At 43.3% G+C, this 143850-nt stretch overlaps 1 protein-coding gene across 3 annotated transcripts; it reads left to right on the top strand.

Annotated features, from left to right (window-relative positions):
* The first annotated feature begins 22588 nt into the window (after positions 1-22588).
* Positions 22589-102066, top strand: CHRDL1 (chordin like 1). 3 transcript variants are annotated; one of them, XM_069942694.1, is made up of 12 exons: positions 22589-22742; positions 58441-58484; positions 58693-58776; positions 61381-61472; positions 71448-71560; positions 72860-72953; positions 79352-79419; positions 81415-81592; positions 85466-85660; positions 89888-90052; positions 90171-90260; positions 100339-102066. In XM_069942694.1, the coding sequence occupies exons 2-12, from the start codon at positions 58471-58473 to the stop codon at positions 100467-100469; spliced, it is 1224 nt and encodes a 407-aa protein (XP_069798795.1). In that variant the 5' UTR covers positions 22589-22742; positions 58441-58470; the 3' UTR covers positions 100470-102066. The 3 variants fall into 3 exon arrangements, with proteins under 3 accessions (XP_069798795.1, XP_069798794.1, XP_069798796.1); XM_069942693.1 differs by having other exon boundaries at positions 58690-58776; XM_069942695.1 differs by lacking the exons at positions 58441-58484; positions 58693-58776.
* Positions 102067-143850: the final 41784 nt, after the last annotated feature.

The raw sequence follows: 143850 nt of genomic DNA, 5'->3' as shown, positions 1-143850 counted from the left end.
CACTTGACATGTCACTTCCTTGAGCGGAGAGCCGCGGCAGCAAAGAAGCGCGCATTCTCCCATAGACGGGCAATGACAAACTGAGCACGGTGGGATTCCATGGCGGAAAGTTCCACTGCGGAATTTTGCCTTATTTGCTCACTGTGAACATACCCTTACAGCTGGAAAAGCTACAGGGCACTGTCAGCTGTCAGCTGGACCCTGGAATGGTTCTATGGGGCACAAGGATAGGTGAATCTACTTTGTTTCTTATTTTCTTGCACCCCTTTGCCTTCTTCCCTTTTTTTTATTTGGGGAGACTTCTTCTTTAATGACAAGGCCACTTTTCATTTTTGTGTTTTCATTTTTTCCTCCTCACCATAGCCATAGCATTTTTATTTTTTCATCTACAGGGCCATGTAAGGGCTTGTTTATTTCAGAAATAACTGTACTTTGTAATGGTGTGTTTCGATCTACTATAAAATGTATGATGGAACCCCCAAAAATAAATTATAAAAAAAAATGCAACTTGGCAAGTTTTGGGAGGTCTACCTAATGCACTCTATGGCATAACTGACATGTTATCTTTATTCTACACGTCAGTTTTAATAAAATGATATGCATGTTTACATAGCTTTTCTAATGTCTAAGTATTTTTTAAGAATAAAACTTTTTTTCTTCACATAATTACATTTAAAATGGCTCTATTGTAACTTTTTTTTCACTTACAAGGCTTTTTGGGGTGTCATTTTTTGAGCCATGATTTCTAGTTTTTATTAGTGTCATATCTGTGTAGATCTAATGCTTTGATCACTTTTCAATAATTTTTATATATAAAATATAACAAAAAGTTTACCTTTCCCGTAATGGGTTTCCAGTAATAGGTTTCCGTGGCAGCCAGGGTATTCTATTTTTGGATAACTATTTTAAGGCAATATCACTTGGAAAATGACGTCCGTAATGATTAAAGTACAGGCATATTTTACCCTTAAAATGACAGCTATCCAAAAATATGGCAGAAAAAAAGACATTTTGAACATAGCCTTAAGCACAATGGGGGAGATTTATCAAACTGGTGTAAAATAGAATTGTCTGAGGGCCCTTTTACACAGAAAGATTATCTGACAGATTATCTGCCAAAGATTTGAAGCCAAAACCAGGAATGGATTTGAAAAGAGGTGAAATCTTAGGCTTTCCTTTATTACCTGCTCTCTGTTTTTAGTCCATTCCTGGCTTTGGCTTCAAATCTTTGGCAGATAATCTGTCACATAATCTTTCCATGTAAAAGGGCCCTTATGGTGCGTTTACACAGACAGATTTATCTGACAGATCTTTGAAGCCAAAACCAGGAGCAGACTATAAACAGGGATCAGGTCATAAAGGAAAGACTGGGATCTATCCTCTTTTTAAATCCATTTCTGGCTTTGGCTTCCAAAATCTGTCAGATAAATCTTTCTGTGTAAACGCACCCTAATGCTAAGTTTACACGGAGCGATAATTGGCCCGATCGCACGATTAAACGATTTCGAAGTAACGATTTTTTTTTTATAACGATCAGCGTTTAGACGGTACGATATATCGTACGGAAAAATCTTTTGCGATCAATTTGCGATCGCGCGCCCGCAGCCCGGCCCGCCCGCAGCCCGGCCCCCTGGTCAACCGCAGCTCCCTGCTCTGCCCCGATCGCCACCCCTGCCGCTCCGATCGCCCACCCGCTGCCGCTGCTCCGATCGCCCCGGCCACGAGCATACGTTACCTGCTCCGCGTCGCAGGTCTTCGACATCCCCGGCTCCGCTCTTCAGTGCACTGATTGGCTGAAGAGGGGAGCCGGGAATTTCAAACAGCTCCTCTTCAGCCAATCAGTGCTCCTCTTCAGCAGGGATCAAACAAACCAAAAATAAAGTGCCCTAAAGGTAGGTAATCTGGATGGTTCAAATACCAAAACAAATTTATAAGGGCCAAAAGCCCAGATCACATCCAGTAAACCTACCACTAAGTAAAACGTAACTTTTAATAACTTTCAAATAGAAATAATAAGTATAAAGTTGTGCTCATTAAAATCACAGAGCTTCCATAACCTTCTACAGGGAATCAACCTATATCTGTATAGTCATAGTAGCTGCAGACTACTGACTACCTCGTAGTATAATACTATCTAACTGGGCTATGAAAGCAATGAATTTAAAATCAACCGCACAGCCCCTCAACTAGTTTCACCCACACATGGGCTTCATCACATAAGCCCTCCTCCTGATGAAGCCCATGTGTGGGTGAAACTAGTTGAGGGGCTGTGCGGTTGATTTTAAATTCATTGCTTTCATAGCCCAGTTAGATAGTATTATACTACGAGGTAGTCAGTAGTCTGCAGCTACTATGACTATACAGATATAGGTTGATTCACTGTAGAAGGTTATGGAAGCTCTGTGATTTTAATGAGCACAACTTTATACTTATTATTTCTATTTGAAAGTTATTAAAAGTTACGTTTTACTTAGTGGTAGGTTTACTGGATGTGATCTGGGCTTTTGGCCCTTATAAATTTGTTTTGGCGTCTTCAGCAGGGGGCTGCGGATGAGCGGGGGGCCGGGTGGCAGGCGGGGCTGAGGGCGGGGCAGATTTTTGCAACCAAAACCAGGAATGGGTTTGAAAACAAGGGAAATCCCAGTTTCTCCCTTACAACCTGTTCTCTGTTTATAGTCTGTTCCTGGCCTTGGTAGCAAAAATCTCCAGATATATGTCAGATAATCTCTGTGTGTAAATGGAACATTATGCTGGGTTTACACAAAACCGCCACCGCTCCGATCGCCCCACCGCCGCCGCTCCGATTGCCACCCCCGCCACTGCTCCGGTCGCCCCCCCCCCCCCTCCGCCGCTGCTCCGATCGCCCGCCCCCGCCGCTGCTCCGATCGCCCCTCCCCCCCCGCCGCTCTGATCGCCCCCGCCACGAGCATACGTTACATGCTCCGCGTAGCAGGTCTTCGAAATCCCCGGCTCCCCTCTTCAGTGCATTGATTGGCTGAAGAGGGGAGCCGGGAATTTCAAACGGCTCCTCTTAAGCCAATCAGTGCTGCCGGGGGGTGGTGATCGGGGTGGCAATCAAGGTGGCGATCGGATTGGCTGCGGTGGCGGGGGTGTTGAACGGGGCGGCGAGGGTGGCGATCGAGCCGGCGCAGGGGCTGCGGATGAGCGGGGGGCCGGGCTGCAGATGAGCGGGGGCCGGGCTGCGAGCGGACTTTCGCGCGACGGCTGTTTACACGGAACGATCGGCGAATTTTTTGCGAACGAAGAACGACGATTTAAGAACAAGATAAAAGATCAAAATGAACGATCTCTCGCTCGTCGTTCGATCGTTCACTGTGTTTACACGTACGATTATCGTTCGAATTCGATCGTTATCGTGCAAACTCGAACGATAATCGTTCCGTGTAAACCCAGCATTAGTTGCCCCTAGCAACCAATCAGATTCCACATTTCATTCTTCACAGGTCCTTTGGAAAATGAAAGGTGGAATCTGATTGGTTGCTAGGGGCAACTAAGACAATTCTACTTTACACCAGTTTGATAAATCTTCCCCAATATGTTAAGAGAATGCAAGAAAGGTAACAAGAGCCCTTTTGGACTTTCTTGCATAGTGCTATAAAAGAAGTATTGTAATACATATTTTTCACCTTTTACACTTTAGGAGCCTTGGAATATATTTCCCGAGAGAGCTATTCTTGTGAAATAATACATCTAGCTCCACTTGTCTGGTGTTTTAGCCAATTTATGTTAAACAAAAAGAAGATTAAGGTCAATGTATCTCTTATTATTGTATCTAGACAACATCTGCCTACTCTGAGCCATCCCTCATTGCATTCAAAAACAACTTCAAAACATTCTTACCAATACATTTATCTTACCAAAGCTCCCACGTGTACTGTATGGCTGTGATGTGATGCGAGCTGTCATAATCAACCGGATACTTTATGTCTTCCTGTCAGAAGCTTTCTCTGAAGTTCTGAAGGTCAACAGCATGTTTTGGTGACCTTGGCTGTCTTTTATAAGAAGGCACAGCTGTGTCACTCGCATTTAGAGAGTACCGACTTGAGTGCCTTCAGCTCTGAGGAGGAACCCCGCTGTTATTCCCAGCTAGATATTTCATCCCAAATCTCTCCCTCTCAGCTTTTGTGAAGGTCTGCCAGGTTTTCAGATCCTATTATATGACTATGCACAACCGTTGCAAACATCTTATAAATCATGAACTCACACTTAACTTAAAGGGGACCTGTGGTCTGTATAAAAAAAATAAAATAAAATAAATATATATATATATATATATATATATATATATTGTAGGGATCTTCCCGGGGGATGGTGTGTTTGGACACAGTTCAGCAGCAGACTTGGACTTATAAAAACAGCTTGGCGTTTATTTGCAGCATAAACAGTCCATCACAACAAAAATATAACAACACCGTGCTTTTAAGAACAAAACAAAACAAAAGGTCCTGCCCGTCTGGGCACTTACTAACATACAGGTCACCTATCTGACACTTCGATAAGCGGTTTCGCAGGGTGTGAATAAGCCCAAGCAGCGGCTGTATTCCCAGCTCCCAGCAAACACAGCACCCAGGCTGTTCACTCCTGGCTGAGAGCTAACACTCTGCACACTGTGAGAGCTTTTACCCTCGTGTAGGCTCATCAGGGCACACCTGGCCGCAACACCCGAACTGGATCGGAGGGAAGGGAATGGCAGGTCCCATTGCCAACCTACCCGCCATTCCAGTAAATCCAGGCCCGGAAAATGGAAACAACAACTCAGCAGCATAATACTGCTGAGTGACAGATCTCACCTGGATTCACCATCTCACCATATGCAGTAGCCTAGGTGAGATGTACCTCCCCTCGAACACTTTTCCAGTGACATGTCTACATATCCCCCCCCTCTTTTTCAGACCGGAGGGCTGAGCGTTTTGTCCCCACAGACAGTGTACCCTTGATAGGGCGTCAGCATTTGCCAGTAACTTTCCTGGCTTGTGTTCCAGCGTAAAATTGAAGTTTTGTAGCGACAGAAACCATCTAGTCACCCTTGCGTTTTTTTCCTTGTTTAATTTCATCCATGTTAGGGGGGCATGGTCTGTCACTAACATTCTCGCTCAACAATGGCATAGTTTTTCTCAGCCGGGGATAACTTTCTGCTCAAGTACATCACCGGGTGCTCCTCGCCATTCACGACCTGTAAGAGGACGGCACCTAACCCTGTGTTGGAGGCATCTGTCTGTACTAGAAACTCTCGCCTAAAGTCAGGGGTAACTAGCACCGGTTGTTGGCACAAGGCAGACTTAAGGCTTTGAAAAGCCTTCTCGGCCTCTGGAGTCCATGTCACCATTGCGGACTTCGCACCCTTTGTCAGGTCAGTTAGTGGGGCTGCAACTGAGGCGAAATTCGGCACAAACCTTCGGTAATAGCCCGTAATACCCAGGAAAGCTCTGACCTGTTTCTTTGTGAGGGGTTTAGGCCAATTCTGTATTGCCTCAATTTTATTTAGTTGTGGTTTCACTAACCCCCTCCCAATAATGTAGCCCAGGTATTTGGCCTCCTTTAAGGCTAGTGCACACTTCTCTGCATTGATGGTTAACCCCGCATCGCTTATGGCATCTAACACAGCCTGTACTTTACAGAGGTGACTTTCCCATCAGGGCTAAAAATGACCACATCATCGAGGTAGGCAGCAGAGTAATCACGATGTGGTCGCAGAATCAAGTCCATCAACCTCTGAAAAGTGGCAGGGGCTCCATGTAACCCAAACGTCATCACTACATACTGGAAGAGTCCATCAGGGGTGGAGAATGCAGTCTTCTCTTTAGCCTCAGGAGTGAGGGGGATCTGCCAGTAGCCCTTAGTGAGATCGAGGGTGGTTATGTACCTGGCATTACCCATCCTTTCTATTAACTCATCTACCCTGGGCATGGGGTAAGCATCGAACTTGGAGATCTCATTTAATTTTCTGAAGTCATTACAGAATCTCCAAGTTCCACTGGGCTTTGAGATTAGCACAATCGGGCTGGACCACTCGCTCTGGGACACCTCAATGACTCCTAGGCATACGTATTACCTCGGATGATACCGCCTCCCTCAGTGCTTCTGGTATCCTATAGGGCTTGAGGTTTACTCTGCTTCTAGGCTCAGTTTCAATATGATGACGAATGAGATGCGTACGCCGTGGGAGGTCAGAAAACTTGTCCCTGTTTTTCTGCAAGAACTCCTTAGCTTCCTGCTTCTGTGACGCTGATAGGGTGTCACCAGTCTTGACCGGAGGGATTGGTTGTGACAAATGATTAACAGGGTTTGTCGCTACCAAGGATTCCCTGTCTTTCCAGGGTTGATCAAGTTTATGTGATAAACTTGGAAAGGCTTCCTTCTACCAGGTTGGTGCACCTTGTAGTTGACCTCACTGATCTTCTCTACAAATTCATAGGGACCCTGCCACTTTGCTAAGAATTTACTTTCTACCTTGGGAACAAGTATGAGTACCCGGTCACCTGGACTGAATGTCCTGATTCTTGCAGAACGATTGTAAATTCTGCTTTGGCCCTCTTGCGCCCTCTGGAGGTGTTCCTTTACTAGGGGCATTACAGTGGCTATACGGTCCTGCATCTGTGCTACATGTTCTATAACACTCTTGTATGGGGTGGACTCGCTTTCCTATGTCTCTTTCGCTATATCCAGCAAACCCCTCGGGTGACGACCATAGACTAACTCGAAGGGAGAGAACCCTGTGGATGCTTGGGGCACGACTCACAGTATGTTTTTATGTCATTGTAAATCGCAGGCCAATAAAACCTCTGGAGGACTCTCTCCTGCGTTTTATCCGTCCCCAAGTGGCCCCCAAGGACATGATTATGGGCCATGTCAAGTACCTGACGCCGGTACGACTTAGGCACCAGAAGCTGTTCTACCACCTCGTCATTAATCTTAGTGACTCTATAGAAGAGATTGTTAGTCACAGAAAAATGTGGAAATCTTTTTTTTCAGCATCTGGTTCCTGAGGTACCCCATTCATAACAGTGACCTGCTCTCTCGCATTTTTGAGAGTGGGGTCCTGTAATTGTGCAGTACCAAAATTATCCCTAGACACCTCTAAGTCTAGAACATTCTGGTCAGTGGGAGGAGCCTCTTCCTCGCCAGCCAGGACCTGCAAAGGAAAAGCATCATTTTCATCCTGTACAGTGTTATCATTTACAGTGGGTAATGCATTAGACTTAGGGGTATCCTCACTCCTTTCAGGGGATTGTTGTTTTCCCCATAGAGCCCAGAACAATGGAAAATCACGCCCCAATATCACATTATGCATGAGGTTTTTAACCACACCCACTTCATATTGTACAGCACCTAGTTCAGTCCCGACATTGGCCAGTACTATAGGGTAAACCTTGGTATCACCATGTATGCACACCACACTCATATGTCTTTCTGGCACAAAGTCCCCAGTCACCAGGCTGGCATGCACCAAGGTGACAAGGCTTCCTGAGTCCAGCAACGCCTTAACAGGGAAGTCATTGTCCGTAATGTTGCAGACTTGCGGTTCAGTCTCTAGTCCAGTGACTGCAACAAAAGACGGTTCCGCAAATAGCGACTGACGCCGGCTAGCGTCCCACTCCATGGGCTCACTGGTAAGGGGGCAATGGGCAGACACATGTCCTGTCTCATGGCATCTCCAGCACTGGATAGGGCCTGGTCTCCTTGGCAGGGAGTCCTTTTTAGGGCCACTTAGCCACCTGGGACCATCACCAGTCTTTTGCCCTTGAGACACCTCCTGAGCGCTCTTCCCCCTATCAACACCCCTCCACGCTCCCCCAATAGATGGAAGTCTCTTACCAGCTGAAGGTGAAGGTGCTGCAGGAACATTACGGAGGTAGTCCTCAGTCGCCTGGAACCTCTCCACAAGGTTGACAAGTTCGTCGGCACTCCTAGGGTCGCCTTGTCCCACCCAGCGTTGTAGATCAGCAGGAAGTGCTCGGAGGTAGCAATCCATCACGACCCTCTCTAGGATCTGGGCAGGAGTAGAGGTGTCCGGCTCCAACCACTTTCTTGCCAAATGGATCAGGTCATACATCTGGGACCTCGCTGATTTGTCCAGACGGTAGCTCCAGTTGCGGACTCTCCGGGCACGGACAGCAGCAGTAACTCCTAGTCGGGCGAGTATCTCTGCTCTTAGCCGAGGATAGTCCTTGACCTCTTGCTCACTGAGGTCATAATAGGCCTTTTGAGGTTCGCCTGTTAAATAGGGCGCAATGACCTCTGCCCACTCAGTGGAGGGTAACTTTTCTCGCTCAGCCACACGCTCAAAGACAGTTAAGTAGGCCTCAATATCGTCATCAGCAGTCATCTTTTGCAGCGCTCGGTGCACAGCTCTTCTCACAGACAAAGTCTCTGGAGCGGCTGCTGCCACTGGCTGTGGATTAGCACCTGCAGGCGCCTCTTGCTTTGCTATCAGGTGCTCAATGAGTTTCTGTTGTTGAGCCATTGCCAGTAGTGGATTATAACAGGGGCGAGCTCCTGGGGGGCCCAGGGCCACCCAAAAAGACTTATACTTTCAGTGGTGTACTGTCTCCTGGCTACCCTTCCGCCATGATTTGCAAAAAAACCCACAGTTTTTTTAATGGCAATTTTGCACAAATCAGGACATCATGACATTATCTATACTGTACTATGAACGCCAGGGTAGTGCTGCCATAGTTATAGTGGGGTGGGGGTGCCAGGCCTGGTGAACAGCCCGGGGCCTATGGTAAAGTTAATCCACCCCTGGCCATCGCCTGTTCATGGCGCAGGTAAGCGGCTGTCAGATCCTGTTCATGGCGCAGGTTAGCCTCTGTCAGAGCCTGTTCATGGCGCAGGTTAGCCTCTGTCAGAGCCTGTTGCTGTTGCAGACTCACTTGCATTAACTGCTTCATCATCTCCTCTCATGTTGCTTGTCTGTTTTTGGAGTGAAGCAGCAGCCTTCACCCAGGACATAAGCAGCTGTAGCCAAGTTGATGCACACCGTTGCCCCTAGCAACCGTTTTGCCCGCATCCTCCACCAATTGTAGGGATCTTCCCGGGGGATGGTGTGTTTGGACACAGTTCAGCAGCAGACTTGGACTTATAAAAACAGCTTGGCGTTTATTTGCAGCATAAACAGTCCATCACAACAGAAATATAACAACACCGTGCTTTTAAGAACAAAACAAAACAAAAGGTCCTGCCCGTCTGGGCACTTACTAACATACAGGTCACCTATCTGACACTTCGATAAGCGGTTTCGCAGGGTGTGAATAAGCCCCAGCAGCGTCTGTATTCCCAGCTCCCAGCAAACACAGCACCCAGGCTGTTCACTCCTGGCTGAGAGCTAACACTCTGCACACTGTGAAAGCTTTTACCCTCGTGTAGGCTCATCAGGGCACACCTGGCCGCAACACCCGAACTGGATCGGGGGGAAGGCAATGGCAGGTCCCACTACCAACCTACTCGCCATTCCAGTAAATCCAGGCCCGTAAAATGGAAACAACAACTCAGCAGCATAATACTGCTGAGTGACAGATCTCACCTGGATTCACCATCTCACCATATGCAGTAGCCTAGGTGAGATGTACCTCCCCTCAAACACTTTTCCAGTGACATGTCTACAATATATATATATATATATATATATATATATATATATATATATATATATATATATATATATATATAGCCTTTATTTAACTAGAATAAAGAAACAGTAAGTGTTCTTTTGTGTGTTTTAATTGTAATTAGTGAAGGCAAAGTTTTCCATTTATGTCTGTCACCAAACACGACATTGACTGGTGCCCAGTTGAAAGTTTTACATATTCTTCTTCTAGTAACTAAAAAAAACCCATTGACTTACTTTGTAAATGTATTGGATGACTTATATTGCATTAGGAGATTGTATTACAGCCCCTGAATTTACAGTTCTGATGGCCGTCATTGTAAATAGCCGACAAGCTTTCCGACATATCTCTTACATCTTAGTTTAGCTCCTATAATGTAGGAGGCAGTTAGTGTTTTACATCACATCTGCTTAGCGACTACAGTAATGTAAGTAATTTAAGTAAATTAAGCTCCAAGCTGACTTTGATACAGTAGAGATTTTTGGGATCTAAATCCTTAAAAGTGTGAATGCAGCTGTGGACTGGATTACAGGATGTAATTTCGCATAAGTGAAATATACACAATGTAGTTTTTTTTTTGTTTTTTTTACAAAGTTACTCAATTCTGTATGTAAAATGGTGTACACTAGTGTTGAGCAAGCATTCTCAATCAAGCACTATGCTCGATTGAGCAACTCTTGGTGCTCGGGTCGCTGCAAAACATGTTAAAACTCCGACGGTATGCTGTCAATTGATAGCATGCCACCGGGGATCTAATGTGTCTTGCAGAAAGCTATTGTATTGTACCTATTATATTGCATTGTTTCGTTCTAAATTTTGTGTACACTTTTCTTGAAGGTGAACCAGACACCCTCCACTCTGCCAAGCAGGGGGCACATGGTTAAATGCTCAAGTCTCCCATCGATTTCAATGGGGTTTGTTACTTAAGTGGAGTACTCAAGCACTGAAAAATGCTCGATCTTCAGTAATGAACACTCAATCATTTTAGTGCTTGCTCAACACTAGTGTACACTTAAAAACTCCAGAAATGGGGTATTGCAAGTTTACAGTTTATCACCCATCTACAGGATAGGTCATAAGTGTCTATTCTGACAGCCTGGACCCTGAGCAATCACAAGAACGGAGGTCATCAGTCCAAGTATTTGTATGTCTACATATGTATGTATATGTATGACTGACAAATGGAGTGCAGTGCAGCATGTTAGCATCCGTACTGTGGCATGTGGACCTTAGTTCAAATAACCGTATACCGTATTTTTCGGTGTATAAGACGACTTTTTAACCCCGAAAAATCTCCCCCTGCCCCATCTTCTCTTCCTGTCACCCCAGCTGCTCCGCCTGCCACCCACAGCTGCTGCTCCTGCCCCCCATCTTCTCTCCCTGTCACCCCAGCTGCTCCCCCTGCCACCCACAGCTGCTGCCCCTGCCCCCATCTTCTCTCCCTGTCACTTCAGCTGCTCCCCCTGTCACCCCAGCTGTTCCCCCTGCCACCCCTAGCCTATTTCTACCCCCAGCTATAACACGCCCCCCACGCTCCTAACCCTGCCCCCATTGGCTCTTTCATAGAGCCTTGCACCTCTGAATGGCTGCTGGTCCCTTACCATAGCAACCATGCGGGCAGCCAGATCCCTAGCTTAACCCCTTCCTGCCCACCCTGTCATGTATGGGCTGCACTATACTGCGCTCGTTTCGCCCTCCCTGATGTATTGCTGGACCTTCAGGGCTGATGGTTGTCACCCTCAGATTGCAGCTACCAGGAGACTCTGCACACAGTGATTTATTAAAGGGCTGTCCTCTCAGAAACTACAACTCCCAGCATACCCTGAGAGCTGTATAAATGTAGGGAGTTCTGAGAGTTTTAGTTCAACTATTATTGACAAGGGATTTGTCACAGATACAGATGAATCCAGGAAAGGCCCGGGTCAGCATGTCGTGTCTCACTGGTTCTATATTGGTGGGCTTCCTCTGGTGGGCCCCAGGTACCCCAGTTGGACACTGAGTGTGACATACACTTCCTGCGCCAGGGAAGGAGATCGCCGAACCTTTCCCCGGCAGCCGAGCATCTCATCGGAGAGGCTTGGAGAGGCTTGGCTGCCTGGAGAGCTTCGGAAGAATGAGAGAGGTGCCAGAAGTTCCCGGAAGCTGAGCGTCTCAGAGCCTCTCCGATGAGATGCTTGGCTGCCGGGGAAATGTTCGGCGATCTCCGTCCCCGGTGCAGGTAGTGTATGTCACACTGCCTGTGCCGGGAACGGTACCTGAGGCGCACGGAGGCTGGGAACGGGCCCTAGGTGAGTTAAATGTTTGTTTATTTGTTTTTTAGCTGAAGTTAACCCCTGCCTGACTGCGGTCAGGCAGGGGTTAACATTTTTCAGCGTATAAGGGGAAGCCCTGACAATCTGCTTAAAAGTCAGGGGTCGTCTTATACGCCCAGTCGCCTTATACACCGGAAAATACGGTAAATAAGCGTAAAAGCCTATCTGAGATTGGCACTGTGTTTAACATAAAATATACTGAAAGTTTATTAGTGTCCCAATGTGTGGCTGCAGGTCCTTGCAAAGCAGGTTGGTCAGAAGTGCCCATGTGCAGGGAAAACTCAGTAGGGGATACAAAGACGGCACTTTGCTTCCTTCTTTCTCAGGTCCCAGAAGTCAGATCCCCACAATCAGCTTATCCTAATAACAAGCCATTATTTATTAAAATGGATTAACCCTTTAACCCCTTCATGTCAAAGGACATATGTTTTAGAAAAAAAATACACTAAATTTGTAAAATTAAAGTTATGTTTTTTATTTCACCTCACAAATATTTTTTTTTTGTTGATTCACAATATATTTGCAGGAAAAAGGAGGGGTGTTGATTCAAAGTAGAATTGTCCCTAAAAAAATAAGCTCTCATATGGTTCTTTAGATCAGGGGTGGGCAATTAATTTTCCCATGGAGCCTCATGAGAAATTGGAATGGTTTTAAAAGGCCAGAATATTATATGCTGCAGTATCAATGATTCAGCAGTACAGACACTCTGACGTGGGTAAGAGCTAGTTAGTGGGCCGGCTGTGGCTTGCGGGCCATACAGTGTCCAGGTCTACTTTACATGGATTCTCAAAAGGCAAGGAGGAAAAAATAAAAATGCAAAAAAAAAAAAAAATGGAGAGAATTAGCCTGGCTTTAAGGTGTAAATATAGACTTTACACTGACCACCATAAATAATACCATTGTACCTTCCCTGATACACGTCTTACATTAAGCAAGAAATAACAAAAATGTTAGAAAAACATACAGGACATAAACACCAGATAAAGGCACATGCTCATGCTTTATTATGTAATTAGATTTATGTAATCTGTCTGTGCCTATATACTATCAAAATTGCTCGAATGGTTGAGGGAGGGGTACAAAAATTGCTTAAGGGTGCCTTCACACATCCTTTTTGTTTGGCATTTTTCAGGCGTCTTTGACTTTATGTGTGAATGCTCTTTTTTGTGCTTAGGTGTTTTTGTGTGCTGAACGTTTCTTTCTCTGCTATCATATGACCTAGCTGCTGGACCACAAAAGGTGACAAAAACACCAGGAAAAAAGCCATATGCACAGCAATGGCGTTTTAAGACAACCAGAACAATCCCATTAAAGTCTATAGAAGAAAAAACGCCACAGTTTGCCAAACAAAGGCCACACCTTCAGCGTGCCACAAAAACTGACACAGAGTCTCAAAAACACCAGAGAGCAGAGAAAACCACCACCTCAAAAAACGCTGTGTGTGTAAGGAAGATCATTTGCATTTTTTCCAAGGTTTTAAGGCAGTGTAAAGCCAGCCTTAAGGGACAACGAAATGGACAACAAATGCTAAAATGAACCATTAAAAACAATAATACCGATTATAATATCTTTATGTTATGATGTATTTACATGTTCCCTACATCTTCCACGACTCTCTCTAGAACTTGTGATCACTCACATTGGTCTCTGTGCCCAAACTAAATTCCAAATAAATCTATCAGTATTGTAGAGGTGTAAAACCCGCACAGACATGGAGAACATTCAAACGAGAAAAACCTGCTTTGTAGATATAAAAAAATGAGGATCTTAGCAAACTATTTGATCAAACAGAGTGTACAGTGTCACCATGTTAAGGTGTCCTCAGAGACATGGTCCCTACTCAAGCATTCTCACACTAGCAATGGCCTCTCCTGGGATAACATTAAACCTACAACTGGGCAGATAGGATCCAAATTTAAACCATGTGGTTGTACATTCTTAGAATGAATAGAAAAAGTATACTCTACAGATTTGGCCAAATTATCAGACTGATATTAGAACATGAACAACAAAATAACAGCTGTATTGTACTGCTGGAGGATAACACATTCCCTACTGGGGAACCCCGCTCAATTCCACTTTTAAGTTGCCATAAAGCACACATGCCCCGATGCATTATTCATAAAGATAATACAGCAAGGACGTGTGAGTCTACAATATTACTACCCTCAGGGATAAAAGTATCAAATAAATAACTACAACATTAATAAAAAAGGAAAGAACACATTTTATTCTTATACAAATGTAAAGAGTATTGAAACGTATGAAACATTCCCTTTAAGTCCTGTACAATGGAAATGTTTTGTCTCAGAAGAGATAATAGTTTTCTGGGGCTGAGAAATGTATGTACAGTAGATTTCACAGTCATTGGCAACTAATCTGGCCTTATTTCATGCTTTTGCCCTAGGTCTGTTTTCATAAAGAAATCAAGTGAAAGTCCCAAGTGTAAAACATGCCCTGGGGAATATATGATTGCATACAGTCTAGTCACATTGAGTCTGTTCCCCTGCCCCCCTCAGTCACATAATGAAGTGTTGTCCACATTTCACACTTGGTGCTAAATAGGAAACTTCTATATACATGCTGTGTAAATTGGGATGTAGGACCATGGACACTGCACACAGCTGAGGCCTGTTTGTTACTGTTCCCTGCTGGGCTGTGCCACAATTAATCAAGCTTTCTAGGTTTTGGTTAATTGTCAGCCCCCAATAAATTGTTTTATTTTTTGGCTCTGTTCCAGGTCTGATAATTTCACAGTCTTGAGTTTGATGTTCACACAGTACCAGACGTGAAATAGACTGGGGAGGGGAATATGCAGACCCCTGGTCTTATGTCTCTCCGTAGCTGCAACAGTTAGGTTTAGTTTTATAAAGATTTGTCTGCAACACTTTCCATTTCAAAGAGGGCAACTCTATAGCAGATGCTTTTTTTTTTACTTATTTTTAATTGTATAATTTTCTTTTACAGTTAGTTGTTCAAGTATCTTATACTATTATAGAGAGTGGCAATATTCACATGTAACATACTTAGCTTGTCTTTGCTTGTAATTTGTCTCTAAGGAATATAGATTGTCTTACCTTGTTATTACTGCCGATATACTGTAAAAACATATTAAACATACAAATGGAAATATATTAGTTAGTTACTAAGCTATTTTTTCCAACTTGTTTTATTAAGTTATGAAAAACAAAAGGTCAAAGCACAAAGGGGTAAAGCAAGGTGCATGGTTCAAGTTTCAGGAAAGAAAGGATAGGAAAAAAAGGGAAGCAATCTTCCAGGTTAAACTGCTAAATTAATTTAGGGCATTCCATGTATAACACATGTGTATTAAATAGGTTCATAGGAAGGTACTGTCTTTTTTATAGGTCTTGAAAAGCACATCTTTATGGAAATCTTGCTATGTGTGTCTTGCTTTGTGTAGCAATAGCCTAATCTGTCTTGGAAAGCATTCCTTTTTCTTCTCTGTTTTTTTCTGTGCATAAGTGTACTTTACGGACCACAATAATCAATCTGTCAATCATTTTACTGTGTACAGCATAGATATACTGTACTATATATGTCTTGTAACAGACATTGCTGAATAAAACAGTCTCTGAGCTTCTGTTCTTGTTGTGCAAAGAAATATTTTGGATCAGATATGAAGGTTAAAGGAAATGTCTGGCGATATTTAAGATTTCTAGCAAACAGGGGCAGACAGGAACATAATAAAATAGCTTAACTTACCTCTATCAAAGCCCCCGAAGCACTGCCTTGCCTCTTTGGGACCCCCGTCGGCCTCCATGACCCCGGACTACAGCAAAGTCACAACTCAGCTAATGGCTTACCCGCTTAGCCAATCAGTGACTGGGGCTGGATGCCGCTGCAGTAACTGATTGGCTGATGGGGCAATCTAATACCCGAGTTGGGCATTTTCCCCCTGAGTGATCATGACATCGGAACTCAGGGAAAAAAGAGTTCCAGCCAGGATCCTGGAACCTGTGATCCGGCACGTCGGAGGCACAGGGAGAGGTAACACTTTTTTTTATTGGGTTCTGCCTGCTGACAAATTTTTAAATTTGCCACACTTCTCTTTAACCCATGTTCTTATTCTTTTTTAATGTACAAGCAAGTAAGAGACTACTTGCTTGTAAGGTATTATAGAAACTTACCAAGTTTTTTCATATAGTGCACCTTGGGGTCTCATATCTATCCCTTCTAATGTGATGGCTTTGCATGTAATACTGTATATAATTTTTAACAATAATAATGCTGACTCATGATTTAGCCAGGGTATTGTCACGAAAGAGAACCTGGTAAGAGTGACTGTACTAGATGCTGCAGAATGTAAGCTCTCTGCTGACTGCTTTCTCACCTGCTGCTTCACCTAATATGTTTTCTGCCTCCTAACTGCTTGGTACAACAGTGCCATCACTACTAGCATTGCAGTTATAGCATACATTTCCCCTTGCCTTATTAGTATGGAAATTCCAGGACCTGCAGAGGCTTCTTCAGCCAGTGCACCATACACTTTTCTCAGTTGGCCTTCATTATTTCTCTGCTGAGTAGTGTACCCCTGCTTAGGTAACCCTTCTGTGGAAGTGTGGAGACCCCCTGATGTACAGATTTTTCCTTCACCTTCAGAAATGAGTTTAAAGAACCAGGTCAAGCATCCATTCTTCTCCGTGCAGTATATGTCAGGGCAACCTTATTGTGGGTCAGTACACTGTTCAGTTCCATACATTGGCTCTGAACAAAAATGTGATTTAAAGAAAAATCTTTAAAGTACATCTATGAAAAAACATTACATTGGTCAATAATTCTATTCTGTCACTCTATTTCATTTGCAAGAGAAATCTAGGCTCCAGAGTTGCCCGTAGTATCTTAACCTGTTCAGTTAAGGTGTTTTAACCATAGTCCCAAAACCAGTTAGATTTATGAAGCTGAGGGTTCTGTTCATCCAATCATTAAACAGAACACACATATGCGTCTTAATCCTCTATCTATTGGCCCACATTAAATGGTTCACACCCAGCTTCTGATTCCATGTAATAGCTCATATACATCCTGGGAACTAACAATGAACTAACCTGCTATTTTTGTTACCATTCATTTAATGGGAAAAGCACAAGCCATGACATATTAAATATTCTTATACATTTACATACCATATTTTTCCACTTTATAAGAGGCACTTAACTATGATGCACCCTTGTTTAGACTACACTTCCCTGGTGGTCTAAGGCAGTGAAGGGTTAATGCAGTAAAGGGGTCAAAGTTTATTAAAATGGCAGGGCCACTCCAAGCACACACAGTGCCAATATACAAATGCACACACCCCTCAGCTACATCACTACAGACAAACAGCTCTGCTATCTACAGACACACACACACACACACACACACAAACACACTGACAGATACACAAATTCAATACAGATTGGGGATATTTATTAAGACTGGTGTACTCGTACATCGGTCTTAAATTAGGTCCCATCCACACTAACCCCACTCGATTTACTAAGAAGCGCATGCTGCACAGCAGGCACAGAAATATACGCCTGCTCAGGAGCCTCTTAGTAAATTTCTGCCATGATTGACGCCTGCCTGTAGGCACAGTAGGAGTTATTTGATAAATGTTCCCTATTGTCCCTACTTACAGTATCTACAGTACTAATCACATGACTGTGACATCATCAGAGGTCCTGCAGGTCCTTCAGCTGTCATTTTTGGTGAGGTTTTAAATTCCAAACTTCTCACTGATCTCATAGATTGATGTCCAGCAGGAGAAGGGAGAGGACTGTGCAGCTATAAGCCGCTGAACAGTTCACACAGCAGTGGCCTGAATCAAAACTTTGCCTGACTATTAGTTAAAGAAGCAGTTCACAAAAAAAATATTATTGGCAACCCTGCTAGGCGCTGGCGCGTATACTCACCGCAGCTGATCGGTGTCCAGCGGGGCGGCTTTGTTCCAGTTCCGCGGCTTCGTTCCGGTCCCGTTTAAATCCAACGCACGCTAACGTCAGCCACTGCTGTGACTCCTCTTCTGTCTGCTGTGATTGAACGCTGGAAGTCACGCTTTACAATGCATTCTCTATGAAAGCGCGTTACTTTCGGCGTTCAATCACAATGCTTCTTGAGGGTACAAACACACACAGCAGATACGCAGCAGATATACAGCAGATACGCAGCAGATTTGATACTGTGTTCAGTTATTTAGATCTAATCTGCTGCGTATCGCAGCAGTAAATACGCAGCGTATATGCCGTGTGTATTTGTACCCTTAAGCAGTCAGGGTGGTCTGAGAATGTTGGGATGCCCTTTCTCTGGATTATAAGATGCAGACACTTTTTAGCAAGCTATTTTCTTGCAAAAAAAAGTGTGTTTTAAAAAGCAACAAAAATTAAGTATTTTGTTCACGGAAATATGGAGGTGCTGGGTAACTGTTGCAATGACCACAACTTTCATATCCAATTTAGTAAAGGATTAATAAAATATCTTCTTATGACAGACATTGAAGGCTCGCATGGTGTGTTACTTGCCTGAAAATTTTTACTTTACTTTATCCAATCGATACTTCTTAAAGAGGCTCAGTTATGGAGGGGGAAGTGTAATCTAAGAATCCCTTTTTTATTAGAAGAGCAGTGGAACAGACATGATCACCTTTCAAAGGCTGTTCTGTAATCTACCATCAAGGTTACTGTGTTACTGTGCTTGAGTTTATGCCTTTCCTATTTTCTCCGGTTACTGGTTCACATTTTTTTTACAAGGGAAAATACATACCCCCCATTTATCAGATACCATTGAGAGGTTTTTACCAGTGAGATGTTGGGGTGAGATGTTGGGGTGAGATGTTGTAGGTACAGTATACAAGCACTATTGATATGCATACTAATAGGAATTATTGAAGTGAATCTGATGAATTTCCGATTTGCAGCCAAATCGGGCATTAAATTCCCTTCGTAGCGAATTGCGAATTGGCCAGATTCGCTTTGCAGATTCCCTTAACATGGCGGCCACATATGTTTACTTACAGTACTGTCTTTTGACAGGAGCAAGGGATTATCCATAATCCCTTGCGCCTGTCCAAGCAGCTGCAAACCCCAATGTAATGTCAGCAAAAAGGGTGATTAGGCTGTATAGGGTGATTGGCTTACTGGAGGCGGCCAGTCAGCTGTGTATAGTGGAGAGCAGGTTGCAGCAGACAGTTAGTGCAGGAACAGAAATAGGGACAGAGAGGAGAGGAGGGTGGATTGTGGGTGGTAATATTTACACTTAGAGCTGGCATAGGTTTCAAGAAGGGCACACTGGCAGCTTAGATGCACCTGCACCCATGATCTTAATAAATCCCCCCATCTTCCATTCTCTCTAACTTCATGTGCAGTCACAACACATTTGGTGCTCAACAATGGCTGTGGACCATGCATGGACAGGACAGAAATGAAAGCAGTACTTCTAGGAATTTCTTACAACTGGGGGATTACCAAAGTAGTCAGCAGGACTTGATGCATATTTCAATGAGTGATGGTTGCTTGCCTTTATATACTATAAAAAGTTCTGTAGTCAGCCAACAAATGCTGAAAATAACATCCAAGAAAAGAGCAAGCAGTTTCTGTGCAGATGTTTCTAAGCTATTGTTATGTTAATTGGCTTCCTTTGTAAGATTCCAGTAGACAACTTTTTTATAGATATCACAATATGTGATCTGTGATCTGGATACAAATACTAAGGTCATCAAACACTTCCAGTATTTGTTCACCAAATTTTAATTAGGCTAGGTTCACACGGCCGTGATTACTACGTAGATTACGTAATGCTGTCTTCAATGTAAATGTAATCCCGGCCGGAGTGTATACACATGGTATACACTCTGGCCGGGGAACTGACATGTCAGTTTTCTGCGGACGCTATTTAGTGAATAGCGGCCACAGAAAACACTGTCAGTGCACACAATGAGTGGGGGGCAGTGGGGAAGTCTAATGCGGGCGGTAAAGATCATCCGGCTGGTACTGCAGTACCGGCCGGGATGATCTTTTCTGACACTAGCCGTTCCGTGAACTGGCTGGGTCACGAAACGGCCATGGTGATACAGAGTGTGAACATAGCCTTACAATGTATAGTCAGAGAGGAAATTCTTTTACACAAATGAGTTGGTTGGCCACAGTTCTCTTTTGCCTTCTTTGGATAAAAAAAAAGTAGGTCTGTAAAACATTAAACTTGATCTAGCATGTGTCTTCAACTCTTGTACTATAGCTATTGCAGATCAAAGAGAAGTTTATACAGCAACAATAATGATCATAGCGCTACAAGTTCTGAAACCTGAACGTAACTATGAACGGTGTAAGCTAACTATTCCTAGAAATAGTAAACACAGAAGTACATAGAAAAGTTGCTTTCCACTATAGGGATTTCAATGTAATTCATTGTCATTTACTACAACTAACAATAATTCAGTCTAAAATACAGACTGCCATTTTTGTTTTTAAAGTTAAATCCCCACCACCCAAATTTACACAAAAATAGTAATTTATTCAGATTATTCTTTCTTCTCAATAAAATAAGTATACAGAATGCAGTGCCTAACCCCTTGATGACCAGGCCAATTTTCGTTGGCTTTTCTGGATATGATGTAAGAAGAAATCTGCATTTTTGGGTGATTCTGTATGCAGCATTACAATTTTTTTGTTTTTGTTTATTAAAAATTGGCAAAGGGGGTGATTTAAACTTTTATTATAGAATGGGATTTTTTATATATAATATTTTTTACACATATTTGTAGTCCCCCTAGGGTGTCAATGCAGTATGATTCATTAATCCTTGCAGACAGGCAATTCGGGAGGCCTTGCAGAAGCCTTGGGCTGCTTTGACATTGGATCAGCTCCCCGCAATCTTGTGATCCTGGTCTTCAGTTTGGCTCCTCATCTTACTCCTGGTCTTCAGTTTGGCTCCTCATCTTACTCCTGGTCTTCAGTTTGGCTCCCCATCTCACTCCGGGTCATCATGGCTCCCTATCTCATTTGTGGTGCTCAGCATTTTTGTCGTAAAACTTGCAAACCAAACCTTTGCAAATTGCACTAAAACAGTTAAACAATTGTTTAGCTGTTTTGGTGCAGTTTTGCCACAACACTTACCTGTCAGTGCTCCTCCGATGTCCTCCTCTGTGTCTATGGTGACTTCAGCCACCTCCAACTCTCTTAGCCAATTACTGACTGACATGAGACAGTGTCACAGCCAGTTATTGGCTGATCAGGCTGGGAGTGGCTGAAGGTATCAGAGACATAAGGGAGGACACTGTAGGAGCGCGGACATGTGAGCATATGATTCCCCCCCCCCCCCCCACAAATTCTTAAAAGGAAGCTTGCAAAATTTGCATCATCAATGAAGCTTATTCCTACTCCCAATCTCAAGCCCAGTGCCCAACATGGCTCCCCTTCCATTTCTGGTCTTCATCATAACTCCTCTCTCATTCCTTGTCACCAGCATGGATCCTGCTCTTATTCCTAGTCCCTAGCATGACTCCCTTCTTATTTCTGGTTTTTAGCATGACTCCTCACTCATTCCTAATCCATAGCATGGCTGCCCTTCTCACCCATGGCCCCCAACATTGTGCTCCTCCTCCCTGGTACAGCATGACATGGTCAGCACAGTCCCTTTCTCTGACAGCCTCCTTCTTTCTGCCTCTCCTTTGACACTTACTAGTGCTGTAAATGCTCCTTCTGCTCTCTCAGTATCAACGTGGCCTCCTCTTTGCTGCAATAACTACCTCTAGTCTGTAGATCACTAGATTTTGGAGTATACCTGTTATTGAGGCCTAGTAAAGACCTTGGCTGCTGTGACAATTGATTGGCTCCCTGCGATCATGCCGCAGGAGAACTGAGCTGATCTCGATACCAACAACAATGCATGCAATGCAATGCATTTCATTTCTACTGTCTGCTATTTAAACAGTTTAACAGCCAACATCAGAGATTGCTCCATGCCAGCTATTAATGGAGGCTGCTGGGAGCGGCTAGCAACCATCGGGTATCCAGAATCTGCTTCATGGTTCAGCGGTGACAAGGGTTTATTGGGTTAAGAAAAAACCTGACAGGGTGTTGGATCGTTCATCAGTATGGTTTGCTCAGAAAAACCCTTTAAAGTGAGCCTTTTAGGAGGGGGGATGCCAAGCTCAGTAATATATGGGTTTAGCAGAATAAACTCTTAAGATTCTGGGATTCTTAAGAGAGATAGCAAGGTCATATACTGTACTTTGCATTTTAATTAAAAATCTTGTTTCCAAATCATATAAACCTATATATCATATAATTTGCCTTTTCTTTAATGAATTTTCAGATAGGGCACCAGAAATCACGTGAAAGGTTTGCTTTATGGAGGTTTGTCATGCGGATCATAATATATGTACTTCTATGTACTTGTCATGGTGATTACAACCAGAACTATTGTGCGGGAGCTCAAAAAAAGAAATATGGGAATAAAATCTCTGCAACCCTTATGTGCTCTGGGTGGCTGAACATCTACACCTACATGGAGTGGCAGGTGTCCAGCAGCAACAGAGAGAGGAAGAATGAGAAAAAAGAGAGGTGGGGCAGAGGGAGGAGGAGTAAGGGGAGGCAGGTACCCCAGCTCTGGCAATAAATCAGTCAGATACAGGCTCTGCCCTCCCTCTCTACACACTCTGCCTGCAACTGACTTCCCCAGGGACAGCCAAGGAGCTCCACACTGAAGCACAGGACTACACTTTGCAACAGAGATACTGGACACTGGATTATTTCATACAAAATCATCTAGGAAAGACCTACACCAAACAGTGACACTGCCTAGGAAGGTGAGTTATCTGTCACATGCTGCTGCAGGGAATGTATACAAAGTATGTGTTGCATCAATCTCAACATATACATGTAATTCTGCAATGAAACGAAAAGGAATATAGCCATAGTCTTCACATAGGATGGGAGAATACATTTAATTTAATTTTAAGAATTCTCTTGCTAGGAAGGCTGCATCTAGTTTGGAACACATGGTTATTATACTAAAAGAATGCATTGTATTTTTCTGCGTAGACGTTGTGGAATACAGTGTATCAAGTTCTCTCCAATAAAGTTTTTATATTTTCCAGCGTTGGAAGAAAATCCTTCTTTATAAAGTTTATACTTTATAAGATCCCTTTTTTCTGAATCGCATTTTACAGTGATGTGATAAGCCACCCTGTATCAGTACCGAATTGGGGGTTATTTAAATACATTCTGCAAAGTGTTGGAGATACATTTCACCATAAAATTCTATAGGGGAGAGATCTAGTAGCAACACATTGGTTTCATTTCGCGGAGCTCAGCGAGTCGTCACTGTTTTGATTCACTTTTTTTTACTATGTAAAGGAGGCCTGCGGTGTGGATTAGAAGATCCAGCACAGATCACCATTGTACTCTGTGAGACACACTTACTCGCAGTGCAGAATGGAAGGGGTTAAATTGCAATTCCGAGTGACATTGAATAGCTTGAAGGTTTGCTTGAACACACCTAGATTGTCAGATACATTGACAGAGTATGATTATCCAATGTTTAGGCTTTTGGCTATAATGAAAGAGAAAACTGTGCAGAATTATTTTATTTATTTTTTTACAAATTATGCTTTATTTGGAATTGCAAATGTGCTGCGGGGGTGTGCACTTGGCTGGCGGAAAATGATTTAATGTTTTAATATTTCCTAACAGTCACAAAGTGTCAGTCAGTGTATAAAACTACCACAACATAACACTTGTATGCTGCGCAGAATTCATGACTTGATGCTATGATCGACTTGTTCTGCATGTTGTTGATTTGCTAACATACTGTACTTGTAAAATATGTGCACAGGCAAGGCTGCTGAGCTACTACAGTATGTAGCGCAGTGTACTGGAAAGTGGCAACAACATAATGTCTGTTTTCACTTTCATAACATGAAATGGTATAGCTATAGCTCTATAGCTATAAAAGTTTATTCTACACATAAGAAGACATAAGAAACTGCGGCGGACAGTTGTTATAGAACTACTTTCTTATACTGAAGCTCCATCTGCAGCCAAGAACTGCATTACAAGCAGCCCCCTTATAGAAGACAGTTTGTTCTACAAAAGGCAGTGACTCTATCATAACACTGTAGGGAATTGCATGGCTTCAGATATAACAAGTGAATGGGGTGTATGAATGGTTGTTAACAAGCTTACTTGTAAATTGGCTTGAGACTGTGGGTGAGATTTTGCAGAACTGTAGCTAGACTTTCCATCAAAGCAAAGTGTCTTTGCTATAGCTCACACAGGACATATGACCCAGCAGCTTTCTATGTATACCGCTGGATTATGAGCTCTGTGGAGACAAGGACTATTGGAAATTCATCCTCTATACATAGCTAGGTACTATGCCAACACTATATAGTTAAACGGACATAGGTGCAGTCTGCATTTTCCTGACATCGCCTTCCAAGGAAAGTTATGTTACACTTTACCGGTCTAACTTTTCAAAATATTTTTGGTGACAATAATACAATGTTTCAGTGCTGAAGTTGCCTCTTCATCGGTAATTCATAAAGCACCATGTAGAATTGAGCCACGTGATGTGCGTTTGGCCCATGCTTTTTCAAAGGGTAGAAACTATATCAACGCTAAATAGTTATAATTCATAATAATAGTTATACAGGACCTAAATTAATATAATCTGGCCTAAAAGCTTGCTTTGAGTCTAAACACATTGCTACATGTGATGATACATTGTTACATCAGTATTGAGATTATATAAATATTTACATATTAGTTAAAAATTGTTGTTGGTAAATAGGAAATATACACCATATTATGGCTATGTTCACACACCGTCATAATGATGGGCATTTTTAGTGGACGGGCGTCGTTTAACGGCAAATAGCGTCCGTTGTTTTGAAATAACAGATGTTGTTTGCTGTTATAAACGTCTGTCATTATGTGAACATAGCCTATATGTGACATATGAGATTTTGAGAGTGATGTACGAATAGCAATTCATTGTACCTGGAACACCCTGCTAGGTGGCACTGTTGCATTAGAATAACCAAAAACATGCAGGCTTCACATCTGATACATGAACAAGGGGAAAGGACTATTATATTTATTGTCTCTATATTTTGTAGTATAGTCATTTATAACCTCAGTTTCTGTTTCACCGATGACATCAGTCAAAACACAATCACAACATGATGCCGACAAAGCTTCTGAGACCAACTACAGTCTTTATTGTTTGTGCAATATCTGCCTCGGAAAAGAAAATATGTGTAATTTATATGGAAGAGAACGTACCCTCCACCTGCTTTTGAGCCAGTTGTGCAGGGAAGTACTGTATTGCTATTTCACCAGACGTTATTGTGATTATTTATTCGGGGGCCGAAAGTGAATTTATTTTATAACATTGGACATTTTATAACATGAATTACCTGGATTTAGTGGTTTGTCTCTAGTCAGTTTTAAAATTTAACAATGTAGAGCTGGCTTGTTGCTTCCTGTTTCTAAGAATTTTAGATTGGCACTAAGCTTATGACACATGTAAGGTATGCGGTGTACTGGTGCAAGTAATGCAGTAGCTTGTACTGCCACTACTAATAGCCCAATGATGCAGGTGAACATTATAGGAGTTGCAGCACTTGCATGAGCACTGCAGCCACCGGATAGAGAGGGCACCAGGAATCGATGCTCTAATGATCAGATGGCTCTGCTTCTACTGTCCCAGTCAGTACAATAGTTAAATGGAAACTAAAAGAAGGTTAGAAAAATCTAGATCAGGGGATGCTAAGGAAAAAAAAATTTTTTTTTTTTGTTAAATCTTTTTTATTAAACCAGATAATAAAGACAGAATAAAGACACAGAGAGCATTTACATAGAAGGCACATCAGGTGACAAGGATCCGAGAAGATAACATGGATATATCAACTGGTATATATATATAAATTAAAATTATATAAAGTAATAATGTAGACAACGGATTTAAGAAAAGAAGGGCTAGCAAAAAAAAACAAAAACGAATAAATGAACTATCGGTTTTCTTGCCTCCACACTACGGTGGAACAACAAATAAATGTTGCCAATAACAATAGGAACATCTGGTTTCAATTATAAAGATATTATAAAGAGGTGATTTAAAGAAAAAGTATTTTTTTTACCTGTATCCTTAGTGTTATTTTCCTGCAATAGTTTATTAATATATTTATTAGGCGGTTCAGGGCACTGGGAGTGTACTACAGCCCTCAGTGAACTGACCTGCCCACCTCCCTATCCCTCTTCATGAATATTTATATTCACTCATCCAGTGCACTAAACTAACTTATTTACATAGTGAATAAAGTCAAGATTTCCCTGAAAATGGGTCTGAAGATCAAGGTAAGAAAATTACCTTAATCCTCCGCAACCTATGTGCTATGGGACTTATCAGGATTGAATCTGGGTAATATGTCAAAAGTATACTTAGGAATACTGGCAAAAATTTCACAGCAGGCCTACTGAGTTTGAAAGGAAACTATCAGCAGGTTAGACAAATCTAACCTTATATTGTGTGCCTTTTGTGCACAGGATGTTAAGTATGAAGGTAAGTTCCTTACCTTCATCCTCTGCACGGTTTCCATGGAGTTAGCTGTTAGATCCTTATACTAATCAGGCGCCAGCCAACCCGTTTATTTTCATTACAAGAGGGGGGCCAGCTGAGGGCAGATTGGTGCTCTGGGGGCAGTAGCCCCACCCCCAGTTCTCCAAACCGCCCAATTAGCATAAGGATCTAACTACTAACTGCATGGGAATGGCGCTGAGGATGAAGATAAGAGACATGCCTTCATCCTCAGCAATCCCCGCACAAAAGAGACATATTAGCAGGTAAGACTTTTTTTAATCTGCTGATAGTTTCCCGTTAATGGACCGAATGTAATCTAGTAGTGACTACATTTCTCCACAAACATACTTTTTTTTTCAGAACTTAAAAGCTCTAATATTTAGTGGTATGCATTGTTGACAGGTGTAGAGCCCAAATGCAGTGTAAACTCAGCCTAAAGAGGGTGTTACAAAAATGAGGAAGTGTCTACAAAATGGGACTGTGTTAGTGGCCAGTGTCAGTGCTTATTTCATTGAATTGCACTTTGTAGAGGAAATGTGTTAGATGTCCATTGGCCACACATATAAAAAATAATAATTATGAGCATTAATGAACTCTGTCTGGAATTGCGTATATGGAAACAATCTTTCAAAAAAGTTTAAAATACATTACCGCATACATGTGCTATTATTTCATTGGCTGAAAAAGATCACCACATAAATAGTCACTTAACCCTTTGAGGACCAGGCCCAAAATGACCCAGTGGACCGCGCAAATTTTGATCTTAGTGTTTTCGTTTTTACCTGCTCCCCTTCTAAGAGCTCTAGCACTCTCAGTTTTCTATCTACAAGCCATGTAAGTGCTTGTTTTTTACAGAAATAGTTGTACTTTGTAATGGCGTCATTCATTTTACCATAACATGTATGATGGAATCCCAAATATATTATTTATGAAGATATAAATAGGTGAAATCGTAAATAAGAATGCAATATGGTAACGTTTGGGGGGTTCCTGTGTCTACGTAATGCACTATATGGTAACAGCGACATGACATTATTATTCTATAGGTCAGTCCGAACACAACCATATGCAGGTTACACAGATTCTCTAATGTTATATATGTATTTTTTTATGAAATCCTTTTTTTTGGCAATTAAATATTAATAAAATGGGCCTATTGTGACGCTTATAACGGTTTTATTTTTTCACCTACGGGGCTGTATGGGGTGTCATTTTTTCCGCCATGATCTCTAGTTTTTATTAATACCATATTTGTGAAGATCGGACGTTTTGATCACTTTTTATAGATTTTTTTAAATATATAATGTAACATAAAATCGGTAATCTGCGCACTTTTTCCCCTCTTTTCGTCTACGCCGTTTACCGATCACAATGACGCTTGTTATATTTTAATAGATCGGACAATTACGCACGCTACGGTATATTATATGTTTATCTATTTATTTATTTTTATATGTTTTATTTATATAATGGGAAAGGGGGGTGATTTAGACTTTTATTGGGGGAGGGGCTTTGGGGTTGTGTGTTAGTGTTTTGAACTTTTTTTTTTACACTTTTGAAGTCCCTTTGGGGGACTTTTACATACAGTACTTTGATTTATACACTGATCATTGCTATGCCATAGGCATAGCATTGATGAGTGTTATCGGCGATCTGCTCATTGAGCCTGCCTGTGCAGGCTCAGTGTAGCAGATCGCCGATCGGACCGCACGGAGGCAGGTGAGAGACCTCCGGCAGTCCGTTTCAACGATCGGGACCCCCGCAGTCACACTGCGGGGGTCCCGATCGGTAAGTGACAGGGGACTCCCCCTGTCACTTACACTTAAACGCCGCGGTCGCGGCGTTTAAGGGGTTAATGACACACGGCAGCGCGATCGCTGCAGTGTGTCATTACTGGTGAGGTCTCGGCTGCTGATTGCAGCCGGCCCCCACCTGCTATGAAGCGCGCTCCGCTCCGGAGCACGCTTCATAGCGGGAGAAACACCCAGGACGTAAGGTTACGTCATGGGTCGTCTGGGGACAGACTTCCATGACGTAACCCTACGTCCAGGGTCGTCTAGGGGTTAAAGGACAAGTGCCATGAAAAACTTTTTCCCAGTAATTGAAGCACATTACAAAGTTATATAACTCTGTAATATGCTTCAATCACCTATCTGCCTCCCTTCCCTGTCTTTTCCCCCCTCCACCCCCCAGCATGAAGTGTAAGAAACTCACACAGACCTAATTACTGACGTCACCAAGCTCTTCTCTCAGATTCTTCTTGTGACGATGAGTCATCAGCAGGAGGGCTGCTCTAGCTCCTGTTACACCAGCCTCCCCCTCCCCTGCCTTGTCAGGTGACTTAGCTTGCTCAGCTCCGATTGGCTGAACAATTGTCCATGTCACTTGCTTATCTTCCCTAGTGACATGACTCCTTTCTGAGTTTCTGATCTGCTTGTGGCACTATGCACTGCTCTGTGACAGCTTCAGTTGAATGAGCACAGAAAAGATACAGAAAAAAAACAATGATATTGTGTAAGACTATAGAATTGGAACTAGATGTGTATTGTAAATTATTTTATAAAAGCGTATTCTGAATTACTTTGGGGGAAAACATACTGTAGCCTGCTAGGGCTATAAAATAGCAAACTAGGGCTATAAAATAGCAAACTAACATATACTCACCTTACCCGGTCCAGTGCTGGCACCCCATTCCTCTTTGTTGTCTCTGTTTGGTTATCCTGATGATGTGCTGCCCCTGCTCTGTTGAAGAGGTTTTCAATACCTTAAAGCCAGTCACTAAGCTGCACACTTAAAGCCAGTCACTAAGCTGTCTTTGGTACATCAGTAGCTGAGTGGGCAGAGCTTACTCCTAGAGCTGTGCGGGCTGTGGCTGCTGGAGAGGATGATGGCAGGGGGATGCTCAGTGTCCCTCCAGTGCCCTGTGTCTCTCAGTGTCCTCCTGCCATCATCCTCTCCAGCAGCCACAGCCCGCACAGCTCTGGGAGTCGGGTCGTGACATCACTATTTAATCTAGGAAGTGAAGCCTTGATGCAGTAGTAAGTGCAGGGAAAAAAGCACTTTATAGGGATTTCCCGTAATAAGTGTATATTGGTAATTTGTAAGATTTTTTGGTGGGAAATACAATACTTTAATACAAATAAAGACTTCTCCTTAAACAGTTTATAAACTGCTCCTAAAGGCTTCTCTACCTGTAAGATTATATAGGTGGGAGATAGATATTGGCCCTGTGACCCTGGAAAGGTGCTCCTCTATTGTAGAATCAGTATCTTTACCGACATAAGAGTGGGTCATAGGATATCTGCTATATACTCTCCATTGACTATTTCAAACTCGGATCGTTTTGAAACATACAGGAGCCCGTCTGGACTGTAAATGTCCAAAATGTGATCAAAATCCATTTGAAATGTTACATATGATATGGTGTTATTTGGTGGTGGATCACTTTTGGGTTGAAGTTTTGAATAAGATAAAATTTGTGTTCCACTTGGAATAGTTGGTAGGACAGCAGTTGGTGAACGGTTATCCAATGCTTATAGACTGATAGCTCTATATTGGACCAAGCAGGAATTTGTTACTGTGACGAGACAGGTTGGAAGGAAGAGGAGAGAGGGAGGGTAAATTACCTTCTGGAATGTAATGCTGATTCTGTTTGAAATAAACAAATACAATAATACAAAGTATCTGATAAACAAAAAACAGAAACTGGGGCAAAACTGACTGCTGGGTGAGGTGAGTATGCGGTAATCTGTTAGTTTACAGCCCCAGCAGGATGCAATGTGCTTTTAAAATAATATGGAATACCCCTTTAAACATTATTTACTGTGGGATATTTACTATGTTTTCTTCATGGTGGACTAGTCCTATTGCCACAGAATAACTACCTTTCGTGTAGCATGAGAGGAGGTGCAGGGAGCTTCTAGAAATGCCGTGTCTCCAAGGGAGAAAGCAGTCTTGTCTTTGACAAACAGGATGACCAATGTGCTTTATGAGCAAACTGGATCATGAATCACTGTGTCATGAACTAGAGATAATAACTTTACTTGGGTCTCAGTCTACTTAGATGTTTTGACTGTACTGGGCTTTTGGAAAAAAGACTGATGTGGGACAACCTCCATTAACATTTAGTACTAGTTAATAGAGACAAGACCATGAAGTTCCATCAAAGACTAGTTAAGCGATCATATAATGGGCTCTTGGATTCACACTAAATGCCAACTTTTCCTTGGTCAGTAAAGTGAGGAGATCAAATTGGGAAGAGATTCCATCACACATTACCGTAAGGCCAAAATGTGTAATTTGTCATGAGCTAATAGCTTATTATAGTGCCGATTGTGGAAAGAATGTAAAATTATCTGGTCTGCTCATGGCCCGTTCCATGTCTTGTGACATGGCCAGCTCTAGACTGGCAATCTGCTAAATCTATCAGTTTACAGAAGGGCTGCTCTAAGTAATTGTAGAAGGGTCCGTGTTACAATGTTGGTCAAACATTGTAGAAATCCACTGACCTGAAAGTAAATAGAGCAACAGAGAACTGTGTAACCATCCTTAGAGGAGAAGCATGATGGAAGTATTTTAGAAGCAAATCCAGCAAACAACAAAACAACAGTTTGGCAGAGACAGTTGGGACTGGAACAAATCACAATAGTTAACCCATGTTTGGTGTCAGGAAGGACAGGAAGACACACAGACAGGTGAGCCCTGAAGCTGACACCCGCCCACTGGTCCTACCTATTTGCCTCAGATGCCCTAGATGGCAAACGGACAACTGGACGGCAGTCCCTGTACTTACTAAGGTGCAACACGAAACAGACAAGACAGACACACACAATGAGAGAGAGGTCAGGATTCCGGGTCAGTAACAGTCGAGCGGCGAGGTACAAAAACAGGAGTCCAAAGGGTAGTCAGTAATACAAGCAGAAGGTCAGGTAATGAGAATAGCAAGGTCAAGAAAACACTAGGGGTACTAGGCTCTATCGCAGGCAAGGACTGAGACACAGGGGAAGGAACTTATACAGCCTGGAGTCTCTGCCCCCTGAACACAATTGGAGCCGAGACTCCAGGCTAACACAGAGAGATGAATTGACTGGAGCAATCTGCTGTCAGTCACCTATCCCTAACGCCGCTCAGCTGGGGGGAATGAGCCCAGCCGCGGCTAGTATTGTGGGCGTACCAAGCAGGCTGACTGCCAGGGACGCCGCCGACGCGCCCCTAGCAACCAGCCCTGCACTAAGGACGCCGTCGGCGTCTCCTGAGCCTGGCCGCGCGCACCGCAGCGCGGTCGGCCGTAACAATAATGACCGTGGGCCGGCTGCTAGGGACGCCGGCGGCGCGCCCCCAGCAACCGGCCCTGCACGTTACCAGGGACGCCGGCGGCTCTGCTCAGAGTCCGGCCGCGTGCCCCAGCAGAGCCAGGAGCCGAGCGCGCGGCCCGGACCCTGACATTTGGATTTCCATGTGGTAGGCCCATATAGAAAGTATGATGGCTTCTATGAGCAACAACATAAGTCATCTCTCAGTAACAAGCAAAGTGTAAGAGGAAAATTGTAGTAGTTATGCAGTGTCCCAGAACCCATGTAAAAAACAAGGAGAGGGGTGCCTCCTGGTGCAACAAAGCTATGGGGTGGTGTGACCTATCAATATGCTACATAGACACACTCACCTTGAGAAGTTGTGCAAAGAACAGGCACAACTCTACTGTAAGTGAAGAGTTTCACACGGACAGGAACCGCAGATATCCCTCGGGTCGTCACCACTGGCGGTGGGTAGAAGCATGCAGAGATTTGACTCACAAAGGATCATCAGGACCGGGAAAAACCCACAGGAGGGGGAGTGCAGGTAGACGTCCAAGATGGGGACACAATAGCATTCAAGGATTCCATTCAGAACCCATGTGCCACTGCTTGGTATATATGTGTATGTAGGTCGTTACAGAATTTTGGTAACTATCTGTTTTTCTACCATTGTAAGCAAATGCTGAAGGGCAATGTAAACAGTTAATGATGTATGTAACACCTTGGGTGCAGCTAACTCCAACAAGGGGTAAAGGCCTATCCATGCTGAGGGGGTTACTCAACTTGTTCGAGCTCTGGATTCTACAGTGAGCTTCAGTTACCAGACAGCGGATTGGAAAAGAGCCTATTCACCGACTTACCCCACTGCAACTTGCCTGATTCTAAGGCTTATACCAACAACTGGTTTTCCCAGTACTGGGGCCTGTACTACTGGACGTGCCACTCCGTGTCCTCACCCAGCATTAGATGGAATGTCATAGCCGCAAGTACAGGTTATTCTTTCAAGTATGTGCCACAGACTCCAAAGTGGTTAGAACCCCCTACAGCAGAGTACTGCACTAATTGGGTCGGTCCCCTTCAGGTAGTCCACCTGGTCGCTTAAAGGGGTTATCCAGTGCTACAAAAACATGACCACTTTCTTTCAAAGACAACACGACTCTTGTCTCCAGTTCAGGTGCGGTTTGCAATTAAGCTTTATTCACTTCAATAGAACTGAGCAGCAAAACCCTGCCCATGCTGAAGATAAGAGTGGTGCTGTCTCTGGAAGAAAGTGGCCATGTTTTTGTAGCGCTGGATAACCCCTTTAACTTTCAAACTAGTCGAGTCACCCTGTATAGAGACTTTGCAAAAACCTAAGATTCTTTTCAACCTTGGTCTACCTGCTAAAAGCAGTGATCCTATGTATCTTAACAGGAAAACTCCCGGAAGGCAACTTCTCAAGCTAAAACCTATACCTTGTGAACAAAGTCTTTGTAGTTTCTGTGCTGCACCTTGAAGAGACTTATAGTAAAGTTAGCCATTTCAAAATGATCAGAAGTAGGGTTTTTCCGCTGTATGGTGCATACACGATCCTCGTCACCAGGAGCGCACGGCCATTGCCAGCAAAGACACATGCGTGCAACAAGATGACGGCAGTAGGGAGCAGAATGACGGCCAGTGGTAAATATGAAGAAAAAAGAGGGAGAAGGAAGTAGTGGGGAGGCATGCCGAAATGTGGCACAAACGCCTAGCCACTACTCCTCTTTGACTCCTGGTTACAGTGGGTCTGTAAAGACTGTAGATCTGCTGCATGGATGCCCTTAAGGCAGGTACCATGTACAAAAGGGGTCAGACACCTTCACTATGTCAGCACCTTGGAACTGTTCCAGGTGCTGACAGATTCTGTTGCTCATCAGTTCAGGAAGTCCTGCAATGATGTTGCCATATGATGAGCATGGGACATAAGTGGGGTTAAAGTACTATTTGGCTAAACAAGTAGTGATTAGACCTGAATAATACTTTGGTATCCAGAGACTATGAGGGAGATTTATCATGGTGTAAAGTGAAACTGGCTAAGCTGCCCCTAGCAACCAATCAGATTCCCCCATTCATTTTCCAAAGAGTCTGTGAGGAATGAAAAGTGGAATCTGATTGGTTGCTAGGGGCAACTGAGCCAGTTTCACTTTACACCATGTTTGATAAATCTCCCCCTATGTGCTAGATAATGTTCTCCTGTTATATGTAGTGTATGTCCATGGGTATGTCGTGAATGTGTGTATGCAAAGCATTTATATTTGTATATATCTTTGCATTAAGCTTGATATGCATAGGTATATGTAGTATATATAGTATACCTATGTAGTGTGCATATATGTGTAAGGCCCCATTTAAATCATTAATATTTAATACGCTTCACAAATACATTGGCAACCTGTCCAAATGCCATGCGACATATAGGTGTGTGTTCTGGTATAGGCCTCATTGTGTTTGGATATGGTATGGTCCATCATACAAGGATTTCCAAATTCATAGCAGGTATTAGAAGGATCTGCTTTTTCCAACCAATACAGTAATCAATAATAGAGATGAGCAAGTAGTGAAATATTTGAAAATTCGAAATTCAATCAAATATCGCATCTTATTAAAGTCTATGGGAAAAAATGCTTGTTTATTGGAAACCAAAATTCGGCCACTTAGAGGTCACCAAGTCCACAATGACACCCGTGGAAATGATGCCAACACCTCTGGAATGCATCTGGGACACTAGGGGAAGCATGCCTGGGTGCATCTAACACACCAAAGTCACTGCATTACTCCACTATCACAGCCTCTCAACAATACATTCCAAACACAATATAACCGCTATGTAAACTTAAAAAAAACACCAGGAAACCTTCTTTCCTTTACATTATCATGGACAAAAAGCCAAATTTTAAGCAAAATAAACATTTTCATGCACTCCTTTAAATCACGCTAACTGTCATTGTGTGTTTGTGTGAGTGATGTGGTCAGACATGTTCTACACATAAAGGGGTGTGGTTCTCATGGAAACCATGTAAAAACTGAAATTGAGGCCCATTGTTGAAGTGAACCCTCCAAAAATCCTGGGAGTTATAGGAGAACTGATAATAATACAGTCTTTTTAAGAGACCCTGGAATTTGAATGTTCACACTATAAATCATTTAAAGGGTATCTAAGAGAAGGCAAATGTAAATTGAATTTGATGGAAAACCACCCACTACTACCGCCTCTACCATCCTGATTGATCCTGCCTGCTAAACAGTGACTTATTTCACCTGAAAGCATGTAGAAAGTAGAAGGCCCTTAAAGTGAGTACTCCAAGGGGCGTGGTTTGCGCGCTGAGCCGGATGGCCGCATAGTCAGTGAGCTCCGTCCTGCAGCGACGAGATTAAAGCTGGCACTGAAGCAAACGGGCAACCAAGCATAGTCTCGGAACCGGAGAAGCTCGGTGAGCATAACGGGATGCAGAAAGAGACCAAAGGGGACCCGGTGACCCTCAGAATGACGGACTTCTTTCCGCCGGCGGCCTCACAAGATGGCGCCGCCGCCATTTTAGGCAAGTACACAGAGCACAGCAAGCCTGCGCCGCTGCGCTCATATGCAGCGGCTGCCTCCACAAACCTGCCATTATCGAACAGGTATGAACGCTTGTCCCACTTACAGTCTGACAGCGGGGATGATCAAACATTTATGGGTCACTCCTCAGATAAAGAAGGCACTTCTGCATGCCATGGGCACAGAGAGGAGGATGAATCTGCTTCCCTCCCTCCTTCCCCAGAAAGTGGCAATCCAGCTCACAATGCCCCTCAACACCCAGGGGCAGCTTCTGCATCACCACCTGTTACAGGGCTAGACCCATCTGCATACTTGGCAGGATTCCCTGATGACGATTCACCAGCTACCAACTCTGGCATGAGACGCATGATGTCTACCCTGTTGGACCTGCACAATAGTTACCAGTCATCAATTGCTCCTATTAAAGCTGCAGTTACAACCATGGCAGCCACATTAGATCGCCATGACAATAAGCTGAAAAATCTAGTGGGCTCCCACAATAAGCTTATTGACTCGCATTATGAACTGGCAGATGAAGTGGCATACCTGAGGGGCAAGCTAACTGACCTAGAAGACAGATCCCGCCGGAATAATGTGAAATTCCGGGGAATACCAGAGTCTGTCATGCCCAACGAACTGATGCATTTCCTCCAGCGTTTTATTAAGGATGTGCTCCCTGACTGCCCGAACAGGGAGCTTGTCATTGACCGGGCACACAGAGTCCCACGACCTAAGCATTTGCCTCCAGACACCTCCAGAGACACTCTGGCTCGCTTTCATTTCTTCCACGTGAAGGAGGCGTTCATGTCTGCCACCAGGAATAAAAACTCTGTCCCGGACAAATACAAACAGATTGCAGTATATGCAGATTTCTCCTCTGCTACCCTCCAATGGCGCCGCTCTTTGGGCCCGGCAACCCGCACTCTCAGAGAGGAGAAACTGTTGTATAAATGGGGCTTTCCGAATAAGCTTCTGATCAGCAGGGATGGCAAAACCTTCATAGTCCACAACATGGACGAAGCTCATCGTCTACTAGATTCATGGGACCTAACCGTCTCTTCAGCTCCCTCACCTGACCGCCAGCAGCGTTCTTCCACCAAAAGACGTGACCGTCGCTCTCCACCTTCCGACCAGCAAGACCGATCCAACGCTCCATGATCAGGACTATCTAACTTGAGTTCCTTGGACAGTTTTTGTGGTACATCCTAACCAGACTTTGGTGCCCCAGTTCCCTTTTGTTTTCCCTTTTCTTTTCTTCCACCCGTCCTACTAGGGAATCCTCGGGTGATGTATTCTGTTTATCTTGGTTCTATGTTTGTTTTGTGGTTTTCTGTTTGTTGTTTTGTTGCAGGCATCCCTACTACAACCCTCTTTATCCTAAGTGTGCCAGGCGGTTCCTGTGGTTCTCGGAGTTGGGCCTCTCTACATTGTTCATTAACATCTGCTTTCCTCCTTCTAACTGTGAGTCTCCATTATGGTACTTAAAGTTGTCTCCTACAATGTGAGAGGCCTTAACTCCCCCCAACGCCGCTCTTTCCTGTGGGCAGAAGCAAAAAAGATGGATGCTGACGTCTTGTGCTTGGTTGAAACCCATTTAATGAGTAAAGACACGCATAGACTCCACCATCCATCCTACCCAACAATAATTCATGCTTCCTTTAAATCCAAAGCCCGAGGTGTAGCAATAGCGATTCGAAATTCAGTTTCCTTCTCTGTGGTTGAGAGTATTACAGACCCCAATGGGAGATATATTATTTTGTTATGCAACATTAATAATGCTCTGTATACCCTGGTGACCCTATACGCCCCCCAGCATGGCCAAATTGGCTTTCTTCGTAAGGTACTCAGACTGGTTGCCAAATGCAGAAAAGGCAAAGTATTAATTTGCGGGGACTTTAACATAGTTCCTGACTTGAACATGGACGTATCCCAAAACTACTCTCGCACCAAACCCTCTCTGGACAGAATGTTGTGGCAAAGCGACTTAATTGATGTTTGGCGTGCCCATCATAGCACAGAAATAGATTACACATACTACTCGCCTTTCCACAACAGTTATTCCAGACTGGACCTCATGCTCACAGACGCCCCCACCTTATTATCTGTTACGTCCTCATCTATCCTAACCAAATCCTGGTCTGACCATTGCCCGATTACGTGTACAATCCAGGAAACAAACGTCCCCAATAGAACATATTTATGGCGTTGCAACGCATACCTCTTATCACAGCCACAATACAAAACTGAAATAGAGAAAGCACTGAAAGATTACTTTACTCACAATACGACTGAACAAGTCTCTGCTGCAACAGTCTGGAACGCTCACAAGGCGGTGATAAGGGGCATCATGGTGCAGCTAGGTAGTAGGGCCAAGAAAGAGAGAGAAAGGTTGGTGTCCTCTCTGATGCTAGATATCAAAAAAGTAGAACAATTGCACAAACGCAACCAGTCTGCATACCTGTCAGATAAGCTCCGTTCCCTGAGAGTGCGCCTCAAGGACGCCCTCCTGTTAGATTTTGAGTTCAAATTGCGGAAAACTAAAGCGATATACTACACCCTTGGCGACAAGGCCGGGAGGCTTTTGGCACAGAAGCTCAAAACGCAGCACCAAAAATCCCAGATTCCATTTCTCTTTGACCCCCATACCAAAGGGAAATATATAGATCCTACCTCCATAGCTGCATGTTTCCAAAAATTTTATGGAGGCCTGTATAATTTGAAAGACGACCCTGACACCCTCCAGCCCTCACCCGAAAAAATCAATGATTTCTTGAACAAAATTAATCTTCCGACCCTTAGCTCAGACCAACTTAATTCCCTTAATGCCCCTTTCTCGATAGCGGAAATTGAAAAAATTATTAAATCCCTACCTTCCAACAAGTCCCCTGGACCGGATGGTCTGACTAACCTGTATTATAGATCATTTACCTCCATCATTTCTCCCCACCTACTGGAATTTTTTAGTTTGGCCAGATCACAGGGCACACTACCGATGGAAAATCAGGCGGCCACAATAATCACTCTCCCCAAACCAGACAAAACCCCTGACTCGCCTAAAAACTTTCGCCCCATCTCTCTATTAAATTCGGATTTAAAAATTTATGCCAAAGTGTTAGCTGACAGATTGGCCCTAGTCATGCCCTCAATTATTCACAAGGACCAAACCGGTTTCATAAGAAACAGACAGGCCTATGATAACACCCGACGAGTTGTCAACATTGTGCATCATATCCATTCACGCGGGTTGCCTGCGATTCTGGCATCTCTGGACGCCGAGAAGGCATTTGATCGGATTTCCTGGATCTATGCCTTCTCGGTGCTCCAGAGGTTTGGGATTGAAGCGGAGATGCTGCGATGCATTCAAGCGTTGTACACTGCCCCCACGGCTCAGGTTTTTACCAATGGTGCACTATCCCCTCCCTTCAGTATTACCAACGGTACAAGACAAGGCTGCCCGTTATCCCCATTAATTTTTGTTATCTCCCTTGAACCGTTAGCTCAGCTCCTTCGCACAGACCCTAGAGTACAAGGAATTAAGATTGGCCACACTTCCCATGTCCTCTCGTTATACGCAGATGACATTATACTTACTCTCTCATCCCCACACTCTTCCCTACCCGCTGCTTTATCTCTTCTCTCGGAGTTTAGCGAGATTTCCTATTATAAGCTGAATATAGCCAAAACGGAAGTTCTTCCCATCCACGTCCCCACAACCCAATTATCGAATTTGAAAAAATCCTTTCCCTTTGCCTGGCAACCAACTGCCATTAAATATTTAGGCACGTATATTACGGCTTCACCTGCCCTGCTTTACCAACACAACTACATTCCCCTCTTGGAGGCCCTCCAAAAACAAGCTGACTCAATGACTAAACACGAAATCGCCTGGACGGGTCGCATAGCTGCCTTTAAGATGCTTCTGCTGCCAAAGCTTCTCTATCTCTTTAGGACGCTTCCGATTCTCCTTCCACAATCTTACTTTAAAGCTGTAAGGAAGCTTATTTCAAAATTCATCTGGGCGGGGAGGCCTCCGCGTATTGCGTACGCGGTTGCTTCTAGGCCGATAGACCGGGGGGGTCTGGGGGTGCCGGACCCTTATGTTTATTATGCCGCTACCCTAATGTCTCAATTGCGAGAATGGTGGAAGGGACACACAGAGAAAAACTGGCTAGAAATTGAATCTACCTTTGCAGGAGGTAACCTACAGGCCTTATTATATGCATCTATTTGGGCTTCCCCCTCCCTAGATACCTTTTCCCCACCAATGCTAGCAGGTCTTAAGTGCTGGAAAACAATGCACATACGCAGAGGAATCCCTGCGACGTTTTCTATGTCCCCCATCCCCATTTTATCTTTGGGATACTCACTCCCCAAAGACTCATTCCTAACCCTGTCCAGGTGGCACTCCAGGGGCTTACAGACTACTATGGACCTCTTCATACGTGGACAATTGAGATCCTTTCAAGAACTTACCCAGATGTTTCAGATTCCCCACACTGAGTTTTTCCTTTATCTACAAATTAGACATCTCATACCTGTTTGGCAGCACAAAAAAGTCAATTGGTGTTCGCAAATATCCACTGTCTTCTCATTGTCAGTTAAAGGCCTTAAACCCTTGTGTGCGGTGATCAGCGGCATAGACTCCCAGGGTAAAACTCCTTATATGGAGTCTTGGGAGAGAGCCTTGGGGAAATCTTATACACTTATGGATTGGGAGCATGCCTGTCAGCACTCTCTGAAATCGGTGATTAGTACTTCACAGCGTGAATCGATCCTAAAGACAAGATTGCGTTGGTACTATACGCCGCAAAGATTATTCTCAATGTACCCTTCCACAAGCCCCTTGTGTTGGAGGGGGTGTGGACAGGCAGGCTCCTTGCAGCACATCCTATGGGAATGCCCCATGTTGAAACTATTTTGGTCTCAGATACAACACATCCTCTCCACGATTATTTCCACTCCTGTCACCCTGTCCCCGGCAATGGCCCTTTTATATTTGGATATGGCTCAGATCCCCCGCAACCATCGTGTATTAGCTTGTAAAATCATTACAATTGCTAGACTTGCCATCACTAGAGCCTGGAAATCCCCCTCACCCCCTATTGCATACTTGACTATATCAGAAATCACGAGGATTTACACATTAGAAAGGTTCATTGCCTTTGGCAGGGGGACTATGCACTCATTCTCTAAACAGTGGGCTGGTTGGGAAAACTCCCCTTACCATTCGCCAGACAACCCGGCCACGTTACCACTAAGCCGTTCCAGACTGATCCAAACTGGCCCTCCCCCCCCCCTTCCCCCCCCTCCCTCCTCCCCTCCCCCCCCCCCCTCACTTAAACTGAAATCTCCTTTAGTTTAATCTCCCCATCCCACAGGAACGCAAACAAATATACAAATATACATATCCTTAGCGGACACTGGAATTTGCCTGTAAGTACATACACACACCCTTCTTCTACACATCCTTTCATCCAAGTATATTCTGTAGGGACTGCCTGCCCTCTCTGTGATCTTAGTTATTTTTCTTCTGTTTTCTGATTACTTATTTCTTGTTCCTATAATTATTGGAGTTATGCTGCGCGAGTGCATTAGTGGACATATTCACACTGAAGAACATCCCAGTAAAATCGGGAATAGCAAATGCAACTCATGGTTACAACTACTTTACTCCCTGATCAGCAAGGGACGTATCTATCTATACATTTGCCCGTGATATTATTAATAATTAATTGCTCCACTGTCGCTTTGTATTGTATTTGTCGCATAGGCGACTCCATGTTTTATATGTTTGTTTCATATTCATCTATTCTACTACTGTTTGTTAAAAAAATTTTATAAAACCTTCTTCAATAAAAAACTATTGAAACGTTAAAGTGAGTACTCCAAAAATTGATTTTGCTGCCCTTGAGGTGAATCCTCCAACATTCCCATTCAATTCGATTTAATTGGAAAAAAGGTAAACGGATGAAAGATTGAATTGTATTCAAATTAATTTGAAATCGAAGATTAAAAAACAGCCGATAAAGTGGCCTGCCGGCTTCTGCCTTTGAAGCAGCTACAAAATTAAAGAAAGCTGGAGGACACCCCCCAAAATTTTTATTCAGAAATAAAATGGTTTTAAATGGACAACACAAGCATCCTACAAAAGAAGCAAGATTCTAATTGAAATGCCAAGTTTTTTCCCCACACCCTGATGCAATTATGCCTTATTATTGGAGGTAGGGAATCCAGAAGGCACCAAAAATATCAACACCAATTGCGGTTGACATTGACGAAAAATAGGTTGAGTCCTCCAAAATGGAGGTAAGGCCCTTGGGTTATTTTGATGCCCTTGAGGTGAGCTCTCCAAAAATGGTTAGAATTGAGACCTTCCGAAAATTGATTATGATGTCGTTGAGATGATGAGCTCTCTAAAAATGTAGTTTAATGATGTTGAGGTGAGCCCAGAAAACATTACTTTTTAGGCCCTTGAGCTAAGCCCAAAAAAACAAATTTTTAGGCCCATGTGGTGAGACTGACAAACATTATTTTGAGGCCCTACAGGTGAGCTCTTGAAAAATTTATCTTGAGGCCCTTGAAGTCAGCACTCCAAAAAATTGTATGGATGGCCCTTGAGGTAATTCCCCCCCCCCCCCCAAAAAAAAAAAATAATTCTATGCATGGCCATTGAGATAAATCCTCGAAAAATTAGCTTGAGGCACTTGAGGAGAGCCTTTTAAAAGCAGAGTTAGAGGCCCTTGAGGTAAGCCCTCTAAAAATTAGCTTCAGGCCCTTGAAGTGAGCCCTCCAAAGATTACTTTTGAAGCCCTCGAAATGAGCCTTTTAAAAGCAGAGTTTGTGGCCTTTGAAGTAAGCCCTCCAAAAATTTTCCCTTGAGGTGAAAGACCCCCCCCAAAAAAATTTTCAGCATAACCCTAGAAAAAATTATTTGGAGGCCCTTGAAAGAGCCCCCCCAAAAAAGAGCATAGCCCTTGAAAAAATTATATGGAAGCCCTTGAAAGAGCCCCCGCAAAAATTATGAGCATAGCCCTTGAAACAATTATATGGAGGCCCTTGAAAGGGCCCCAAAGAAAATATGAGCATAGCCCTCGAAAAATTTATAGGGAGACCCTTGAAAGAGCCCCCACAAAAATTATGAACATTGCCCTTCATAAATGTGTTCTTTCTACAGCTTTAGCCCTAACAAGGGCTTTTGGGGGTCTCTGCTGCCTAAAAGCACCTAATACCTAATGCACTCTGCTACACACTGTCTCCCTCTGTAGCTCAAAGTAGCATCTGATAACGAATCTCAAAATCACTATTCTATTACTGTAAAGGTCACATGGTTTAGCCAGCCAATGAATGCAGATGCTTTTTTTCACTTCCTGTGTGCTCCTAATGCCTGCCCCCCCCCCCCCTCCATAGTTATTGGTTAAAAAAAATGCCAGAGGAGGTGGGAGGGAAATCAACTTTTTTCTGCGTTTTTGATAGAATACTCGATCGAAAAACGAGTATTTTGAATATTGTATTACTCTATCGAATACCTACTTAATTGAGTAGTACTCACACATCTTTAATCACTAGCTGAGCTAAATGTGGATTTAGCTGTAATACTAAAAATATAGCCCATGGGCAAAAGTACAGCTGCTAATCTCATACAATCAGACACATTTTTGTCTCATGCAGACTGATAAATCTGGCCCTAATAGTCTTTACTAGGGTCTTCTATCTATACTAAAGACCATTTAGACTTTATCGGTAATGATCCAAAAGTTCAGATAACTCTTAGCGATGTACACCTATAAAAAATGTTAAAGAAAGGGGTCAGGTGGAAAATATAAGCCGTTTGAAGTGTCCTACCCTATTACTTAATCTGTAAAGATAAATGTACAATAAATCATTTGGAATTTATTAATGAGTTTTCATTTCTAGGAGAAAGAATACATTTTTCTCTATAAAACCCTTAAAGAGGTTAACCACTTTACACTTCAATTAATCACTGTATTAGAATAGCAGGTTTATGTCATTTACTCACTTATAAGTATTTGATCCGGAGGCCAGATCCTCTTGCTTGTATAGTGCACATTCACCCCCATGATTCCTGCAGTGTCATTTCTTTGCATCCATACATTGCGTTACTGCAGTCATGTGACTGTAGTCATTCCACGGAGCGACGGCAGCAGATCATTGCTATATTAGGCATTTGTCTTTTTGAACATGTTGAAAGACAAACGACTGCAACAATCAGCCAACATCGTTCATGTCGGCTGATCGTTGTCTTCTATTACATAAGACGATTATCGGCCGTAAATGTCACAATCGTGCCTTAAAACCCTCTGTGGCCAAGATTCGAGCCCTGCGCCAAAGACTATGCTTTTGGCCTTAAGTCCATTCCTGGTTTTATTATGTTCTTTGCTGTTGTCTTTTGTGATCCGTTCCATGTTTCTTAGTTCTCCCTGCACTTACCTTGATGTGGCTTTCTCACTGATTGTCTCTGCTGTGTTCTGATGGACATGTCGCTTCACCTTTGGTTTTCTATGTTTCTCTTGCTTAACCTATGAGCTTAGTCTGGACTAGGTCTCCCTTATAGGTGTCTCTCTCCATTTAGTCTGGGATCTTGATTGGAAGCTATGTCCAGCTTGTCTGTTCAGCTTGATCCAGCGTTTTACCTTGCAATCTGTATTCCTGTTTTCCTGACCCTGGCCTGTTTCTTACCAGTCTTTGTCTTTTGGTTCTGTGCCTGGCTTTGTCCTCAGCGTACCTTGCTTAGTCCTCAGAGTGCCTCGCTTAGTTCTTACTGTGCCTTGCTTTCTCCTTAGTTCATCTTGCTACTATCTCTGGCTTTTGGTTTTTCGTTAACCTTGTTGCATCTCTGGCTTTCGTCCTCCATTGGTTTGGTCCTCTGTTTTTTGTTGCCATCTTGGTCCTGTCCTTCTGTGTGTCTTTGTGACTTTGCCTTGTCTACTGTCATTTGTACCTTGTTCTCCTGTACTGTGTCTTGTCTGTGTTTTGTTTGTCTGTGTTTTGCACTTATTTGAGAGGAGGGACTGACGCCCAGTTGCGGATGGTCAGTTACTGTATGACCTGCACTGAAAGTAGGTAGGGACAGCGTGGGGGGTGTTAGCCTTAGGGGCCACTTGTCCAGTGTCTCTTTGTTCCCCGGGGCCCTGACAGTAACGATATCGACTAAATACGGATGATAATGTTTCATGTAATAGGGCTTTTAGAGTTGTTTCCTCAAACCTTTCTGTGCCTTCTGTGACATCCTCTGTTGTGTGCTGTAGTTTTTTTTTTTCCATAAGCAACTGCCTATTGATTACATATCCATGTCTCGGCATGGAGACATCACAGTCAGCTGCTTCATACCCTCCTCTCCTAATGTCGTTCTCCCTACTTTACAACTAGGCAGGAAAATACAGGGTTGTGTTACTACTCGTGTATGTGAGTTGGTCAGCTCCATTAATCATTAGCTGGTGCTGGTGTTCTTGGTTTAAATATATATTTACAGTGGGGAAAATAAGTATTTGTTACACAAGTTTCCCACCTATAAAAGAATGGAGAGGTCTGTAAATTGTATCCTTGTTGAATTTCCCCTGTGAGAGAATCTATAAAACAAATTCCAGAAAATCACATTGTTTGATTTTTTTATTGTTTTGCTTTTTATTGCATTAAAAAAGCATTTGATACAATAGAAAAACAGAACTTAATATTTGGTACAGAAACCTTTGTTTGCAGGTAGAGGTCAGACATTTTCTTTAGTCCTTCACCAAGTTTGTACATGCTGCACCAGGGATTTTGTCTCACTCCTCCATACAGATCTTCTCCAGGTCTTTCAGGTTCCGAGGCTGTCACTCGGCAACATTGAGTTTCAACTCCCTTCAACGTTTCTATTGGGTTCAGGTTTGGAGACTGGCTAGGCCACTCCAGGACCTTGAAATTCTTCTTATGGACCACTGCTTAGTTGCCCTGGCTGTGTGTTTTGGGTCATTGTCATGCTGGAAGACACAGCCACCACCCATCTTAAATGCTCTTAATGGAATCAATGGAGCCGCGTTACAGAGAGGAGGGGATATCACCACACTAGGAAACACTTGAGATATTGGAAATTCTCTTAGAGGATACTCTTAGTAGACTTTGACTTGTAGCAGGGGGCAGGGCTGTATTAACAGCTGCTGATGCCCTAGGCACTAAATCTGAAGACGCCCCATCTACACGCACCTCTTGGCGATACCAGACCTGACCAATACCACCATACCCCCCACCCCCCTGGAAAAGACACCAGATTTACTGGCAAGTCTGAACGGGAGGAGGGAAACTAAAAAAATAAAAACAAAAAAATGAGTTTGTTCTGTCCCCCTGCTCCCTGGTGCTGCCCCCCTGCAAGGTGCTGCCCTAGGCACCGGAACAAAGGTGCCTAGTGGTAAATAAGACCCTGGCAGGGGGACTACTTGGAGGGTACCTGTCTAATAAGCACAGCACTCTGCTGTAAGGGGTTCTGACAATTTTGGCTCATATATATATATATATGTATAACCAATACTCACAGTCAGAAGAAATTTGTCAAAGCTGAGCAGGTACACAGAGTGGCAAGTCCAGTAGCACAGGTCCCAGGCCTGAACAACTAGTTGGAGTCAAGCCCTCAAATTAAGCTTGAGCAAAAAAATGTTGGGCCACGTCGGCATAGATTCAGAGCTGTCTATCCTGCTGATAGTTCCCCTTTAAGTAAACAAAGATTTACATTGTTGACTCTGCAGTTAGCTTCAATTTATTATGTGTGCATTTACATGCAGGTCTTTACTGCATTGTAACTGTTTCTGCTGAACTCTTCACTATTCAAGTAATACAAGCAGGCCCGTATCTGCCATGAGGCGAGGTGAAGTGTTCGCCTCAGGCGGCAGATAACACAGCCCTTGAGGGGGGCGGCATCAGCATCCTGTGTCCTTATCATTACAACTAGTTACGGCTCAGTGCCCAGCCGTGTTTCCTGTCAGTTGCCTCATGAGAAGCGATGAGGAGGCACTGGAAGCCTCGTATTCACAGGTATTCACATCACATAAGACATAGATATAGTGTCTCCTGCTGTTAACCCTTTCAATAATGCAGAGTTATTATACTCTGCATCACTTACACACTGTAGAAAAGAAAAAGTTAACAGCAGCGGGGACGCTATATTATGTCTTCTCTGCACTGCCGACCTCCGAGCTGACCTCAGCATAGTGCAAGAGCAGGAGAAGAGGCATAAAAGTAATGTTCTGCTCTGCTGTTAACTCTTTCTGTATTGCAGAATGTAAGTGATGCACAGTAATACTCTACATTCTGCAGTACTGAAAGAGTTAACAGAGCAGCCCGGTTATGGCTCTTCTCTGGCTCCTGATGTCAGAGGTTAGCTATAGTGCTGTCCCATACACACTGCGATGCTGCACTGTGCCTGTCCTGGATCTTCTCTCCCTGACTATTGCTCTGAGGTCCCTGCAGTTTAGACTGCTGTCAGGTCACAGGATAGAACACTCAGCTGAGGCATTAATCATGTTGAATGGGGGGACCTGGGAGTGCTGGAGTTCTTGTATGGGGAATGTGAGGGGCACTATGGGCATGGTGATATTACAGGGAATGTGAGGGGCACTATGGGCATGGTGACATTACAGGGAATGTGAGGAGGGCAGGGGGCATGATAATCTTGTAGGGGGAATGTGGGGGAACAGGGATATAATGCTGAAATGCAATTTTTTTAGCTCATTCAAGTACAGCTGCTAGTTCTGCTTCATCTGTGTCTTGGTGTATTTTTTCTGCTTATTTAACATAAAAAATAGAAAATCGAGATTTAAATCGAGAATTGCCTCAAAATAAAAAATAAAAAAAAATTTAGATTTTATTTTTTGGCCATGTCGCCAATCCGGGGGGGGGGTGGAACGCTTTGTCAGTTCTCGCCTCAGGCAGCAAAAAAGCTAGAATCGGCCCTGGATACAAGAGCAGCAAATTAAACTAATGAGGAGGTTCTATATAAATGAAATGACTGGAAATACAGCTATACATTTCTAAATAGCAACAATGAGCAATTATGTGGGTTAACAGCAATATTTCAGAAGCAGCTACTGCATCCAGCCAACCACTACAACATGGGCCCGTTCTGTTGCATGTGTACAAGGACGCCATACATGTCCCCTAGATGCAGATCCTTCCTCTGGGACCTGCACCTGTCTTTAGATTGTGAAGAAGAGGATGGTGCAGTCAGTCACTGAAGTCACATGCTGGATTGGACTGCTTAGACTGGCCACACCACCATGAGCACAATGTACACAAAATCATTGTGGCGCTTTTGAAATGGGCCACCAGGGCAGTACTGGTGGTGGTTGTCTCTTCACTCCTTTTTTTTTTTTTTTAAACATTGCATTAAAAAATCTCCATAGGTTTACTAATCCACACTGCTATGTCAGTTGGAAGTACCTTCACGAGGTGCAAAGTGTGACAGCTTGGGGTTACATTCGTTTATGTGATTTCTAGTATGAGATGATTGGCATATAAAGCATTTCTCACTCTAGTACGATGGCTTAGATCTAGCCTCTAACTAAATTCATAAAGTTTCCCTCACTATGAGACTTGGGCCCATTGCCCAGTACCACAAACAAACACAGTCTACACAGTCATCATGGTTGTGATTCGCACAGGCCTTGGCACAGTCTTTTATCCCCAGACTGGAAGCATTGTGTGAGATGCTTGCACCCCATTTACCGACATTTGGTCTGTAGATCAGAGAAGGTGTGGATATTTCTGCAATATACCTTTTAGAAGTGAGAGGGGGTGGGTACCAAGTGATGATTATAACGTGCAGTGAATTCACACCTTCACGTGATGCTCAAAGGCTGCATGTTGTGGTGACCTTGTGCAACTATTTGACATTAAGGTAACGTCCAATGAGCTTAAAGGGATTATCCAGCATTGGAAAACATGGCCACTTTCTTCCAGAGACAACACAACTCTTGTCTCCAGTTCAGGCTGGTGTATTTACTGTATAGCTTTAATGGAACAGAGTTGCAAAACCCCATTCAAACTGGGGACAAGAGTCGAGCTGTCTCTGGAAGAAAGTGGCCTTTTTTCAAAGGCTAGATAACCCTTTTAATTATCTCACACTTTAGTTGAGTGGACAGAGTGGAAGACGTCCTTTTTTTATATCAGAAGATAAAATCTTGGCAAACACAATCTTAGATATTTAGTAGAAGTAGGCGTACCTCAGCACGTACCAATCAGCTCAGCCACACTGGGATAACTGGAGACATCATATTGTGGAGGCTATATATTATCCCTGCATAGGACACCTCTGGATGTTGCTCAGCAAAATCAGGACAGTCTCGAAGAGCAAAGAGATGATGCGGCACTCATCCAGTAATGCTAATCAATATTATTTACTTTCTTACATTTTACATGTAAGAAAATAAATAATATCGATAAGCATTACTGGATGAGTGCCGCATCATCTCTTCGCTACACCTTATGACAATCTTAGATATGACTTTTTGGTTATCAGCCATCTAGCACCAATTTATGGGTACTGATGGTTGTCTCTTCATCGTTCTCAAAGCAAAAACAGTGACCATACAATAACCTGTGCGAATTGCATGATAATAAAATGTAAATAATATATAATAATAAAATAAACATGATTCAGAGTTCGAAGCACTGCTCCAGCATTATATTAGGACATACAGAAGTTATACAGTATGAAGGAAATTCCCTGCTCAGAATCCCTGAGGAAAACTAGCTCCTGTTCTATTTTCCGTAAAACATGGATGTCTATTCATCTGTATGGTTACCATGTGCAATTGCTTGACTGACTAGTCCCTCTTTCTGAGGAATCCAATGTTTGCCACAGGTACCAAGTTGTGAGTGGTGCTAGCTGTTCCCCACTACCATGTTTGAAAGTAGTGGGCCCTAGGGCTGCATCCGTCTTCTCCATGCAGTTGGATTCATATGCAAAGCGTTCTGTTTCGCACTAAGGGCCCTATTACACAGGACGATTATCGTGTGAAAAATCGTTATATTGTTCAAATTTAAACATAATCATTCTGTGTAATTGCAGGCAACGATCGGAAAATCGTTCGTATGGCGTTGATCGTTGATTTAGATCTGAATCTAAAATTAGCGTTAATCGTTCGCTAATCGCTCGCTGTAATTCCACGTTCGTTCGCTCAAGTTCCGCATTTTTTCAATAATCGTTCTGTGTAGTAGCACATTGCCCATAGTTTTGCTGAGATCAGAAGGAATAAACAATCATAGTAACAATCGCAATAACAATCGTATCTAACAGCCAACGATTTCAGGTTAACCATAAACAATCTCGTTTGCGACCGTTTATCGTTAGTCCTTAATCGTTAAAAATCGCTCCGTAAAATAGGACCCTAACCAAACCTTACTGTACTTACTGTAAGTTGGCTCATCTCTAATTATAGCTGTATATACATCAGCCAGACCACTGCTATTAAAGATTGGAACACTCCTTTAACCCCTTAACGACAAAGGGCGTATATTTACGCCCTGTTGTCATTAAGGGCGATCAGAATGGGGCCGTGCGGCGACCCCGCTCTGCACCGCCGCGATCCCGGGTGCGGCATGTAGCTCGGGGCAGCGGCTATTAGCGGGCACGGTCCGATCGCCGTGCCCGCCAATAAGGTAATCGGATGCAGCTGTCAAAGTTGACAGCTGCATCCGATTACCGGATGCAGCCGTTCCCTGGTGTCTAGTGGCGGAGATCAGGGCCGGATTAAGGTTGGTGGAGGCCCCGGGCGACAATTTTGTTGGAGGCTCCCCCCCCCCAAAAAAAACAACAACAATATCACGATCTATATAGATGTCAGCTTACTGTAGGCGACTTAACACAGATCCCTCCTCGCTCCTGGCTGTATGGCTCAGCATCCTCCTCTGTTGTGCACGTGATGGTCACTAGAGGCTGCAGTGCAGAGGAAGATGCACAGCCCTAGAGACAGGTGCAGGAAGGGGTGAGTATCAGGGTGGGTTCTCACATTGTGTTTGTACTAATAACGTAATGTGAGAACCCAGCACTTTCTGTGTGCTCTTAGCCACTGTGTTAGTGCCATATTACATAGTCTGATATCCTGGGTAAGCAGCGCCGTTCTGCTAGATTGGCGCTCACTTACAGAGCCTATGATAAGGCTGGATCAGCCATCAGCCGCACATCACTTTTAAACGTAGCGATGCATGGCCGGTGGCCAATGAATTTTGCTAGCGAGAAGCAGTGATGGTATTATGGCTTAGAGCAATATAGCCTAACTTTTTTTTTTTTTTTAATAAACACGAGGCACCCCTACCGAATAATGTTCTAAAAAATACAAAAGAAATGTCATCCAGTGACTTACAGGTGATGTCTTCTTTGATCTGAGGCGTCACTTTGAGTTTCCTCTCCATCCGGCCCGGATCACCAGGAAGATTTCTTAACCTGCCAGACAAACATCTTAGGCTCCGCACTTTTACAACAACTTCCCTCCCTTTTTCCAACCCATAAGGTCCCAAACAGTATTAATTCCACTTTTTGGTGTGATTTCCAGTAAAGTGAGTAGGTATGTGGGTTGCCCCCTGTATGTCCCTTGCTGTGCCCCAAATAGTTTTAAAGTCCCTATGTCCCCATATAGTAATAATGTCCGCTGCTATGTCCACATATATAAATAATGTCACTGCTGTACACCCCATATAGTAATAATGCTTCCTGTTGTGCCTCTATATAGTAATAATGCCTCCTGCTGTGTCCCCATATAGTACTATTGCTCCCTGCTGTGCCTCTATATAGTAATAATGTCCCCTGCTGTGCCCTCCATATAGTAATGTCCCCTGCTGTGCCCCTATATAGTAATAATGCCCCTGGTGGCTGTAGTCAACCCCTAGTGGTGTCCTGGTAGCTGTAATTGCCCTGCCCCCATCCCCAGTGGTGTCCTGGTAGCTGTAGTTCTCCGCGGGACCCTGCCATAGATGCAGGCCGTATTTAGAATTCATGCTGCCCTAGGCACTTTGCATGCTGAGGCGAACCCCCCCCCCCCCAGGCACCCCAGCGTGGTGTATGCATGGTGTATACCCCGGCACGGCTGGCACCCCAGCACCGAATACTCAGCACCCAGTACTACTGAGCGGCACCCCCCGGCTCTCAGTAGTGCTGGGTACTGGGGTGCCGCTCTGCTTGATGCCCGCTCTTCTCATCAAACAGACGTGAAGGAGGAAGGAAGGTGGCCGGGGACATCTTGGTTTGGGGTCCGTTTATGTCTAGTATCGGACTGGGGTACCTGGGGCCCACCAGAGGAAATGATCCTTGGTGCCCACCAATATAGAACCAGTGAGACACGACAGGCCGCTGCTTTCCTGGATTCATCTATATCTGTGACAAATGCTTCCTTAAAAACATTTTTAGTCAAACTAAAACTCTCAGAACACCCTTCATTTATTCAGCTCTCAGGGTATGCTAGGAGTTGTATTCTCTGAGAGGACAACCTTTAATAAATCACTGTATGCAGAGTCTCCTGGTGGCTGCAATCTGTGGGTGACAACCATCAGCCCTGAAGGTCCAGCAATACATCTGTCCACACTGTACTACAACTCCCAGCATATCCTGAGGGCTGCAGACTGTCAGTACATGCTGGGAGTTTTAGTGTCTGCAGCTGTTGTATTTGGGTCCTAGGTGCATTATACAGTGAATGCTTTCTGGAATATAGGAATACATAGATCTGTGGATATGCTGGGTGTTGTAGTGCCTGCAGCTCTTGTAGTTGGGTCCTAGGTGCATTATACACTGGATGCTTTGTGGGAGATCAGAATACATAGATCTGTGGGGGCTCAGTGTAGGGAAGTGACCCCAGAACAGCACTAATAGGGGATAGAACAAAAACATCTACCCCTATCCCCTATTAGTGATGTTCTGGGGTCACTTCCCTGCACTGAGCCCCCACAGATCTATGTATTCTGATCTCCCACAAAGCACCCAGTGTATAGGACCCAACTACAAGAGCTGCAGGCACCACAACTCCCAGCATATCCTGAGGGCTGCAGACTGTCAGTACATGCTGGGAGTTGTAGTGCCTGCAGCTCTTGTAGTTGGGTCCTAGGTGCATTATACACTGGAGGCTTTGTGGGGGATCAGAATACATAGATCTGTGGGGGCTCAGTGCAGGGAAGTGACCCCAGAACAGCACTAATAGGGGATAGAACAAATATATCTCCCCCTATCCCCTATTAGTGATGTTCTGGGGTCACTTCCCTGCACTGAGCCCCCACAGATCTATGTATTCTAATCTCCCACAAAGCCTCCAGGACCCAACTACAAAAGCTGCAGGCACTACAACTCCCAGAACAGTCTGCAGCCCTCAGGATATGCTGGGAGTTGTAGTGCCTGCAGCTGCTGTAGTTGGGTCCTAGGTGCATTATACACTGGATGCTTTGTGACATATAAGAATACATAGATCTGTGGGGGCTCAGTGTACGGAAGTGACCCCAGAACATCACTAATAGGGGATAGAACAAAAACATCTACCCCTATCACCTATTAGTGCTGTTCTGGGGTCACTTCCCTACACTGAGCCCCCACAAATCTATGTATTCTTATATGCCACAAAGCATCCAGTGTATAATGCACCTAGGACCCAACTACAATAGCTGCAGGCACTACAACTCCCAGCATTTACTGACAGTCTGCAGCCCTCAGGATATGCTGGGAGTTGTAGTGCCTGCAGCTGTTGTAGTTGGATTCTAGTTTAAAAGTTTGCACGAGTGTACTGTAGTGACCGCGGGGCTGTGTCAGTACACTACCGCAAACCATACACTGACCTATTTAGACCCCAATGGTACACAGGCTCTGCACACTATAGAAGTGATTACAGTGCAGTTACTAATGACTCACGGGTGACGTCTTCTCCCATTGCTGTCGCTCACTCTTTGCTTTCCTCTTCATCTGGCGCAGCCATCATGAAGACTTCTCCGACCACAACTCAACGGTAGAGGGGCGGGCTGGCTGGCAGGGAGAGAAGCTGGGGGGCAGGGAGAGAAGCTGGGGGGGGGGGCAGGGAGAGAAGCTGATGGGAGCAGGGGGATTGGCAGAGGGGCGGGCTGGCTGGCAGGGAGAGAAGCTGGGGGGCAGGGGGATCGGCAGAGGGGCGGGCTGGCAAAGAGAGAAGCTGGGGGGCATAGAGAGAAGCTGGGGGACAGGGAGTGAAGCTGTGGGGCAGGGGGATCACCGAGGGGCAGGCTGGCAGGGAGAGAAGCTGGGGGGGCAGAGGGATCGGCAGGGAGAGAAGCTGGGGGGGGGCAGGGAGAGAAGCTGATGGGGGCAGGGGGAACGGCAGAGGGGCGGGCTGGCAGGGAGAGAAGCTGGGGGGTAGGGGGATCGGCAGAGGGGCGGGCTGGCTGGCAGGGAGAGAAGCTTGGGGGGAGGGAGAGAAGCTGGGGGGCAGGAAGAGAAGCTGATGGGGGCAGGGGGATCAGCAGAGGGGCAGGCTGGTCAGGCTCCGGATCCCCCCACTTGCCGGCCAGGTGAGCTTCCAGCAGACAGCCTGTTACACACAGGCACGGAAGCTCACCACAGCAGCCCGCGGTGGCCGAACTTCCTGCTCGGCGCGATGACGTCACTGTGCGCCACTGCCCAACAGGAAGTCCGGGCACTGCGGGCTGCTGTGTCACCTTCGGGGCCAGGTGAGCTTCCGGCAGACAGCCTGTTACACACAGGCACGGAAGCTCACCTGGCCCCGAAGGTGACACCGCTACCCCCCCCCGGGCGCAGACATAATCGGTGGGGGGGGCGGCAGAAGGGGGTTGAAGAAAAAAAATGCACCAACCTGAACCCGGAACCCTGCTTCCGGGTTCGGGTTGGTGGGGGCCCCTTTGTGGTGGGGGCCTCGGGGCACGTGCCCCGGGTGCCCACTCTTTAATCCGGCCCTGACGTTGTCCTGGAGGAGCGATCTCCGTGACTGAGGCAGGCCGGGGTCTCCGCCAAGATGGCGCTGACGCCAACTCGGCACTCGTTTGTTTTCGGCTGCAGCAGCCGAAAGCAAACGAGTGCCGATCTTATTGATCTTTGCTGTATAAGTATACAGCAAAGATCTCAATGAGAGATTAAAGTGTATATACTAGAAGTCCCCCAGGGGGGCTTCTAGTATAAGTGTAAAAAAAATAAAAAAAGTGTTGTTGCGATCAAAAAGTCGTATATGCGCAATCAAGGTACCGCTAGAAAGTAAACATCATGGCGCAAAAAAATGACACCTCACACAGGAATAGAGCGATTTTAAGGAACATATATTTGTTAACAATGGTTTGAATTTTTTACAGGCCATCAGATAAAAGAAAAGTTATACATGTTATATATCGTTTTAATCGTAACGACTTGAGGAACATACATAACAAGTCAGTTTTAACCCAGGGCGAATGGCCTAAAAAAAAAAACCCTCCAAATAAACAAAATGCATTTTTTTTTTTTTTTTTTTTCAATTTCACCACATTTATTTTTTTTTCTGGTTTTCCACTGTACTTTATGAAAAAATTCAGCCTGTCATTGCAAAGTACAATTAGTGACGCCAAAAATAAGGGCCCATGTGGGTTTCTAGGTTGAAAAATGTAAGTGCTATGGCCTTTTAAGCACAAGGAGGAAAAAACAAAAACCTAAAAATCTAAATTGGCTCTGTCCTTAAACGGTTAAAACTGATTTTATCATTATTTAAAAATATTTGCATATAAGAGTGCATAGTAAACACAGAAATTCAGACTTAAATACTAACTTGTAACTGCAAAAATCAACTAATACTTATCTATTCCTATAAATATATCTGGATTTATTCCATTTTCCACACCAGCTTCTAGAGCAGAGACAACATACTGGCATTTTAGAGTTTCTTATTTTTAAGCTTTGTCATGGCGCCTAAGACAGGATCAGCAATGGGCTGGGGATTAATTGTAAGATCTGTTATATTGCTGAGGGCCTATAGAAGACAGTTTAGTAATGGTAGACATTATACACAAACAAAGGCTCCTTGCCCGATCAGTCCATGTCCTTCATTGCTTACTGCAGAGTATAATAATAGTAATAATAATAATAGTAATAAAATAATATAGAAAGGAAATGTGTGGCTTCAATGTGGCTGACTCTAGAGAAGGTCTTACATTTTTTTTTATAAAGCTACAACATTAAAAGATTTTTTTTTTTTTAAAAACTACCTTTAATGAAAGTAAAATTAAATACCAGTCATTCCCTTTAAAGGGACACTAGCAGATTTGTTTCTTTCAAATCAACTGGTGTCAAAGTTATAGATTTGTAACTTACTTCTATTTAAAAATTTCCAGTCTTCCAGTACTTATCAGCTGCTGTATGTCATGCAGAAAGTAGCGTATTCTTTCCAGTCTGACACAGTGCTCTCTGCTGCCATCTATGTCCATGTCAGGAACTGTCCAAAGCAGAAGAGGTTTGTTATGGGGATTTGCTGTTGCTCTGGACAGTTCCGGACATGGACAGCGGTGAAATCAGAAAGCACTGTGTCAGACTGGAAAGAATCCATCACTTCCTGCAGAACATACGGCAGTTGATTGGTACTGGAAGACTAGAGATTGTTAAATAGAAGTAAATTACAAATCTATATAATGTTCTGACACCAGTTGATTTGAAATATTTGTTTTTCCCAAATTACTGTAAGGCTCTGTTCACTAAAACGTTAGGCTTTCCTATGGATGCTTTTCTTTATCATATGTTTTACTTTGACTTCAATGTTAAAAATAATGAACTGTCAAAATTCAGCTTTTCTACTGTGTTGAAACGTGATTGAAATGTCCATTAAGGGAAATGTTTCTCTGCACTTTTCTATAAAACAATAGGTTAGAATAAAAAATGCATAAACAATACCAATCCAACAACAATCCTACAGTACACAACACACATACAATGCACATATAACACAAAGCCCCATTTATTGGTCACAAATTTAAGCCAAACTTAAAGTGACACTGTCACCACAGTTTTCATTTTTTCATAATTTTCAAGGTTTAATTTACTAATATTGCTGTGTCCATAGCTAATTTCAGACAAATTATCAAGTTGATTGTTCAAGAGAAAAATGAACTTTTATCACCTTGTTATTGCGCCACCTGGGCGGGGCTAGTCCACGAAGCGCCACATCGCCCCGCCCACTCCACCGCAATTGACCCCGCCCCCTTTGCTACGTCATTTCTTCAGGCCGCTCTGCTGCAGCGGCCTCCGTCTTTTTTGGCCCTCCCAGCCTGTGCAGGGACGTCGGGACGTGCGTGTTCACATCACCCAGAGCGTCATGCGCGTGCGTCCCCTTCATTTACCGCACAGGCGCACTGGGTAAGTGATCTTCTCCTGCACCAACCAGCCTGGCTGTGCTTGCGTTCGCATAGCCCGCGGCTGTCAGGTGCAGGCATGGTGGGGCTGTGTGCAGTCCATCTGTGCCCTGTTGTCCCCCGGACCTCTCGCTGCTGGCTGTGCCGGCGTCTGCACAGCCAGCAGCGATCTGATGCGGTAGAGGCGCAGTGCGGCCGTCCTGCTTGCACTGTGCCGGTGGTGGCCAGTGTGTGACAGAGAAGAAAGCTGCGGGCGGCCAACAATTTTACTAGCTGTTCGGACTGCGCCTGTGCACTACTGCATCAGATTGCTGCTGGCGGTGCGGACGTCAGCACAGCCAGCAGCGAGAGGTCCGGGGGACAACAGGGCACAGATGGACTGCACACAGCCCCACCATGCCTGCACCTGACAGCCGCGGGCTATGCGAACGCAAGCACAGCCAGGCTGGTTGGTGCAGGAGAAGATCACGCTCTGGGTGATGTGAACGCGCACTTCCCAACGTCCCTGCACAGGCTGGGAGGGCCAAAAAAGACGGAGGCCGCTGCAGCAGAGCGGCCTGAAGAAATGACGTAGCAAAGGGGGCGTAGTAAACGGCGGTGGAGTGGGCGGAGCGATGTGGCGCTTCGTGGACTAGCCCCGCCCTGGTGGCGCAATAACAAGGTGATAAAAGTTCATTTTTCTCTTGAACAAGCAACTTGATCATTTGTCTGAAGTAAGCTATGAACACAGCAATATCAGTAAATTAAACCTTAAAAATTATGAAAAAATGAAAACTGTGGTGACAGTGTCACTTTAATAGAAGTTTCTTGCATATAAAGAAAATGTGTTTTATCTTTATCCAGCTGAGAAAACAAAAAAAAACCTAGCCCACAGAGGGGGTACTGCACTACTTTGTGTCTTCAGCCCTCTCTGGTCTTTTGGGTATAAGCAATCCAGGGATATACTGGCTGTTGATCTTTGACAGGTTCAGCACTCTCTTCTCCTGGAAGGACACACACAGCATTCGGATTGTATGAGATCTCCCTCGGGAGGTAGTAGAGGTTGGCTGTGGTCATTGCATTTCCATTTTTTAAAGGTAATCTGTCAGCTCCCAGGCCTTACCTAAGGTGGTGACAGTGTGCTGTTGCTGGCAGTCCGCTAGTGAACATGGCACCTTTTGGTCATTTGTCCGTGCAGCGGATTATGCACAATCCTACTCTAATTAAGTGTCAAAAAGAAGTTGTTTGAGCCACACTCTGGCACACCTCACTGATCCTTCCTCCTCCCTTTTCCTCATGAATAATCAATGCTGCCTGGCCTCCTGCTTGCTTAGCTGTTAGTGTCTCTGATTGCAGATCAGTCCTCTCTGGGCAGTTTATGTCTAAAAGAAACACTCTGAAATAGTTGAATCTCTGAGCCTAAATGTGTTGGAGCTGTGGTCTAGGGGTAACTCACCTGTCTAGAGACCTGCCAGAATGTCATTCTTTGGTTCAAAACTCTTTTAAAATTGAGTGGATGGCTGCCATTTAATGACAAATAATTGCCATTATTTCAAAACATGGCTGTTGTTTTTAAATAATGGCCATTATTTGACAATGATAGCCATCCACTCAATTTCAACATTGTGTGAGCAAGCATAGCCTTTCTGTGGTTTCAATTCACTCCAGGTTTTGGTTGCAAAATACTGAGCAAAAATATTGAATGTGAACATAGCCTTAAAAACTATACAATAATGAGAAAAAATAACAATAAATAAAGATCTGTACTTAATTTCCTTCAGGGGATTTGAACCAAAGAATGAACTGCTGGCATGTCCCTAAACAGGTGAGTTACCCCCATACCACAGCTGCAACAAATTTGGGCTCAGAGATTCAACTATATCTGAGTGTTTCTTTCAGGCACAAGCTGCCTACAGAGGACTGATCTGCAATCAGAGACACTGGCTAATTATGAAGAAGAGGGAGGAGGAAGGAGTGGTGGGGCGGCCAGAGTATGGTACAAACAACTTCTATTTTACACTTTATTACAGTAGCATTGTGCATAATCCACTCCATGGACAAATTACCAAAAGGAGGACTAGAGGACTGCCAACTATAGCATACTGCCAGCACCTCAGGTAGGGCCCAGGAGCTTACAGATTCTCTTTAATAGAGCCAAGCAAATGTAACTTTTTACCTGAATGGATTGGCACCGACGCTTGTATGCCGATGGTGTGGTCACTTTTTTGAACTGCTGCCCGATTCCCCTTCACAGTATTAGAATTAATGGAGCCGCGTCACAGATAGGAGGGTTTTTTGTCACACTGGGGGCCATCAGGCTCGCCTCAAGTGCTTCATGCCAGGCTGGTGCCTGGGAATATACCAGCGGCGTGCGAGGGAACTGGGTGGCGGTTCAAAAAAAAGGTCTGCTCTACCGGCATCCCCACACCGACGCTGATCAATTCTGGTAAAAACACCAAAGCAATGTACCTAATGGTACATTGCTTTTAAGAGATGATTCCCCTGTTGCCACCCAAATATTGGGACTCCTCACCTGAGAGCCTTAACACTTTTATTTTTTCCCCTACAGGACTGATTGAGGGGGGGGGGTTCTTTTTTTCACCTATGGTCTGTACTGGTATTATATCGGTGTAAAGGAAAAAATTTTATCAACTTTTTCTGGTATATATTTTTAAAAAACTCTGTAATCCTGGTGTTTTTTCCCCCTATTTTTGTTTAATCTGTTCAATGTGCGTGAACAATATTGTTATATTTTAATAGATCAGACAGTTACGCACACTATGATACCAAATGTGTTTTTTTTTATAAATATTTTATTGATTTACACTTGTTTGCCTATTTGTGTACAGTATGTTTATGTGCATGTGTATGTGTGTATTAACTGTGCTATTTGTGTGTATATGTACAATTTGTGTCTGTAGCTTGGGGGGGGGGGGGGGGGGGCAATCAAACGTTTGTTATGGGGCCCAGTAATTTCTAGCTACGCCCCTAGGGGTGATTTATACTTTTATTGAGGGAGAGTTTGTTTAATATTTGTAAAAACTTTCTTTTCTTTTTTACACTTTATAAGTCCCCCTAGAGGACTTATATATGCAATAATTAGATTGCATATACTGATCAATGCTATGCTATTGCATAGCATTGATCAGTTTTATCGTCACTCTTCTCATAGAGCTTGCCTGAGGCAGACTTTATGACAAGACTGCTGATCCAATAGGACATAGGTAAATATTACTCCTCCACCTGTCAGTCACGCTGCAGGAATTACTCCTCCGCTTGTTAGATCACTATAGAATGTGGTATTTAAGGGGGTTATTGGCAGGCAGTTGCGTGATTGCGTGGAGAATGGCAAAAAAGTTAGTGCACCCAAGATATTATAACCAGAAAGGAAAGGGCTACCAAAGATCCAGTTGCTCCAATTGGTTTAACCCCATAGCTACCCATGACGTACCTGGTACGTCATGGTGGAGCGGGGGGTGTTCAGAGTGGGGTCCCGCTCTGAACGGCGCTGATCCCGGCTGACATGTGTCGGCATGTGATATCTATTAGCCTGACAGCTGCATTGAAGTGCTTCATGCACAACATCCCTGGTGTGTAGTGGGCCGGATCTCCCCCCCGCGATGCGATCGCGTGGGGAGATCCGTTCTTCTGGCCGGGCCGGCACTCAGCGTCGCAATGACGCTGATCCCGGCTCGGCAATAGATTGCTATGGCCTGCAGCAGGCCATAGCAATCTATTACCGATCTCATCGATCTTTGCTGTGTATATACACAGCATTGATCTCTATGAGAGATCATTGCTGTGGATATACAAGTCCCCCAGGGGGACTTCTAGTTGATGTAAAAAAAAAAGTAAAAAAGTGTTTTTTTAAAATCCCCTCCCCTAATAAAAGTCCAAATCACCCCCCTTTTCCCATTTTATGAATAAATAAATAAATAAACATATTTATTATCGCCGCGCGCGTAATCGTCCGAACTATTAATTAATCACATTCCTGATCTCGCACGGTAAACGGCGTCAGCACAAAAAAATTCCAAAGTGCAAAATTGTGCATTTTTGGTCGCATCAAATCCAGAAAAAATGTAATAAAAAGTGATCAAAAAGTCGTATATGCGCAATCAAGGTACCGTTAGAAAGAGCACATCATGGAGCAAAAAATGACACCTGACACAGCCCCATAGACCAAAGGATAAAAGCGCTATAAGCATGGGAATAGAGCGATTTTAAGGAACATATATTTGTTAACAATGGTTTGAATTTTTTACAGGCGATCAGATAATATAAAAGTTATACATGTTATATATCGTTGTAATCATAACAACTTGAGGAACATGCATAACAAGTCATTTTTACCATAGGGCAAACGGCGTAAATGCAAAACTCCCCGAAATCAAAACAAATTCGTTTTTTTTTTTCAATTTGAAGGCGCAAATGTTTTTTTCCGGTTACGCAGCATATGTTATGGAAAAATAATGCCTGCCATTGCAAAGTACAATTGATTTCGCAAAAAATAAGCACTCATATAAGTCTCTAGGTGAAAAAATGCAAGCGCTATGGAGTTTTAAACAAAGTGGAAAAGCAAAAGCGCAAAAACGAAAATTGGCTTTGACCTTAAGGGGTTAACTGCAAATGAATGCCTTGCTTTTTACCATTTATAAGCAAGTATGCATATTTTTTTTATAAATGTAAAACCTTTTATTTTCTGTGTTTTTTTTTTTCAGCCTGAACCACACAAAGATGGAAGAGAAATATACTTTTTCTTGCCTTTTATTCCTGCTCCTTATGGATGGCTGCAGATTTGAACATGTTAAGAGTAAGTGAGGTCTTATTTGTCGTCTTAGACTATGCAGCACTTGTTTCAGGTTTTAGGGTGCCTTCACACATACCGACTCGCAGCAAAAAACTCACTGCGAGTTTCTGCTACGAGCCGAGGTCCTGGAAGGCCCCTATCACTACATACAAGCAGCGGTCTGAAAGACCGCTGCGTGTATGTAATGCAGCTGCCCCCTTAACCCCTTCGGCTCCCACATCGGTCCTGCACCGCTGTCTCCATACATTACCTGGCTCTGGCTGCACGGGGTCCCATGGGTTCTGCTCTGCCGCCCAGCCAATCAGTGGCTGCGGCTGGGCAACACACTGATTGGCTGGGCGGCAGAGCAAGACACCGGGACCCCGTGCAGCCAGAGCCAGGTAATGTATGGAGACAGCGGTGCGGGACCGGTGCGGGAGCCGAAGGGGTTAAGGGGGCAGCTGCATTACATACACGCAGCGGTCTTTCAGACCACTGCTTGTATGTAGTGATAGGGGCCTTCCAGGACCTCGGCTCGTAGCAGAACGTTTTGGAACGAATAGCTACAAATTTTACAAAGTTGTCCTGCAGCTGTCTGTATGAAAGGGCATGGACCCCTCCATTCAAGATAGGCATGGATCCCTGCCCCCACACACATCCGTAGCACATACAGTTAGGTGTACAGGGCCATCAAAATGAATAGGTCTGCATTTTGCCTATAGCGGGGACCCGTTGCCACGGACAGAATTAACTGTACTAAAATATAAATTCTCAGAATGCTTTAGTGACAATTCTTACCTATACATCAGTATGGAATATAGAAGTACGTAAAAGAATATACCTCCATTGATTTGACTTTCTTGTACTGACTAAGGTATTAGAAGTTTTGGTATTTGGTTTGTAATAAATTTATTTGAACCATTAAAGACTACACAAAGTACCAAGTGCTCTGTACCTTTAGGCTGAAAGGGAATCTGTCAGCTCCTGGGCCCTACTGGAGGTGCTGACAGTGTGCTGTAGGTAGCAGTCCCCTTGTGAACATGGTGCCTTTTGGTAATTTGTCCGTGCAGTGGATTATGCATAATCTCACGTCTCCTACTGTAATGAAGTGTCAAAAAGGAGTTGTTTATGCCACACTCTGGCACACCTCACCACTTCTTCCTCCTCCTCCCTCTTCTTCATATAACTTAGCTAGTCCTTATATTACCCATTTTCTTTATTTTAACTTAACTGATCCAGTATCTTTTGTCTTGGCGTTTGACCAGAAGAAGCAGATTATAAGGGGTAAGTCATGCATATACAAAAGAGATTTGTTCGATTCAGCCGCTAGCACTAGTCTATTGTTTCTCACCTTCCATACCATTTGGTCTGAATACAGAATACAGGGTATGCCTATAAAAGGATGTCTCCTTGAAGAGTCTTAGTAACTTGACTCTTTTTCTATTAAATCCTCATGAAACTTAGGCCTTACAGTCAATAAAAGAGAAGAAGAAATGTATCAAGAAAAGTTGGCACAAAAAATAACAACTAGTTACATAGGGCTGTAGGTCAGCCCACTGCGGCATGCTAAAAAAAATAAGAATAAAAGAGGTGAGAGGGTGTTCTTCCATTTTATAGGATCCTCATGTATTGGTAAAAGTGTCATAATTGCTGAAAAGCAAGACATAAAGATTATTGCTTACCTGTACTTTCAAAAGGATTTTTAGAACCTGCATTGTTGTGTTAAATTAACCCTTCAGAGTGATGACAAAGTAATGTTAGTACTTTTATTGTTGTTATTGTGTCTCCATTGGTCTCTATTGGCACCTCCATGGTTCTAAAGTTATTTCTCATTCCCTCCATTTCAGAGGGGTGGGCTCTGCCAGCAGTGCTCACTTCTGGACTTCCTTTACTTTTCTGACCAGTCACAGGACCTACTCACAAGTCCTCCTCTCTGCTATTCCATGATATAGTACTGGAGAAAATGCACTGTTTAGCAAAGCTTTGAGATTCCAGGGTTCCAGTCCCTAATATTTGGCTCAGTACCCTGAATCTCTGGGTGTCCATCAACCTCAATTGCAGCTATGTCCTCTAGACACATATGCACTTTAAAACAGTGGAGACTGCTTAAACAATGGTGACTACAATAGTGATTGCTAGAGATTAGCGTATTCTTAGTCTTATTGATTTGAATACTGGTGTTGGAAGAAGTTGGATGTAGCCCTAGGGAGTCCGGAAAAACATGCACAGCATAGGCATGCTTGAATTGCGCTCATCTCTAGTGACTGCTATTTAGTCACAAAGGTGTGCTGTGATTAGATACCTGTAGGAAACCTACCCCAGAGACCCATAGGCTGCAGGTTTGATAAAATAATGCTCATTTAGTATGCAAAGTGCAATCTACTTCCTTTAAAATAATTACCGTTTTCCTATTAAACACTTTTGTACACAGTTTCAGCCACTAGGGGGACTTTCTTCCACTAAATTTGCTGTTCACTGTGTAGTTAGGTTCAGTCCATCTCTAGTAACAGAAACATTAAGACAGAATACGAGAGGTGAGGGGGGAGCAATCCTGACTGGCTTACACAATACAATAAGGTTGGAGTTTGATGTCTGATAATGTGCTGCATGGCATAAAAAAGCTGTCACCTTACCTGCTACTTTCCCCCAGTTTTTATATGCTTGTATTGAATTGCCAATGGAATGAAGAGGATTTTTTGTATCAGAAGATCAGTGAGTGCCCCTTATTTTTTACTGGATTGTATATTGGACTTATATATTATTAAGGTTGAGCACCACAGTGATTTGTATTGAACTAACTTTCTGATCCTGAGCTGTTCAGTAGTATGTGTGTGATAGCAGTGCTAACTGCTTTTTGTCTATCATTATAAGATTGCTGCTCTCCTGCATCTGATATTACCCACAGAATTGTTGCTTTTCTGCCTCTGCCATCAACCATAGGATTACTACTCTCTTGCCTCTGCTATCAGCCATAGGATTGCTGCTCTCCTGCCTCTGCCATCAGCCATAGGATTGCTGCTCTTCTGCGTCTGCCATTAGCCATAGGATTGCTGCTCTCCTGCCTCTGTCATCAGCCATAGGATTGCTGCTCTTCTGCCTCTGCCGTCAGCCATAGGATTACTACTCTCTTGCCTCTGCTATCAGCCATAGGATTGCTGCTCTCCTGCCTCTGCCATCAGCCATAGGATTGCTGCTCTCCTGCGTCTGCCATTAGCCATACGATTGCTGCTCTCCTGCCTCTGTCATCAGCCATAGGATTGCTGCTCTCCTGCCTCTGTCATCAGCCATAGGATTGCTGCTCTCCTGCCTCTGTCATCAGCCATAGAATTGTTGCTCTCCTGCCTCTGCTATCTGCCATAGGATTGCTGCTCTCCTGCCTCTCTCATCAGTCATAGAATTGTTGCTCTCCTGCCTCTGCTATCTGCCATAGGATTGCTGCTCTCCTGCCTCTCTCATCAGTCATAGAATTGTTGCTCTCCTGCCTCTGCTATCTGCCATAGGATTGCTGCTCTCCTGCCTCAGCTGTCAGCCATAGGATTGCTGCTCTCCTGCCTCTGCTAACGGCCATAGAATTGTTGCTCTCCTGCCTCAGCCATCAGCCATAGGATTGCTGCTCTTCTGCGTCTGCCATTAGCCATAGGATTGCTGCTCTCCTGCCTCTGTCATCAGCCATAGGATTGCTGCTCTTCTGCCTCTGCCGTCAGCCATAGGATTACTACTCTCTTGCCTCTGCTATCAGCCATAGGATTGCTGCTCTCCTGCCTCTGCCATCAGCCATAGGATTGCTGCTCTCCTGCGTCTGCCATTAGCCATACGATTGCTGCTCTCCTGCCTCTGTCATCAGCCATAGGATTGCTGCTCTCCTGCCTCTGTCATCAGCCATAGGATTGCTGCTCTCCTGCCTCTGTCATCAGCCATAGAATTGTTGCTCTCCTGCCTCTGCTATCTGCCATAGGATTGCTGCTCTCCTGCCTCTCTCATCAGTCATAGAATTGTTGCTCTCCTGCCTCTGCTATCTGCCATAGGATTGCTGCTCTCCTGCCTCTCTCATCAGTCATAGAATTGTTGCTCTCCTGCCTCTGCTATCTGCCATAGGATTGCTGCTCTCCTGCCTCAGCTGTCAGCCATAGGATTGCTGCTCTCCTGCCTTTGCTAACGGCCATAGAATTGTTGCTCTCCTGCCTCAGCCATCGGCCATAGGATTGCTGCTCTCCTGCCTCTGTCATCAGCCATAGAATTGTTGCTCTCCTGCCTTGGTCATCAGCACCAGGATTGCTGCTGTCCTGCCTCTCTCATCAGTCATAGAATTGTTGCTCTCCTGCCTCTGCTATCTGCCATAGGATTGCTGCTCTCCTGCCTCAGCCGTCAGCTATAGGATTGCTGCTCTCCTGCCTCTGCTATCGGCCATAGAATTTTTGCTCTGCTGCCTCAGCTATCGGCCATAGGATTGCTGCTCTCCAGCCTCTGTCATAAGCCATAGGATTGCTGCTCTCCTGCCTCTGCTATCGGCCATAGAATTGTTGCTCTCCTGCCTCAGCCATCGGCCATAGGATTGCTGCTCTCCTGCCTCTGTCATCAGCCATAGAATTGTTGCTCTCCTGCCTCGGTCATCAGCACTAGGATTGCTGCTGTCCTGCCTCTCTCATCAGTCATAGAATTGTTGCTCTCCTGCCTCTGCTATCTGCCATAGGATTGCTGCTCTCCTGCCTCAGCCATCAGCCATAGGATTGCTGCTCTCCTGCCTCTGTTATCGGCCATAGAATTGTTGCTCTCCTGCCTCAGCCATCGGCCATAGGATTGCTGCTCTCCTGCCTCTGTCATCAGCCATAGAATTGTTGCTCTCCTGCCTCGGTCATCAGCACTAGGATTGCTGCTGTCCTGCCTCTCTCATCAGTCATAGAATTGCTGCTCTCCTGCCTCTGCTATCCGCCATAGGATTGCTGCTTTCCTGCCTCTGCTATCTGCCATAGGATTGCTGCTTTCCTGCCTCTGCTATCTGCCATAGGATTGCTGCTCTCCTGCCTCAGCCATCAGCCATAGGATTGCTGCTCTCCTGCCTCTGCTATCGGCCATAGAATTGTTGCTCTCCTGCCTCTGCCATCAGCCATAGGATTGCTGCTCTCCTGCCTCTGTCATCAGCCATAGGATTTCTGCTCTCCTGCCTGTGCTATCGGCCATAGAATTGTTGCTCTCCTGCCTCAGCCATCGGCCATAGGATTGCTGCTCTCCTGCCTCTGTCATTGGCCATAGAATTGTTTTTCTCCTGCCTCTGCGCTCAGCCAACGGATTGCTGCTCTCCTGCCTCTGTTATCATCCATAGGATTGCTGTTCTCCTGTCTCTGTTATCATCCATAGGATTGCTGTTCTCCTGTCTCTGTTATCATCCATAGGATTGCTGTTCTCCTGTCTCTGTTATCATCCATAGGATTGCTTCTCCCCTGCCTCTGTTATCATCCATAGGATTGCTGCTCTCCTGCCTCTGTCATCAGCAATAGGATTGCTGCTCTCCTGCCTCTGTCATCAGCCACAGAATTCTTTTTCTCCTGCCTCTGCTATCTGCCATGGGATTGTTGCTCTCCTGCCTCAGCTGTCAGCCATAGGATTGCTGCTCTCCTGCCTCAGCCATCAGCCATAGGATTGCTGCTCTCCTGCCTCAGCCGTCAGCCATAGGATTGCTGCTCTCCTGCCTCTGCTGTCGGCCATAGGATTACTGCTTTCCTGCCTCTTCTATCAGTCATAGGATTGCTGCTCCTCTACAAGCTTCCCATCAGAATTTTGTGAGCCATTATATTACCATTCTTGTCTACTATCCAGTATTTGTTTCGATAATTACTACTACATTACTATAAACTGGGCTAAGCTTGCAAGATTTTGAGCATTTTTGTCTATGTAAGCAAGTACACGTAGAGGGACACGCATTAAGATAATGACTGGCAAACTATTGGTCTAAAGTATTGTCAGTCTCCAGATAAGAACACAAACAATTGATTGGGACCCCCCAGTCGCCCCCTCCCCCCCTCCCAACCACTAAACCGTCAAGTGTAGTCATAAACTTATGTTTTATGATTATGAATATGGTATTACAGCACCAGTGTATAAGGAAAAAAAAATGATCCCCACACATATCACTGTCACACTGTTACTTACCAAGTTCTGTTTACTGATTATTACAAATAATAATTAGGGGCAATTATTATAGCCACACCATGACCACTAATATTACCCATATACGGTTATTGACCAAATCTTGTATGCTAAGAACAATCAAACCAACAGTTCCCATTATAAGGGACAAATATTACTACCACAATTACAATTACCACCACATACTGACTAATGCCACAATGTCAGTTTTACCACATGGTGTAAACAAGAAACAACCTAAGATTTTTTTTTTCGGTTTCACAGCATCTTTTATGGAAAATGAAGTATGTCATTATGAAGTAGAATTGGTGTTTCGAAAAGTAAAAAGGTTATATGGGTCCATAGGTAAAAAAATAAAAGTGCTATGTCGTAAAGGAGAAAGGAAAAAACCAAAGTGCAAAAATGAAAATTGGCTTTGACATGATTGGGTTAAAGGGCTGGATCCAGAGCAGTTGGGAGGCCATTTTGCAGCAACCGGGAGCCCCACTCGTCCGCCAGGTTCTGCAAATGATGTCATCTCAGAGGGCTCAGGCCACAGTAACTGGCCTCCTAATGTGACAGGTGCCATAGCAATTTCTAAAGCGGTAGTTCCACCGCTGGAAAGAACATACAACACAAATAATGCAGCTGCAAAGGCTTCTAGTCCCTAAGGTCAATGATCGTGCGGCCGGGCTGCATGAACAATTGCTCAATTGTTCATACAGCCCTTACATTTGATGAGCTGTTAGCCATACATACCCATATACACATTAATATTAATAAATATTAATCGTTATGGTAACAATAGCACACATGAAAGTGACTTGGGGTACTGCAGGATAGATTTAACCCTATCGAAATTCTTGTTTCCTGTTTTACATGACAATTTCCATGAGCGCACAGCTATTTATAGATACAGGAATAAATCTGTAAAGGATAAATCTGGCTCATGAAGCACCTGCCTAATTTATTGAAGGAAGAGGGTTTCATTTACAGCTCCAAAAGATGGCTCCTGGAGAGGTCAGCATCATTAACAGTAGGATTACAAGAGGCCTTGCATGGGTTATGCTTTCCCTTCATCCTAGCAAGCTTCTTCATGAATCACTTCACATGTGATTTTCCTGGGAAATAAGTCAGCGTGCACATGAAGATAACTGTCAGATGAACCCTTAGAACATAACTATGCACATTTACTGTTTCCATTTATGTATGTTTTTTACACTATAGAAAAAGTTCAAATAGCTTCAAGGAATCTAACAGTATATTAGCTTTGGCTGTCCAGGCATGATGGGAATTGTAGTTTTGTAACAGCTGGAGGGCCTGAGTTTGACACCTGTGCCTTAGACTATCACACATCTGAAAGGATTATATATAAGGCCACAGTTTATGCGATGTCCATTAACATTAATAGGACTAAAACAGCCAGCTCAGATATTTTTGGCTCCCTGACCACCTCCGACAGTAGGGACCAGGCCAGAGGGGTAGCCTGATCTCGAGAGGTGGGACCAGTATAGTCAACCACCACATATAGCAGGCGTCTGTGCATTAGGAACATACAGTTGTACAAAATCAATCTCCTCCACCGTATTTATTGTGTTTGTGTAAAATTTTCAGGTGCACGCCTGTATTTTTGCAATGCTGTCTGATTAATATGAGAGGTTTTTGCACAGGGGTTTGTATGTATTTGGTGTATATTTGCCTAGTTGTCAGTATCATTATAGTAGTACTTAATAGCAGTAATACTATCCCCACCTCATGACTTTTATACATGCAGGTGGCAGTAGATTTTCCAATTCTTTTAGAAAGTCCATCAGTGCCCTATGGAAGGCAATAATAGCTATAGGGTCTAAATAAAGAAAGCTACATGGAAGTAATACATACTGTACAATGAATTTATTCTCTGTCTTCACAGCTTCTTCAGAGATACCATCTTATATATTGGGCCCCTTTTAGGCCTATGTGATGTCACACTTTAAATCGTTAAATCGGGTTAATTTTTATTTTCTGAACGAGATGCCATATGGTCAGCATTTGGAAAAGTACAGGTCTTGTGCGGTATGCTAAGTATGTAGTGGTTAGTAGGTACTGAAAGTTGTCCAAGGGCGGAGATGTGGTAAACTGGTAAGAGGGTCCCTGGCATGCAAGGCCTATGATGAGCATGGGGAGCATAGAATGGCCTTTCTGGTCCAGTTCCCAAAAGCGGAATTGTAGCACAAATAGGCACAACATATAAACCACACCTACTTTTTAGGATAAACACATAAAATAGTGCAGATGCTTAATGAAGTTGTCTAAAAATTCAAGGCCATTAAAATAGTGTTAACATAATGTTATGTCTCTGTATTTTCTTCTTTAGTGTTTGACCATATACAGTATTTTGCCTCTACTTCTTACAATTATGATTTTCTGCTTTCTTTCTGTAAAATCCCATGATCTCACTAGTTTTCTGTATCATATTACTTTGATATGAATATGAATATTAAAGAAGAACTCCGACATAAATCCAGGGGGAGACTGTAGGGTGATGGGAACATAATATGGAAACTATATCGTAACTGTGCCCTTGCAGCACTACTGCTCTTTGTCATCCTACAACTGTAACTAGGCATTAAAGTGCATCTGCTTTCTCACCCCCTCTGAGCTTTACTTTAGTCTGTTACATATTGATAGAAACTCGAGATGAGCGAATTGCTGATCTCAACAAGTGAAGCGTTTCTTTTGATCAGCGCTCTGTTTTTTAAACCCGTAGCCTTTAAGCGCTGTTCCGCTCCCTGCCACTCCTTCCAGGATACTGGGAAAAGTTGGATCCAATCCTGGAAAACTCCTTCCAGTTTCCCAGGATTGGATTTAGCTTTTCCCCTGCACCCTGGGTTGAGTGGCAGGGAGCAGAGCAGCGCTAAGAGGCCGTGGGCTCTATGAAAAGAGTGCAGATCAAACAAAGTGCTTTGCTTCGTTGAGATGAGTAATACGCTTATCTCTAATATTGGTTATATATTGTAATTTCCAATGAAGAAGAGCTGGACTTTAACCTATTATACTGTGGATCATATTAACCAAAATCGCATAAACGAAAGGCACCCACTGTTACACATATAATCCCTAAGGGTATAAACCCACACACCGTATATGCAGCGTATTTACTGCTGCGATACGCAGCAAACTCGCAGCAAAATCGCAGCAAAATCGCAGCAGATTAGATCTAAATAACTGAACACAGCATCAAATCTGTACCAACAAATCTGCTGCGTATTTGTTGCATATCTGCTGCATATACGGTGTGTGGGTTTATACCCTAAATGGGTATACTGTGGATCACCAAAGAAGAACGTCAAGGTGGTGGCATCTTCTATTTATTCTTCATTGTAATGTTTGTATCCTAGCATATCTTTCCTTGAGTTGCAGCATGTGTAGGTATATGCTTCTCAGCAGCTTTCTCTCTTTTCTTGGCATTACACAGGGTCTAAGCTGCCAATTTGTGAAAGGTTCTCTTTCAGTTAAAGTGTTTGGCTGCCCGGTAGACTTCACAGTCAGAGGTGCTGACAGCTTTGGGGTTACCTCCAATGTCTGGATCTAATGGGCTGTTCTTCTGCGATCCAGGTTATGTAGTATTCCCAGTAGTCACTGATACCTACAGTGTTCCCTTTAGATTAGTTCAGACTCCAGAGACTAGGAACATTATAGACTCTTATTGAAAAGCCAAAAAATACAAACCAGAGAACCCACAGGAATATTTCATTAACTTTCTATGCATTGCTTTTAATAGTGGAGACCAGTCACAACCATGAGAATCCTGACTGTAGCCAAACCATCTCTTAACCACTGGTGTGCACTGAAGCTTGAGGATGTAACTAAAAGCTGCCTCTGTCATCCCTGTAGATTCAGAGACATACTGTGTCTTCCAAGACAGAAAATATCGAATTGGTGAGAGATGGCACCCTTACCTGGAACCCTATGGACTTGTATACTGTGTTAACTGTCTGTGCCGTGAGGTAATATTTCACAGTTATATATTGTAATGATCATTGTTATTGTAGGAGGTTGTAAATCTGCCACTGTAAACCTTCTAATATATGTCCCATGATGTGTCATCTCATCACTAAGGTCCTTTCCTGCTGCCATCTATTCTATGCATTTCTAGTTTTTATTAAACTAGGCCTGTGATGTTCCAGTGGTCATCACGCCCTGTACTCAGCATATTGAAGAATACATACAACCATAGTGTAGATCTGATACTATGCGTTTAGAGATAAAACTGCGAATAGGTTACAGATAAAAAAGGTCAATGTATTTTACTTTCGTACTTGTGAATTTTATTTCAGAACCTCAGCATTTTATACCTAGTTTACTGTCCTCTTTTGCTTCTTTTTTTTTTATTTATTTTTTTTTTGCTGTATGTGAACATAGCCTAAGGATATGTTTACACTGAGTAAATCAGGCGGAATTCCACGGTGGAGAATTCCGCCCTGCCTCAGTCTGCTATAGCTTTTCTATGGGAGAGCGTGTCACATGTCACTTCCCTGAGTGGAGAGCCGCGGCAGCGGAGGAGCTCACACTCTCCCATAGAAAGGCTATGGCACACTGAGGCAGGCGGGATTCTGCGGTGGAGATTTACTTAGTGTGAATGTAGCCTTAGTGTAAAAGAAACTCTAAGGGGGACATTGATTAAGTGGCACTGGGCAAAAAACTGGTGTAAATGGCCTCTACATTTGGTGTAAATGCACCTCTATATAAATCTGAGGAACCTCTATGCCACAGGGACATTTTTAAGCCCATCGCTAAAAATGCTGGGCTTCATAAATGTCACCCTAAGTTTTTAATCTATATGTGCCAATGTTTTGGCACCAAAAAACAGGTGTATGTGTAAAAACTACTGCACCAGAATAGTAAATCCATGTACAGAGTCACCCTGTTAAAAACTAAGGTAGTACAATGAGGGGCCGTTTACTAAATTCCCCTGATGGGCTGTGCAGTACTCGTAAGTTTAAATGTAGTCACTATTGGACTAAGGTTTATAAAAGTCAATAATGGGTCTGCCAGGAACACATTGCTATATATGTTGGCAAACCATTTCTACTGGTTGCTGATATATACCAGTGACACAAATACAAAACATGGTGTTAATGGACCCTCACTTTTACACAGCATATTTTTAAAATATATAAAGAGCTTGAGGAAAGAGTAAAGGGTATAGGGGATAAATTAATGTAAAATCCACATGAAAAACGTTTGTGAAAAAAGTTTAAAATTTAGGTATTTCTTAAAGATTAACCTTGCAGTTTCCTTTGCAGGGTGGAAATGTATTGTGCAATAGAGTGAGATGCCCAAGTCTTTACTGTAGTAATCCAGTATATATCCCACAGCTGTGCTGCCCACGATGTCCAGGTAAGCCCCCCCTCTTCCAAAATATAAAGATGTTCTTTTTACTTCTTATGTCTTTATCCTTATCTTTAGTTATTTCCTTGATGTAATTCTGAGATCGCACATGAAGAATAAAGGGGAATGGGTGGTGCCATGTATTGGGAACGACTATGTTCACACGGTCACACTTTTTTTCAGCAGCCTGGCCTCCCCTTAGTGCAAGTGTGACTGGTGTTTGGGGTTACTAATTGGACTTTGGGTGTGGTTAATTGAAAAGTCCATTGACTTTAATAGTAAAACGGATAAAGAACGGTGACAAAAGAAAAATTGTGTGTGAACAACTAATAAAAACGTCCGCTGTTTGCAAAAGACATCCGAAAATAATGATCGTGTTCATTATTATGACATCCGCGGCAAAAACTTCCGTTATTCAACATTGTGCTCATTAGACGTCTGTCTTTCCATTGACTTCAATGCATTACCATTGCTGTCGGTTAAATCGCGGAAAAAACGGACGTTGTTTTAAAAATGAAAATCGGCTGCCTTTTCTCTATTTTGACGTTGTGTGAACATAGCCAACTCCTGTTATTTCACAGTGCGCAGTAGGAGTAAAATACCAGTAGGTGTAAAAGGAACACAGGGCACAGGCATAAAATAAAAGGAAAGACAGAAGGGTGAACCCCAGACAACCCCACGCAAAACGTATATTGTATTGGCTGGAGTTCACCCTTCTCTCTCCTCTCTTACCTTTTATTTTATGCCTGTGTTTCCTGGACCTTCATTTTACACCTACTGGTATTTTATTCCAACTATGCACTTTAATATTATTGCAATTGGGATAACAGTTATTATGGTGCAGTTGGCCTCAGGTACACCACATTGATCCTTAATGTTATATTGAGTGGGTTCCAGGCTTAGGTCCAATGTTGGTGAATTATACCCATGACAGCAACACCATTCTTTTGTTGTATTCATTTTCTGTTTCTGTTGAGACCAGGTTTCCATTTACTTTTGTATTATTCTATCTCATGGTGTTTTTAGGTTAATATTTTTAATGTTTAATGAAATGTGGGTTTACCATTCTCTATATGTTTCTTCTCAATTCTCAACCTCATGAAACCAATTTTCAGCTGCTTTGCTCATCTCTAGTAATCTCACTTAGAAAGCTGTTACATTAGATGCACTAGTTAAAAGTTTAAAAAAACAATGGATACGATGATTGGATACGAATCTGTCAGCAAGTTGTGGCATCCTAACCTGCTAATAGAGCTTAATAGGGGACATACAGAGGCACATTGCATCATTAATATGGTAATCCTATGGTGGCTGCAGAGGGGTGACCTTGGTATTTGTCAGAGGTGTTGCCAGAAGAGCAGGCGACCATATCAGTGCACCAACAGGTAAAGTACCAAAACCAAATGGTACACCATAAGTAAAAATGGCACACTGAAGCACCATATTTAAGGCAGTATGTGTCTCTGTATAACACCCCCTGTTGAGATGCCCTAACCTGCTGACGGATTCCTTTTTAATGCCCTTCTGGGGTAGACATCAGTTTAATGTTGCAAAAAAAAAAACAACGAACATTCTTTATCTGCACAGAACGTACACTTTCCAGATGTTCATAGCTTTTCTAGGCCTCTGTCATTGTAGCTGTGATATTTTTCAGTCTTCATATTTTCTTTGCCAGCTCTCAAAAACAGAAACAAAAATCTATTTATACACCAGCCTCACACACTATAACTTATTTGATTTCCTCCCCAGAATGCGCCATGTACTGTATAATTGTGTCTGTGTGCTGTGTTCTTTTCCTGTAGACACAGACATGGAGCAGAAAGTCTCCCTTTTTGTAATCCAAGAAAGTGTACAATTAGTAAGGTGTTTTGCTCCTTGGCTATTTACCTTTTTGGACTAAGTTCTTCACTCTATAAAATCAACATCTCTGCAGTGTTTTTATGTCTTCTCAGCATGTGGGGGAAATAACATGCACAGGAATTACATAATTCCTATTATGACCAGGGCACTGTTTAACACCGGTAATAGTAGGCAGGTGCCAACAGCTGCTCCGATCCAGGATATTCAAGAGTTCCAAAAGTTCATGCTGTGTGAGAGTGTTCCAGTTAGTAAAATAAAAAACTAATGACAAATAAATTAATTCAATGACAAGCAAGCTGGGTGACATAGACATGTACCAAAAATAGTTATAATTTATACATAGCACTCGATGTAAGAAGCATATAAGTTAAAAAATGCAATAGAACCGAAGTACAAAAAAGGTGAAATTGAAAAACAAACATGCAATTTTGCGACCCCCTGCCCCATCTTAATCTGGACCCCCCCATTAAAATACTTTGAAACATTAACTTCCCTTAAAGAGGACCTGTCTCCACCTGTCTCCTGGTTTAGAAATACATGCAATGCCGATGAAACAATTCTGGATCACCTATTTTTATAGCGCTGTGCTCCTCTGTTATTCTTACAAGAAATGTATGAGTCAATAACCAGCTTGGTGTTATCAACTGTGGATATGTCAGAGACGACTGTGTAGGGTTATTCCCCCAACTGGTAACAGTTTATTTCTAGTAAGAATAATAGGCGAAGAGCACATCACAGAAAAGATGCTTTAGAATTTTATGGTAAATACAAGTACTTACTAAAAGGGGTCAGTAGTGGTGACAGTTTTTTTTGGAAAAACAAAAAAAAACTGGTAAAGCCACCCTTATAGAAATTATAGGAGCCAAAGTATGGCAATGCAAAGGAATAAAAAAGAAGGGTTTTCATTTTTTAAAAGCAGTAACACAAACTAAAAACTAAATCAATGAAGGATGTTGTCATAAGAGTTTCTCTGTAGTGCAGCCAGTGCTATGGTCCTCTAATTTAAGGTGATCATAACTCTCTATAGGATTTCACATTTTTACTTTAAACTAAATTGCCTTTTATTCTTTAAATAGTCACTTAAAAATAGCTTAAGTTATTGATCACATCAGGTCTCTGCTGATACTCGCTGTGATCAGGATATATAGCCGCATGCACTCTCCGGCCGTATCTCCTGACAGGTTAATTCTGACACTGTAAATCTACATTGCCAGAATTAGTGAGCAGCTGGGGAGTGGATTGTGCTCTTTCCTTGACTGTAGCCAGGTCTTAGTAGAGACCTGCTGCAATCAATAACTTTTGAAATGCCTAATGATATGCCAGTGACTCTTTAAGCATATTGTGCTGCTATTCATTCCTATGAATACATTTACGCTATACATTTCAGTATCTGATTTCATGCAAACTGCATTTAGACATATAACAAAAGGGTTAATCATTCTAGTTACACTAACAATTAAACAATAAGCCACCTTGGGCTTGTAGGAAATTTGCTCCCATTATTATAAACCACAGCACTGCCGGTATACTTGCCGCATACATGAGCATTTTCACGTATCCTTGTTTTCATTTTCACAGTTCATGGAGCTTTCTAACCTTTTATATTATCTTTCTATATTTAGACTTCTCCCTTGAACTTTCCCTAGTGGCAACAAACACTTTTACTTTATATGGAGAGTATGAAACATGGTGCAATTTCCAGAAATCAAATTCGCAATGAACAATTATAACCTGACTGAGCTGTTAGATGTCTGGGATATGAGCCAAGTGAACACTTGTTGTTAAGAATAAGAAATAGCTAAAACAGAAAACAGAAATATAGAGAGAAAACAGCTACAGATAAAAAAAATCATATATTCTATTCACTAAAATGAACTAAATCTGTATATAGGTTTATTAAAGGGGTTGTTTCACAAATACTCTTAGCCTGCAAGGTACAGGTATAGTCATTCCAATGCCATTAAGCAATAAAAAAAAATTGGTAAATTGTTTAATTTCATATTTTTTATACCATCTGTACCAGGCATTAATGGAGTGTGGGCAAGATGCCGCATTCTTTTAGCTGTTACTCTGTCTCTCTTTGTGCACTCTTTAGTATCTAATCCTGTACAGCTCTGTATTCGGGTCAGCACTGTTATTATAAAAGTCCTGGGACGTAAAAAGCTGAAAAAATTTACCAAAAGCAAACTAAAATTAATTTTACTGCTATAAACTAAATGGAAACTACAAAATGATTTTTTACATATTTCAATTGAACCCAATTTTTGAAAACATTTTGGAAATTTTGAAAAGTTTTTTTTTTTTTTACATGAATAGATTCTAATAAATAGATTCTAATGGAGCCAAGGAGAGGGGTTTTTCGTCACACTGGGGGCCAGCTCGGCCGCCTCCAGTGCTTCATGCCCTGCCGGTAAAAGACCAGAGCCATGCATGGGAACCAGCTGGCAGTTCAAAAAAAGGACTGTGGCACTGACATCCCCGTGCTGGTGTCAGTTTATTCATGTATATAAAAAAAAAAAAAGCAATGTAGCGGTGGTATATTCGCTTTAAGCTAAAAAAAATTGACCATAATAACAAAACATGGGCTTAGACCACATCCAGCCCACTAAACTTGATGGTCCTGCCATAACTTTTTGACAGGTTAATGATGGTTAGGTAACAGGTGTCTAAGGGAGGCAAATTTTCTTAATAGGTATTGCGCACTGGGCATGACAGAGATCACAGAAACCACTGCAAAAACACTGTTATGGCTTATCAGTAGGATATTCTATAATGTTACAATTGATGTAGACCTGTCCTGCCTGACCCCTGCTAATCCCTGCAAGGGAATCTATGTTCAGATGAGCTGCAGTCCCTTCTGAAGGTAAGAAGTAGACCTGGCGGTTTGATCCTCACTAATCACGGCTATGCATTATCCTATTGGTGGGATAATCTTCCCAGCAACATAAGCTATCATGGTTTATAATGGGTTATAAGCTATAATTGCCTAATATTGCTTACATGTTATTAGATGAAATTGTAATGAACTGTTCAGCTCCTGAACTATGTTCTTCTATAAGGCAGCAAGTGGAAAACTGGACAGACCTTCATGTTTACACCATTGTAATATTTGGCATTTTGGTCACTGGATATTTTGTAATTTTAATCTTGCATATTTATTTTAAAAAGTACATTATTTGCAGACAAATGTTATGTAATCTGAAGCAGCCAGATCGACGCTCCACAGTGACTGAGCACCAAACATAGAGCTAAGAAAGAAGGTTAGAAAGCTATGTGCCGGAGAAACAGCTTCATCCTGTTAAGTTCAACACAAGTTCTGAACTTATATCTGATTTATGTGCAGATAGGGTAAGAATGTAAGCAGGTGATATGGAAATGCATCACCACTTCAGGCACTGCTATACTTCATAACACCAATAACAACATGACACAAAATAATCCAGGCTCCTTTCTCCTGTCTTGTTTTAAAACAGGTTCCAGCTGGTTCTTGTTTTTTTGTAAAAAAAAATAAAAATAATAATAATTGGGTTCAACAGGATACAAAAGGCTAGGTACCCTCTAGCACCATGTTCTATGCCCCTTTTGTCTAGTCTTGAAACAAAAAAAATGGGGTGTGAACAAGATGCTTTTGTTGGGAGCTGGAATAAGTTCTTGGTATTTGGAAAGGTAAATCCTGTGTAAGGGTGCAGTCACAACACAGTGTTCACATACTCTAAGCACATATGTATTTAGAAATGTATTGCTTGATGTATTCATATACTTGTATTACTAGCGCAGAGTGCAAAATTGTATACATTGCACATTGTATTGTCATCTGTACATCAGGCACTTTCTTACTTATTCTTCTATATAGCAAACACCCAGAGCATTGCTATCATCAAGGGTTATTTGGCTACCTCCAAACTTAGTTTCTTTTCCAGCCGTCCCTCATGCCGGCCCCCCTCTGCCGTGTCATCAGCTGCTCAGCCACGATTGGCTGAGCACAGTTATGCTCAGCCAATCGCGGCTGAGCAGCTAATGACGCAGCAAAGGGGAGCCAGCATGAGGGGTGGCTGGGGTGGTTCGGCCGGCCTCCCGAAGATTACATCATTGTCCCAAGATGGCGGACGGGGGTCGAAACGAATCAGGTGAATATAGTGCATCACACTTTCAGGTCTAGCGTGGGGGGGGGGGGGGGACACGGGAAAGGGGGCCATTCACTAACATAACATACATTACAAAGTTGTATAAGTTTGTAATGTGTGTTATTTAGTGAATAATTTTGAAACGCCGCACTATAATAATTTTGCAGCCGCTGATTGTTCGATACTGCACCCGCTGACTCCAAACACAGCAAGCCTTGTCCACCAAGTCTGGGGCCAGTAAATGGCGGCAGCGTGAGCCCAGGATCCCCCCCTCCCCAAAAAAAACAAAAACAAACAAAAAACAAGCACCAATATAGAGAGGGTTTTTTTTGCACAGAAAACCACTTTGGTTACTCCGGTTACTCCTATGGTATATGTTTAGAAATCACTAAAATAAAGGAAATTCTGTTGTTTCTTCTGCAGGGGATGGAATGTTGTCTTGGGAGCATCACGAAACTGAGACTTTTCGCCAACCAGCTAACAGAGAGGCAGTAAGTGTGCAGTTGTGCACATCATTCTGTATTCTTTTATATGAGAGGTATGAAAGATTGTCAAATAACAGGAATATGATTGATTAAAAGAAACAGAACAGAACATCATTCAGAAATAGTAGGATTCTTGAGGGCTCATACGTACACCAAACAGCCATAACATTAAAGGAATCTATCATTAGTTTTGTGTCCTTCAGAGCTAATACTGCTAACTGTGACATGCACATGCACATCATTGGGCCTTGGATCACTTTACTAGTTCTTGCTTGGACCACTTTTGGTAACTACTTACCATGGCATACTAGTCGCCCCATGAGACCTGGGTAAATCATCTAGATATCACAGTTTGGCCCTTGTTAAAGTTTTTCACTCTTTGATAATATTATTCATGATATCTGTTAGTGGTTTTCATGTTGTAGCTGATGGGTGTATATAGAAATAAAAATTATTATATAGAATATAGAAGCCAAGCCAAACCATAGTATAAATGGCAATACCTACACTCAGCTATGGCATCTAGAAAATCTTTCCAGTTGTCAGTAGATGGCTGATCAGAACCTCACAATCTCACAATCTAATTTTTTTTTTACTTACATGTACCAGACCAAAAAAAAGACCACCATCAATCTTTCAATGTAATGTAATTCACTAGAAACTTATGTCAATCTAACTAAAAAAAACATGTGATTAATAGTAGCAACAACAGTAGTACTTCCACACCAAATGCTGTGTCACTTAAAGGGATTATCCAGGATTACAAAAACATTTCAGAGACACAACATCATACTGGTAAATTTCAGCTCAGCCCCAATGAATAGGATTAGGCTGCAATGCCTGAATTAAAGTAACCTTTTTTAACATTTTAAAATCCTGGATTAGATAAATTGGTAAATGTTTTGTTACTTTGTAGAGATGAGCAAATAGTGAAATATTCGATAACTCTAAATTCGATTGGAATAGCTCCCGATATTCGTATATTCAAACGAATATTGAATCCCATTATAGTCTATGGGAGAAAAATACTTGGGACCTGGAAATCAATACAAGGAGGTCACCAAGTGCACAATGACACCTCAGGAAATGATGCCAACACCTCTGGAATGCATATAGGACAGCAGGGGAAGCATGCCTGGCTGCATCTAACACTAGTGATGAGCAAACATCCCAATTTTCCCAAGTGTATGCCGAAGATCCACGAACAAATTATGAACGTAAAGTAGAAGCATACGTTTCGGTCTAGCAGTATGCACTTGCATACGTATAAGGTCAGGTGCAGTGTAAAATACGTAATAACGTAAATTAACAATAACTACAAATCAGTAGTAGCAAGATAACAGATATTATCCCACACTCACAGTATACAGCTGTATACCGGATATATAATTGGTTTTACAGCAATAAAATTAAAGGGCTGGTGAACGCCTTTACAGGACGCAGACTGCACAAATCAGTAGTAGCAAGTTAACAGGTACTGTAGATGTCAGTAGATGTCTGAACACACTGCCTGTCTAACAACAGCTTCTAAATCTCTGGTTTTTATACTTTTAGCCCTAACAGGGGCTTTTGGGGGTCCCTCCCTACCTAACTTCACCTAAAAGCTTTCTCTCCCTGGTATACAGTCTGTCCCTCTCTAGCTCCAACCAGCAAGTGACACGAATCTGAAATCCACTACTCTTATATTCAGGAGGTGACGTAGTTTAGCCAGCCAAACACAGTTATAGGGTTTTTTTTCAAGTCCTGCCTATTCCTAGTGCCTATCCCTCGCCACCTGCATGTTAATTTGCTGGAAAAAAGCGCCGGGGGGGTGGGGGGTGGGGGGTGGAACGGCGAAGCGATTTTTTACTGTGTTATCATTCGAATATTCAAACGCAATCGAATTGCACGAATAGCGTACTATTCGATCGAATAGCTATTCTATTGAATACTATTCGCTCATCACTATTACTTTGTAAAAATTGTAAAAATTACTTATCCATTGCATTTGTATTTATGCAGCGGCATTCTTATCACCGTTCTTACGACCATTCTTCTGGCTCAAGTGCTTTGAGGCAGGCAATGAGCTCCCCAAAACACACTAGTACAAGAAGTAACCGTGGAGTTGTCGCTGACCCTCAACAAGCTTCAGGAACTATTGTACAGATAGTGATTAACAACAGTCACAGGCATGGGAAAGGTATACTATAACTAAATCATTTTTAATATTTAAATAAACCACTTTTTACATTGATTATGTATTGATCCTTATGAACAGCAATATCTATTCTAACCTGCTGATAGCCTCCTATAGCGCTGGTGACGCTGAGGAGAAAGGTATGTGTCTTACTTTTCTTCTCTGCGCCGGTACTGCACTGTTAGTATGGGTTCACAGTGCATTTTTGCAATCCATTTTTTTCATCCGCATTGCATTTGTGTGCATCCGTTTTGATCTGTTTTTCCATTGACTTCTATTATATAAAAAAAAAAAATGATCAAAATGGATCCGTTTTTTTTAACGGACACAATAAAAGAGGTTGACTACATTTTTGTGCATGTTTAAAAAAAAAACTGATGCGTTCTTATCCTTTTTTTAAAATGGAAGTCAATGGAAAAACGGATCAAAAAAGATGTACACAAATGAATATGTTTTAAAAAAGGAGGAAAGCAAGATACATACCTTCCTCCTCAGCGTCCCTGGCGCTATAAGGGGGTAGGAAATAGGCCTTGTGTGGTCATAACCTGTTTGTACCTAATGCACGTTACAGTAAAAATTACATGTTATCTGTATTTTATGGCTTAGTATAGTTACAAAATGAAAACTTTTTTCTTAAAAATTTTTTTTTGCTTATAATTTCTCTATTGTGACCCCTGTAACTGGCTTATTTTTCTATCTATGGGTAATTATAAGTGCTCATTTTCTGTGCGATAATATGTAGTCTTTATGTGTAGCATTTTGGTTTAGATGGGGCTTTGTTAGTGTTTAAAATTTGTTCATGTTTGTAATTTTTTTCTACTTCTGCTTTTTACTGTGCAGGCTTAATAACATTATACTTTTAGGCTATGTTCACACTCTGTACGACACCGGCCGTTCCGTGACCCGGACGGGTCACAAAACGGGCGATGTCAGAAAAAAATTATCGCGGCCGCTACTGCGGTACCGGCCGGATGATCTTTACCGCCGCAGACTGCCTATAGAACAGATCTGCACCACAAATGATGCGCATCCAGGCATTTAGATGGTTAAATAGCTGGCAAAGGCCATGGTCCGTGCCGGCTATTAGCAGCACCCCAGATGCTGTGAAAAGAGGGGGCTTCTTTTTGGAGTTATTGCAATTTTTCAGATTTACTAAACCTATTTTTTTAAGAAAAATTTCTTTGCTTAGCTAAGTGGCCAATACTCAAGGTGGTAGGCCTAAAAAAGTTGCAAATCCTATTATGTGGTCTTACCATGAAGTAGGTAAAAAAGGAAGTGTAGTTTGCCATTCATACCAGATTTACTACAATTTATGTTAGAGAGATAGCTTACAGTGTACCTGCCGTTATAACTTTTAAAATCTAAAACAGTAGATAAAGCAAGTTTGCAATATACATTCATTATTTTTGTTGTTATCATACTGTAAAACAAAGCTGAACTTACCAGAAATCCAGGTCCAGTCTCCTGAAGGCAGATTTTCTGACTTCCGCTGGTTGAAAAAAAACAAAAACAGACTAAACGCAGGAAATCCAGCCAGTACAGAGAGTCACAGCTCAATATGCCCATCAGTCACATGGCCTTCTCACTGTGAGTGCTCAGATGGCCTGGGATACACAGGACTTCCTGTTTTCTCACTTTTTGACAAAAAAAGAGTCAGAAAACAGGAAGCGCTCTGTTCTCCATGATAGCTGAAAAAAAAAATGTAAATTGCAGACTTGATTTATGAAGAGGTGTGAATAGGTGAGAATAAGTTAAGTGAATCGGAAGCCAGCAGGGTTTATTTAAGACTGGAATGTAAAACGCCAGTATATTAACACCCCCTCCCCCATTATAAAGGCAAGAGATTATTCCACAGGGCAAACCTGCAATAACAACCATTCCAGGTAACTACCTGATAAATCTAAATCTGGATACCAAAAGTTTGTAAAACAGTGGTGAAAAGGAAGTTAAAGGGGCTTTTAAAAAAAAGAGGTCGAAAAACTTGGTTGGCCCACCATCCTCTTTTCAGCAAATGTTTTTCTTAGTGTCCCCACCACACAGTGACTCGCTGTCTGGCTTTCTCAGTGGATGGGCAGAGCTTTATCAGTACTTTGCTTAATCAGTACCAATGTGGTTGGGATGGTCTGGCTCTGCTGAATCACCCTGACTGTAGTCTTTTCCTTGCTAACGAGTTTGTTTTTATCCATGTCACCTATTTATAGTATCATATTATAAATACATTATTAATAAGTCAAATTAAGTCATATTATACTTTCAAATAATGTGCAACACTCTCATATGCTGACTTGAAAACTTGGATTTGGAAAATATAGTAATCATTACAACTCTATTATTATGTTACACAATAGATGAAACATGTACAAACTGTTGTTTTTTTTTTAAATTCTCTTTTTCCTTTATGCTTTCTTATTACCGCCTTCTTTTATTCCCCCCAATTGTACCCAAGACTAATACTACCTTCCCAGATCATTCCAGTGCCCCCCTTTTTGGCAATAACTGATCAATTATATAATGCAAGAAAATACAACATCATAACCTGTAATATAATTGTCAATCTGTGTTTATTTTGCACACTTGGAGATGATTTCCTGAAATAAAATAAATGGCTAACTGGGAACTAAGAGGTGGTTGGCAGATCTACCATCATCTTCAAATAAGTAATTTATAAAACATCATATGGTTTGTTTAAAACATTTTGTTTACTACTTAAAGGGGTTGGTCACTTAATAGTAAAATTGTTTTGTCTGTAGTATAAGTGTTTTCTTAGTCTTTACTGACAGCAGCTTTTAGTGTACTTCCTAGAGCTAAAATCAGGCTCCCCTCCCCCAGGCTGTACTTCCCTGTTCTGTGGTAAGACTGTCCATAAGATGGCTGACATAGAGAAGCATGTGACCATGCCCTTCCTCCAGTGTCCTCCATAGGAATATACAGACTCAGTGTTGGACACTGGGGGGCGAGGCATGATCACATGCTCCTCCATATCAGCCATCTTATGGACAGACTTACCACAGAGCAGGACAGCACTGTCTGGAGGAGGGGAGTCTGATTTTAGCTCTATGAGGTACACAGGGAGCTGCTGTCAGTATCTACAGTAAGTACATGTACTAATACTGTACAGTGAACTATCTTACTTTAAAGTGGCCAACCCCTTTAAGTTCCATATGTGGTCTTCATAGTTGTCATGAATTTACAATGTAGAAAAGAAAAAGAGACAAAAAAACAAAACATGGAATTAAAAAATGAGTTCAAAATGTTGACTGCTACAGTATGAGTAAGTGAATATTGTAGGACTTACATGGTAGTATTTTATGAAGGGATCATAGAATAAATATAGTCATAGAAAGCAAATTTGACTACATTGCTGGAGTTGAGGTGCAATATATTAGGAAGGTATAAAATGTGTTGACAACCTGAGATCAAACAAAAAGGAAAATATCAGGATTTCCATTTAAGGTTGATATAATTATAGTGTATTTTTTTCCTATCACTTTCGGTCACTGAAAAAAAACTTTGGCTTTGTCTTTAGTGCTGTTGATGGATGCCATGTAATATTAGTTAAGATATTTGGCAATAACATCTGAGTATGTTTTTGCCAAGTGAGAAATCTTAAGAAAACACAAAATCATAACATGTATTATAATTGTCAATCTGTTTTTATTTAGCACACTTGGAGATGATTTCTTGAAACAAAAGTAATGTCTAACTATGGACTAAGATAAGGGGTGGTTGGCAGATCTATCACCCTTTTTAAAATTAAACTCTCCCTTAATTCAACTGAACACTTTCTCCATCTTAATTTACTATCCATAAAAAACTTCACCAGGGAGCTGTCAGGTCTCAAGCAACATCTGCTTATATTTGCCATGTTCCTTGCAGTATGTGTCTCAAATGGAAAAACATACTCCCATGGAGAGTCTTGGCACCCTACCTTGCGAGCCTTTGGAGTGGTGGAATGTGTCCTGTGTACGTGCAACTTCACAAAACAAGAGTGCAAGAAAATAAGCTGTCCAGAGGAATACACTTGTAAATATCCTCAGAAAATAGAGGGAAAGTGCTGTAAAGTGTGCCCAGGTAAGTAACTAAGTGGTCAACCAGAAAGAAAGATGGTGGTCAATGTATTCTACAATCCATGAATGGGGCTAGGTTATTGCTACTTTTGTAATTATGGTGTAATATAGGAAAGAGCTATACTCTTAAGCTACGTATAACCAATCCACTCCCACTCATTGCTATCAGGTCTAGTATTGTAGTTGGTTAGCCTCTATACTAGGCTACATATGGTCTCACTATTACCGCTAGCGATTTCCAGCCCTGATAAAGGTTATTTTAGCATGGACAATTATTTAACCACATTGACAACTATATAGCTTTTTACTGTTATAAAATCCAACAAGGGCACTTGTGGCGTGGTCAACAAATAATCATGATGGGAGTAGTCTACCCAAACTGACCGGAGTCCCAAAAAGAGATACTACTTGTGGAAATAGTATGATTTCCTAATAGTGAACTGGGCCTGTTCAGACCTCCAACAATTTTAAGAATTAACAAGAAGAAGAATGGATCTGCTTTTCACTCCCTAGTTCTCTGCAATATCCAATTGTGCTAGACGGGCTCTATTATAAGTCTATTGAAAAGAGATTACAGTTAATCAGGGAGTGAAGTTCTCAGCCGTCTGCTTCTCCTGGCACTTTCTCATGATCTGTGGGGGTCTGGGCACACAGCCCCTTACTTGTCAAATGCTTCTTTAAATCACAGGGACACTTTAACCATTTATTTTCTGGGAATTCAAAGGATGTGCAAATCTTCATTGCATTGAAATGGTTAGGTATCATATTGCTGTGCATTCTAATTCAATATTTTGGATAAATAGCAGCTTTACTTGGCTAGAAAGAATGTCAAATTCTTGATGACTTTCCACAGGTCAGCTAAGGATATTCCATGCCTAGATTCTGTGCTATGATAAAGGAACCATCTCTGTTCTATTAACATTCACTAGCAAGACAGTGAGCTTTCATGTAGGCCCAAGACTGACACTAGCTAAAGTCACATGGCATAGAAATCCCTTATGGGGAGCAACTCATTAATGGTTTCCATATAGCCCTAGTAAATTATTGTTCTGTAAAACTGTTGCCAGTTGGGATCCATGCGTATTCCTTATTTAATTCCTTATTTTATTTTCTTTCGTCTTTGCAATAACACACAGAAAATATATGTAATGCATTGCATGCTCTAGTCCACTATACCACAGTTTCTAATGGGATGGAACAAAGGCTATCAGGCTATTCTGTTCTTTAAGTAAATTAAAACTATAGCTTACCAGTCCATTATTTTTCAGACTATGTGATTAAAATCAGTTAAATTAAAGGGTACTCTCTGGAGATGAGCGAATACGATTCGATTGAGATGGTATTCGATCGAATATTGCGGTATTCGAAAAATTCGATTACAATCGAATAGTGTGTCGAATACGCGGCAAACATTCGAAAGCCCTCCCATCGCACTTGGAGCCTTTTTTAATCCAATCACCATGCAGGGAGACCGTGAGGGACCCTGGGAGTACGCACACAGCACAAAAACAGCGTCTACCCTCATTGGATGGCTGAACCACATGACCTCGAATATTTAAGACTTCACTTCCGCCTCTCGACCGCAGATGCGCTTTCAACCTAGTCAGGGCAACCTAGTCTTCGAGCAAGGAGAGATAGGTTTAGTAGCGTTTTGGTTAGGCAGGATTACTACAGAACCCAAAAGTCCTTTTCAGGGCTAAGATCCAGCGAAAAAGTAATCTCTGGAGTCTGCATCCAAAGCACTTCTCAGTGCTAAGAAATAGATGATATAACAGCAGCAGCATCAGCTGTATTCCTTCCAGTACCCTGTGTGTACAAGTGACTTATAGTGTCCCTGGTTTAGTCCACTAAGGGCACGTTAACCTTATACCTATTGTGCCAGTAGCACAGTAAAAGGCATGTGATACCTGTTGTGCCAGTTGCCCGGTAAAAGGCACGTGATACCTATTGTGCCAGTTGCCCAGTAAAAGGCAAGTGATACCTATTGTGCCAGTAGCCCAGTAAAAGGCAAGTAATACCTATTGTGCCAGTAGCCCAGTAAAAGGCACGTGATACATATTGTTCCAGTAGCCCACAAAAAGGCAAGTCATACATACTGTTCCAGTAACGTTCATACAGCATGATGCGTGATACGCGCGAATAACATGGCGCTCTACAGACGCACATTGGAATCATGTATGTAACGTTGCGCAAGAAATACAAACGAAATGTGTGAACATTGCTGTAAAGCGTTCGCAAATATTTTTCCTTTGCAACTGCCAAGAGTGGCATTATACTGCGATTTTGGGGTGTTGGGTGCACCCAGGCATGCTCCCCCTAATGTCCCAGTGTCATTCTGGAGGTGTTCGCATCGTTTAGGGATTTTTCTTGGGGGACTTGGTGACCTCCAAGTGGTTGAATTTTGATTTCCAAGTGCCGAGAATTTTTTTCCCATAGACTATAATGGGATCGAATATTCGTTCAAATAGTCGAATCTCTGTGCCTATTTGATTCGAATTCTCAAAAGTTGAATATTTCACTACTCGCTCATCTCTAGTACTCTCCATTCTCTCTAGCTTTAAAGAAAGAAGTAGGGATTGAAAATACTGTCCCTAAAAATGCCCTCTTAGTTTCTGTTTTTGTATTCCTTCATGTAATACCAATGTACTATTACCTGGTTCAAGTAGCAGTGTATCAGGTTTAGTAGACTGTTGTGCCCTGCACCAGAAATGCTTGTGAATAAAAATAAGAAACCATTCTGTGTTCATAGTGTACAGGTTGTTAGGGGCTGTTGGTTTAGATAGCATAGTAATAGTCAGGGCATGGAAATCCCAAGCCCCATGACATTCTGATTGAGAGTAAATTGTGAAACAACACATCCATAGAACAAATACATTGTCCATAGAATCCTGAGACATAACATTACAACATACATCCACTCATCTGATAGCCCTAAGAATGCAGTTCTTTTTTCTCACCAGCCCAGGCCCAGGCTGCCCTATTGCCAATTTCCCATCAGATGTTATAGTGATTCTGTCCAACCTCTGCAGTTGGTGTGTACAGTATTAGTAAGTGTACTCACTGTACTCAATGTACTGACAGCAACTCCCTGTGTACCTCATAGAGCTAAAATCACACTAGTGACTCCCCTCATCCAGGCTGGGCTGCCCTGCTCTGTGGTGATTCTGTCCATAAGATGGCTGACATGGAGGAGCATGTGACCATGCCCTGCACCACCCCAGTGCCCACCATAGGCATATACAGGCTCAGTGGTGGACATTGGGGGGTGGGGCATGGTCACATGCTCCTCCATGTCAGCCATCTCATGGACAGAAACACCACAGAGCAGGACAGAACAGCCTGCAGCTGTCAGTAAATGCAGTGAGTATACTTACTATGGCTGGGTTCACACTACGTATATTTTAGTCAATATTGTGGTCCTCATATTGCAACCAAAACCAGGAGTGGATTAAAAACACAGAAAGGCTATGTTCACACAATGTTGAAATTGAGTGGATGGCCTCCATATAACAGTAAATAACTGCCATTATTTCAATACAACAGCCGTTGTTCTAAAATAACAGCAAATATTTGCCATTAAATGGCGGCCATCCACTCAATTTCAACATTGTGTGAACAGATCCTTTCTGTGTTTTTAATCCACTCCTGGTTTTGGTTTCAATACTGATTGAATTATACTGACTGAAATATACATAGTGTGAACCCAGCATAATACTGTACACTGAGCATTTTTACTATAAAGTGTCTAACCCTTTAAGGTTTATGGCCACCTTAAACGGGTTAAAGATAAAAAGAAGAACTTTCATTATCTGCATTTCTCTAATGTATTGTTAAAAACTGTGTTTCCCCAGTATCAGTAAGTAGGGCAGGGTTGCTGACCCACACTTTCCCTGAGATGCCCTATGTCTTCAGAATGATCTTTATTATAGCCTATAGTTTGCCAATGGAATACAGACCTCAGAATGCCATAAAACAGTGCATAAAATGTTTGCAGGGTTGACAGGGACACCACAGGTAACTTTAATCCCCTTTGGCTGCTGAGATATAAGTGTTTTTGTCTACAGAAAAATTCCTTTAGGAGCAATATCTTAAAGGATTTGCTGACAATGCTGTTCCCTATAATTTTGTTAGGAGCTCTTCCAAGCTGCATATACTCACCAAAATTTATATCTTACTTTTATTTGTGGAAATGTGTGATAACTATACGTTTTTTGCCCCTGTATTATTACAGAGGAAACCCCTGACCCACAGTCTGGTGACAAGGATTATATTTGTGAGGAGACCATCCCTGTCTTTGAATCTGTATTGCTAGAGGAAGGCGAGACGGTGAGGAAAATCGCAGTGGTGACAGAAGAGCCTCCAGTGGCAGAAATCCACGTGTGGATAATCCAGAAAGGTAATGAGGGAATAAAACATGTGAGGCTGCCCATCTGGGCTATAGCACTCATAGCCAGACACAACCAGACACACTTGCTCTGTTCATTCTAAACACAATGGACCCTTGTATTTGTTAGGTGTTCTGCGCCAGTTTTACACAGAAAAAATGTCGAAGGAAGAATTTGAAGATCAGCAGGAATTTAAACAGATAACACGGACGACAGCAAGTAAGTCCTGCATGACTGGAAACAGTGTAAAACTCTGAACATAATAGACAGCATTATTATGGTATAAGTATTTCTAGTATGTATGTGGTTTTAATTGTTGTTAAATGTTATTATTTATTATCACATAGTCTTATGTATCAGTAGAACATGGATTTTGTTTGGAACTTTCAAGAGTTGCGTAATGTGACTCGGAGGCAGTTCTACCACATGCCCTAAAATCTACTAATACAACATTTTATTCTACCCATTTCTTTATAATATCACTCCTTTTTTGTAAGTTGAGGTGCATTATTTATAAAAAAAAAAAAAAAGAGGGAGTGGGAGTGGGAGCCACAGAAAGCCAATGGCGGTCCGTAAGCAGTGACATTGAACTGCTGGGCTGGGGACACCAGGACAAGCAAGTATAGATTTTTTATTATTTTCCTATCACTCCTTGCAAGCCCTGGATTTTTAGATCGCCTCTTTTTCTCTTAACGTCCTTGTGAAATTTTGCAGAGTGTCCAGCTGACAGTGACAGCCGGGTCCTATGTAGAGAAGGCAGGGGTGGTTTACTACTGTCTATGCCTTCCTGACTGGGGAAGGTCCTTTAGCCCTCAGTGCACCAATTCATCTGCTCGTCAGTTCCTGCAGAAACTTACTGATGTCACTCAAGACTAATGTCCACTGTGCAATAGCAGGTAGGTGGGCAGATCAGTGCAGTAAAGGCTAAAGGACTGCCCCAGTGCACCAATTGCCCTTAGTTACATTTGAATAAAAGTTAAAGTTACCTAAGTAAGGTGAGTGTGACCTCCCTATCCCCTGTCTTATTAGAATCGAGCAGCCAGCTAGGATTGCCTAAACTCCTGAGATTCCCTTTATTAAAAATTCAAAAAATACACATCTTTGGCCTCACCATGCACAGAATTGTCTGAACTATTATAATATAACCAGGGCAGTTTCTGCCATGTGGCGAAATGAGTTTATTGCTTAGGGCGGCAGATTTGTAGAGTCTCTGAAGGGCGTCATGTTTTGTAGAGTGGCCATAAATGATACTGTCTGCTACACGCCACTGACTCATACTGTAGACTGCAAGGAAGTCAGGACTGCAAACACTTTGCCGATATTGTTACATGCTTCAGACATCTCTACACTGGTAGTATGACCATGAATAAGATCACCATGAGTAGTCACAATACATTGACATCTTTATATGTCAGGTGCTTTTATTCTTGGAGAAGCAAGAAAAAATTGGAATGGGAAACGTTCCTGTCTTGTCCTCACTAAGACCAAGGATGATGAAGTTGCACCTATTATTATAAGCTATTATAAGGTTTTCTCTACACATGCCTTACTTAGGATTTTCAAAGATGGGGGGAGGGGTGATGGGACAGTGTGGGCACAGGGTGGGGGGGTACCATTTCAAGTTTCACCTCAGGCAGCAGAAAGTCTAGTATCGGCACAGTAAACCTAATAAACAGGGAAAAAATCCCAAACTGCTGTACATATCACAGCGTATGTACATCTTGTAGTAAAATAAAAAGTACAACGTACAATTAAATATTTACCATTACTGAATATGCAATACACCAACAGTCAAAAACTCCTCAGATTAATCAAAATCATAGAATTGGGTGCACAATCTAAAACTTAACTGTTACTTAGTGTAGGGCAGTGTCTACATTATACCTCTCGCTCACACTGTAGTGAGAGTTCACATATTCAGTGCCACTGCAGAGTGTATGTCCTCGTTTTTCCCTGATTGTTTTTGATGGATGCTCATGTCTAGTTAGCTCACACAATTTGGGGTAGGGTCAGTATAAGGGTAACAGGGTCCCTGAGCACTAACCCATTTGGTGCTTACTAGCCCTGGCCTGTGCATTGGAACCAGTAGTGCAACTGTGGACCTTGTGGCTTATGGTTGGGTGAGATCACATTATACTGTATTTATTATTCTCTCCACATATGACCTTTTTCTATCTGCAGTTTTGGTTCCAGTTTTAGTTTTGTTTTTTTATCTAGATACTTGGGATCATTCTTGTGTAATGTGCTGTTAGGTCCCCTTTAATATTATCAAGTAAGTTAGGTTCTTATTTCCTATTGACTTCAGTGGAACGTATAATTACATTGAAAATTTGGCTGTATTTTAAACTTACAATTACGGCCATATTTTTCTTTTCTTGTATGGTGTGTGAACATAGCCTGAAAGGTACAAAAAACAAAAACAAACTTTACCCATTAATTACATAAAAAAAACTAAAAATGTAAACAATAAAAAAAAATAAAAGTAATTTTATTTCAAATAAAATATACAGCTTGTCTCTCAAAAAAAGAATACAACTCCAAATAAATAAGTTATTTTATTTGGAAAACATAACATGAACTGCATGAATGTGGTGTCAATATACCCATACAGACCCACAGAATAATACTAATATTGTAAACACCATAAAAACAAAAATAAAAACAAAACAATCAGAATTGTGTGCTTTTTTATATTACAACCCAACAAAAATAGTCATCTCTATAGTCCTATGGGCTTCACAGTTCTCTTCTTATCGTCTTACAATATTAGATGAAGAATATGCCTGCATCTACTAAAGAGGTCTTGCATTGCTGGCTCGCTGCTCTATTCGTCTCATTGCATTCAGGTTCCATGTACTTACTATAGAACCCAACTTCTGCAATGAGACCGGGAGATGTGTACTCCATGAATTATGGAAAACAGTGGAGATTCCAAACCTTTTGCAAACCATATTGCAATGGTTTCTTACTAAGTTTAAGGCAACCTGTCATCACTTTCACTGCTTGAATCTTGAATCATTGCGGTGGCCCCTGTTGGTTTCTGCCTTCTCCATTGGCCTGGATTGATAGATCTCTCCTTATACCCAAATATAGAGCCCTATTAATCAAGGCTGCTGGGGCAGGGAGAAGCCACAGTGGTCCTTCCCAAGGACTCATGGGGTTGGAATGAAAGTGGCAAAAGGGAATCTCTCACCATCTTTATGCAGCTCTATCTGAAGACAACATAATATAATGGGGGAAAAGCATGATTATAGCAGTAGGTCTCACACTTGTCAATATGCAGTAGTTTTCATAAAATCTTAGTTTACTAAGTGCAATGCTAGCTGAGCACTGCGTGAGCCTGGTGGCCTTGTATTCATAGGCTGTGGGTCAACCTCACATTCTCATCTGTGACTGACTGCTATCTCCCATTTCTTTTTTTTTTTTAAATTGTATTTTTATTAGAGTTTTGTATTTAAAACACACATTTTAGGAAAACAATTTCACAAGGTAAATCAGGAAAACAGATAGTACAGAACTAGGTAAACCCAAACAGCAGAAATCAAGCAAGTATAGTGTATAACGTCTAGCCAGAACAGTTTACCCATAGAGTTAACCCAAGTGTCACAGAGTTATCACAAATGTCTCATTCGGGTTGCAGACTATTATACAAACTTGACAGACCATCGGACAAGACTGGGGAGAGACACAATAGGAGAGGGGGAAGGAAGGAGTACCAGGAGAGAACAATATACAGGTGATCTCTTAACATGTGAAGCCTTGTGCGGAGATGTACGCATCCCACGGAGCCCAAACTTGCTCAAAGGGGTCCAATCTCTCATTTAATGAAGCCGTGAGATATTCTAATGAACGTATTTCCTGAATTCTCGCTACTAAATCTACAAAAGGAGGGAGAGTTTGCTGTTTCCAGTGCCGGGCTATCAGAGTCTTAGCCGCCATCAACAGGTTTAGCAAAAGCTTGGTGGGTTTTTTACCCAGGGTTTTGGGGGTGAGATTCAGCAAACAGGTCAGTGGATCCCGAGGGATAGGGTGGGGGAACATGGAAGAAAGATTATTGCAAAAAGACATCCAGTAGTCTTTGACCACTGGGCAGGTCCAGAAAATGTGATAAATGGAGCCCACTGCTCGCAGGCATCTCCAACACGTGGGAGGAATACTCCCATTCAGTTTATGCAAGAGCTCTGGTGTGTGATACCACATTGTCATCAGTTTATATTGGGTCTCTTTGTAGGTGACACAGATAGAGGAGGTGGCTGCCCTATCCCAGATAATTGACCAACATTCCGGAGAGATTTCCCGTCCCAGGGCCGCCTCCCATCTATCCATATATTTGTGGCGGACTGGAGTATCCTCCTTAGGGGATCCCAAGATTTTATAGATGTCCGAGATTAGACCCTTGGCCGAGGGGCCGGTACGAACCCGTTGCTCAAACGCCGTCGGCCTGGACACTGCAGCGGTTCCTAAGCATGTCCTCATGTAATGCTGGAGCTGCAGATAAGTGTATCGCTCTGAGGAGGGCAGGTTATGCTTTTCAGCTAATTTTTCAAAGGGCAACAGCGTGCGAGCAACGGGGTCCACTACGTCTGCAAACTGGAAGAGTTTATTTTTCCCCCAGGTTCGGACCACTCCGGACTCCAGTCCCGGGGGGAAGGATGGATGAAGCAGGAATGAAGTTAATGGGGGGGCTGGTGATACCAACTTGAATTTAGATGTGCAAATAGACCAGATAGACTTGGTAAACCCTATGGGGCCCAGGAGGCGGCCGGTGGGGAGAGGAGGGGGTTGGGTCTGGTGCCACAACAGAGAGTTTGGATGCATAGGCGCTAGCCATCTCTTCTCAATCTCTGTCCACTTATTATATGCATGGTATCTGGACCAGGAGACAACGGGCCTTAGATGGGCCGCCCAATAATAATGTATTAGATTGGGGACAGCCAGGCCTCCCTGCAATTTGCTAGACATCATAACTGATTTAGGTATTCTGTGCCGCTTATCATTCCAGATGAACTTGAATAGTGCAGTCTGAAGGGATTTAAGCTCGCGCATAGGGACTTTGGTCGGGAGAGTTTCGAAATAATATAATACTTTGGGGAGAATGGTCATCTTGACCGCTGCGACTCTACCCAGGAGGGAGATATAATGCTTTTTCCATTTAGTTAGTAGCAACCTAATATCTTTAAACAAGGCAGGGTAATTAGCTGAATACAGTAAGTTGTAAGATGGTGCTAAGTTGACTCCCAGGTACCGTATAGAGGTGGGGGACCACTTATATTGGAAGTTCGAGCGTAGGCGTTGAAAAGTCGGGTCCGGTATATTTAAAGGCATGGCCTCGGTCTTGGACGTGTTTACTTTATATCCAGACACTAGTCCGAATGCTTTTAACAAATCCTGCAGAACTGGAAGGGTAATATGCGGATTAGTCAGTGTAAGCAAGACGTCGTCTGCAAAGAGCATAATTTTGAACTCCTTCCCCCGGATATTCACCCCTGCAATATCTCCATTACTTCTAATAGCCGCCGCCAGGGGTTCTATACATAGAACAAAAAGCAGCGGGGATAGCGGGCAGCCCTGGCGGGTGCCATTAGACAGGGGGAACGTTTCTGATTGATGGTGGGGAGACTTAATAGACGCAGTTGGCCTAGAGTAGAGGCTGCGGATAGCCGTTAGGAAAGATCCCGAGAAACCAAAACACTGCAGGGTTTCAAAAAGAAAAGGCCAGCCTAGGCGATCAAACGCCTTTTCAGCGTCAAGGCTAAGCAGTAGGGCCTGGTCCGATTGTAGATTGACAGCGTCCACTATGTCCACTGCCCGTCGCGTATTATCTCCTCCCTGTCGCCCAGATACAAAGCCCACTTGGTCAGCATCAATCAAGGAAGGTAGCCAGTAACCAAGGCGGTTGGCCAAAATTTTGGTAAATAGCTTGAGATCAGCGTTTAGCAATGCTATGGGCCGATAACTAGCACACTCTTGTGGGTCTTTGCCAGGCTTAGGGAGTAGAGTAATAAGGGAATGAAGCATGGTGGATGGTATGGGAGAGCCTTCTAAGAAGGAGTTGAAAAGGGGAACTAAGCGTGGGATCAGCTCTGTAGAGTATACCTTATAGTACAGGTAGGTGAATCCATCCGGGCCCGGGGATTTGCCAGAGGGAAGGGCCTTTAGGACCTCCTCCAGCTCCTCAGAGGTGATCGGGGAGTTAAGATCTACTAGGGCCTCAGCCGGGAGTTTGGGTAAACTGCATTGAGCTAAGAATTCTCCGATCTTTTGGGTCCTGGCTTCTAGATCTAGGGGTAGAGAGGATGGGAGGGAGTATAGTTTGGAAAAATAGTCAGTAAAAATGGAAGCAATCTCTGAGGGATGGAAGCGGAGCGTGCCCATGCGGTCTTTGAGAGCCTGCGGAGACTGAGCAGCCGTGCGTTCAGTGAGCATGCGAGCCAGGAGTGTGTGGGCTTTGTTCCCTTTTTCGTAGAACCTTTGCTTCGAATAGAGGAGCAAACGCTCTACCTTGTGCATGGCTAAGTCTCGGAGGAGGGCTCGTGCCGCTATCAATCTACGCAGGGTACTCACCGCAGGGCGGGCTACCAAAGCTGTCTCCAGGTCCTTAATCCGTTTCCTAGCAGTGACCATTTGGGCCTGTCTATCTTTTTTGTATTTAGCACTAAGAGCTATGCAGTGGCCACGGATCACAGCCTTATGTGCCTCCCACAATACAGCTTGAGAGGTCACTGTTCCCTCATTCTCAGAAAAGTAAGAAGTGAGGCAGTTCTTGATAGAATCTCTAGGGATTTGATGTTTCAGTAAAGATTCATTCAAGCGCCAGTGGCACTGACGCGTGGGGGAGAGAAGGGAGGCCAGTGTGATAGTCACCGGGCCATGATCTGACCATGAGATCGGGCCTATGTCCGACCCCTTGAGTAATCTGACTATAGGGACATTCCCAAAGAAATAGTCTATCCTTGTATGTGTGTTACGAGGGTGAGAGAAGAATGAATAGGTTGCCTCAGTAGGGTGCTCAATACGCCATAGGTCATACAAGCCATGTAGGCGTATCAGTTTCCGAAACTCCGTAGAGAGTCGGCATTGGTCAGGAGACGGGGGGTACCCCAGTACTGAGTGCCTATCTGCTTTCTCTGAGAAGGGCAAATTAAAGTCCCCACCCACGACCAATGGTGCTGGGGGGGAGTTAGCTAGGCGCCTGAGCACCCTCCTGAGGAAAGGAATTTGAAGTCTATTGGGGGCATAAAGATTACATAGTGTTATCGGTTTGCCCTGTAGGGTACCTTCTATAATGACAAACCTACCCCCTGGGTCAGAAAAAGCAGTAGTCACCTGGAGAGGACAATTGCGCGAGAGGAGTATCGCTACTCCAGCTTGTTTGCAGCCCTTGGAAGCAGAATACACTATTGGGTATTGATGTCTAGCAAATTTGAAGTTGGCTGAGGAATCAAAGTGGGTCTCTTGAATAAATGCTATATCTGCGTGAAGCGTGTTCAATTCCTGTAGGAGTAGCCGCCTCTTAGCATTGGAGTTTAACCCCCTGACATTTAAGGAGACTAGCCTAGCCATGGGAAGGGATGGAGAGTGACGGAAGCTATGTGTCCCCACTTACCAACTACAGCTGATGACAGAGGTGGTATGACTGAACTCAGCCCGCATGGGATGACCAAGATCTGTAATATATGAGGGAACCATGTCTCGAGATGCACCTGCAAGAGAAAGGTAAGAAACAAAAGGGAGGGAGGGGAACAAAAACACCACAAGGGAAGTAACAAAGGAACTAAAATCAAAACTAGCAAAGCAATGGCACTGGACCAAAAACCCGCGCCAAGTATGCACGGGTGGGGGCAACACTCCACACCAGAGACGGGTGGAGGTAACCAAGAGAAAAGCCCCATGGGGGTAAGGGAGGAGCCAACAAGGAGCAAACTTAAGAGAAATATAGTGTCAATGACATTGTGGATCTCGTCCACACAGCTATGTAGCTTAGGATTATACTAGAGTACAGCCTATTGAGAGAAAAAAAAAAATATGAACAGTAGATTGCCTGCCATAGGACATAAAGGATATCACAGCACAGTTCATGTGGGGTGACCATGTGGGCCACCGGCCGGGGGAGAGGGGGCGTGAGGTGGAGATCTGCGCCGCTTCTGTGATACAGCCTGCCACACTGTTGGAGGGGGGTGTGGAGGGGTAGCGAGAGTCCAGTCCACAAGTTTAGGTGTCGGGATTTCCAGAGAGGCGCAGAAAGCTTCAAGGTCGCTGAGGTCTTTGAGGGTGGCAGATCTGCCGTCTCTACGCGCTATTAATGCAAAGGGAAAGCTCCAGCGGTAGGTGACTTGATGGTCACGGAGGATCGCCAGTAGGGGGCGTAAGCAGCGTCTTTTTTGTAGGGTGAGCCAGGATAAGTCAGGATAAAGCTGGACAGGGGCGCCATCGAAGTCAAAGTCCTTGAGCTGGCGAGATTTCTGCATAATGCGCTCTTTCAAGGTATAATCATGGACACAGCAAATAACATCTCTCGGAGAGCCTGCAGCAGCCCTCGGCCTCAAAGCCCGATGGGCTCTGTCCAACTTGATTTTATGACTCGGACGTTCCCCCAGGATACTATTAAAGATAGCTTCTAGTGTCTCATGTAAATCTTCAGCCTGCGTGGCCTCAGGGAGGCCCCTCACACGAATGTTGTTGCGCCTACCTCGATTATCGAGGTCTTCCAAATGACGCTGCATGTCGTTCAAAGCTGTGGCTTGGAGAGCAACGGTGTCCCGTAGCTGGGCCGTATAAGATCGGGAGCGATCTTGTTCGTTTTCTAGAGTCTCCACCCTGGAAGTAATATGCTGCATGTCCTTCCGCAGCTCAGAAATTTCCGCCCTGCATGCATTTTGTACTTTAGTAACGAGAGCCTCAAAGTCACTTTTAGTAGGTAGTTGGGATAGTAGCCGTTGCATATCGTGCTTAGACTGAGGATCCGGGTGAGAGGAGTCGGAGTCAGAGTCCCCCTGCTGCGACCACTGGTCAGGGAGTAGTGTCGCAGCACTATTTTGAGTCCCCTTATGTTTCTGCTTATGGGGCGTCTGCAAGGCTTTCTGTGGTTTGGTTTTATCCCCCCTGGGAGGTTTGGGAGCTGCAGACATAGCAGCAGTAGTGCTAGCAGCCGGCCCCGGATAGTGCGTTGCGGGCGTTGGAGCTAGCTGAGTGTCTCCAAATAAGTCCTGGGATCCCTGCTGAACCTCAGGAGGGTCAAGTAGACGGTGTGAGTGGGGATCGGGGTCCCGGATGGTGGGTAATGTCCCAAGGGGAAAGGCCGAGCAGTCAGGGGGGGCTGTGTGAGTTATGGGACACGCAGCCGGCCTGAAGAGTGGCTGCAGGTGGTCTGCCAGGGGGGATAGCGCTGTTCCGCTGCTGGCGCAAGATGGCGCCGGACCTTCCTCGCACGTGGTCCCCCCAGTACTCACTGTTGCCGGCTCCAGGTCCGAGACGGGCCGAGGCAGCGGGGTGAAGCCAGTCGGGCCCAGCACCCCAGGGCGGGAGGTGAGTGTCCGCAGGTTGTAGGTCTGCTGGGGGTTCCCCCTAGATGGCGCTTCTCCCTCCAGAAGGCCGGGGTCTGCAGGAGAGCTGGGACAAGATGGCGCCCGTTCCCCACCGCTCGTCGTCTCCTCAGCGCTCTCCCCCACCGCTCCTAACCTGTCGCCCGCTGGGATCCACGAGGGGGGGTCGCCTGCGTCTGGGGAGCCCGATCTGAGTGCTGGCGGCCGGGGTCCAGTGGATCGGCTATGGTCCCGGTCCAGGCAGCGGCGCGGTCTCCTGAGGTGAGGCGGGGAGCGCCGGGATACAGCAGGGCCCGGGAACAGGTACCAGTCCAGGGTCCGACGACCCAATTTCGGGTGAGCAGCGGGATCAGGTTGTTGCAGGGGTGCCTTGGACGTCTTCCCCATATAAAGATTTGGCAGGCAAGGCGAATTACAGGCTGTATTGTCGGCTGTGTGGACGGAGCTCACCACATGTGCGTCTGCTCACATTGGTGGCTTGCTCCGCCCCCGCTATCTCCCATTTCATTACATAGGGTGAATAGTATGAATCAACAGAGGGAGGGAGGAGATAGGCTAATGCTAATAAATACTGACAACTCCAGAGCTGTCGTACATCAGTGTAAGGACTCCAGTGCTGCAGCCTGTGAGTTTATAAAATCTACAGCTGATTAAATCAGGGTGTGTGTGACTTTATGCTGCTAGATAGGGCAGCATAAACCAGGTGGCAGATTCCCTTTAAACCACCAAGTAACCACTTGCTTATGTATTTTCAGGCCAGTGGAAAATCTTCAGCGAAGGTGAAGCTCAGATCAGCCACATGTGTGAAACTCGAATTTGCCGGACAGAACTGGAAGACTTGGTGAAGGTTCTGTACCTGGACAAGACTGAAAGGGGTCATTGTTGAGAGCGAAAACATTGAAGGGGAAGAGAAAACCAGAGGCCGCCTAAAGACATTGGATTTGTAGCCGGACTGCAAGCTGATTCTGCTTAAGTCAACATTGTCGCCAAACCCAGAATGTAGGGACTATTAAGCATGGTGTGTTGAAGAAAAGTAACTGGCAGATCCAAATGTGTAGGAGTCTGTGAGCAGTTAAATGCTTCCTCTTATGCCTTAGAGGGTTGGCATCAACTGTGAAAAAAACACAGGTTTCTTCTTTATGAGAAAAAAAATGTTTATTTGGAAAGTTAAAATTAATGGAATAAGAAAAACGTAATAGAAGAACGGAAGACCCATAATGCAGAAAATACAGGATTCATGCATATATGCATGTGTCTGTCTGAATATACCATGTCTGCACACAGCTGGACAGCTCGCCAAGTGCAGCATTGATTTTTGGGGAGGGGACACATTGTATTGAAACTGACACAGCTATGTCTGATTTTGTCACAAAAATTGCTTTTCACATAACCCTGGTTATGCAAAGATTTCCATTCTTATCTTTAAATGATTACTGACTTTCCATTGTACAGGGGTTTTTGTTGCAAGACAATCTGACATTCATAAAAATTGTAATTTGTTTCCCCCTATAAATCACAATTCAAACTTCTTGGACTTAAAGGATACCTGTCATGAAAAAAAACTTTTGACATGTCACAGAGATAAAAACACAGTGTTTCGACCTGACAACAAGTAGAGAGAGAGATACATGCTGTCACTCATCTCTCACCCTGCTCTATGAGCAATTTGTCTCGTTCATATGACAGGGACCTGGGAGAAAATGCACTGGCGATGGACGTCACCCTGCTCATTCTCCTGATAGCTCAGGGTCTAAACACTCAGATCCCAACAGATCAAAGTTTTTGATATGTTTCTATGACATATCAAACATTTTTGCCTATGACAGTGCCCATTTACCTGCTTAGCCTCCCTAGGTTCAAGCAGTTTCATATATTTTTCTACATGACACTTGGTGCCATTATAAATACAGTGGGTAGGAGTATGCAATGTCCCAAAGCAAGTACACCACCAGGTTTTAAAAAGATTTAGGCCATGTTTCAGCACCATTTTTTTTGGCTGTTTTACAGCCTCCTTTTTGGGCAGCCATCATTTTGGCGGAATTTGTCCCTAAAATAAAATGGCCAAGAAAACACGGTATGGGAACATGGCCTTTAAGTGTCACTGTCGTTATCAGCATGATAACAAAAATAATGAATGTATATTGCAAACTTGCTTTATATCACATCTACTGTTGATTTAAATTTTAAAAATTATAACGACCGTGACACTTTAAAGTTTGTAAAGCTTTTATACAGTATATATATTTTTATAGGTTTATTTTAGTTTATAATTTATCTGCAGGGATATCTACAGTTTGCTGAAATTCTTTGTCTTTTTTGCTGTAGTTTCACCTTCGGGCAATGTTTTCAAATAATATAGAATAACAGTTTTGGCAAAAAATATTTTAAAAATGCACCTTCTAAAGAAAAAAAAAAAGAGTCTCCTGACTTTTTTGCCTTAGTTGTTAGACTTGTGTTTCGCCATTTCTATTGAACTTAAAACTGTCTTAGGCTAGGTTCACACTGCGTTTTCAGCATCCGTTTAACGCATCCGTTTTTTGCAAAAAACGCATGAAAAACGGATTGCAAAAAACGGATTCATTTGTGTGCATCCGTTTTTCCATTGACTTCCATTATAAAAAAAAGGGATCCGTTTTTTTTGGCGGACCAAAACGGACCAAAAAACGTTGCTGACCCTATTTTTCTGGACGTTAAAAAAAACGGATCCGTTAAACGGATGCTGAAAACGCAGTGTGAACCTAGCCTTAAAGACCGATAAAGCTAATATTTTACTCCCTCAATGTCATACTCGAGTGGGGTCCAAGAAGCTAAACTACAGGGTTGTGTTACAAAGGTTTCCTAAACCCACATGAGTGTGACATGTGAGATATAAGTAGTGTTAAGTGAACCTGTCAAAATGTTCGGGTTCAACAACATTATCGAAACCAGAATGCTTAGGGGCTGCAAAAGTTGGATGCCTCCCAAGGGAGTCCTGAAAAAAACACTCCCTATTAATTCTGGAAAAAGCGGACATGTTTTGGCGGGCGCCAAAATCACAGTCATAAAAAAAAAAAAATGAAATAAAAAGACATCCAACTGACAAAAAATATAGTGGGAATATAGCCTATGGCTGTTTCCATGTTTTCCTGGCAGCTTTAAGGTGGCATCATACTTTTGCAGCCGCAGGGAATCATATGCTGAGTGTTCAGGTTCACATAATGTTGCAGAATCCAAAATTTTGACAGGTTTGCTAAACACTAAATATAAGCGATAATTCCAGAGAAACCTGAATTTTGTCAATGGAGTTAGACTTTGAAATTGTTGTCTGAATATACATGGCAAAAGCTTAATGAAGATTAGTGTATTGTATGTGTGCATTCAGTGCATGACAAATTATAAAAGTCTATTTGGTGCACCACAAACATTTTGTATGCTGCGGTGATCTGATGCTTTCATCTCCGGGGCCTGGTTTACAATAGCCATATTTTTTATAGCCTTGTTAGCGCTACAAGCTAACAACAGGTCTAGTGACTGACTGATCAGAGATATGGTCTAACCTAGACTTGTGGGAGTAATAAGGCTGTAAAATATGGCCATATTAACCTACTATAAACCTAACCTAGAAGGGAAAGTTGTAATTTCTTTTGCTTCATTTTTTTAAAGCAATATTGTCTGAGCTTTCTGTACAGCAGTTAATGATATGCATTACTGCCCCATTGACATGGAAAACAATAGAATGGATCTTAGCCTATTGACTCCTATAGAAAAGCTTTCTAGGCTTGGTCAGTGATGTGTGCAGTGGTGTTACTTTTAAATTGACTAAAAGGTTTGATATAGTGTAATGTAACTTTGTTAGCAAATTCGAATTAACAATTGTTTTCTAGTAGAAATAGAGAAAAAGTGCTTCTTTGTGGGACCTGTTTAAAACAAACAAACAGGAGTTATGCTGGGAGCACAATGGGGGACATTTATAAGTGTTGCACCCCTGGCATATGCCACGGAGAACGCACAGATTTTTACCTTCTCCATGGCTAGCCGATGGAAATCATGGCAGAAATCTACACCTACTCAGGAGCCTTTGGTAGGTGCAGGTCCCACCAGCTTTACCCAAGAGGTGTGCGCCTCTTAGTAATTCCAGCAGGGTGAGTTGCTTATGAGTACACCAGTCTTAATAAATGTCCCCCCATGTCCCTTGATGTCCTTGGAACCGGATGGTGCTTGTGTGGGTTTGGTTTACAGCCTGATGTCCTCCCGAAAAATTGTTAGAATTATCTGGTAACCACATATAGGTTGACGATGGGATTGTTATCAATGCATGTGATGGAACTTTGACGCAGTCCTCGGTTCGTAAGGTACTACCAAGACTACGCTTTTGGCCATAACTTTCAAACTATTCTTTTTTTTTTATTTGCTTTTGTTTGTGCCCAGTCTGAACTGTGTCTTATGCCTTCTGTTCTGCTAATTGTTTTCATTCTTCACCTGTGTCTGTTCTGCTAGTTTCCTCTGGTCAGGTAAGGGTTAACCTGGTTTTGCCTCTGTGATTGACAGCTGGTTCCTCCAATCAACTTACCTTCTGGACTGGGTTCCTGGTCTCCTATTTAAGATCTTTGTTTCTGCCTGTACTTAGCTGGTTATTGAGTTAGTCTCTGCCTGCTTTTGGGTTCTGTTTCTTTGTATCTCCTGATTCCTGCTTTGTATCTTTGACCTCCCTTGCTTGCTGCCTGCCCCTGACCTTATTGCCTGTTATTTGACTACGCATTTGGATCCGATTTTGTACTTTTGCTGCCCGACCATTGTGACACGGATAGCTGACAATTCTTATTGTGTTTGTTCATCTTGTCTTGTCTTTTTGTTTCAGGCCAGGGACTGCCACCCAGTTGCCCACTGCCACTTTAGGGCAGATAGCTGCAAGTAGGCAGGGACAGTGGGCGGGGCTGAGCTTAGGGTACACTCTCCGTGTCTCTTCTGCATCTCACTGTGATCTGAGTCCTGACAGGGGTTGTATATTCTAAACCAAAATAGAACCAAAAGGCAGCCGAAGGCAGCTTAAGTTACAGTAAACCTTCCTTATCAGCTTACACAATGGGGGGGGGGATTTATCAAGACTGACATGCTTAAATAAAGCCCGACCCCCATGTACCCCACTGGATTTACTAAGTGGCATACAGCAGACCTTGGCCTCCTGCCATTGAGACTAGATATACCGAACCATGGCTCATTACTTTTGTGGTTAAAATAATCTGTACAATGTTAATGTAATGTATGAAGTAAATACAACAGGAATGGTCGAAAAGCGTTTAAATTATAGTTATATTTTTCTCAGCCTCTTCCATAAAACATCCCAATATTTTAATTATTCATACAGAAAACAAAGAACCTTCATCATAATTGTCCCAGCTGCTAACACATACAAAGGCCTCTCTGTCGAAGTTATATACAAAGCTGTGAGCTGGCTGAGTTCTACAAAATTTAGCAAGAGAAAGGCAAGGTCCAGTCATTAAGGGTTTGCGGCCCATGTGAGTTTTATTATATATTCGATGCCTTCATCTCACAGCTGGTCCTTTGAGTGGGCTCGGATTCCTCTAGCTGAAGGCATCAGCAAGCCATAACAAAAGAGAGCTGCTCATTTGAAGTGAGCCATGGATGTCATGTGGGCAGATTTCACTAGGTGCAAACACGATTCCTAATGAGCTCTTGGCGAGAGTTGGTGCTGCCAATGCTAGCTTGTGTCTTCTTCACAGCACTGCTAATACAGGCTGCTATGAATGTGTTAGATCTGTAAATGAGATTGGGAAACTGGATGTTGCATGATTTTTCCGGCTTTGAAGTGTGGGCGGGCATAATAACAGCTTTCAATTACAGGGTATCTTCTCAGTAATACTGTAGAGCTCCTTAAGTGTTTATAGTTTATGGAAAATAAGTGGGCAAAGCAAAACAGATATCAAAGAACTGTAAATTAGAAGAAAATTAAAAAAGACAAATTTTTTAAAGAGAAACTAACCACAAGTTAGGGCCTTATTACATGGAGCGATAATCGCCTGAATCAGGCCGATTTGGCCAATTATCACTCCGTGTAGTAGAGAAAACGATCAACCAATAAAATGATCAACTGATCGTGTCTTTTGGTGCTCACCTAAAATCATCAGCCTCTGGTGTTCTTCTGCCCTCTGCTCGCTTCCCGGAGCCACTGCTGTAGCTTCAGAGCAGATGTCTGAACTGACAGGCCGCTCAGCCAATCACTAGCCATGGCCTTCCCATCCATTGATTGGTTGAGTGGCCTGTCAGTTCAGAGACCTGCTCTGAAGCTACAGCAGTGGCTCCGGGAAGCGAGCAGAGGGAAGAAGAACTCTGGGGGACCAGGTGTCTGTCACCACCAGACTGATCTTTGATCTCCCATGTGGCAATCACAGATATGTTTAATTAATCTAGGCATGTTTACCAAACCATTTCTACAATGGTCTAATGTTTTTTCTGTACCAAATATGCCACAATAACATATAGCAAAACATAGTACATATAAGAAATGGATTCTAAAGAAACCTCTAAATACAAAATTACGCATTACCCTAACCGAATATTATATACACAAATGAAGTGCAGTAAAAACAGCATTTGCTGTACTGACAGCTGCCCTTGTGTACAGATTTTTGGGGACAATATACACTATTTATTGGAGTCTAAAACCTGCTTTTTTCAAACGAATCCCACATGGACAGTGGCGAAAAGAAACCAAAGGTAAGTCTGATGCTTTGTCCTGCAATAATGAATCATTAGCAATAATAAGCCTTCTTTTGTTATGCTGCGTTTACACGGAACGATTATTGTGCGAATTCGATAATCGTACGTGTAAATGCAGTGAACGATCAAACAACGAGCGAGAAATCGTTCATTTTGATCTTTCAACAAGTTGTCAAATCGTCGTTGATCGTTCGCAAAAAATTTGCAGATCGTTCCGTGTGAACAGTCGTTCGCCGATTTAACCAATGTGTGAGATAGGCTTTAAGCGATCGCAAAACGATCGCAAAGCGAATTTCCGTACGATGTATCGTACCGTCTAAATGCTGATCGTTATGGAAAAAAAAATATGTTACTCCAACATCGTTAATTGTACGATCAGGCGAATTATCGTTCCGTGCAAACGTAGCATTACCCACCTCTATCACCATCATCTGAATTTAAATGCACATATAAACGGGTTATTGCCATTAACAAGTAACTGGGACCTATCTAACGTCTCTGCTTTTAACAGGTCTCTTCTACCAGATGGCCCCGATATTAGTGTTAACGTAGACATACATTTAATTTCTCTGCTTGCTGTCTAAATATATCTCTATCACTATCCAATTGTCGTAATCTGACATATTGGCCATATGGTAGGAATCTTTTTATATACAGTATTCTCAATAACATTCTTAACACAATATCACATTGATGGCAGTAGACTTGCAGTAATTCTTTGTCTGAATTTGCCCTGCAGATATTGTGACATTAAAATCCCTAAAGTTTAATACCTTATTGCCAACCGGACAGCCTGTGGGATTCAGGTTTATAGGCTCTCGACGTCATTAGCCAATTTAAAGTCACTTGCCATGGGAAAACCATCAGCTTATTTAGAAAGTCACCTGTCATCTGAAAACATGACAAAGGGAATATTTAAAGGGAATCAATGTATGGCATTTGATTTAAACGTTGTTATGTTAACAATTTATTGTAATCTTTAAAGCGAATATACCAATTTGTGTGCTCCAATTTTTTCTTTATACTATTTAGTCGGTGCCAGCATGTACATCACAGTTGCGTAGTCCATTTTTGAAAATGCTGCCCAGTTCCTGCAATCTGCGCCAGTTTTCTTGCAGATCGATGACCTGGGCAAACTTGATACTGATGGAGGCTCGTCACCAAGGGGAGGGGATATTGGTATACTGGGGTGCCAGGCCCACCTCCAGTCCATTGAGCTGGCCGAAGTGAACATCAAGAAACTGGAGCAGATCAGGCAGCGTTTTCAAAACATTTCTTACCTGTCTGCCCCAAGTCTGAAACCACCAAAAATACATTTGCTTTGGTTGTACTTTTGGTTGAACAGTTCTACAGTTCCTAGAATGCGGTATTAGAACAGTGTTTTACAAAATAACCAAAGTATAACAACATAAAACCTTTATGTGATGATCATAATTAGAGAACAGCAATGACTGTAGCATAGAGAAAGATTACAGCTACATTTTCTGAAGGTTACAACAGTCACCAATCAGTAGGATGTGTACAGGCCTTTGCTTTTGGTCGACTCTTCTTCGAGTCCCCTCCACAGTTCTTTGATATGTTTCTTGGCCGTAACTTTGTCACCAGGGATTTTTTCTGAGGTTTTCTATTGGGTTTAGACCAGGACTCTAGGCCTGCTATTTCATTGTTTCAATGTTTTCAGTTCTAAGGAACTGCTTTACCCGTTTTGCTGTATTATAGGGGGCATTGTATTGCTGGCTGATTGAGTGATGAACGCAAGAAGGAAGCTATGTGTTGTTGAAGAAGGTTCTGATTCACACTTGTATTCACTCTGCCATGTAGCTGTATGAGAGTTCCAACTCCTGCTTCTTTCTCTAGTTTGTCAATGAGCATAATGTTTCCCATCAGACCCCAAAAAATTTAACTTGCTTTCATCAATAAAATGAACTCTGGAGCCTTTCTCCTCTGTCCACACAACATGCTCCTCAGCAGAGATGAGCCTAGCCTGCAGAGTGGTCAATGCAGAGTGGACTTTCAGTCAAAATGCTCTTAAACCTTTAGACACTGTATGACAAGACAGATCCCTAACCTGTTCAGTGCTAAACTGGCAAGCTATTTCAGCTGCAGTGTTGAAACAAATACCCATGGACATTCTCCGCAATATCCAGTGCTCTCTTGAATTTGTCTTTCGTGGATGACCAGCCTTCTTGGGGAATTGAATGAGTTGTGATGTTGTAGAGATGCAATATTCTAGAAATTACAGACTCGGAACAATCAACTTCTCTTGCTATGGCCTTCATCTGGACAACTTGCTGCTGGAAGATTTCTGTCACTTTTGAACAGCTTACCATTTTTGCAAAGTCTGTGAAAATTGGAAAGTTAGACAGCCAGTTACATAGGGTTTATCAGATAATTAGGAAATTAGCACTAGTTGCTAGATCAACTGCCAGGTAAGTGAAAGTGTCTCTAATTTTCATCACTGTTCTCTTTCAAATATCCTATTTACGTGTTTAATCTATGCTTTAAAAGGTATACAATTTTTTAAGTAAGCCTAAAATACTGCTATTTTATTCATGGTAGAATCTATTCACAGCGCACTACACAATGACCTTGACATTTAGGAAATGGTATATTGTTCTCTCATTTTGATCACCAGATAGATATATATATATATATATATATATATATATACACTGTGTGTATATATATATATATATATATATATATATACTGTATATAAACTTGTGTGTATCCCATCAGGCAAGAGAAAGGAGTCTGGAGCTGTAGACAATTCACACTGAAGCCAGTACTATTAGTGGTAAGGATGCAGCATGGGAGTCGGTGTGGTGAGTAAATGTTATTGTGTTCGCCCTCTTCGGGCTTTTAAAAAAAAAAATTGGTCCCAGTCGGAGTTCTCTTAAAGTAATTTTTAATTTGAAAATGGCTAAAAAATTTGTAAAAGAACATACTAATGCTTGTACTGCAGCTACAGTGAAACCTTGGATTATGAGCATAATTCATTCTGGATCTGTGCTTGTAAAACAAACCACTTGTATAGCAAAGCAAATTTTCCCATAATGAATATTTGAAATGCAGAGGTTTCGTTCCACAACCTAAAAAATAAGGTAGGTAAGGGGGTTTGTATCAATAAAGAACACTATACCAGTGAAGAGGGCATTAACCAGTTAACTCCACCTCAACACACAACTCCCCAGGCGGCTTCATACTTGCTGGTACTAGTCACGGCTGCCTGGCGCAGCTATCGGTGAAGGGGTTAATTCAAGGATCAGAGGGAGGCAGCGGTCATACACCATTCAGCACCATGTGTAGGCAAGATGGTGGTGAAACATGCATGGCAGCGGAAGGACATGTTAAGATGAGGCCCTGGGGAGTTGAAGCACTCACCGCTTGGGTTACCAGAGTAGGAGGCCCACCTTAACCTCACTTACATTCAGTTCTCCAGCAGCAGGGAGAGGAGATAAGGCTGAGATGCTCGCTTCCACAGGAGGATTTCTGCAGTTCTACAGGGTCTCTGACATGTACAGGCACAAGGAGGGGGGCCTCAGGCAGGACTAGTTGATCAGGTAGCAGTGGGTTACAATAGAAGGAATTACAAGTTACTTTTCTTTTTAATTGTTAGCTTGTCTTGCAATATGCACTTAAGCTAATTTACTTGTAACCCAAGGTTTCACTCTAGGTGCTGTAATTTCTAAACAGCAAGTAGCATCAAAAAGATAGTGGAAATCGTCATCTTTTATATACATATCACAAGCATAGTGCCATGCTATATAGGAGGAAATACATCTTGCCCCTAGCACTGTATGATGTAGAATTTAGTGAGCTGGGCTGAATGGGTTGGAAAAAAACTAAAGGGCCAATCTGCTATATTTACAGATAAATTCCTTTTATAATACATGTATTGTGCTCCAAGATGAGAAATATATTTAAGCAAAAAAAAAATGGAAATTCCTTTTTTAGAAATATGCTTACAAAGCTATATTATATTTCATGCAAAATGTTGGCGGTAAGGTTATAGAAACCAGACACAAATCTTGCACCTTACTGTTTAACACATTCCTCTTAATTCTGGCAAAACATTCGGAGAAATATAAAACAGACGTAAGGGGCTATTGGCTAGATGAATAGAACAAATATATTTCTATAAATCTGCAAAAAAACAAAAAAAAAGGGTGTGATGGTCAAGTATCATGATGAATTTATCAGCAATTTATTGGTGTTTCAATATGAATGATAGATGAACCTAAAGGCCAGGTTCCCAGGCAATAGTAATAAAAGAAAGCCCTGAAAATTAAACAGCAGCACTGAGGACACCTCAGTTGGCATTCGTATTGAGAGTTAAAATTATTTCCACAATCATAATAAAAAGCCATTCGAGCGAAAAGGCGCGGAGAGTTGGAACGAGAGCCCTCCCATTCAAACAGATAGAAGGCAGGATTCGGCGCTGAGTCCATGCAGGGGGATTCCGCACGGAATTTCGGCACTGATTTCTTAGTGTGAACGGGCCCTTATATAAAATTCACATACACATATCATCATTACATTCACACATAAAGTTTTATTCCATTCCAGCAACTCCTTCTTGGTGCATTATTTATAGGCCCTATTACATGAAGCGATTATCGGCCATATAGATGGTAATCGTCATGTGTAACATGCAAGATGTCGTCTGATTGTTGTCTTTAAACATGTTAAAAGATTAACATTCAGGATAGCAGCGATCTGCTGCCATCGCTCTGTGGAATAGGAGTGGCGGCAGCAGACGCTATCTTGTATGGGCTGTCTGAACGATCTAGCGATCACCCGGGCAGCCCTCCCCCGCAGCTCCACGCACCCCCCCCCCCCCCCCCCCGACTCTTACCCACTTGCTGCCAGCGTGTGTAATAGTGACAGATCGGCGCTTGTTTGCTCCTCTGAAGCGCCCCATGTAATAGGGGCTACATTTACCTAATATTGTACTATACAGTAATTGTCTGACACTATGAGGGAGATTTATCAAACTGGTGTAAAGTAGAATTGTCATAGTTGCCCCTAGCAACCAATCAGATTCCACCTTTTATTTTCCAAAGAATCTGTGAGGGATGAAAAGTGGAATCTGATTGGTTGCTAGGGGCAACTAAGATAGTTCTACTTTACATCAGTTTGATAAATCAACCCCTATGTCTCACATGCAATTTGACAGATCAAGTTCAATTTAAACGAAAAAGGAAATCTGGAATTGAGTAATGGCTACTGTTTTATCAACACGAATAATTATACTCTATGTCCCATCCTATTGGGTATTATAGTGGTAGTAAATGTTATTATTTTATATGGCCATTTCATTGAGCAGTCAAACTTTTAACTTCATTATGAAGGAGACTAGATTTATAATTTATTGACTAAAGTTGTAGATGTGATTTATGGATTTGTTTACCACAGTTATGCAGGGTGATGTCATTGTGAAATCCAGTACAAGTCGTCATTTATTGGCTTTAGTTTTATATTAGACATTTTTAAAAGAAAATATTACAAACAAATCTTCTTTATCTCATATTATAAGTCTGCCAAGTGAGAGCCCAGTGAGAACCAAGGAACATGATATATCCCTCAGCAGGAATGTGTAAGAAATATGATGTGACTAGAATAATTGTAAATGTGTCATCCAATCCTTATTACAACAATCAGGAATCCTTCTTATACCAGGTAGCTGTATTTCCACAATACAATCCCCCTCCTATCCTGCTGCACACCCATGTGATTACCTGAATCCCGCAGCAACTACTGTGAAGACCAGGAATCACTTTCTCTATGTATCTCTTGGAGAATGACATTGACAATCTCAGAAATGTATGATAAAAGTGATTTCTGGTCCACATATTGGTCGCTGTGGGATTTGAGCAGTCACAGCACTGGTCCTGACTAGGGATGGTCCGAACCGAGTTCGGTTCGGGTTTGTACGAACCCGAACTCTCGGTAATGATTCCCGCTGTCTGCCCGCTCCGTGGAGAGGGTGGATACAGCGGGAGGACCACCTGGAAAACTGGGATACAGCCATAGGCTGTATCCCAGTTTTCCAGGCGGTCCTCCCGCTGTATCCTCCCGCTCTGCGGAGCGGGCAGACAGCGGGAATCTGATGCCGAGCGTTCGGGTTCATACGAACTGGAACCTCGGCAGTTTCGGACCATCCCTAGTCCTGACCAGAAGAGAATCTCATTGAGGAAATAAAGCCACCCAGTACAATTAGGATTAGGAACTAAGAGTATAAATGTTTATAGGGCTTCTCCGGCTAAATGTTTTTTCTTTCAAATCAACTGGTTTCAGAAAGTTATATAGAGTTTAATTTACTTCTATTTAAAAATCTTAAGTCTTTCAGTACTTATTAGCTACTATATGTCCCACAGGAAATGTTTTCTTTTCAGTCTGACACAGCGCTCTCTGCTGACACCTCTGTCCATGTAAGGAACTGTCTGAAGCAGAAAAGGTTTTCTATGGGGATTTGCTGCTGCTCTGACAGTTCCTGACATGGACAGAGGTGGCAGCAAAGAGCACTGTGTCAGATTGTTATCAGCTACAGGACATACTGTAGCTGATAAGTACGGAAGAACTGGAGATTTTTAAATAGAAGTAAAATTAAAAATCTATATAAAACTTTCTGAAACTAGTTAATTTGGCAAAATGTTTTTTTTTTTTTTTTTTTTTAACTATAGTTAGTTATTGGCTGCAAGTAAAAGCTTGGTTCTAGGTTACCAGCCGCACTTAATAGATGTGGTAAAAAGCCTACCTACCATATCCTGGGTTTCTCCTTCTGTACCTTCTTTTGGTGCCTGCATTAGAAGGTACACCCAAGGACTTGGTAGGCAGTCTCCTTACCACATCTATGCTGCTTAATTGTGCTGATTAATTCCCTTTAAAGGGTGGATACCTACAGGTGACACTTGAGAGACATTGATGATTTGCTAATATCAATAAGATGAGATATTGGTTCTCCAAGTTTCATCCTACTATCAGACTCACTGCTAACTATTACCATTTTCTGGGAATAACCATATGCATAAAAAACACCATAGGACTTTACCATAACTCAACAGGCATCAAGCATATCTAAGACGGAACAACTTTTATCCCAGACACATAATGTCCATCATCTACAGCCAAGCTCTGACACATTTGGATTTGTTCAGAAAATAAAGAGCTGCTGAGAAAAACATGGTTACAAGGGAATCATCAATATTTATCGGAGAACAAATCCACCAGGTTGCCAAGAAGCAGCCTCCAGGATTACAAATGGAGGAAAGATAACAGCTGTCTGTCCCTAGTGGCAGTGGCGGTCTTTGGCACCAAGCACCCCAAGTGATCGCTTGGGGCCCCCAACATCCAGGGGGGCCCCCACGCCCCTCTCTTGTGCTCAAGACCACTGGACAGGGCCGCTACCCCGCTCGCTGCTGCAATCTGAACTGTAACTATGAGCACTCGTAATAAGCGCTCATAGTTACATGCAGCAGCACTGACAGGGCGGGAGACATTGGCTCCCTTCCTGTCAGTCACTCTTGTGGCAGCAGGAAGGGTTTGCCCTGCGGTCACAAGTGGCAGCTTTGTCCTTGTGGTGCCGGCGCTCCAGTGACATCACTGGAGCATCGGCGCCAGGACAAGGGGAGTGCGGCCTCTTGTGATCGCAGGGAAAACCCTTCCTGCAGCCACAAGAGTGAAGAGAAGAGGAGACGCCCGGACCCAGGTGAGTATAAGTGTTTGTTTTATTGTGTTATATACTATATGGGGGAGCGCACATCGGGGGTCTATATAAATGGGGGAGCACACAGGGGGGCTATATAACAGGGGGAGCACACAGGGGCTATAGACTACTGGGGCTTCACAGAGGGGTCTATATACAACTTGGAGAGCACACAGGAGGTCTATATCCAAGTGGGAGAGCACACAGGGGGGCTATATAGTACTGGGGGAGCACACAGGGGTCTATATACTACTGGTGGGGCACACAGGGGGTCTATATACTACTGGGGGAACATACAGGGGGTCTATATACTACTTGTGAGGCACACAGGTGGTCTATATATAACTGGGGGAGCACACAGGGGTCCGTATACAACTGGGGCAGCACACAAGGGGTCTATATAATACTGGTGGGGCACACAGGGGGTCTATATACTACTGGGGGAACCACAACTTCGCTTGGGGCCCCAGAAGTGCCAAGACCGCCCCTGCCTAGTGGTCATTTACCTAAGTATCTTAAAGGGGTACTCTGGCCATGGAAAAGTTTTTATATATTTCTGCCTTTCCATAGAACATAATAAAGATGCTATTCTTACCTCACCACACTCCCCTGCTATCCTGCTGTGGTGTCTTCTGGTCCCCTGCTGTACAGCCAACAACCAGTCACTGACTGAGATGGAACAGTGCCACAGCTAAGCAGGCTATTACTGACGAGACAAGTCCATCATGGTAGAGGTGGGCTTGAAGATCCTGAGGGAGCATGGTGAGGTAAGAATGGCATCTTTATTATGTTTGACAGAAGGACAGAGTACCCCTTTAAGCACACTTGCTTCTGATCTCCAAACCATGTTTCACAAAACAATAGAATATAAAATCATTGAATTTCTCATGCATGTCATCTAGTACTGTGTACAAATGTAACATCCCAATATATCCCAATGGGTGTGGACCCCCTGTGCTACCTACCCAACCAGTTTGATTTAGGGCAAAACTCAGGAGCGAAATCTAAATATTCTCTAGGATTTAATCTTTTATGCCACTTCAGGATGTAAAGCTGGACTTCTGCTGGTACGGGGTACCAGATTGCTACCTCAAGAGTGGTCTCAGAATAGATAGCAGATGGCCAGGCAGGCTATAGAGACCTGGTCCTTGAGGCTGGTGCCATTGTGGGTTGTAGGCTGGCAGCCAGGTAGCAGAGTAAGTTCTAGGCAGAAGAGACATGGCAGATGGCAGGGGTCATGCACATAAATGTAGTATACAAGGGTCAGACAGAGGTAGTTTCAGGTAAGCAGGCACAGGCAGTGTTGGATCTTGGGCCCACCAGGGAATTTAATTCTAGGGGCCCACCCTACATATACCAGATATAACCAGCACCAAACCTTTCACTTTACTACAGCGACTTTGCACAGAGCTGTGTATGTGACCAGCAATGCTAGCTCACTGCTAGTAACTTGTCAGTCACTTTATGCAAACAGCATAATGTGCCACTTAATTTTCTTGAAAGTAAAAGTGTCATGAAACTAAAAAATCTCAGGCAGGCAGGGGGGTGCGGGAACATAATAACGAAAGTAGACTTACCTGCCCCCATGTCCTCGTTGTGCTTCCTTAAAGATATCTAACAGATGCTGTCCTACTGCAGCTCCTCCAGCTACAACATCAAATACTCGGCCAATGGATCACCCACTCAGCCAATCAGTGACTGGGACAGGACACCACTGCAGTCACTGTCTGGCAAAGCAGGCAATCCATCAGCCGCTCTGTGACATTGCAGCTGGAGGAGATAGGGCTGAGACATACACCAAACCCTGGGCGAAAATGACTTCTGGCAGCTGTGAGAGAGACCTGAGAGCAGTGCTATGGTGCACAGGGACTGGTAAGTATACTTTCTTTATTATCTTCACGCACCCCCCTGCCTGCCTGTCATTTGTTAGTTTCACATGACTTCTCCTTTAGGGAATCTGTCAGCTGTAATTCATGTTCCAAACTGCTGACACTGTTAGATGCTGTTATATCAAGAAGACACATGGTACCTTAAATATATTTGTCTGTGCTTCCATTGTATAGAAAATGCTTTTTTTTCTCTGGTAGAAAGAGTCAATGAGGCTTCTCCCTGCTTAATTGATGCTTGGACGATGAGTCCCCAGCAGGTTTAGGCATGGGGGGGAGGGGAGTTATAAAAAAGTGAACATAATGCGTAGATAAATATTACATCCAAGTATGCACAATATATACACACATCATACACAGATATAAAAAATGCACATTACCTTATATGCATACATAGTACACACACGCACACGATACATACATCAAATCCTTAGGGATTTGATAAAATCTCTGATTTTATCATTTCCCTGCAACATATATTTATGTATATATTTATGGTGTATATTTATGGTGGTGTCCATGTTGCTATGATATGCTATGATTGGTGTGACCCTGTCACTTGAAAGAAACTTTAGACAAAACCTTGCAGATGTAGGTAGAAACCTTGTGATGCATGTTTTTTCTTCAAGCTTTGAGTGTCCCTTTATACCCGGAATACGCACATACATGCAGGAGTTCTACTATCCACTGCTCCATCCTACTTGTGCATATTGTGCAGGTAATGGATCTGTGTAGCAGGCAGATGTCCAGCTTTATGACTCTGTAATATGTGATGGACCCCCAACTCCCAAGCATAACGAGTTAAACCAAAGAATGCAAAAAAAAAGACACAACACATTGTAATCAGGTGTCAAAGGGGCCCAATTTTATTTAAAATTACATGACACTGAAAATAGAAGACCCCCGACTCACGGAGAGTCACCCTCCAGCACTCAGGCGAGGAAAAACCCCCTGTGGGGGAAACCTCGAGGGAGCCATGGCTGGAGAGGTGCCCTTCCCCTGGGCTTAGAGGGTAATACCATACTATAAATATCATAAACTGGATATGAGTGAGATCTGGATGCCATATCTGTCACCTTATTGATGGCCGGCGGATGTATCTCTTCTCCCTCACAGATCCAGGTCCTCTTCTCAAGCAGGTGGAGACTCGATGAAGGGGTAGTCTAAAGCAGACCACCCCTTTCCCCTGCTAGAACCTCCAAATTACATCAAGGGTAGGGGGCAGTAAAGTCTACAAGCTCTAGGTCCTCTGGCGCATCCAAGATGGCACTGATCAGGGCGCGGTGCATTGCTTTATGGAAGCTTTTTTATGACATAAGCGCTTGTCATCACAGTGCACGGTTGCCATGGTTACTGCAGGCACATCTGAAGCATTAACCCATTAATGACTAGCAATGCACTTTACTGCAGAGATCACTAAACACACTTGTGAGCAAGCAAACAGCCTATGGTTAGGCCGCACTAAGAACACTAAATAATATGGTTTGATGTGACCCATAGCAACCAATCACAGCTCAGCTTTCGTTTCTCAAATTACTTTGTTAAAATAAAAGCTGAACTGTAATTGGTTGCCATGCACAACTTAGGCAGTCTAACTTGTCCATAGCAACCAATCAGAGCTCAGCTTTAATTTTATAAGAGCTTGTAAAGATATGAAAGGTGATCTGTGATTGGTTGCTATGGGCGAATCAGACTGTGTTTTGTCTCTGGCAGATTGATAAAGCTGCTCCATTGCTGTAAAACTTATTATAATGATGATGACTAAAAACACATGACATCAAGATTCCCCATAATGCTTTGCAGTCAGCCCTTCCTCCATACCTCCCAACTTTTTGGAGGGACACCTGTGCTTCACAGACATTTCTATACACTACAATTACCAGCATTTCCGGTCAGTTTAGCATCCACTGGTATACGGATATATACGGCGGATTTGTTAACATGAAGGAGACTGCTGACAATCTGATGTAATTGTATGCTGAAAGGGCGGTCAAAGAGGATTATTAATGAAGCTGTTGAAATGAATAGACAAGAAGGGGATCCCTACCTGGTATTTTATGATGCTATTTGGTTGATGAACTCCCAAGTCTCTCAGTAAGTTCATCAAAATGCATGTTAAAAATGCAACAGAAATACGCATTGTGTGAACACAGCCTTCTCCCAGAAACAGCTTCACTCCTGTATGTAGAGTAGCTTTTCCTTAATTATATCTAATAGCCACCGGCCTCCTGCATCTCCTCCAGCTGCAACGTCACATACTCAGCTGATGGATCGCCTGCTCAGCCAATCACTGACTGGGGATGAACACGCTGTAGTCAGTGACTGGCTGAGCAGGCAATCCATTAGTATGTGACATTGCAGCTAAAGGAGCTGTGGTCGTGACATACAAAAATAACTGAAAATGACTTCCAGCGGCTGTGGGAGAGAGAGCAGTGCAGGGGCATGAGAACTGAGGAGTATAGTTTCTTTATTATTTTCCCACACACCCCTGCCTGCCTGTCATTTGTTAGCTTTACAAGACTTCAAGGGAATCTGTCAGCTCTAATGCGTGTTCCTAACTGCTGACACTGTTAGATGCTGTTAGGTCAAGAAGACACATGGTACCTTAAATATATTTGTCTGTGCTTCTATACCATAGAAAATGATTTTATTCTCTGGTACAAAGAGTCAAAAAGGCTTCTCCAAACTCCTAAATAGCTACAAGCTAAAAAGTCTCCTCTCTCCTCCCTCCTTGTTTAATTGACACCTGAAAGCTGAGATCTCAGCAGGTTTAGGTGTGGGAAGGAGAGTTACAAGTGAGTGCACATAATATATACATACATATTATATACAAATATGCATAATACATACACAGATATAAAAAATGCACATTCCATACATATTACACACACTATACACAGATATAAAGAAACCTATACCTATATGCATACATAGTACCCACACAGGAAATCACCAGGTACAGTTCACTTGCTGTCAGATTTTCAGCCCCAGGGCCACACTTAGAAGGCTGCAGCCCCTCTCCCTCCTCTTCTCCTGTGTCCCAACTGCCAGCACATAGAGGAGATAGAGGCAGCTTGAGAGGAGGAGGTGGCAGAGGGTTCCAGGTAAGAAAAGAGGGTCTGCGCTAAGTCTGCACACTACATGCTGCTGCCTATCACCCCAGTCACTCCCTGCCTCTATATAATAGGATAAAACCCCAGGTTACTAGATAGAGGCAGAGAATAATAATAATAATAATAATAATTATTATTATTTATTTTTATAGCGCCAACAGATAAAAGGCATGTGCAGCAGTGTTGGGGGATTATATGTCATCCTGGAGTTGCTAGACATGGAGGCCCACCTCCGTTTTAGGGGCCCACCAGGGGATTCCCGTGCTCCCCTGTGGGAAAGTCCGAGCCTGGGCACAGGTCAGACATATGACTAACGGATCAGGAACAAAATACCTTTACTATGGCAAAATCATACTATTGCTCAGGCACATGTGACCGTTCAGAGGAGTATTAAATAGTTAATGCCAGGCAGAGATAGGTAGAGGCTACATTACAGATGCACACACTAGCCATAGTTTTCAGCCATGTGGCCATTATAGACTCGGTAGCCCAGAAAATGCAGCCATGGAGAAAGAAGCTGGAAGGAGGCTGGAGGAAGAGTATGGTAACTGCTGGGACAAGCCATGTGTAAGGGGTATGGAATGCTGGCATACCAATTTATATTGGGGAGACAAAGCAGAAACTACAGGCCAGGGTAAATCGACACAGACTCACATCAAGAAAGAATGTGAATACACCCATGGGTAAACACTTCTCTGGACCAGGATAAATTTGACAGATTTAAAAATCTCAATACTAATGTAACTTTAAGAAGGGCAGAAGGTGGAAAATCTGGGAGTTCTGCGGCTAAGAACATTTAAGTCACTGACACCAGAACTCAATAATTTAATAGCTGAACATTCTGGCACATGAACATACTTGAAGCACATGAAATTATAAATTATTGTGTTTAATAACATGTTTTTCCAGAACAGCAGAGAGAAGGTAAAAAAAAAGTTATCACTCAATGGTTAAAAAAAAGAAAAAGCCCAAATACTACTTTGTTGCTCCTCTTCAGCCTTTTATGAGGCTGCCTTCACACTGCCTCTTTTTGAGAAAAAACGCCAATAAAAACATCATGGCAGGTTTTTTTGCAAAAACTTCAGCGGCCAGATGTTAGCTAGGGGTCAATGAAATTTTTTGATTTCCCTTGCGTTTTTGGCATTTTTGTAGCTCTGTGGCAGTTTTCCAAAATCGCAGCATGCTGTGGACCAGACTATGCTCCATTCTTGGGGGGGGGGGGGGGGATGTTATCTTACCCTCCGGTCTTCTTCTGTCTTTTTCTATCAGCGGCTGCAGCAGGAACACTTCTTTAGCCGCTGATGCTGGGGCAGATTATTTGAAGATGCAGAGCCTGGAACACTTGTAGCTCAGTGTGCCAGGCTCTGCTAAAGATAGAAGACATTGATGGGGAGTATAAATAGGGCCCCCTTTTTCCCCCCTCCCAGCACTGGACCCATCCCAGCAGGGAAGAGGGGAAATTAACCCTTTCCTTGCTGTGATGGGTACATTGTGACAACAATGTGGCCCCCATGGGGTTAATTGAGGATGCCATGCATCCATACTTAACCCCTTGTGTGCCAGACTGTAAGCAGCATCTGCAAAGATGCTGTCTACTGAAAGGTGCAGAATACCTGTCACAATGATGGGTGTTCTGCTCCTGGCCTTTTTTTTTTTTTTTAAATTAAATAATTTAATTAAATAATCCGCTACGAGTCAAGGTCCTGACAGGTGTCTGTCAATACATACTCGCTCGGTCTGAAAGACCGCTGCGAGTATGTAATGCAGCCGCCCCCTTAACCCCTTTGGCTCCCACTCGGCTCTCCCACTGTCTGTACACATTACCTCTCTCCTTGACGGACGGGGTCCTGGCGTCCTGCTCTCCCGCCCAGCCAATCAGTGGCTGCGGCTGGGCAACACTCTGATTGGCTGGGCGGGAGAGCAGGACAACCGGACCCCATGCGGCAAGGAGAGAGGTAATGTTTATACAGACAGTGGGGGAGCCGAAGGGGTTAAAGGGGCGGCTGCATTACGTACTCTCAGCGGTCTTTCAGACCGCTGCAAGTATGTATTGACAGACACCTGCCAGGGCCTTGACTCGTAGCGGATCTCGCTGCAAAACTCGCGTGTGAGCGTACCCTTAGGGGGAGATTTATGAAAGGGTATAAATATACACCTAGTGTAAATTGCCCACAGCAGCCAATCACAGCTTCTCTTTTATTTTACCAGAGCTGAAAGCTGAGCTGTGATTGGTTGCTGTGGGCAGTTTACACTAGGTGTATATTTACACCCTTTCCTAAATCTCCCCCTTTAGTGGCAGATCTGTGAGATCAGCGCTCGTTTGCTCCTCATTCTTCGTGGATAAGAGTGAGGGGGCTGCGAGACGGGCTCCCCAGATGATCGGAAAGGAGGGTTAATGCTGGGTCTCTAGAGGTGTTCACACACAGGTACAAATGGGATCGCCTGCTCCATCATTTTGTGAATGCTACTCCCTCAGCAAGGGGATAGTGTCAGGAACTGTAGCTACTGGAAATAGAATCTTTGAATCTTTCATTTTGCAACTCCGTTCCATTGAAGTGAATGGAGCTGAATCGTAATACCCCACACAGGACAGGAGTGGTGCTGTTTTTGCAAGAAAGTAGTTGTGCTTTTTCTAATCCTAGATAATCCCTTTTAATTGGCTCAGTAGCTCCATGGACATTTTAATTCTGAAAATGAATATCAATTTCTCTCATAATCATAATTTGGTAACATAATATTGATCAAGTTTTTCTGCTCTACAATCACTAAATAAGGTGTGCTGTATCATGTATTCAATAGATATATTTTTGCTTTTAGTGATCACAAAAGTACAGGAAGCAACATGGCATTTTGAGCTTTAATACAGAATACTGCAGGTGCTGGGAAAGCTAGATGCAGCCGTTGGGTCAGGAGATAAAGTGTTCATCCTTTTTAATTAGAACAAAGGTTAAGATGCAGGAGCCTCAGTAGCCAGATTAAATGCTCCTGTCAGCAGTTGTTTCACGCCTCTCAGCAGTTCTTTCCAGATAAAATAAGTTGGAGACTTTCCAATTGTTTTTGCCTTGAGAAAAAGCTTGTGAGGTGATAAGCATATATAAACAAAATCGTTTCTTCTTTGTCAGTCGTTTATTTTTCTCTATAATGCTCTGGCTCCTGCAATACCCAGGTAAAGAACCAATCCAGATTGCACAATTCACCATTATAATTCTCCTCAATGCCCTAAGCCCTTCTAATATTTTATACTCTACATAGACTCCTAAAGGTGAGAGTAGTAAGGAACATAGTAAGGCTCTCTGCTTTAGAGTAGTTTTATACCATGGATAAATCTGCCATAAATTGTGGGTGGGAAGTGCTGCACTTCCCTGCTGTCAATCATCTCTGTCTAGGCAGAATCGTAGTCTTATAATGGGGCTGCCTGGACAGAGATGGCTGCTAGCTGGGGAGTAAACTGTGCTACTGTATGCCTCCCAGCAAATCCTCCTGATCGGTGGGGTTTTAGCACTGGGACTCTGACTCTGTGACATCTGTTAATAACTGGTGGCCTAAAAGCCTTGCTTTCTGACAAATTTCGTGCTTCAGTTATTGATTTCTCATGACACACCAAGAAGAAAAAAGGCATAGAATTATGGAAATCACAGGATCAAAAACATGTTAATTTCTGATAAATTTCTGTCCTTGCATAATAATCATCTTACACTTACTTAACCATGCTCCCCTAGGGTCCTTCTCCGGCATCTCTGGGATCCCAGCTGGACGCTCCCGTCCCTACTTCTAAGATGGACTCGTCTAAGCAAATCACTGTCAAAAGCGTGACAATTAGGGATGGTCCGAACCTGCTTCGGTTCGGGTTCGTACGAACCCGAACTCTCGGAAATGATTCCCGCTGTCTGTCCGCTCCGTGGAGAGGGTGGATACAGCGGGAGGACCGCCTGGAAAACTGGGATACAGCCGGGCAGCCTGTATCCCAGTTTTCCAGGCGATCCTCCCGCTGTATCCACCCGCTGCACGGAGTGGGCAGACAGCGGGAGTCTGATGCCGAGCGTTCGGGTTCATACCATCCCTAGTGACAACACTACGGCCAGTGATTGGTTGAGCAGGTCAAAACAAATCCGTTTCAGAAGTAGTGGCTAGAGTGTTTAGCGGGGGACCCAAAGACACTGTGTAAGGACATGGGGGAGCGTGGTAAGATAAGAATAAGATGTTTATTATGTTCTATGTAAGGCCAGAAAAACCCTGTAAATTATATCAATGCAAAGTAAATATTCAAAGCATCCTGATTTGTTCAGCATCGTGTATGAGCGCTATCCTCAGAGATACAAGCACTTACAAGTTTTGAAATGCTATCGGTGATGTTATTAATGGTTGTCTGAGAAATGTTCTGCCATGGTGATCAAGTCATGGTCATGGTAGCATGTTTAGCTTACACAGACTGCTCAACGAAGCACGAGCAACATACAACCTGACGTGTCATCCCAGCCGGCTGTTGGTCTCCCAACCACTGGGACATACATCTTTGAACAGTGCTGACATCTCGCATGAGCAATAAACCAAGGTCTCCCAGTTGTAGAATTCTGTTCCTTATAGTTTGCAACAAGTGGCAATAGCTGTCATGTCAATAATCAGGAGGCATCTCACACTCATACGGTGCTGACTTGATGTGACAGTATTGGAGCTAGGTACTAGGAAGATTGATCTTTTGCAGATCTTAGCAACACCTGCTACTTCTTTGATTTGCGTAAATTCTTATGCACCTTACCTGATTGTGTGACACTACCTGCAAAGTCTAATGGTCCTTTTAGACTGAGCGATAAAACCCTCATGCAATCGTTTAACAACTTCGAAGCAACCATTAAATTTTTCCAGCGGTCACCATTTAGATGAGCAGTTAAATCGTTGCAAAATCTTCTTTTTTTGACTGAGCATTTTTGCATGGTACAAACAGACTGTTTAGATGAAACAATCTTAAAAATATCAGTTTAATATCAATTAAAAATAACGATCATTGACGATATTTACTCATCGTTTTATTGTTACCTACATTTACACCAGCAGATAATCGCTACAATTCAAGGGCTATCATGAAGATTTGGACGATTATCGCGCCATCTAAACAGACCACAAGAATATTTGATTCTCAGTTTTTTTTCTCAGCTGTCACTACTTGGTACCCAACTACTTTCTACTGTAGTGCCTTGTTAATGCAGGGACTATGATACCTGCCATATACCACAACTATGATACCTGTCCAACTGAAAGCTATACATTCAGTCTTTAGTTTTTGCTACTAGTTCTTTTTCATTCACTTGGGGCATTTCTATAAACAAATATGAGAGTTAGACACTAATAATTTTTCTCATCTGAAATCACTAAAAAAAAAACGACTGAAAATCTACAACATTTCTAAAGTTTTTGTGGTCTTCAGTGGAAAACAGTAGGTTGGTCTAATCCAATTTCGTAAGTCAGTAATCACATTACTCACAGCCGTTTAAGAGAACATTCTATCTTATCTGTAGGCCGTACTTTACCGAGCATGTGGTGCTGAACAGATACAATTTCGTTTGAAAGGATTCTCACATAATTTCTTTAAAGGAGACCTATCAGGAAGTTCGAAGAATCTAACCTGCGCAGAGGACGCTGAAGAGAAAGGTATGTGTCTCACCTTCCTACTCGGTACCGTCCGCGGAGCACTACAGCTCCATCCTGCCTCCCCTTCTAATGATAATGATGAAACGGATGAAACGGCAGTGATCCGAAGGAAACTTTACCCCGACTAACAGCGCAGGACCAGTACCGAGGAGGAAGGTAAGACACATACCTTCCTCCTCAGCATCCTGGGCGCTATAGGGGCTATCAGCAGGTTTTATTTGTCCAACCTTCTGATAGTTCCCCTTTAAATCATTGCGGCCTCTGGGATAAGAGTCCAGTGGATGGCCCTATTCAGTGGGACTGAAACCATCTGCTATGGCGCACATACAACAAAGAGTGTCATTGAGTAGGCCCACCCTCTGGATAAATAAGCACATAGTGAGTAGGAACTTACTGTAATATATTAAAAATTATACTAGTTATTTTTAATCTGCTTAGCTACTTCTCCTATAACACACTCCCTGCAGATATGATGCCACAGTCTATAAAAGAGAAAGTAATGTGATAATAATAGAAATGTGAATATAACCTTACCACTAAGAAATCACATGTCAATGTTCTTTACAGATCAGTACAACATTAAACTTTGGGCTGTATACTGCAAAAGTATCATTGGATACAAAGCAATATTTTATTATACAGCTATACCCTTTTTAATATTTCCTCTTAGGAGAAGAAAGAATGTGTTTGATCTGAACAGATTAGACCTATAAAAGTATTTTGGTGGGACAGGATATGAACTATATTAGAGTGCCAAACCTGCTACCCACCCCAGGATCACATACTGTAAGAAAAACAGTATCATTTACTGTTACAATTATTGGTGATATTTGTAAAGTGAAATTCTTAAAATTATATAATTCTGGGCCGGGTCATCATTCAGAGGATTACATTTCAAATATCTAGAATGGAATTTATGAGACCTAACACAATTGCAGTTAACTTGGTCCATGCTGAATCTTGGTGTTACCATTAAAGGTATAGTGCGGCGCTAAACAATTATTCACAAAATAACACACATTACAAAGTTATACAACTTTGTAATGTATGTTATGTATGTGAATTGCCCCCTTCCCTGTGTTTCCTCCCACCCACGCTAGACCTGGAAGTGTGGTGCATTATACTCACCGCATCTCGTGTCGACCCCTGTCCGCCATCTTGGGACAATGACGTAGTTTTTGGGAGGCAGGCCGAACCGCTCCATCCGCCCCTCTTGCCGCCCCCCCTCTGCCGCGTCATAACTGTGCTCAGCCACGATTGGCTGAGCACAGTTATGCTCAGCCAATCGCGGCTATGCTTCTGATGACGCAGAGGGGGGCAGGCATGAGGGAGGGATGAAGCGGTTCGGCCAGCCTCCCGAAGACTACGTCATTGTCCCAAGATGGTGGACAGGGGTCGACACGAGATGCGGTGAGTATAATGCACCACACTTCCAGATCTAGCGTGGGTGAGGGGAAACTCGGGGAAGGGGGCAATTCACATACATAACATAAATTACAAAGTTGTATAACTTTGTAATGTGTGTTATTTTGTGAATAATTCTTTACCGCCGCACTACCCCTTTAAGGCTACATTCACATGCCTGTAGTGCAGCCCGCGGCCAGGGACCGCACTAAAAATGTGCATCTGTAGGGCTCCATGCTTCACAGAGCACTACATTGGAATATCATTAGCATAGCAATCCGTTTTGCAAATTACAGTCTGCATTATAGCAGGTCCTATTTTTTGGTGGCAAAAATGAACGTGTGAACAGATCCATTGAATAACACTGGTCCTATACCCTGTCCACAATTGCAGTTAACAACGTGTGGCCTGAGGGTGTGTCCCAACACAGTCCCTACACAGTTGACATCAGTGCTGACACTTGCAAATTTAACTATGAGACCTGTATTGTATTATTACAAGACTGTCTGGAAAACATGCATACACAGGCTGTATCTATGTTTTCCAGGCAGTCTTAAGGCTGCATCCACCTTCTCCAGGCAGCATAATTCCAATGTTAATGCTTTGGGTTCATGCAAACCCTAATTTGACAAAACCTTAACTTTGAGATTCCTTCTTTCTCATTGCACTACATAGCAGTCCCGGAGTGATGGTGTCTGTCATTCTTTATAGGAGTGATATACTATAGTATGTATCTAAAGTAAGTATAGAGTATTTACTAGAGACAAGCAAATTGAAACGAAGTGATCAGTTAAGCTTGGCCATCGGCCAAGTTTAACTAATCGATTAGTTTTGTTACCACTGTAAATTTGCTTGTCTCTAGTATTTCCAGTTACATAGAGCTGCCTGATATGACTATATATAGTCTCATAAGTATAAGTATTTTTACTTGGTGTAAAGTGGGGAGGTTAGGAGAAAGCAATTACTATTCTGGGTGACTGGTTGGCAGACGGATTATGTCAGGTAATATTATTCAAGCTGCACCAAGCAGCTTGTGAGACAAAAAAAGTGTGTTGACTGCTTCACGATGAACAATTACACAATAGTAAACCTGTCAGCTATAAAGTAAAACAACTTGATAAATATAAAGGATAACTAATTTACAAAAACACAAGATACACAGGGAATCTGACCTGATCTGTCCTAATCGGTCCAAGGCACAGAATAATTTTTTATTATACCATTATATAAATATTATTGGTGAAGAGAAGCAGGTGCAAATCACAGAGCAAGTAAGAACACAGCCTCCTCCTAGGCCCAGGGAGTGGAAGTGCGTTGCATCATTGCACTGTGAAATGCTGGAAAAGAAGTCAGCAAGTTGCTGCCACCTCCTGGTCCTAATGGAAACCTTACAGTGACAAAACCAGGAGTCCTATAAAGATGCAACTTTCCTTGCCCCATAAATCTCACAGTATTCCATAAATTACCTATACTGAATAAATACATACTCCTACAATAACTTTTCTGTAATACAGACTGCATTAAATCTAGAACTTAAGTGCTACTTTCAGGTACAGTGACGTAGCTATCATGAAGGCAGAACAGGCGGCTGCTATGGGGCCCCTGTAGAAAGGGGGCCGGGGAAGCCTGGTCTGCCTCTATGGTATGCCACAGACAGCATCCCCTCCCCCAGGAGCCCAGAGAGGGACCTGCCACTGTGATGTTCTCGGTAAGTGCAAATCTGAGGTACAGTACTTACAGGGGTTGGAGATATTGTATACTGACTATTGTATCTTTTTTCCCATACACTTTGCTCTATAATGCTTATGCACAGAGATTTATACCTACATATACATCTGCTATATGGATGCACCTTCCTTAAGTTGCAGATTTTTTTTTTTTTTTGCACAGTCATCATCACTAGTCGGATAGTTCCATCTGTTTTATACCAAACACAGCTTCATCCATGTATTTCACTATTGTAACTGGGTCATGTGATCACCAGTCTGACCCAGAGAAAATCACAGTGTTTAATGTGTCAGAGGGAATTGGACTGTCCTTGGCCATCTGACTTTCTGTGAACTACAGGATGACATTGTCACCTATCAGATCCCTCTGATAGGCGACAATAGCTTCAAGACACCTCTCCTCTCAACCCAGCAGTGGTCAGGATATATAGTAAGTAAACCCATTACGTTGTTGGTGGGGGGGGGGGGGGGTTCGGTTTTTGTCCAGATTTTTCCATATTTACAACAGAAATTGGGCTATTTTACTGCAATTGTACAAATCATGGTAATATTTCAGCAAAAACAAAGCCAAAACACAGTCAAAATGCAATTCAGTGAATACAGCCGCTTAAAGACTGAAGTCTCTGGGGTGAGCACCCTAAGGAGTTCATTTTAGTTGTAAATTGCTATGTATGTCTACAACATTATTTTAATTATGTTTCCACCTATCTGTTCAATACTATTTATTTAGTTCAGAGAAAAGTTGCTTGTGTATGTAATATAAAGCGGCAATTGATTTACCATTGTTTCAAGTCATCCATAGCAATACGTAGTAAATCACAAGCACTGCCAGTGCTAGCTAATGCTACAAAAATATAAATTATGCTTATATGAAAGGTAATAAAGAGGCAATGGGAGATAGTGAGGTGTAAAAAAAAGTTTTAAGCAGAAGAAAGAAGAGGTAAAATGTCAAAAAATAATTTTTAACGCAATTGTGTTACTGGCAGCAGCCTGCAGCATCCAAGCAGTCAACCTATTGCTGCTGACCTAGGTTCATGCCGCATAGTAGCTGCACTGTACTGCTGGTGCTGTGTTGCTGTCATTTCTAATAACTTTTGACATGTCATTAGACATAGTTATAGCCGGGGGGAGCGCGCAACAGTATCTCCCAAAAGTGAGTACACCCCTCACATTTTTGTAAATATTTGATTATATCTTTTCATGGGACAACACTGAAGGTTTGACGGTATGAAAGTGTAAGGGCTCGTTCACACAGAGCAAAAGCAGCTGAATTTCTGCGCTGAATCAGCGCTGAAATTTCAGTCGTTAAAATAGGTGCAGAGCTAATTTCCATTGTGTTGAATGGAAATTCTGCTCTGCAGTTCACACGGTGGAATTTCTGCACTGAACTAATCCGCCTTCCGCCAGAAGAATGAACATGTTCATTCTTCCGCTAGCGGAAGCCTATACAAACCAATGGGGCTCCGATTTTCTGTTTCAGCGCGGAATACAAGCGGAAATTACGCGCTGAATCAGCACGGAAATGGGGAAAAAAGGGGGGAGGAGGATTCTAGTATATATTCTGGAATAGTCTAGTTTACTCGCCAAATACTCGCTGAATTTCAGCGCTGAATGCATGCAGATTCAGCACGGATTCCTCGAGTATTCCGCGCTGAAATTGTCAAGAGCTGATTACGAGCTGAACACACAGGGATTCTGCTTACATTCTGCTCGGAATTCAGCGTCAGTTGATTTCAGGCGGAAATATTTCCTCGCGTAATCCGCCCCTTTTCCTCTGTGTGAACGTAGCCTAAAGTAGTCAGTGTACAGCTTGTGTAACAGTTAGAGATGAGCGAGCACTAACATAGTCAAATGTGCGCTATTCCAGTCCAGTATTTTTCAATACTCGAATGCTCAATCATGTAACCAATCTCTTTTAAGTCAATGGGAGACTGGAGAATTTTTTCAGGAGCTTTGGTAGAGTGTCTGGTCCACCTGAATACTCTATACTAGCTGTTTACTGTACCACTATCAGACTGAGTAGACCATCTAATACTGATAGAGTATACTATACTGTATGTTAGATGCTTTTTTATGTGTCACACAGGGATATCATTAGTCCTAAAAAGCACTTTTGGGTATTAATGCTAGGTCTCCTACTGTGTACTCCAATAACACAAACAGTAGCACAGTATGCTACTGCGTATACTACTAGCTATATACTAGTAGTACCAGTACAGTACTGGTACCAGTAGTACAGTATGTGCCATCTGTATCAGTATACCATATGATACGGTAAGATTGTTTTTTTCTGTCACACTGTGAGATTACTAGTCCTGAAAAGGACTTTTGAGTGTTTGTTAGCGAGTCGCTTACCTAGCTATTAAAACTAAGCCGTACACTAACTCTGTCCTTGATCCAGCAGCTCTCTCTGTCAGCTAACAGAACACAAGTGAATCAAGCATCAGGTGACCTGGGTCTATACACACCCAGGTCACCTGATGCAGCTGGGCAGTCACTGCTAGACCAGCAGCTAACACGGAATGAACATCAACATGCTTATTATTTTCAACCTTTTTTTTTTTTTTAAAGGGAAGTTTTTTCACTCAAAATTACATCTTGGTATTATTTTTCTGTGTGTGAACTTAGCGTTACAGGCATTCGTTTTCTTATACAAAATGAGAATAGTTGATAGAGGTATATCATGGGGTTATGGGAGTGGTGACTACTTTAGTCAGTGGAACCAGATTCTTTTAATTTGATGCCAGTTTGTGAATGCAGAACTTTCTGCCATCCCTTAAAACCACTGTTCCAAAGCTTCTATTTCTTTCTCACAGCCTTTCTGAACCTGGAGGCTCGATTATCCTTCTGCAATCCCTGCTGAGGTATTTTTAGATACCCTAGGGAATCGCCTCAAACAGACTACCTAATGTTCACTCCAAAGGCTTCTCTGTAAAGAAAAATCATAATAATTCCCTTGTGTTCAGTTTGTCTGTGTTCCAGTTTGCAGAAGAAGTGAAAGAAACCTTTCAATAAAGTCTTACAGGAGATCACTGGAAAGCCACCCCACCAGTTGAGTTTCAGAAGGAAGCTTTGCTTTGAATAATAATGAAGCCGACCAGTGACTTTGATATGTCATTGAAGAAGTAGGAGAACATCAGACTGGACCACACAGAAAGGATGGGTGTGCAGAACTCACACCCGTGCAAATTTTGTCTTTTTCCATTGCAGCATTAAAGCTTTTATCTCAGACACCAGGATTTGGGGGATATATTAAAGTTTTTTAAAACTATTCCCACTTAAATGTATAATATTTTTCTGAACTAGTCTAAATGATTTGTTCCATACAAAACAATGTAACTATTTAGCAGACAAATAGCATACACCTGCAGGTACTGCAAGTATAAAAAAATATTAAGACAAATGTATCAACCTAACAACGCTGCTGAGATTTTAGAGTATGTAGCACGAATGCACTACATCTATAGCTACTGACATCAGCAATCACGCAGATGTCAGTCATTTATACCACTTTATTGCCTTTATCCCAACATTTAAATGCCTCACTGACTTCTCAGGTTCCTATCCGATAGAAAACATTAGTAGGAAAACTCGAATAATACTAAAGTGGAAGTTTTCTAGATCACTGATTACAATTTCAAACATATTGGGCCTCATTTACTAACAACAATTAATTTTAAGCTGTTACGCTGCTTGTGTCTATTTATTTTTTTTTGCATCAAATACACATTAATGTTGTGCACACCCTTAGTGAATCTTGAAGGTTTTGCACAGGACAAAACTAAAACCTGACCATGCTGCTGCTCTAGAAGTGGCTGGTTTTTTAGAATAGAAGACCGGTTAAAAAAATGACAGTTTGCTTAATTAATCTGTCAGTTGTGGCGGGTTTTAAAGGACACACCCATGACACACCCACAACATACCTACTTGGTGGGTTTTTAACAGAAAAAAAAAATAAGGTTAATAAATCAGCCCCATTGTTTCTCAGCTATCTTCTAAACTGTCAAAACCCTTTAAGAGTAATCTTTACACCAGACACTGTAAAGTAATCTGAAGTAGTTAAAACATACTGTTCTGAAGCATCACGGTGCACAGCAGAACTAGAAGTTATAACTTAGTTATAGCACATGTAATGCCGAACAGTTGCTAGGTGAATGTACAGTATATGTAAGACTAAGAAAACCTAACAAGGTATCCCCCAGTGGACTCAGGTCATAATAAAGTACGTGGTCCCAAGGGCCCAGACAATACCATTTGGAACAGACTTTTGATTCCATCTCTTGCCACACGTCAGTTTCATTAGTTGATAAACAAATATCCTCTTAGATGATATGTCTGGGTCTGGTGTGTACAATGATAACAAAACAGTTTATACAGAACATTTTCTGTATAGTTAGAGGGCCAAGGAGCCCAGCACCATCTCCAACATTGCTTCATTCACGAGGCGAGTTGTTAATTATCATTGGTACTACTAGACTGTACTTCCCATGAGGCTTATGAACTATTCAAAACCTGTTGGACTTAAAACTATAAAACTCCTCTAAAAAGTCCTCTGAATAACTAACTACAAGTTACCGTCTTAAACCTTTTACACCTATATATTCCATGGTTATACTTTGTGCCTGGGTTATAAGATGGCCAGCAGTAGTCCTTTACCCTAACTTGGAGTGACTAACATGAGCATTTGTTAATAGAAGTATTAGGGCATTATACACCTATGATGTACCTCATTTTCCTCTCACACATGATATAATTTGTCATTTTCCTTTTCTAAAGCAGGTCAAACATCCTTTCTCCTAAGCAAATAGAGCTTCTTTCCTCGGTGCAGTTTGTGGTTTTCTGTAGGATCCAAAACAAACATCAATGTCCACACTTAAAAATGCCCACTCTGTGCCAGCCCTTCACACATAATATTTAGAGCACACAGTTTTACAGAAAGAAAGGAATGAGATGCCAGACTGGAATTTTTTTGGTATATGTGACAGTTTTACTGATAGGAGAAATGGTATCTTCCAATGACTCTTCTCCGCTGCTCCATCCACTGTCATCTACCAAGTGTTTCCCAGGACGTGTGTGTTCCCCTCACTTAGTGGATGGACACCCAGCTTTATACTCCATAGCAAATACACATGTTACAGATATGGCACAGAACAGTGTTTATAGCTGAACATTCTGGCTTCATGAAACCTACCTCAAACAAATAAAAGCAAATCACTTTAATTTGTGGCAAATATTATCACTCAGGCTTAAGGAACATTTCATAGGATTGTCTTGTAGTTTGCATCTCTAGAACCAATATCCATAAAGTCCATAAAGGGAAATTAATGCTGAGGACTTTTCTGATCTGTGGTCTTGGCTAATTGAAAGAAAACATGGCCCCGACAAGAAATTTACCAACTGGAAAAAGTTTTTTTTTTAAATAAAACCAACTAAATCAAATAAAACATAGTGCAAATATAAAACATAGCTGGAAGGTTATAGAAGAGAGGAGACTAAAGCGCTAGGATAAAAAACTCAAAGCAATATAAAAATAGATCCCCCCAGCTGTAAAGTTATATATTTGGAACTAATGAAATTAATGGGAAAGGGAAACTATAAGCTGGTTAGTGTGGTAACCCAGGGTGCTAGGTGGTACTTGTAGGGGCTGATGATATGGTACCGTTGTTGAACTTGTCACAGGGCTAAGAGTGGTAGAAGCCCTCCCTAGGTGCCAACACACTCCTGTTAAAAGGTTGTCCCTGCTGATCCCTTGGTGTAGTGGTGCAGGTTAGGAAAGCACAGGTGGAACTTTCCAGTTTTCTTAAAGATACAGTGTGTTTTGCAAGGCTCCATTTTGCCATGGTTTTGTAGAAATACTACTGTTTAGTAGATGAGACTGTAGTGTGTTACTTTAGGTTTTGCAAAGTCTCCTTTACTTTAAAGTTAGGTTGTAATTTAGGTGAAGGGGCTACTGAGCAGAGGGGGACTTAGACATCAGATTAAGCAGCTTCTCCAACCACCTCAGAGTATTCCCTATTCAGACTTGCAGGATTTTGTAACACTTGAGAGTGACAATCCCCCACAATGTGAACAGATGTGGTCCCCTTGTTTTTGGTAGCTACAGGTTAACAGGCCATAGCCTGGCTTGCAGGAACTTGAAGAAAAGTAAACAGCATACTGTCCCTTCGATATACAGGCTACTGGCTGCAGGGCCAGGCCCTGGAAAGGACTCCTTCATAACTACTGGTTGCTGTGGGGCTGCTCAAGAACTTAACAAGGAGAAGACTGACTACCTGGCTCTCCACCAGGCTTATAATTATAGGCTGAGGCTTGTTTTCTATTGGTGGAGCAGGTTGTGTGGTACAGTAACTCCATACCTGATTGGTCAGAATCTGAAGCGAAGTTTCTAGAAAGGGTGGCTGACAAATGAAGAAAAAAAACCTTCATCCTAAGCCCCCCATGCACTGTAGGGAGATCGCAGGTTAGCTACTTTTTACTTGCTGATCGTTTCACCTAGCGTTTAAAATTACTCAACCCTTAAATTGTATATTGCAGGGTACATAACCCCAGATACCAAGAAGAATCTATGCCTAACAACTTCCTTTTGTTGCCTAAGCGTTAAAATAATTATTCAGAAATGAGATATAGATATCAAAAGCTGTCCCTTTTTAGATTATTAAGCATTGCAGGTAACATCCTTATGTAAATCCCAGTAAAATACCTAAACTTACCTACATCAGCTGATGTAAATAGGGATAAATGTCATGTAAATATATGGGATGACTGGCAACAAGAAAATCAACAACAAAAAACTGTCAATAAATTGAATAGAGATGAGTGAATCTACCATATGAACAAAGCGACTAGCTTTATTTCGCTCAGCCGACAGCTTGTCAGTAGACTGCTTTTGAACTCTGCCCTGCCCAAGAACTTAATCCAGCTTTTCCAAGCACCCAGAGCGGAGTTCAAAGGCTGACCCCCTGCTACATTCATACTATAGATTTGCTCATCTCTATAATAGAGTTATCTACATTATAAACTTACATGTAGCTGTGGCATAGTAATATTTTGCCTATATATGTAAAAATAATGATTTGACACAGATTTAGACCCTGAGGTTGCCTAGAACTAAGTGTGAAGAAAAGAAAAGTTCTCTCTATGGAATAATTTCCTACAGTTGTCACCTCCCCTGACTGGGATAAATACTTCCAGTATGTATTCCCTGCACTACAGACTGGCTAGCAGTGTATTCTCTCCAGTCTGGAAAGCAGGAGAGTTTTTCTGTGGAAATTTGCTGCTGCTCTGGACACTTCCTGACATGGACAAAGGTGTTAGCATAGATCGCTATGTAAGACTGGAGAGAATACACCACTTCCTGCAGGACATACAGCTGCTGATAAGTACTAGAAAATTAGTGGAAGATTTCTTAATAGAAGTAAATTACAAATATCTGGCACCAGTTGATCTAAAAAAAAAAATTTTTCCACACAAAAATAAGGCCCCATATGACTACATCAAAGAAAACATTATAGCTCTTAGAATGTGACAATGAAAAAAAAAAAAGAAAAGCCTATAGGCAATAAGGCCCCAATTGGCTTGTTAACTAAAAGGTTAAGTAGGTTATGGCAGCATGTTGTACAGGATTACTGACTCACCTTGGTACACGTGCCTGTGTATACAATTTCTGCACTCTGTGTTGCAATTCTATTACTACTAAGTTCAGGTTGGCAGGTACCGACCCCTGGCTCATGTCTACAATCAACAGCAATGCATTCTTTATGAGAACTTCATTATAGTCTCTTAATATCTGTACTGGCAAGTTAAACATTACTGCCATCAACTGGCTCATACTCAGACCCTAAATCTTCTAGACTAGTCTCATAAGAGGAATAAAGAAAGGCTAAAGCCTCTTTAGCAGTGTAATATTTTATATTTCACTATTTTACTATTTAAAAATCTAAAACATTGGATAGTATTGTTTTTCATTTCATTTCTTATGCCACATCCTTATGGTGCGTTTACACTGAACGATTATCATTAAAGTTTTCACAATAGCGATTGCATTTGAGCGATAATCAGCTTGTGTGAACACAGCGAACAATCAAGCAAAGAGCGAGAAATCATTCACTGTGATCTTTCAATATGTTCTCAAATAGTTTTTAGTCGTTCGCTTAAAATTCGCAGATCGCTTTGTGTAAACAGTCCTTGTGTTAAAAACGATCTCAATAACGATTTCTCTAACGATTTTTCTAATAAGTTATTCATCCTAACGTGTCACGGCCGCGGCGGCGTCCCGCGTTCCGGGCCGCCGCCGCGACCGCTTCCTGCCCCATGCAGCAGCCGGTGTCCATAGTCGGGGACCCGGCGCTGCTATCACCTCGGCCCCGGGGGGCGCCTCACCTCTCCACGCTCCTGTCTCCCGCGGTGCCGGCCGGCGCGCGCGTCCCCGCCTCCTAGGGCGCGCGCGCGCCGGCTGTCTCAGATTTAAAGGGGCAGTGCGCTCCTAATTGGTAGTTGCACCTAATCACTCCCCTATAAATCCCAGCATGCCCTGTCCCCTGTGTTGGAGCCTCTACATGCTTCCCATAGCGTTTGGCCCAGCTCCCTGTTCCTGAGTCCTGTCCGTTACCTGGTCCCAAGTCCCTGTTCCTGAGTCCTGTCCGTTACCTGGTCCCAAGTCCCTGTTCTTGGTTCCTGTTTCCCTGTCACTCCACCTGTTCCCGTGTCCAGCCTGTCACGTGCGCTCTCACCTGCAGACCACTGCCTGTGCCATCTCCTGCCACGCCTCGCCTGCCGACACCAGCAACCAAGCCAGGGGTAGCGACCTGGGGGTCGCCTGCCGCAGCAAGTCCATCCCGCCTTGCGGCGGGCTCTGGTGAAAACCAGCGGCCCCTTAGACTCCGCTCCCTGGTGAGGTTTGTGCCATCGCTGGTGCCGGTCCAGTGGATCCACTACTCCAGGCGTTACAGTAGGCTCCAACCATGGATCCCGGCGAGGTGCCTGATCTCCGTGATGTCGCCAGAGTGGTCACTCAGCAGGCGCAACAAATCCAGAAGCAGTCACAGCAGATCCAGCAACTCACTGCCGCCTTACAGCAGCAGACTACTGCCCAGCGCACACCACCTCCTGACGCTTCTTCTTCACTCCGTCTGGCCCTCCCAAGCAAGTACTCTGGGGACTCTAAGTTGTGCAGAGGATTCTTGACTCAGTGCACCATGCACATTGAACTTTTGAGTAGTCAGTTTTCCACCGAGCGCTCTAAAGTGGCTTTCATCATCAGCCTATTAGAAGGTAGAGCCCTGGCCTGGGCCACGCCACTGTGGGACCGTGATGATCCAGTTGCTGCCAATCTCCGGGCCTTCCTATTCGAGTTTCGCTCCGTCTTTGAGGAACCTGCCCGTGCTTCTTCAGCCGAGACTGCTCTCCTCAACCTCTCTCAAGGCAACTCCTCTGTTGGTGACTACGCCATCCAGTTCCGCACCCTGGCAGCCGAATTGGACTGGAACGAGGCCGCCCTATTGGCCACCTTCAAGAAGGGCCTGTCTAGTCGTGTGAGAGACGTGCTCGCTGCCCGAGACCTGCCTACCTCCCTGAACGAACTCATTCTACTGGCCACCCGAGTTGATACTCGTTTTTCGGAGAGGGAGGAGGAGGTTCGGCATGAACATTTACTAACCCGTTCCCGTCGCCATCCCCAGCTGGCGCCGGTTTTCCAGAATCCTGACCTTTCGATGTCCCAACCCTCTCCTGAGATTCCTATGCAGGTGGAACGGGCTCACCTGACGCCTGATGAAAGAATCCGGCGCCTGGAGCAGAATCTCTGTCTCTATTGCGGTGGTTCCGATCACTTCCGGCTGGGATGTCCCCTACGTCCCCAAACATCCGGAAAATGCTCGCACCTAGGTCCGGTGGGACAGGTGTCCCTAGGTGTGAATGCCACCATTCCAAGTCTGTCTATGCCAGTTTCCATCCGGACTCTCTCAGGACGAAATCATCAGACTACTGCCTTCCTCGATTCTGGGTCAGCAGGCAGTTTTATTGCGGCAACATTGGTCCAAAGATGGCGGCTACCCGTGACCCGACTAGCCAGGCCCCTGTCTATCTCCTCGGTCACAGGCGAAATTCTTACCGACCGTGTGTACTACCAGACCGCACCTTTGGTCCTCCAGGTGGGTCCTTTACATCAAGAAGAGATATCCTTCTACGTCCTGCCCCATTCTTCCCCCGCGGTCCTCCTGGGACTCCCGTGGCTGCAAGAACATGCCCCTCAACTGGACTGGAAAACCGGGGAGATTCTCAGTTGGGGTCAGGACTGTTCCAACCAGTGTCTCAGGTCACCTCAGACCAAGTGTACTATGTCGTTTCCTGTCCCAGCCAAGCCTCTACCCGACCTACCGGCAGAAGACCAAGACTCGGCGGATGCCTTCTCTGCCGAGGTGTACCCTCTCTCCGTACCCAAGACTAAGGTCGTGTCCTCTCACCACCGGGAGAACTTACAGAAGGTCCTCGTCCACAGACCCACAGTCCCTTGCCATGTTTTACCGCCTGATCGCCTAGCACCAGTCGTCACCTCCTCGCTTCAGAGAGTACCCCCCGGAAAGACTCATGTTCACCCTGCGCTTCGAAGAGGTATTTTGAAGTGGGGTCATTCCTCGTTGGAGGCCGGGCACCCTGGAGTCCGTAAGACCGGCCAACGGATCTCTCGCCACTACTGGTGGCCTAGTCTGTTTCAAGATGTCAAAGACTTTGTGGCTTCCTGTGCCATCTGCAGGCAAGAAAGAGGGGGAGGCCAAAGGGGGGGGGTACTGTCACGGCCGCGGCGGCGTCCCGCGTTCCGGGCCGCCGCCGCGACCGCTTCCTGCCCCATGCAGCAGCCGGTGTCCATAGTCGGGGACCCGGCGCTGCTATCACCTCGGCCCCGGGGGGCGCCTCACCTCTCCACGCTCCTGTCTCCCGCTGTGCCGGCCGGCGCGCGCGTCCCCGCCTCCTAGGGCGCGCGCGCGCCGGCTGTCTCAGATTTAAAGGGGCAGTGCGCTCCTAATTGGTAGTTGCACCTAATCACTCCCCTATAAATCCCAGCATGCCCTGTCCCCTGTGTTGGAGCCTCTACATGCTTCCCATAGCGTTTGGCCCAGCTCCCTGTTCCTGAGTCCTGTCCGTTACCTGGTCCCAAGTCCCTGTTCCTGAGTCCTGTCCGTTACCTGGTCCCAAGTCCCTGTTCTTGGTTCCTGTTTCCCTGTCACTCCACCTGTTCCCGTGTCCAGCCTGTCACGTGCGCTCTCACCTGCAGACCACTGCCTGTGCCATCTCCTGCCACGCCTCGCCTGCCGACACCAGCAACCAAGCCAGGGGTAGCGACCTGGGGGTCGCCTGCCGCAGCAAGTCCATCCCGCCTTGCGGCGGGCTCTGGTGAAAACCAGCGGCCCCTTAGACTCCGCTCCCTGGTGAGGTTTGTGCCATCGCTGGTGCCGGTCCAGTGGATCCACTACTCCAGGCGTTACATAACGCTGATCGTTATAAAAACGAAACCGTTGCTTCAAAATCGTTAAACAATCGATTCGGCGAATTATCACTTTGTGTAAACAGACCATTATTCTGGGCTTTGTTTTATATTGCTACTGATGCAGCTCACCTGCATCCATACCATTACTTATGTAGTTCTGCTCTGATCGTCGTCGCTGCCACTCCGATCGCCCGCCGCTCCGATCGCCCCCCGCCGCTCCGTTCGCCACCCCCCCCCCCCCGCCGCTCCGCTAGCCCCCCGCCGCCGCCGCTTCGGTCGCCCCCACCCGCCGCTGCTGCTCCGATCGCCCCCGCCGGCCCGCGAACATACGTTACCTGCTCCGCATAGCAGGTCTTCCGACATCCCCAGTTCCGCTCTTCAGTGCACTGATTGGCTGAAGAGGGGAGCCGGGAATTTCAAACGCCTCCTCTTCAGCCAATCAGTGCTCCTCTTCAGCATTGATTGGCTGAAGAGGAGCCGTTTGAAATTCCCGGCTCCCCTCTTCAGCCAATTAATGAAAGGCAGCACTGATTGGCTGAAGAGGAGGCGTTTGAAATTCCCGGCTCCCCTCTTCAGCCAATCAGTGCACTGAAGAGCGGAGCCGGGGATGTCGGAAGACCTGCTGCGCGGAGCAGGTAACGTATGCTCGCAGGCCGACGGGTGCGATCGGAGCGGCGGCGGCGGCGTTGGGGCGGTTGGCGATCGGAGCGGCGGCGTTGGGGGGGTGGCGATCGGAACGGGGGGGGCGACCGGATCGGCGGCGGCGATCAGAGCGGCGGCGGGGGTGGCGATCGAGCCGGCGCAGGGCACTGCGGATGAGCGGGGGGCAGGGCGGGCTGCGGGCGGCCGGACTATTGCGCGACGACTGTTTACACGGAACGATCGGCAAATTTTTTGTGAACGACGAACGACGATTTGATGACATGTTGAAAGATCAAAACGAACGATTTCTCGTTCATCGTTTGATCGTTTGCTGCATTTACACGTACGATTATTGTTCGAATTCGATCGTTATTGTGCAAATTCGCACGATAATCGTTACGTGTAAACGCAGCATTACTCCTCTATATGTCTTCACAGAATACTGCTAAACATACTATAAACTTTCAAAGTGACCAGGGAATAAGTGATGACAGGTGAGTCCATACAGTGAATAGCTGCAGAGTTACATACCTCCCCTGATCACACTGCCAGTCTATGATATGTGCTGTGTGCAGATCCTTTAGTGTGTCCCCTGCATGCCACATCAATAGATTTACAAATACATCTTTAACATAAATGTACCCCAAAATAGAATGTGTAAAAACTACTTGGTGCTGCAAAAAAGTTATTAATTCTGGAACCCCAAAATGAAAAGAAAAGCTGTGTGGTCCTAAAATGGCTTGTTTGTAAAGAGTTAACACATAAAGACCAATGTAAATGCAGTACTGATGTAAGCAGCGGCGAAATACAAATGTTTTCCAAAGATACATGCAACATAAAAAGCACAGCAATTATGAATTCCACACTTTACATCAAGAATCTTTTTGTCTTCTGATCCCCACATCAGATTCTGACCATGGTTTCAGCTCCCATTTCGATTAAACGCAACTTGAAATAGTTGAATGCCTTCATACATTGCTCAAAAAAATAGAGGGAACACTTAAGCAACACAATTAGAGATTCGGGGTTCGGGTTCGAGTCGATCTGAAACAGAACGTTCGGCATTTGATTAGCAATGGCTGCTGAACTTGGATAAAGCTCTAAGGTTGTCTGGAAAACATGGATACAGCCAATGACTATATCCATGTTTTCCACATAGCCTTAGGGCTTTATCCAAGTTCAGCAGCCACCGCTAATCAAATGCCGGAAGTTCGGGTTCGGATTGACTCGAGCATGCTTGAGGTTTGCTCATCTCTAAACACAATATAACTCCAAGTAAATCAAACTTCTGTGAAATTAAACTGTCTACTTAGGAAGCAACACTGACTGAAAATTTCAAGTGCTGTTGTGCAAATTGAATAGACAACAGGTGGAAATTATTGGCAATTAGCAAGACGCACTCAAAGGAGTGGTTCTGCCGGTGGGGACCACGGACCACAGACCACTTCCCAGTACCTATGCTTTCTGGCTGATGTTTTGGTCACTTTTGAATGTTGGTCGTGTTTTCACACTCAAGGTAGCATGAGACAGACTCTACAACCCACACAAGTGGCTCAGGTAGTGCAGCTCATCCAGGATGGCGCATCAATGCGAGCTGTGGAAAGAAGGTTTGCTGTGTCTGTCAGCATAGTGACCAGAGGCTGGAGGCGCTACCAGGAGACAAGCCAGTACACCAGGAGACATGGGGGAGGCCATAAGAGGGCAACAACACAGCAGCAGTACCGCTAATTCCGCCTTTGTGCAAGGAGGAACAGGAGGAGCACTGCCAGAGCCCTGAAAAATGACCTACCTCCAGCAGGCCACAAATGTGCATGTGTCTGCACAAACAGTTAGAAACTGACTCTTTGAGGATGGTATGAGGGCCCGACATCCACAGATGGGGGTTGTGCTCATAGCCCAACACCGTGCAGGATGCTTGGAAGTCGACAGAGAACACCAGGATTGGCAAATTCGTAACTGGCACCATGTGCTCTTCACAGATAAATGCCGGTTCATAATGAGTACATGTGACAGACATGACAGACGAGTCTGGAGACGCCATGGAGAGCGATCTTCTGCCTGCAACATCCTTCAGCATGACCTGGTTGGTTCTAACAACTTTTTTGAGCTTCTACTATCCCCTTCTACTTTCTCTTCATGTTTCAGTATTATTTTATAAAGCAGATAATCTATTCTATGGAATTGCACTCTAATCAACAAGCAAAAATGAAATGGAAAACTTGTTCTGGTTAAAAAAAAAAACAGACTAAACACAAGAATTCCAGCCAGTACAGAGATTCATGGCTCAATGTGTCCATCAATCACATGACTTCCTTTCTCTTTGTGAGCGCGCAGATGGCCTGAGATACACAGGGCTTCCTGTTTTTTGACTGTTTCCTGTTTTTTGAGGAAAAAAAAAGTCATAACACAGGAAGTGCTGTGTTTTCCATGATAACTAAAAAAATTAATAATGAACGTAAATTGCAAACTTGCTTTATATATTTCACGTGTACTGCTGATTTAGATTTTGAAAGTTATAACGACAGTGACACTTTAAAGGTAAAGTGAACGGCCTATTATTGCATTCTTTTCATGACCTTTCTAAAAATCCATAAAATAGCAAAACCCATAAATGAGTGTATATGTCTCTAAACTTTTGTTTATTTATAAAAAATAAAATAAAATTGACAAGTAATGAATGGTTAAAGCACAGTCCTGACACACACACATATATGTATATGCATACGGTGTGTGAAATATAGATAATTTATAATAAGGTGCATTTGTGGAGCATATACCCCCAATACTGACTGGAGCCTACACTTATACTGAAAAAAATCCACTGTACAAAGACCAATATTGCCTCATATAGAGGTAGATCCAGCTATATAGGCCCTGCAGACCATTAGTGATTACAGTGCAGATACATCTAGTGACTCTTAGGTGCCATCTTCTCTGTGTGAATTACAGGGAGCATCTTCTCTGATCAGAGTCCCTCACTTTTCTTTTTTTTCTTCATCTGCCTGGGCCATCCTGGAGATTTTTTCCCAGCCACGACCTGTAAAATCTGCCAGACAAACATTTTAGGCTCCTCACTCTGGTATCATTATCATCCTCCACACATGTGTTTCCCCTTGTGTGCCAGCATATAGTACTTAAAAAAAGTTTTACCGCTGCTACTCCATATACATTTTTTTTTTAAAGCTTTTATTAAACAAGAAAAATGTATACAGAAAGGAAAAGCAAGGGCCAGATAATATACCAGCTTCAGTGACATACCAGATTTAATCAAATAAACAGATATACAGAACAGGCAGTGGACCATCACAGATGGGTGCGTGTAGCATTGTCATTGAGCAATCTGTCCATTCAAACTATATACAACTACAAAAAACAAATTCTATAAAAGAGGAAAAACAATAGGAAGAACGAGGGACAAGACGAAGGGGGAAGAGGGCGTCAGCACAGATCCAGAAGAGAACAGGTGGGGTATGTAAGGGGAGCAGTCGAGCAGCTCCTGCAGCTTTTAAGTTGTGTGCGGGATTGCTTGAGACTTATACAATGGCGTGTCCAAAAACGCCGCCCAAGGGAACCACAACAGAGCCACCGGGGCGGCTCTATTGTGAAATTCAGCTCTCAATTCCTTCAGTGAACCAATCCGTTAAGGTTGGCGGGGACTTCTTTCTCCACTTCCGGGGAATTACAGTTTTCGCAGCAAGCAGGAGAAATTTCAAGAGGGACTTCCTACTCTTAGACAGCGGGCCCGGTATCATGAGCAGTAAAAACGTGGCGGGATCATTTAGCAATTGCGTACCTGTAATCGTCCGAATGACCGAGATCACCGACTTCCAGTAATCTTGTAAGCGGTGGCAGCCCCACCAGACATGGGTCATGGTTCCCCTGGCCAGTCCGTATCTCCAGCAAGAGTCAGGGACAGTAGGATAAAACTTATGCAATAGGGTT

This window comes from Dendropsophus ebraccatus, chromosome 10, assembly GCF_027789765.1.
Source record: "Dendropsophus ebraccatus isolate aDenEbr1 chromosome 10, aDenEbr1.pat, whole genome shotgun sequence".
Taxonomy (NCBI): domain Eukaryota; kingdom Metazoa; phylum Chordata; class Amphibia; order Anura; family Hylidae; genus Dendropsophus; species Dendropsophus ebraccatus.
The sequence above is the reverse complement of the archived record's forward strand: the minus strand, read 5'-3'. Positions and strand labels throughout refer to the sequence as shown.

Excerpts from the sequence above, each read along its gene's own strand:
- CHRDL1 (XM_069942693.1), top strand. Across the intron at positions 81,593-85,465 it reads CAGTCACAGGCATGGGAAAG|TATGTGTCTCAAATGGAAAA; the intron begins GTATACTATAAC and ends TGTTCCTTGCAG. Across the intron at positions 85,661-89,887 it reads GTGCTGTAAAGTGTGCCCAG|AGGAAACCCCTGACCCACAG; the intron begins GTAAGTAACTAA and ends GTATTATTACAG.